A 139289-nucleotide genomic window follows, 5' to 3' on the forward strand; every position below is an offset into this window, starting at 1 on the left:
ATTTTTTTCATGTTTTTGACCTTTTTAGCAGTAATTTAGATCCGCCTGTAGTGCTAATCAGAACGCAAGGCAAGGGCAAAAAGCTGCCAGTTAGTAAAGTTGGATATTTTTTAGATGGTGACCAGATAAAGAGTCAATCAAAGCCAAATGGGATAGTGTTACCTAATGGTTGGAAAGCATGCAACCCTCCCGCCCATAACCTTCGATTTCCCCATAGTTCTCATATCCTTCTGGATAACTAAATCTGGTATTTCCTAAAAGTAGCACTAAAGTGCTGTCAAGTCACATCCGACTTATGACGACTTCATATGATTTTTAAGGCAAGAAAGAAACAAGAGGTGGCTTGCCATTGCCTGCCTATGCATAGCATCCTCGGGCTTCCTTCGTGATCTCCCATCTGAGTAATAGCAGCGTCAATACGGCTTAGCTTCTGAGATCTAACATGATTGGGCTAGAGTGGGCCATTCAGATCCAAGATTTCCTTAAACAGACTGTAAAAATTGCAGACCGCACCTGCACATATGTTTATATGTCTATTCTCTTCCAGAATGTCCTAGCTTAGATGGTTTTACAAGGGAGTTAGGGGAAGTGATGACCAGGGCTTTTTTTCTGGGAAAAGAGGTGGTGGGACTCCGTGGGTTGCCAGCACAGGGGGCAACTCCTGGCGGGAGGTGGTGCCCCTGGTACCACATGCACGCACACAAAGTACGCAGATGCTCCCAGGCCTGCACAATGATGTCACTTGGGTCAGCTGGAACAAGGGGGGAGTTTTTTAAAGTTTAAATTGCCCTAGGTGAAAATTGTTACATGGCTGATGGCCCCACCCTCTGATCTCCAGACAGAGGGGAGTTTAGATTGCCCTCTGTGCCCAGCTGGGTGCAAAGGGCAATCTAATCTCCCCTCTGTCTGGAGATCAGGGGGTGGGGTCACTGGCCATGTGACCATTTTCAAGAGGTGCCGGAACTCCATTCTACCACGTTCCCGCTGAAAAAAAGCCCTGGTGATGACAGATAAGCCTGTCAATGACCGTTTGCTGTGATAGCTTGATAGCCCCTCCACGTTCAGAGATAGCCTACTTCTGAATAAGTTGTTAGGGGCAATAACAGTAGGAGGATTGGGCCTCTGAGCCCTTTTCTCCCCCATTTCTCTCCATATTTCTCCTTCCCTGGTCTTCCTGAAAGGCATAAATGTGTTCATTCCGGTGTATTGCGGCGAAGCAAAACAGAAGCCCAGTGGCGCCTTAAAGACCAGCAGTTGTAGATAATAGGATCTGAAGAAGAGAACTCTGTCTCATGAAAGCTCCTGGGATGAATATTGTTAGTCATTAAGGTGCCACCGGACGTCTGTTTTGTTACAAATGCATTAAGTCCGTGCAGATATCCTCGGTTACCAGTCTTCCCTTCCTCCTTGGGCACCTTGGAGCTGTAGTTCTGCAGAGGGCAGGGGAAAGATCACAATCTCTAATCAAGTACACTGGTTTACACTTGCACCAAATGTGACATCCAGGATTTGTGGTGGGAAGCTATGAAAGTTGAGGAGGAGCTGTTGAGAGTCTCTCTTACCTGAGATGCTCAAGTGTAAGGAGGTGCAATGTTAGCCGGGAAGTGTAGTTTAAAAAGATAGAGCTGAAGGCTTTGTCAATTTCACCTCTTTACAGGAGGATAGTTTAAAAAGACAGAGCAGGCAGAGATCACTCCTCAGAGGGTTTGTAAATTTCACCTTTGCCTCCTGAAGGCTCTGTCAATTTCACCTTCCCCTTCCCACAGGCAAAGATACAATCAGCAAACCCTCTGATGAGCGATCTCTACCGCTCTGTCTTTTAAAACTACGCTCCTGTAGAGAGGTGAAATCCTTTGGCTCTGTCTTTTTAAACTACGCCTCCCGGCTAGCATGGTGTTGCTCTACATTTGCACGTCCTCGTGTAAGAGGTCTCATGTTGAGAGTCTCTCAGATGTCTCATGTACAGAGATCTGCTTAGCATGTAGATAGTTCCATCTCCAGCGTCTCCAGTTGCAAAGACCAAATACTAAGTGATGTGACGGACCTCCAGCTGGGACCCTGGAAAGCTGCTTCCAGTTTGAGTAGACAATACATGCCTAAAATAACTTCAGAAGCTGCCACGTACCGAGTCAGCCCAACCCACTTAATATCGTCTTCTCTGACTGGCAGCTGCTCTGAAGAGCCTTGGGGAGAAAAAGGTCTTTCCTGGTACTGAACTTAAAGAGCCCCTTGACACGTCTTCTGCTACTTACCAAGGGGCCTGTAGAACATGGAGTCAGTCAGACCCTTCCCTCCAACCCAGTATTGTCTGCTCTGACCAGCAGCTGTGACTGATAGCCCTACTATACGAGATCCAGGTAACTGGGGATACCGGGGAATTGATCCTAGGACCTTTCTGCATACAAAGCAGGTGTTCTACCGCTGAGGTAACTGCCAAGTCAAACCGTTACTCTATTGAGATGGGAATTCTTGGTTCTGGCCGACAGCTGCTCTTCATGGTCTTAAGCAGAGAAGGGTCAGGCTGCCTTGGACTGAGTCAGATCAATGGACCATATTGTCTGCTCTGGCTGACTGTGTCTCTCTGGCATCTAACATGGAGTGGGGGGCGGTATTTCACACCACCTACTTCCTGATTTTGCCCTGACCTGGATAGCCCAGGTAGGCCTGATCTTGTCAGATCTCAGAAGCTAAGCAGGGTCAGCCTTGGTTAATAATTGGATGGGAGACCTCCAACGAAGACCAGTGTTGCAGGGGCAGGCAATGGCAAACCACCACTGTTAGTCTCTTGCCAGGAAAACCCCACCAAGGGTTGCCACAAGCCAGCTATGGGCACTCTCCGCTCCACTCACTACCTGATCTTAAAAAAAATATTGGGGATGCCAGGAATCGAACACAGGACCTTCTGCATGCAAAGCAGCTGTTCTGCCATTGAGCCACAGCTTCCCTCTGGGTCTCTTCTAACACTTGTTATTTGAGAATAACTGGATGTGCTGGGAATTGAACCAGGAACTTGTGCATACAAGGCTAAAGGGCTACAGGTCCTCCTTTCTATAGACACTTTATTCAGACAAGCAGTCCACCTAAGCTCAGCATTGCCTGCTTCGGTTGGCAGGATCTCTCCAGGGTTTCAGGCTGAGAGAGGCCTTTCCTGATGCCTACCTGAGATCCCCTCACTGGAGAGGACAGAGTTCGAACTCGGGACCTTCCGTATGCAAAGCAGGCACTGTGTCACAGAGCCACATCCCTTCCAATGAGCTAGTTGAACTCTAGCTGAGGAAAAGGTGTTTCCAACATGGCGGCACCATTCCTCAAGGCAGGCTTAGAGCCAAGCTACAAGCCATGCCTTACACAGGTTGGACACTTGTCAGCTTCCCTCAAGTTTTGATGGGAAATGTAGGCATCCTGGTTTTACAGCTTGGCTCTCCATTACAGCTGCAAGACCAGGATGCCTACATTTCCCAACAAAACTTGAGGGAAGCTGACAAGTGTCCAACCTGTGTCAGGCGTCACTTGTAGCTTGGCTCTTAGTCCCTTGGGTCCCTTTCTAGGCACCCTGTGGGAATGATCGGTTCTTCGTGACAGGATCCAAGGCTTGGGTGGCACAATGCCCCTTATAGTGGTTCCCGATGTGGTGGTTTTGGAATCCCATGGTGCCCACCAGCAAGGTTCCTAACTTCCATTTCCTTCTTTCCTAGGGTTGCCAGGTCCAAGTTGGGAAATTCCTGGAGATTTTGGGGGTGGAGCCTGGAGAGGGTGGGGTTTGGGGAGGGGAGGGGCCTCGTAATAGTATAATGGCGTAGGAAATGATGTCATCACTTCAGCCACGTGTGTGCTCCTACACTTCACATGGGGCTAATTCTGGCCCATTTGGGGCCAAGATTGGCCCCAGTGAAGTGTGGGAGCATGCCCACAGCCGGCACGATGATGTCACTTCAGGAAGTGATGTCATTGTGCCCCCCCCAGGAGCATGCACTGCATGTGTTTCTGGGGTGCCTGCAGGTGGCAGGTGATCTCTGTAGGTGGCTCAAAACCTCCCGCCAGTCGCTAGAGACCAGCGGGCAAGAAAATAAAACCTCCAGGAGATTGCCTGAGCCTGAAATCCCTGCTTTAGGAGCAACATCCACAAGCTCCCGTTACCTTCTCTAACTGCCTGATCCATCAGAGGACCTTTTCCCCTCATAGCTCCAGAATGAGGTGCACCTGCTGGATTTCAACCTGCATTTTAAACTCCTGAGGTATTTTATTGTTAAGGAGGCCATTGGGCAGATTTAAGCCTTTGCTGTTGGGGAAGAGAGCAGTTAGAGGCTTCAAAGTGCCCAGGGGGACTTCCGAAACCTCCCCACCCCCCAAGGGAGACATTTGCTTCCTCCGCTGAAGCTGTTGGTCACAGAGGAGCCACCCAAAAGAAGAACTGGAAGCAACAGGGAAGCAGCTGCCAAGAGTGGTGGTTTCACCACGGGCCACCCCCCGCTCCTCGAGGCTGGCTGGGCCCCACTCTTGCCCAACCGTGGTTCTTCGCATGCATAAACGCAGGAAGAGAGAAAGACTCCAAAACCTGGCCCTCACAGACACCAAAATGGCTCTTTGTTCTCCCTAATTCTGAACTCTCACATGTGCTAGCACTTGTTATGAAGCCCGGTCTATAGTTCTGTCTATTTATTACTTCTTCCTTCTTTCAAAGGGCTCAGGGTGGAATACATGGTGCTCTATCTCCCCCCAGTTTTGTCCACACCACAACCTTGAGAGGTAGGTCAAACTGAGAGTCTCTCTCTACACGAGACATCTGACATGTGAAGAACACGTGTCAGGAGATGCAATGTTAGCCGGGAAGGGTAGTTTAAAAAGACAGAGACGGTGGCAGGGCAAAGGCCTGAAGGGAAACTTCAGCCCATGATAACCTCTCCAGGTCCATGCCTGGCTCTCAAAGGCAGCTCCAGCCCATTTCCATTCCTCTCCGCCCTCTGGTTGCAATCTCACACAGTTTTAGACTGGAGATGTGAAATTGACAGAGCCTTCTGGGGGCAAAGATGAAATTAACAAACTCTCTAAGGAGTGATCTCTGCCAGCTCTGTCTTTTTAAACTACCCTTCCCGGCTAACATCTCCCTACACTTGACGAATATGCGCCAAGGTATCTTGTGTAGAGATACTGTGTGACAGCAACTGTCCTAAGGCCAGCTGGTGAGCTTCAGGACCAGCAGCTAGATAAAGACTGGAATCCAGGCCTCATCTGACACTCTAACCACTACGCCACACTGCCTCCCCTTGCTTGCCTTGGGATGAATGAAATGGTAGCGAGTAGGTTGCAGGATGGAGGTCACATTTTTTAATATTCACCAGGTTTTTTTTAAAAAAAAATTGCAAGTATAAAACTAGCACAGCAGGTAACTCTTTCCTTGATGTGCTGTTTTTAAAGGTTCGGGGTCTTTTTCCTCCTTCTTATATAGAGCAGCATTCAAAATGGCATTCCCCAACTGTGGTTTGAAGCGGTACAGTCCCAACCATCTCCTCAGGATTCTACCACTTCATTCTGCTTCATGAAAAAATCAAACTCTATCTGAAATGGCATAAAGTTGGTTCTAAACATTACTCAGAATGGGAGTAATACACCGAGAAGATAGAATTCTGAACTGTACTATTTCTGATCCCATTTGGGGAACCATATTTCTGAAGGCTCCCACACATTTTTAAAAAACAACCTCAAAACATCTCTGTAAGCAGTAATCTAGCTCATCAGGGAGAAACATTAGTGAAGTCCTCCGCTTGGTGTACTACTTGATTGCTTACAGAGAGTGTCCCTGGTGGGGTTTTCATGGCAAGAGACAAACAGAGGTGATTTTCCATTGCCTGCCTCTTTAACCCTGGCCTTTGCTGGAGGTTTCCCATCCAATTACTAACCAAGGCCGACCGTGCTTAGCTTCTAAGATCTGACAAGATCAGGCTCACCTGGGCTATCCAGGTCAAGGCAAAATTAAATCCTGCCATCAAGTCATAGCTGGCTTATGGTGACTCCTGGTGGAGTTTCCGTGGCAAGAGACTAACAGAGGTGGTTTGCCATTACCTGCCTTTGCATACAACCCTCGTCTTTGTTGGAGGTCTCCCATCCAATTACTAACCAAGGCCGACCCTGCTTAGCTTCTGAGATCTGACAAGATCAGGCTTGCCTGTGTTTATTACACACAAAGAATTGCTTTTATGTAGGACAACATTCAAAACCGTGATGCTCCCCCTGCAATTTGAGGTGGAATTCTGTCACTTTCTTGTGTTCAGTGTGCAAAATGAAGCATCAACCTCTCGAGCTGGGAAGGGAAAAGGGTGCACCAACCATGTTCGAGTGCACAACTGAAAAAAAAGTAGATACATATGCATAGGATTATCAACAAATCAATGAGACGTCCTTTGGGAATGTGTATAAGGTCCCTTCTTAATCGTTAAGTGTCACAGCGATAGTCCACAGCAGAGCGAAGAGCTCTGCACATGTGAGCCAAAATGCACCTCAGAATTCTCTGTCATGTGCAGAGGTTTATGTGGCCAATACATAGTAGTTCCTAGGCAAACAGCTGAACCCTTGCGCATTAGAAACCTGATCCTCTGAATATGGCAAAGATTTCTGGGGCACATCCTGACGCATATGTGCAAAGCTCTTGGGCCTCAAAAGCTGAGAGGATAACCAAACAACAGCTGCGTATGAAAGGGAAATGGCGAATTAGATGCCACGTGGCCAATATGATAACAGGACTGAATTTTTAACTGTGAGGAACCCTGGCGAAGTTTCCAAGGAGCCCTAAAGTGGCAATGAATGCGGTTTCTAAATTCATCGAAGGAAGCACACATGGTTCTCCACTCCTCTATTCTGCCCTCACAACAACCCTGTGAGGTAGGTTAGGCTAAAAAAGAGTGACCGCCTCAAGATCACTCAATAAATTTCATAGCTGATTTGAATCTGGGTTCTAACACCCTACCCACTATACAGCACTGGCTTTATCACATTTATGGAGCTTCTCCCTCGCTCCATTTGACTCTTGTGAGGTAGGCACGGTTGAGAGAAAGAATGACGGGTCCAAAGTCATCCAAGGAGTTTCATGGCTGAATGGCAACTTAGACCGCACTGGCTTAATACAGGGTACTTTTGATAAACCACTGGGGGGGGGGGAAACACAGACAGGCAGGCACAGTCCCTGAGAGAGAAACACAAGAGAATGGTTTAGAGAAATTAAAAAAGGGAAGGAAGGCTGAGGAGAAATTGAGGCAGAGTGGAACAGAAAGGACAGAAAGAAAGCAAAAGCTCTTTCAGCTTGTGAAAGCGTCCAGTTTGCTCATCTGGGGAACTTTCCTTCTTGCCTCAAATAAACAGGACACAAGGGCATTTGTCCACGCCTGTCCCCAGAGACGGGTTGCCAAGGCGTTTGTCTTGAATGAGTTCCTTTAGCACTCTGTCCGGCCTTCCCCAGAAAGCAACGTGTGTCTTTTAACCTCCCCTGCTCCCTGCTTCATCACTGTCTCCTACGTGGGCGACACCTTACCCAGTCACGTTCCGTCCAAGCAGCAAATTTTGCTCAATGTTATCAATTTAGCACCCAAAAGAAAAACGGGAGGGGGAGAGAGAAAGAATGGTCTCACGTTCTGTCTTATGGAAAAAGTCAGTTCTGCAGCGAAGGGCCTGCGTAACCCCGGGGTTTCATAACTTCAGTGAACAACAAAGTTCTCCACAGTTCCATTTCTTGGCAACCACACGTTGAATGCATCGTGGCAAGAATTCCCCACCCTTGTGACGCAAAGCATGTTGGGTAAACCGATGTGTCACTGGAGAGCGAGTTTCCTGCAAAATCTCGTTTCACAGCTCAGCAAGACTGAGCATGTGTTGCGTAACGCAAGAGTTGTGCGGGGAGGAGATACAATGCGAGGATGCCATTGGCAGAGGGTTGTTTAGTTTTTGTTTTGCATTCAAGGGCACAGCGTTGTGGCTGCTGCCATTCACAGTGCATTATGGGAGACTGTTTCTGGAGCCTCTTCATTAGCTTATGAAAACCCCAGTGCTGCTTTCTGGATACCCACGGTCACCGGCTGCAGTCTCAACAACACTGTTTCCTCGTAGTGCGGATGACTACCTCCCTAACGTCATGGCACGAGCTTCCCAAGACAACATCCAAAACATTTTAGGTCTCCGTGTCTGGAAAAATCCTACAAGTGTCCCTGAAAGGAACAGTTTTGTAGCGTCTCTAATCATTTTCTCCGGCAAGCCACGGTGAGCGAGAAAACATCATATTAGACAGAACCTTTGTGTTACCCCATCCAACAGGGAGGTGGTAGGAATTGGGTCCAAAGACATTCAGTATCTTCTGAGGACCAAAAAACCAAGCTTTCTGCAACTACCTTCCAGATTACTGAAAGGTGACGATTTTGGATGGAGGAGGCCAGCCCAGCTCAGTAGCATGGATTTCCATGAGACAGAATCAACAAAGGCAAAATCCAAGTGTTAGCACCTATGCATAGGGTGTTAGCACCTATGCTTTCCAGACAGGGGGGCCGGTGTTATGTTCCATTTCTCCGGTGTGAAATGCCACCCACGCCCGAAGTCCAGCCTGGAGACATTGCGGTATTTGATATCGTCTAAGCCAATGCCTGCCAGCTACCTGGGCAGTAAGAAGTAGTCTGCGTTAGAAATGTCGTACGGGCTGTTTTCCAGGATTCTGGGGCTGTCCACAGAACTCTCGCTCAAGGGCGAAGCAGGAGGGGACAGGAGTGGAGATGCACTCAGAGGGGGCTCAGAAGCTAGAGGAGCCAGGGAATACGTCGGTATGGTCTTGGGCTTCCCCTCTCCCAAAGGCAGCATCCGCCACTTTTTCCGGTACCTGGAAAACAGTGATGGCAAGATGAGATTTTTTAAAAAGACGTCGAGCTCAAGCATTGGATGAGAAAAATAAAAACAAAGTCTGAAGGTGCTCTTCTGCTTGTGCGAGAGCTCACATGCAATCTCGCACAGCTTCTTGAAAGAGCGGAAGGTTAAGAATGGAACCTCCTTATTATCCCAGAGCCATCTTCCGGGGAAGTGTTTACGGAACAAGACTAGCGGCTGTGTTCCTTCCGCTTCCAGGGCTTTGGATAAAACAATCCCCCTACACTCTCCAAACTATGGCCGTTTTCACATTGCTTCCCCTACCGCGCAAAACTCCCGGATCAACGTGCCTTCCTGGCACGATTTCCCACGATAACTCTGGTTATTGCAATAACCGGCGTTATCGTGGGAAATCGTGCCGGAAAGGCGCGTCGTTCCAGGAGTTTCGCACGATCGGTAAGCAGTGTGAAAAGAGCCTTTCATTGGGAGCAAGAATGTCCACAAGAATTTTGGTGACTGTGGCTAAAGGAAACCAGCAGCCGATCAAATCTGGTTCTTATCTGCCAATGAACGCTACTAGTCATTCTCGCCATCAGGTCTCTCCCATCTCCAAGGTTCCTTCCTTACCTGATGACAATGCCAACAACCAGGGCGAGGACCAAGATCGCAGTTATCGCCGGGATGAGGAATGTATGAAGAGCCACGCCCATGGCAGCTTCCACAGGGGAAAAAAAAAAGAGAGTACAGTTAGGAAAGGAGTCACTAGACTCAAGGGAGGAGCCTAGCGAACGGGTAGGATAATAATGAACATATTGCTTCCTCTAGATGGCCACCTGACAGCAAAGCTGATTCTGTGAACCTAGGCAGATCATGAGAAGCAGGCAGGCTGGGTTACATCAGTGCTTAGTTCTTGTGGCCCCTTCTGACATACCCAGGGTAATGCCGATTGCCACCTTGGGGTCAGATAGCAAGGGAGGCCAGTTTGGCTAGAGATCCTGGAAGGTTTTTGCCATCTTCTGGGCATGGAACAAGAGTCACTAGGTGTGTGTGGGGAAAGGGGAGGTATTTGTGTATTTCCTGCATTGTGCAGGGGGTTGGACTAGATGACCCTGGAGGTCCCTTCCAACCCTGTGATTCTATGATTCTTAGGCCAAGCCAAACTATTCAAAAAAACCTCAGTCATATGAAGGTAGAGACACTCTTTTATCAGATCTCAAGAATCAAGTTAGAGATCAGCCCCATTATCTTCTCTTACAAGGGCTCATCTCCCATTGGATACTCAATATCTAGTAAGGGAGTGTCTCTAAATTCATATGTCAAACATTGAATGTCACCTCCTCAATTTGTTAAGAGTGTGAAGTTTTTTTAAAAAACCTAAAAATTATGTGTTAGCAGTGAGATTCGAACGGCATCTTTTGTCTGGTGTTATCTTAGGCTTATTCTCTAGTAGTAGACAACTGTTGTTTGACATTCACTCAAGGCCATTTCTTCTGGCTAGATGTGCTTCCAGGTCTGTTCCAGCTACCGGCCACTTTAACAAACTGGTATAGTGGCTGAAGGCATAAGACAAGAATTCCCTGGTTTAAATCTTGCCTTCACCACAAACTAACTAGGAAACCTTAAGCAACTCTCTCTGTCTTTCCCTGTCTCTCTCTGTCTTTCATTTCCTCATCTGTAATATGAGGAGAATAACAAGAGCCCACCTTACAGGGGTGTTGTAAGGGTTGTCACAAGATAATATGTTAGAAGTGCTTTAAAACAATGGAAACTCTATGCGAATATGAAATATCATTCATCACATTTTTACCAGCTATCTTCTGTCGAAGAAGCTTGAGGTAGCATATATAATTCCCTTCTCCTCCACTTTATCTTTATTTTCACAACAACCCTGAGAGGTAGGTCAGGCTGGGGAGGAAGAGAGTAACTGGTCTAAGGTCACCTAATGAGTTTCATAAACTGGCTGCGAGTTGGAATCCATCCTAGTCTACCCGCTACAATAACAGCCCATGCATACACATACAACCTTGCTGCACCACCACAGACACACAACTGCTGGTGGCCCCTACCCTGTGGAACGGCCTGCCTCAGTAAGTCAGGAGAGCCCCCACTCTCCTAGCTTTCCACAAACGATGCAAAACCAAATTATTCAAAAAGCCTTTTTACTCAGATAGGAGGGCTGTATAGTAGGGAGGGGTCTCAGATGCTTCGCTAATGAGTTAGGGACTATAGACTTCACCACTATGTTGCCTTACATATTATCTGTTGCTTTAAATATGTATACCACCTGTGCTTCATGTTGTCTAATGTCAGTCCTAGAACTGATTATGTTTTGTTTCAGCAACTCTCTGTCAGGGACTGCCAACTTAGATCTCGGTAACTTCACTGCATGGGTCCATAGGTACAGGAGTTGAAGCTTTATTGAGAATCTAATGTCTGCACTGCAGACATTTCTTGTCAGGAATAACTTTTCCCTCCCCCTACTAGGCATATTAAGCCCTTCAAGAACAACCCACTCTAACCCCCCCCTTTTAAGCTGGGTTCCCACCTATGCAGCAACAGAAAGTAAAGTGAAAGAAAGTAGAATTGTTACGACTAGGAATCCTGTCCTTCTCAAGCCATCCAGCCACGTCTCCTTGGCAACGCTGATAACTACATTCCTTCTCAGCTTCACACAGCTTCTCAAGCCGCTTCCTCAGCAAGTTTAATACACAGAGAAAAAAAACTCTCTGTCCCAAGGGACAGAGAAAAAGCACTCTCAAAGTATGTCCCTAATAGCGCCTCAAAGTATATCACAGAAGATCAGGTCTGCAGCCCGTCAGTGAACCCCAAACCCCCAAAGTATGGCAGGGGCCACGACCCTGACATGCTGTATTGGATCCTTGCTAATGCTATGTCTTTGTAAACTTGTATTTATTATCCTATGGCATTGTTTATGGAAATGTCCTTGACACGGTATGGAATTGTCCTTGATAGTGATTGTACTAATCTCAAGCTATGTAATCCTCCTTGAGCCTCAGTGAGAAAGGTGGACTATAAATGACAATAAATAAATTCATCCTTGTTTTGGTAGCTCCTGCTGTGCCTCAAAGAAGTCTAGGGTCTCTTAGTGCAAACAAAGCCATGGGGGGAAATAAGCTTACCAGATGGCTTTTCCAGGTCGATGGGGAACTCCGAAGTCGTGGACAAATCCGGGCTAACAAAGTTATAATCAGCAGGGAGCTGTAAAAGAGAGAAAAAAGGGCTGGACTAAGCCTCCTGTGATGCTCTCCGCTTCCCACAATCCCCATATGAAGGTAGTCCCAAACCTTAAAACTTTCACAGGTAAAAATAGGAAAACACTTGAAACGCCTCTATTCTCAAGCCAAGGAATTCCCCCCAACACCGACAGACAGACAGACAGACAGACAGACAGACAGACAGACAGACAGACAGACACACACACACACACACACACACACACACACACACACACACACACACACACACACACACACTTTCATGTTGCTAAAAGATCCACTCTGCTTATGCTCATTTCTTCAGCAAGATCCATTTTCCTCTTCCAAGGATTTAAAAGCTCGTGTTTCCTGGATGGGAGCTAAATGTTAGGCAATGGGAGCTAATTGTTAGGATGGGTACCTGAGAGCTGTGAGTCCATCTATATATGACAAACTCCTCCTTTTTGTTCGGAAACTTTAGGATTTGATTCTTGAAAGCTCAGACCTTGGAAATCTCGTTGGTCTTTAACATGCTACTGGACCCGAATTGTGGTCTTCTACTACAGATCAACATGGCTACCCACTGGAAATTACTTTGTATCAGATGTGCAATGGGAGTTTTGAGCCTCCCAGAGGCGCATAGGCTCTTCTCTGCATCCATAGCATTCAGGTAGAAGCAGCTTTATAACCATTCCTGCCACATTGGTTTTCCATTCACAAACCACCCCCGGAGTCTCTGTTGGCTGTATTGTAAAGCTTACACACAGATATGTAAGTAACACGATTTTCACAACAGATTCAACAGCAGCTCTGTGGGGTGGTTTGAGGATGTGAAATTAGGGGGGCGAGAAAGCTGCAACTGCTTCTCCCTGCATGCTGTGGTCAAAACCAGAAAAGAGCCAGTGTGTGTCACAATGTGGAGACCAGGGGTGGGCAAATTGCGGCCCGCGGGCCACATGCGTCCCGCTACAGAGCCACATGCGGCCCGCCAAGCCTACTGGGCACCTGGCACCGAAAGAGCAACACTCTGCAGCTTTTCTCCCTCACACAATAAATAAATTGAATAAAACTACCACTATTTTATTTAATTTATATTTATTGATTTTTATGATATAATTTATACCTTTTCTGAAATGCAAAGTTAACTAATGAATGCAATCATTTTAAAAGGTGCGGCCCTCCGCTAACCTCCGCTCCCACAAAGTGGCCCCCGAGCCAAAACAATTGCCCACCCCTGGTGTAGACAGAACATCAGAGCTTAGAGGAGATACCACTCCTGCAGCTGAAGGAAGCTAACAGTTTAGGAAAGAGGGAGACAGAGGTCAATGAACGGATCTGTGATTTGGGAAAAACTGAAGCACCTCAGGGTTGCGTGTTATGTGCAGTCAAGTCACCTCCGACCTATGACTACCCTATGAATGAAAGACCTCCAGAACGTCCTATCATTAACAGACTTGCTCAGATCCTGCAAACTGGAGGACGTGGCTTCTTTTGTTGAGTCAAGCCATCTCGTTTTAGGTCTTCCTCTTTTCCTACTGCCTTCTGCTTCTAGCATTACTGACTTTCTCAGAGTCTTGCCTTCTCATGATGTGACCAAAGTACAATAGCCTCAGTTTTGTCATTTTAGCTTCTAGGGAGAATTCAGGCTTGATTTGATCTACTACCCACTTATTTGTCTTTTTGGCCATCCATGGTATCCACAAACCTCTCCTCCAGCACCACATTTCAAATGAATCCATTTTCTTCCTGTCAGCTGTCCAACTTTCACATCCATACATCAGCCGTTTCCACACGGCTTACCTGCTTGCGTTATGTCCCGGCAGATCGCGCAAAAAATGCAGAAGATCGCGTTTTTTCGCACGAGATTTGCGCGACGTCACGTGACATCGCGCAAATCTCGTGCAAAAAACCGCGATCTTCTGCGTTTTTTGCGCGATCTGCCGGGACATAATGCAAGCAGGTAAGCCGTGTGGAAATGGCCATCGTAATGGGAAATTCTACAGTTTGGATTATCTTGATCTTGGTCCCCAGAGAGACATTTTTATCTTTAAGGATCTTCTCTAGCTCCCTCACAGCTGCTCTTCCAAGTCTCAATCTCCTTCTTATTTCCTCATTGCAATCTCCCTGTTGGTTGATGGTTGAACCAAGGAATAGAAAATCTTGGACAATTTCTATTTCCTCATTGTCAACTTCAAAATTGTGTACAAGATCCATTTCTCTGTCCGTCTGTCTCTCTTTCTCTGTCCGGGGATCTGTGGTGCAGCAGCAGATCTGCTTGGTGGTGTGTTTATTTTCTGCCACCTCTGCTCAACTTTCTTTCTTTCTTTAAGGAACTTACATGCCACCACTCCAAAGATTTGCTCACCTCTCTGGAGGCCTGCCCAATGTGTATATTTTAAAATGAAAGTAGTATTACAGACACCCTGTCTCCTGTTCTCTGTGGACAGCCAAAAAGACAAATAAGTGGGTACGAGATCAAATCATGCCTGAATTCTCTCTAGAAGCTAAAATGACAAAACTGAGGCTGTCGTACTTTGGTCACATCATGAGAAGACAAGATTTTCTGGGAAAGTCTATGATGCTAGGAAAAGCAGAAGGCAGTAGGAAAAGAGGAAGCCCTAAAACGAGATGGCTGGACCCAATAAAAGAAGCCACGTCTTCCAGTTTGCCCGATCTGAGCAAGTCTGTAAATGGTAGAACATTTTGGAGGTCTTTCATTCATAGGGTTGCCATAGGTCGGAGGCGACTTGACAACACATAACACACACAATATAAAAACATTAACAGGCTCAAATACAGCCTCAATACTGATTAAAATCTTATTAAAAAACCAGAACTGTCACATATGTGTATTTTGTTGCATATTGATATATATTTATGCATTTAGTTACTTTAATATTTGGTCCTAGGATCTTCTTGGTTCTTAGCACGTGACGTTGGTGTCAGCAGTGGGATAGTGTTTCCTTGATGGGAAGCTGTTGTCTGAAAGTGAACTATTTGAGAGGTGCGTGGATTTTAACTGGGGCTTTGATGTGGGATAGCAGATCTTGGGACTTGTCAGTGTGTCTTTGCATGCTCTACTTACATATTTGTAAAAAATAATTTACGAAGTCACTATATGACAGGGTTGAGCGGCTGGGGGACCACATCCTTCTGGGCCCAGGAGGACTGCAGCCAGTAAGGAGCCAAGAGACATTGGTGGAGAGGAAAGGGTGTCCAGGCAGCAGTAAGAAGCTGGCTCTAAGAGGGCAGAGCATGCCTCGGGTGGAGCAACTGCAGAGATCAGCAGCAGCAACGGGGAAAAGTGTGGGATCACGAGGCAGTTAGGTTAGGCTGCTGGTTGAGGCAGGCTCTTTGGGGGTGGCCAACGGAGTGGTGAGAGGGAATTGTGGGCTACAAGGCAGGAAGGATGCCGTCAACCACTTCCTTGCCCTGACTGTGTGATGCCTAAAATAAACAGCTGTTATTGAACTAACTGGTTCGTGCAGCACATTCTCGGGGGAACAGGGTCCCTAGATCCTTGACCCAGCTACAGGCCCTGCTAGGATTGCCAAATTCCAGATCGTCTCAAACACAGAAGGAGGGGCACCCCCAGAACTACGTAGTGACCAAGGGGAAGCCTAAGCTGCCTGGAGGTAAAGAAACTGAATTACTAGCTAATCAGTGCATATATATTATCAAGTGCAAGGTGTTCTACATTATAAAGTGCAAGGTGTTCAAAGGGCAAAAATGCGATATACAACCATCAGTCTACTGGCTGCACGGCAACTACTACTTACCTGTTTTACTTACCTTTCTATTTCTCTGGCACTAGAAGGACTTTTGAATGTCATCTGAATAAATTCTCACTGGTTGGACTTTCAGACCCCCTGGGATGAGTTTTCATCCAGGATTGGTCAAGTTCATTTCTTTATTAATTGTATTGTAATGGATTGTATATATTTCTCTATGGAGTGCCTTCATCAGATTCCTTATGTATGGAAGATATAGGACTGCTTTATTGTGTTCTGACTGGAGTATGTCTTTTGCATATTACATTTTTGCACTTTAAACACCAGGCGGTGACTGGAGGTCTCCCAGAATTACAACTCATCTCCAGGCCACAGAGACCAGTTCCCCGGGAGAAAATGGCTGCTTTGGAGGGTGGACTCTGTTGCATGATACCCCACTGAGGCCCCTCCCCTCCCCAGGCTCCACCCCCCAAAATCTCCAGGAAGTCCCCAACCCAGAGTTGGCAACCCTCAGCCCTGGTGCTCCAGGCCGCCCAAGAGCCGTCCAGCCCTGCCATGCAGCTTAAGTTTCCAGGGCGCTCTGTCATTCAAAGGGAGTCAAGCCCAGTAGTGGATGGAGAAGGGGAGGGGTGTATGTAAATATATAGTATCAAAGAGTTCAAAATATATCCGAGCAGCTGCAAGTGAGAAATATGTATTGAATGGCCACTTAATATGCATATGAGCGTAAAGATATGAATATGTGTTACAGGCAAGATGCATCTGTTCCCCATTTAGGGTGGAAATACACATTACTAAGTACCCAGGGATGCTCAAGTGAACCTCATTTCATGTGCCCCCCCCTCCAACTTCCCACGCACTTGCTCGCACAGTCACACTTCACTTTGCCCCACGTGAATACATTCACACGTTCAATATCAGTGCTAAAAGTGTTCCAGTTTCCCCCACATCCATTCACTGAAATGCAGATCTCGACAATTTCTCACACCTTACAAAAATGCAAATTGGTAATTCAAAGGAGCCTACAGGACTTGTTCTTGCAGCGAAAACAGAGCTGAATTGGCACTTTGCCCTCCAGACTCACTCGCAGATGCAAGCACACAAAGGGAGCGCCCGTGAAAGCGATATGCACGTGTGCCAAGCAAGAGACAGCCTGCACGTGAATTGAAGACCAAACATAAAATCCTGCACTTGAGCGTCCTCAGGTAATACATAAGGTATATTTCTACTCTTAGTTAAATTCTAGAGACCCTGTAGAAGAAGCAGATCTCTGACGAATGACCAAGCAATTAACTCACACAACATTCAAGCACATGCACCCACGGCAAAAAGAGGGAGGGTGGTTCCCCAGGGAAAGGAAACAGAGCACAGGGAAGAGGGGCAGGCAGGCCCAAAACAGCTCTGTCTGCACCACTGCTTCTTACCTTGGAAATGTTTGAAACGGTTTCTGGCTTGGGCTCCGGGGGTTCTGAAATGCCAAACAGAAAAGAAAAAAAACAGTTGAAAGAAAGGGATTATCCTAAGACAGGAGCTTCATAACAAGTGATGGATAGGATTTATTTATTTGCTTCATTTATACCCCACTTTTCACCCCTATGAGGACCCAAAGCATCTTACAACATTCTCCCCTTTTCTCACAACAACCCTGTAAGGTAGAGTGACTGGCCCAAGGTCACCCAGCAAGCTTCCGCAGCAGAGTGAGGATTCGAACTTGGGTCTCCCAACACTCTAATCACAACACCACATTGGTTCTCAGGACTGATAAATGGACCTCTGTCACTTTAAAAATTGCTTGACCCACAGCAATTAGAAAGTGCATGTGTTTAGCTCCTTGCGAAGAGCTACCGGCATCTTGCCCAGCTCTTAAAGATGCAGGAGTGGGGCTATGCTGTCATTCCTGGTCAGTTGGCAACTCCATTCATGAGAAGCCAGGCCTCAGATCTATCTGGAGCCATGCCCAAAGCAGATCCACACAGCAAACCTTCATATTCCTCCTTTCTACAGAGTGAAAATCTCCTGAAGAATAGTTACAAATACATTCCTATAATAATCAAATGTTTAATTGTCATGGGAATAATTATGGCTTAACGGCAGAACTGGAAGAAAAATTACAAAGAGCTAGTTTGCCCTGGTTCTATGTAGAAACCATGTTGCTAAGTATGTTTACTTGAAAACAAGCCCCACTTTCTTTATTGAGATTTACTTCCCAGTCACTGTGAATTTTGGGAATTGTCGTTTGGTAAAAATCAGGAAGCTTACACCCTGCCTCGCAGGACTACCCAAGATTCCTTGGGAAGGAAGTGAATGTTAAATCTTTAAGGTGACCTAAAGATGTGGCTACAACAGAGAAATGGAAACTACACACATGTCAGGTCCTGCAAGGTTCCCTGGGTAATGTAGTCTTACAAAGAACAGCTGCTCCATGTGATTCTCCACCGGGGGAAGAGCGGTGTGTGTGTGTGTGGGGGGGGATTCTCTCTCTGTCTCTTGCAAAAAGCCTTTGCTCCGGTTTTCCTCCAGGAGCTCAGGGGAGAGGGGGACCGGGATTTAACAGGAGGCAGGAAATCCAGGGCAGCTTTTTGCAAGAGAGAAAGAGAATCTGTGATGTGATTCTCCGCCAAGGAGAAGAGCACTGGGGGGGGGGGAATCTCTTTCTCCCTCTCTCTCTTGCAAAAAGCCACCCTGGATTTTCTGCTTCCTGTTACGTCCACACACACCCGACCCCACAAGCTCCTGGAGGAAAACCTGAGTAGAAGCTTTTTGCAAGAGAGAGAAAGAGAATACTATCACTCTTCCCCCCGGCAGAGAATCATATGGAACAGCTGTTCTTTATAAGACTACACTACCCAGGGAACTTGGCGGGATGCAACACGTGAAGAACACGTGTCGAGTGTCTTGTGTAGTTTGGCTCTAACGCAACAACTTTTCTGAGCTATCAAACGTAGTCTTAGTGCAAACATGTTGTGATGTGTCCCTTCTGCTGAATCCAAGAAGTCAGAGATGACTGGCAAATGCCTATGCAGTCATGCCCCCTTAGAGGGCTTTCCAGACCTGTCCAGGGGGTCCCGGTACTTTCGCGGCTCCATTCACTCCAGGTTCCAAAGTCAAATTCTTCCCGGGCTCGCACTTGAACCCTGTGGAGGAAGTTTTTCAAGGCATCTTGGATGATGTGGGAAGTTACCTCCAACGGAAGCTCAACCTGGAACCAAGAAAAGGCCACCGTTTTTTCCCCCCCTCAGACCACGCCTCGTCCACCCATGGGCCTTTTCCCCAACTACAGGCAGGAGGAGTTGATATTACGTGGATACAAAAGGACACATCTTAAGAAGACTGTGGGCATAGCACGGACAAGCTGGCTGAACTTGGTATCCAAAGAATGCCAGCTTTCCTCCTCCCCCCTTTTTTAAAAAGGAAGATGTCATTCTAGTCCTTATTGTGAAAATAAGACTTGAAAGTTTTGGGGAACACTCTCTAATGAAGCTGGCCTCTGAGATGATGGGATAGACTGATTATGGAGCAACCAGTATTCTGAAATCAGGGGCTGTAGAGTTCTTCACCTGTACTGACATGGACAGCTCCTAAATTCTGGTTGCTGTCCCTATACTGCCTTTCAAAACGTTTTGTTAACATGTTGTTAAGTTTGAGTTACTAGATTTGTTTCCCTTTAGAACCAGGATTCACCTCCAGAATCTCTAAAAACTAAATCATTGAGTGGCGAACGGCTGTATCTTTCTTTTAGTGCACACATTTGTCAACGTGCATGCAGGAACACTAAAATTACCACACAGTAAGAAGCTTGTTTTAGGTGGGTAGCCATGTCGGTCTGCACAACAGCAGGATTTGAGTCCAGTGGCACCTTACAGTCCAACAAGATTTTCAGGGTGTAAGCTTTCCAGAGTCACAGCTCCCTTCTTCAGACCCTTCTTCTGAAGAAGGGAGCTCTGACTTTTGAAAGCTTACACCCTGAAAATCTTATTGGTCTCTAAGGAGCCACTAGAATCCAATGCAGTACGCCAACCACCATTTTACATACCACTGCTGTCCTGGGGTACATTTTGACCTGTTGATAATACATTGTAAGACAATTTTTTTAAAAATCCTAACATATCTTTAACTGAAAACACTGTTGTTTTTGGGTTTTCAGTCAGCAGGGGAGAGAATTCTGCAACATATACCAATACAACCAAAAAGGCAGCATCCAATAGTGTGATTTTGGGGAGGGGAGGGCATTCTGGCAGTGATCTTTTGAATGGGGTACTACAAGTGTGCCCCTCTTTTCATCTGTGAAATACTGAAGGCCATAAATCTGTATACATTTCCCTCTCCCTACAAACATCCCTTCCTGCTCCAGCGCTCAGAGTAGGAAAAAAAGGGAATGATTCCGTTTCAAACAAGACCGTGTTCAACTTAGCCCTGGTCCATTCACCACCACCTTCAGGAAAGATAATTGCCAAGTCAGCCAAGGCTGCGTTCAATATTCACATTTGGAAATCATTTGCAATAAGTTATCTATCGCTGCCAAGGACAGAGTGACTAGAAATGAAGCATGAATGAATGTGGTCTAATATAAGGGGTGGTGGTGGTGGAGAGTGCTGTCAAGTCATAGCTGACTTATGGCGACCCCTAGTGGGCAAGAGACTAACAGAGGTGGTTTGCCATTGTCTGCCTCTGCAACCCTGGGCTTCGCTGGAGGTCTCCCATCCAACTACTAACCAAGGCTGACCTTGCTTAGCTTCCAAGGTCTGACGAGATCAGGCTCACTTGGGCTATCCAGGTCAGGGTATAAGGCACAGTATACCTCCAAAAAAGTTTCAAGATACTCCTCCTGTGTAATTTTGTGTGCTTCCTCACTGCAGGGGCAGAAAAAGCACAGCAGAGCCTATTTCCATCTTCCAGACCAGGGCTGTTTGTGGAGCTTGGCCCAGGAGAGACAGGCGATTGGAGAGTTTGTTATTGGAAGAAAAAAGTCTCCTTAAGTACCTGCCTCTGCAATGCTTGTGCCTCCCAGCTCTGACCTGAGCAAACCTAGATGGAATCGGACCCACGCTATTCTCATCTGCCCTTGCCAAGAGACAGCTGTTTCTTCCATTCCTAGCTGAAGGCCCAAGCTAGCTAGCCTTTTTCCAACGAGACTCATCTAGACAAGAATGAGCAGGAACATTTTCTTATGGAGCAAGATCCAAGGCCGATAGCACCTTAAAGACCAACTAGATTAAAGCCTTTATGGACTGGGGCCTGCACACCTCCAGGAGTGCCTCTCCCACTATGTCCCCCACAGACCCTTGCACTCTGCGGATAAGCAGCTCTCGGTGGTCCCCAGCCCACAGGGCACTCACCTGGCCTTGACCAGGGCCCGGGCTTTTTTGGCCCTGGTTCTGACCTGGTAGAATGCACTTCCAATTGAAATCTGGGCCCTGTGGACGCTGTTACAGTTCCGCAGGGCTTGCAAAATGGAGATGTTCCACCAGGCCTTTGTTTGAGAGCCAGCGAATTGTTCGTCTCCTGCCTGCCACATCTAGGGTTGGCAGGTCCCTTGAATCCTCTGGCAGAAGATTGGGAGCCTGGCACTTACCCTGCGCTTCCTGACATTCTTTGGTTGCGTGCATGTGCAGCACACGCACACTCTCAGCTTGTGTGATGACATCACTTCCAGGAAGTGACGTCATCACGTGGAGGTCAAAGCTTGGCCCTGCCAGTCGAAGGGCTCTCTTGCAGTCACTGATGGGCACAATTCGGCCTGAAATGGGACCAAAACGGGCCCACTGCTGGGTACGATTAGGGCTGCTGTGGGTACGGGGGTGCCCTGTGGTGCCCAGGGGTGCCCTGCGCTACCTGGGGGCACCCTGCGCCACCCAGGGGGCTCCCTGGGGAGCATGCCCCCATGCCAGCCAAGTAAGTGGGCGCGGGGGAGGGAAAGGTGGGAGCAGAGAATCCTCCACCCTGGGCAGGGGAATTGCACCCCTAGCCACATCCCATGCTCCACCAGCAGCTGCCCTGGGCCTGTGCCACAGCTATATTCATGTTTTTTTAGGTATTTATTGTAGCCTCTATTGCACCAGTCTTGTATTATATTTAGGTTTTTTAGTTGTTTTATTTAGTTTTTTGTGTTGTTTTTAGATATTTGTATATGGTTTTAATGTATGATGTATTTTCTTCTTGTTAGCCGCCCTGAGTCCGTTCACGGGGAGGGAAGGGTATAAATATAAATAAATAGTTGGCCTTTAGATACTATTGGACTTGGATCTTGCTCTTTGACTGCAGATCAACGCAGCTCCCCACCTGAAACCATTTTCTCATAGGTATCGAACCTGGGATAGTTTTCATCTATTTAAAACTGGGGAGGGTTTCAGGTGTTCCTTAAAAAGTGGGGTGGCATCCCACCCAACCATACCGCACTCTGAGCTCTGACCCACCACCACACAAAAGAAAAGGTGGCCACAGACCTCCGAGTATGTCTGCAAAACATCAGCCCGGTATCGGAGCTGAAACCGAAGATGGTAGATCTTGGAGCCCCATGAGGATGGGTAACGCCAGGTCACAAGAAGTTGGCGAGGGGCGTTCTCCACAGCCGCCACGATGACATTCTCTGGTGGATCTGGCTTCACTGCAGGAGGGACAGCAGTCTTACTATATAATTGAGTAAGCGTATTTCAGACAACTCACTTTATACCCTGATGCACCACCAGAGGGCGCTTCCATGCAGGGAAGCCTAGGCAAGGCACCACGTCCCTCCAGGAAACGTGACATGGTGGGAGGACTGGGCTGCGAGCAGGATGGGAGCAGGTGGCAATGCCCGTCTCCTGCCTTCACCCAGCTGGTATTAGAAGTGAGGCAGGTGGCAATGCCCACCGCCCAAATTAACCCAGCTGATATGAGGAGTGGAGTAGGACGCAATGCCCACCGCCTGCCTTCACCCAGCTGGTATTAGGAGTGGAGCAGGTGGCAATGCCTAACCCCTGGCTTAACCCAGCTGGTATCAGCAGTGGAGTACATGGCAATGCCCTCCCCCACCTTACCCAGTTGGTATTTGGAGCGGAGCAGGTGACAATGCCCACCCACCTTTGAACCAGTTGGGATCAGGAGCGGAGCAGTTGGCAACGCCCACCCCTACCTTAACCCAGCTGGTAATAGGAACAGAACAGGTGGCAATGCCCACTCCCTGCCTTAACCCAGCTGGTATTTGGAACGGAGCAGGTGACAATGCCCACCACCCTTCAAGCTGCTGGGATCAGGAGTGGAGAATGTAGCAATGCCCTCTCCCCACTTTAACCAGCTGGTATTAGGAGCAGAGCAGGTGGCAATGACCTCTCTCCACCTTAACCCAGCTGGTAATACAAGTGGAGCAGATGGCAATGCCCCCCCCTGTCTTAACCCAGCTGGTATTAGGAGTGGAGCAGTTGGCAATGCCCGCCCCCCCCCACCTTAGCCCAGCTGGTATTAGGAGTGGAGCAGGTGGCAATGCCCTCCTCCTGTCTTAATCCAGCTGGTATTAGGAGCGTAACAGATGGCAATGCCCACCTCCACCTTAACCCAGCTGGTGTTAGGGGCAGAGCACTTGGCTATGCCCACCCCCCTTCACTCAGCTGAGATCAGAAGCAGAGCAGGTGGCTTTGCTCACCCACTGCCTTAACCCAGCAGGTATTAGGAGCAGAGAAGGTGGAAATGCCTGTCCTCCTTCACCCAACTGGGATCAGGAGTGGAGCAGATAACAATGCCCCCCCCCCATCTTAACCGAGCTGGTATTAGTGGCAGAGCAGGTGACAATGCCCATCCCCTGTCATCACCCATTTGGGATGGGAAGTGGAGCAGGTGGCAATGCTTACCTCATGCCTTCACCTGGCTGGGGTCAGGCACAGAGCAGGAGGCAATGCCCTTCTTCCCTTCTCCCATCCAGGATAAGGAACAGAGCAGGTGGCAATGCCCACCCTCTTCAACCTACCAAAATAAGCCACTGAGCAGGCAGCAATGCCCACCCTGTCTTCACCCTGCCGGAGACAGGAGCCAAGCATGCAGTAATGCCTGCTCCCCCCTTCAATCTGTGGGAATCAGGGGCAGAACAGGTAGCAAAGCCTGCACCCTCTTTACCCAGCTGGGATCAGGAGCAGAACAGGTAGTAAAACCCACTGCCCACCTTCACCTGTCAGGATCAGGTGCAGAGCAAGAGGCAATGCCTGTTCTTCCCTTCACCCAGCGGGGAGCAGGTGGCAATGCCCACCCCCCTTCACCCAGCTGTAGCCAGGTGCAGAACAGGAGGCAATGCCTGCCCTGTTTCCGACACGTATCATGCATGGAGCAGGTAGCAAAGTCCACCACCCCTTCACATGGCCGAGATCAGGCCACAGGTTGGGCAATGTTCCCTTAGAAAACCCAGCTGAATTTCTCCTCCTCATTTTATAGCATAGGCCTGAGCACATTTATTCAGGAGTAAGTCTTACTGACGTCAGTGGGACTTACTCAATGAGTAAATATGCTTAGGATGGCAGCCTTCACCGCTGGCATCTCTTCTCGATAGCTTTAGTGGGCATCAAATAGGAAATCTCCAAAACTTTCAGTTATCAAATGTTAAAACACTGTTACTTGTCAAACATTATCTCAATGCACCGTATTGTACTTGCAGCAGTGAACCCTCCCTGGCCCTCCTTTCAAAAACAAAATCCAACGGGAGGCTGCTGAATTGGAATTCATATGCAAATTTGACTCTGTCAAGCTGGGACTGAATACAGACTATGAATGGTTATCACATTATCACAGGTAACAGATTCCCTTTACAGAGGCGTGGTCTGGGGGAGCCCAGTGACGCCTGGTGTGGGCTTTCGGGGACCACAGTTCTCTTTGTCAGATGCAGCTGGCAGGGAGAGCTGTGGTCATCGAAGGGTTATACTACATAGGAATTGGATACTTTCACTTCTACAAACAATAGGGCAAACTGACTGCACACCAAAAGGAATGTTTTGACTGCCTCCACGCTAATGGCATTCTGTCTCCTTGTGATTTATGTCCCTTCTTTCTCCCCTCTCTCCCCTCCTCTTCTGTATTTGACCAGTTCGGATCATGCATCTGAAGAAGAGAACTTGATTCTCGAAAGCTTATGCTACAATAAAATTGGTTAGTCTTAAAGGTGCTACTGGACTCTTTTTGATTTTGCTACTACAGACTAACACGGCTAACTCCTCTGGACCTCCCTGGCCTAGTTGATATAATGTTAAGGAATGCCAACAAACATTCCAACTGCACAAGGATCAAAGCTGTCAGCAACAAAAGGTTTACAGTTTTGGCTTCTGTGAGACATAGGGGAAGCCTTCCTCCTCCTAGAAGGACTACCATGGCAAAAAAGAGCTAGACCTGCCTCCGAAAGGTAGACCAGCTAGAAAATAAGCTGCTCCCCTTTTTGCTAGACAGTTGCAGAAGTCAGAGGAAGGACACATTGTCCTGTGGAACAAGGAAACAGAGGCAGCCTGGTTGAGGAAAAGGTGCAGCATAAACATCAGAGAAGATTATAGGAAAGGGTGAAAGAAATCTGATGAAAAAGCTTGGAGACTGGAGCCATGGGGTCATGAGTGTGCATGAACCCTGAGATTGCTTTTGTGATTAAGAACTGCGCAGAAGAGGAAATTACACCCTATTCAGTTTCTACCATCTGTATGGCATTGCGTGCTTTGACACACCTGAGTAGGCAGCGGGATGTGGGATAGGATTCAGGTGCTATATTTTATGCCTCGATTTAAACTAACCAGCCAATTCTTTGTCTGTGGGCTTCCAGGTTGCAGTCTGTGAGCTTCCTGGCTGCAATTTTCCTGGTTGCACTCTGTGAGCTTCCTGGTAGATTGTGGGTGAGAGTGTGCAACATGGAAATTGTGGGTGAGAGTGTGCAACATGGAAATATGCGGAAGACAATTTTGGGGAGGGGGGCAGATTTCTTCTGCAGCACAGTCTGCCTATACACACGCGTGCCTGCACGCACGTACGCACACAAAACCTGCACTTTGATCCTGATTAATACACACCTAGACTGCTGGTCCTGAGGTATTTGTGGTCACTCGTAGCAGTGCCCGCGGTGTTTACGACACACATAGTCACCAGCAGGGAGATGTCATCATCTTGGTGAGTCACCACAATGCGGCAAGAAAATTTCTGGGATTTACTGTAATAGCGGCATTGCTGTTCTGTACGGTTCCCTTGCGTGAAACTAGGAGAGAACAGAAGACAGAAGCATCGACTTAGCCAAAGCGATGCTTGTGGAAACGGACGACTATCCCAGAATTCCTTGCAGCAGGCAAGGGAGGGACACAGTGCGTATTGACATTACTCGTTCCAGTTCTTTTCCTATTCGATGAACGATTTCTAGTCACAGGGGAGGGCAGCAATGGGCCTATCTCCTTTTCTAGGAAGCAAAATTTCACAGGGGTGAGGGGAGAACAAAATCCGCCACGACCATCACCCCCAGATCTCACTGCACTCCAGTATTTGAGAGCCAGTTTGGTGTAGTGGTTAAGAGCACGGGACTCTAATCTGGAGAGCCGGGTTTGATTCCCTACTCCTCCACAAAGCCAGCTGGGTGACCTTGGTCGAGTCACAGTTCTCTGGAGCTCTCTCAGCCCCACCCACCTCACAGGGTGTCGCTCTTAAGTGACTGGCCCAAGGTCACCCAGCTGGCTTCAAGTGGAGGAGTGGAGAGTCAAACCCGGTCAGTTTGGTGTAGTGGTTAAGAGCACAGGACTCTAATCTGGAGAACCAGGTTTGATTCCTCACTCCTCCACTTAAAGCCAGCTGGGTGACCTTGGGTCAGTCACAGCTTCTAGCTCTCTCAGCCCCACCCACCTCACAGGGTGTTTTGTTGTGGGGATAATAATAGCATACTTTGTAAACCGCTCTGAGTGGGTGTTAAGTCATCCTGAAGGGCGGTATATATATTTAAATGTTGTTGTTGTTGTTGTCATCCCGATGGACTGCCTCTCCCTGTATGTGCCCTGGAGAACGCTCCGATCAGCTGGAAAACATCTGCTGGTGGTCCCTGGCCCCAGGGAGGCTCGGTTGGCCTCAACCAGGGCCAGGGCCTTTTCGGTCCTGGCCCCAACCTGGTGGAACTCTCTGTCTGAGGACACCTGGGCCTGTCAGGATCTTCTATCATTTCGGCGGGCCTGTAAGACGGAGATGTTCCGTCAGGCGTATGGTTGAGGCCAGCATGAGATCCTCGCTGAGCCTCCCACCAGCCTCCCACTAAGTGTGGGGTTATACAGTGTCCACCGGCTGGCTGCCCAACGTATGGGTACAGCACGGGGCTATGTAGTGCCCATTCGTTTGCTGACCCACATATGGATTGCAGTACACTTCCCTCCCCCTGTATGTTGATGGACAGGAATCTGGAAATGACCCCATCTTGGGACAGTTGTTGTTGATTTTATGATGAACTGTTGTTTTATGAATTGTTTTAATATTTGTATTATGTACCTCACCCTGAGCCCACTTGTGGGAAGGGCGAGTTAGAAATGTAATAAATAATAATAATTAGAGTCCCATCGCTTTTAACCACTTCACCAAAATGGAGGGAGATGAGGAGAAAATGGTTGCTCGCAAGGCATGGCAAGAAGATGAGGGACACTTGGTTTGACTCCCCATATTCTGTAAACAAAACAGATTCCTCCATCATCTTGACTCCTTAATACTAAGGCACATGGATGGATGCCTGCATGTCTACTTTGGAGTCAGGGCCAGCCCATCTTAGTCAGAGTCTTCTTACAATAAGCTACTCTGGGCTGGCTCCTCGATTCATTCCAAGCCAGCCATCACGCCTCGGGATATGCTTACCCTTTTGCTACCCACAGTTTGGCTTTGGTGCGAGGAGACACCTGGCGGGATGGTTTCCACTCACACAGAATATCCTTGGTGAAGCTTCTGCGGAAGCAGGTGAAATTCGGCACCTCAGGAAGCTCTGAAAAGGGAAGAAACAATCATGTGTAGGAAAACACACTGCACATGGACTGCATCGTAGAGAGAAGAAGCATGGCTGAAGATATGACGATGGGGTAAAGGAGGACATAAAGAGGCCTTGGCCGAGATTTGGTTGGGCAAAATTTGCCACCCCGTGCTCAAGAGAATGGGCCCTTACCTTCAACCAGCAGGCGCACAGAGCGGAGGACATGGCCGCCAGCGTGGCAACTGTACCAGCCAGAGTCGTCGTAATATACCGATGACAGGAAAAGATGGGAGCCTGCCACCACCTGCTTTCCACGGTACAAACTTATATTCCGTCCATCTAACCTCCAGTACACAAAAGTGGTGTTCTCTAGCTCCCCCTCTAGGCAAGGCAGAGTAACATTTGTACCTGGCGGACTGACGACTGCATCAGGTGAGATAGCTACAAAAGAAAAGGTGGAGAGAATCATAAATCAGTTCCATGAACCATGGTACTTTCCTTTAATGTAGGGACCTTCCTCAGGAAAAAGGGGAAACCGCCATCCAAGTTCAGTATTAAATATTCTTCCAGGTAATTATCCAGTTGTGCATCTGAACAATGGATCATTGGACAAGCCAATACGTAACGTTTTGTGCTTAAAATTCACCAGTGCTTTTGCTTTTCTTAGCAATACTCCTCAAACTCTTATTCCGAATTCAGAATTTCCAGCCTGGAATTCCAAAACATTGCCAAGTTATATATTGAAGTGGTATGTAATATAATTTCACAGCCAAAACTTGTAACGGAACAAAATGGCCATTTCCATACGTCTCCCCCCCCCATTCCAAAAAATGGCGCAAAACTTACGGAACGGCGCACCTTCATAGCGCGATTTTCCATCATGAATTCGCTTCGTGGCACGTTTTCTGATGTCATCGCACCACAAAGCAAAGTCATGTCGGGAAATCGCGCCATGAAGGCGCGTCGTTCCGTATGTTTTGCGCCATTTTTCGGGAGGGGGAGAAGACGTGTGGAAACGGCCAACAAAGATGTTGTTGTTAAAGCAATTGCAATTCATTCCCAACATCTCACGAACAAAAATAGACGGGCATTTCACATTTGTAAATCTCCCAGTGCTCAGACCTTGGAGCATCCTACTGGCGCACTCAGGCTGTGTCTACTCTTACATGTCTCTGACAGTAAAATAAACAGCATCCCCCCTCCCCCACCAGCCCTCTTCTATCTGCAAAAGCACATGGGGTGCAAAGCTGCTCCTTGCTACCATATACGTGCACATGAGTATATTCCACACACACACACACACACACACACACACACTCCATTTTGATGGTGAGTGCAATCACTCATTACACACAAGTTACACCTTGTGTTTAGCGCACGTGTAACCAGACCCCCCCCATTTCACATTGCTGGAAGATTTACTCCAACTGCCCTGTATGGTGTAATCACTTATTCCGTAATCACTTCTCTATTTCAAAGCCGAGAGGGTGTTTGTACTTTCGGATAAAGACAGAAAAACAGAAGTATCCCACAATAAGCGATATTCACTTCAGCAGCTGCAGCGTATTTATTTATTTTTATTTTTTATTTTTATTTATATTAGTTCCTTTTCTCACTGGGACTTCAGGCAGGTTGCACAAAACAAGTTAATATAATAAACAGGATGGTATCCCAAAGACAGTACAATAGGATTTGACTTGTAGAAATAGGGAATTAACCAGAGATCAGAAATCAGTGAAGCAGTGAAGCAAGACTTCCGGTTTGGGATCCATGGAGGTCTAACGCAGCTCTAATCGTGGAGCTGACCGGGCTGCCGTTTAAGCGGCCGGCGGGGCAAAATCAAGCCCGCGGCCGACTGTTCTCAGGCGGAGAACAGGCATAGAATGCTCAAGCACCTCAGGGCGCGTCGATCTCGGGCGAGGGGGGGGGTCCTACGCAACGGATCCTCTCCCGACCCTTGAGGTCCCACCCTAAGACAGGTCGGCTATAATCTCTGCGGCAGTCCTGGTGCCAATGCGGTTGGCATAAGACCTACATGCCCAAGCTTCAACAGGGGAAGGAAGAGTGGATGGGAATCTAAGATTGAAACAGCGATTACAACCCAAGGAAAGTGAATGAGAAGGTAAAGATCACTATCTCTTGAAACAGGACAGATTACTTAAAGTAAAGAAGAATTAAAGTAGACTTTTAAACTGCAACAGACTAAGGATAAGGAGGGGAGGACCCGGCAAGAATTATATTAGAAAAAGGACTAAGTTAAACGAAGTTATTAAAGAAATTGGACTATTGTTTTGAATACCTGTGGCTATAAGGAGATATCAGGCTGTGAGAAAGTTTCACCAACACGAGAACTGCTGTGGGAAGTCGGGAAACAGGAAGTACGTAACAACAATAGAGTTGCTGGAGAGAGGCGGCCCTTGCCAGAGGGCAGGAAGTAGGGAATCACCATTTTTGAAAGGGGAAGAGCCGCGGCTTCAGCGAAAGAGGAAGTAAGCCATATTGGATTACAAAAATCATAGAGGAACCATAGAGAAAAGACGCCCGACATTTTGGACTCTTTAAAAGTTTTTTTTGGAAAGACCGGGACATTTAAACTAAAAGGACATTAAATTAAACGCCACGGAGCTAAGGAAGAGAGCGGACTCGTGGGAGTGAGCCAAAGCAAGCCCCACGATGTCGAAAAAAGAGTGGCAATCGGCAATAGAGAATTTGGATAAAAAACTTTTAGAAGTGATTAAAGAGCTCAAGGATATGAAACCGGAGTTGGTGAAAGAGGTTAAAGAGGTTAAAGAGACAGTGAAAAATGAGCTGGCAGAAGTGAAGAAAGGTATGGAAACAATGCAAAATGACCTGCAGGGAACACAGCAAAGAGTCAAGGTAGTGGAAAGCGTGGTGGAGAACTTAGCAGATACGCAACGAACAGAGATGAGGGTGATGAGGGGGAGAATGGCGGTTGCGGAAAGTAAACATATGGAGAAGCAGCTGAGGTTTCGCGGCTTGCCGGAAGTGGAAGGAAAGACAGCTCAAGAACAGATCACTGAGGTGTTAGCTGAATACCTGGGGAAGGAGGAGGAGGAAGTTGTGGCTATCCTAGATGTGGTATATCGTGTAAATTCAAGAATTGCGACCCAGAGGAAACTACCAAGAGATGTGATTGTGCAATTCACGACCAGAAATATAAAAGAGAAGATTGTGACTAAACAGTTTCAAGATCCATTGGAGATTGATGGCAAGACGATTATTATCATGAAGGAATTACCCAGATCGGTGTTGTTAGATCGAAAAAAATATAAAGCTCTAATTCAGATTCTGAAGGACATGAAAATAAGGTACAGATGGGAACTACCAGAAGGAGTGTCCTTTGAATTTGGAGGAGTGAAAAAGCGCATTAGATCTGAATCAGAGATGGAGCAGTTTATAAGGGACAATGAAAAGGACTTACCAGCAACAAGATTATGAATATGGAGTGCAAAGTTTTATCTTGGAATGTAAATGGACTTAATTCACCGAATAAGAGAAAAAGTATTTTCCACTGGGTATTAAAACAAAAATGTGATATTGTATGTTTGCAAGAGACTCAGATTAGAAAACAGGATGCAAAGTATCTAAAATTGAATAAATTGGGCAGTGATTTTGTAGCGGCCTCTAATAAGAAAAAAAAGGGAGTGGTATTGTATATAAAAGAGGAGCTACAGCCAAAGTTAGTGATGAAAGATGCGGAAGCCAGATTTTTAGCAGTGGAATGTATATGGAATTTAAAGAGAGTGTTGGTGATTGGAATCTATGCACCTAACGGAGCAAAAGAAAGCTTCTTTGAGGACTTGAGGAAGCAATTAGATGAACTTTCTTATGACCAGATAATTCTTGCAGGAGACTTCAATGGAGTGACAAACTTGGAACTAGATAAAAAGTCAGCAACTGCACAAAAGAAAAGAGGACTATTACCAAAGACGTTTTTTGTATTGACGCAACAGGAAACTTTAGAAGATGTATGGAGAAGACAAAATCCCAAAGGCAGACAATACACGTTTTTCTCCGCGAGACGCTCTACGCTATCAAGAATTGATATGATCTGGGCCTCAAAAGACTTAGCGCTTTGGACTAAGGACGTGGAAATGATGCCTATGGTAGGCTCAGATCATAATCCAATTATGTGGAAGTTGGGGAAAAGGAGCAAAAGGAGAGGATGGAGAATAAATGAGGATTTGCTGCAAGAGGGAGAAAATATGGAGACGTTGAGAAGAGAAACAAAGTTTTTCATACAATATAACATGAATAGAGAAGTACCAACCAACAAGGTATGGGATACCTACAAGGCAGTAATTAGGGGCATATTAATGGACTTAAATGGTAGAGCCAGGAAAAAAAAAGAGGAGAAGAGACAGGAGATCACGGAGAAAATAAAAGCCAAAGAAATACAGTTAAAGAAAAGACCAGGGAAAAAGAAAATCTACCAGGACATTAAAATTCTTCAAGAACAGCTGACAGCAATGAATAACAAAGAATTGGAATGGAATCTTAAGAGAATGAATCAAAAGGCGTTTGAAGGCGCAAATAAACCTGGGAAATATTTGGCATGGCAATTGAAGAAGAGAAAGGAGAAGAAGATAATAAATAAAATCTGTGAGGACAATAAAGTGTACCTGGAGCAGACAGCTATTAGCAGAGCCTTTTATAAATTTTATGCCAAATTGTACAATAAAAAAGAGGTGAATAAAGACTCAATAGCGACATATTTGGAGAAAATGAAGCTCCCAGTAATTTCGGAAGCTTGGAGAGACAAATTGAACAATGAAGTAACGGAGGAAGAAATAAGAAAGGCAATACAGTCAACAAACTTGGGAAAGGCGCCAGGACCGGATGGACTTACAGCCAAATTTTATAAGGTAATGGCTAATGAACTGGCACCATTCCTAAAAGATGTGATTAATGGTGTTTTAAAGGATCAACGGATCCCAGACAGTTGGAGTGAAGCTAATATATCACTGATCCCCAAAGAGGGGCAAGATCTGACTAACGTGAAAAACTTTAGACCTATATCGTTACTTAATAATGATTATAAAATTTTTGCGAAGATACTGGCGGAAAGAGTGAAGGGATGGCTTTCTGAAGTTATTGAGGAGGAGCAAGCTGGTTTTTTGCCAAATAGACAAATTAAAGACAATTTAAGGACAGTTATAAATGCTATTGAATACTATGACAAACGTTGTGACAAGGAGGTTGGTTTCTTCTTTGTGGACGCTGAAAAAGCGTTTGACAATTTGAACTGGGACTTTATGTTTGCCACCATGGAAAAGCTACAAATGGGAGAAAGATTCATAAGAGCAGTAAAGGAAATTTACAGAGACCAGAGTGCAGCAATTGTGGTGAATGACGAGGTGACCAAGAAATTGACTATAGGTAAAGGAACAAGACAAGGTTGCCCGTTGTCTCCACTGTTGTTTATTTTGGTTTTGGAAATACTGATGATACAGATACAAGAAGACATGCAATCCGTGGAATAAAAATAAAGGACTTTTCCTATAAGGTCAGAGCATTTGCGGACGATATAATGCTAATTGTGGAAGATCCAATGGAGAATATGCCAAAAGTAATAGAGAAGATTAAGGAGTTTGGAGATTTGGCAGGATTTTATGTAAACAAAAAGAAGTCAAAGATATTATGTAAAAATATGACTAGACAAAAACAACAACTATTAATGGAAATAACAGACTGCGAAGTAACAAGTAAGGTGAAATATCTGGGAATTGAATTGACTGCAAAGAATATAGATTTATTTAAAAACAACTATGAGAAACTGTGGACTCAGATAGAGCAAGACTTGATTAAATGGAACAGACTGAACTTGTCATGGTTGGGAAGAATTGCAGTAATTAAGATGAATGTGTTACCAAGAGTGATGTTTCTGTTACAGACAATACCAATTATCCGAGATTCTAAGCAGTTTGAAAAATGGCAGAGGAAAATATCAGATTTTGTTTGGGCAGGCAAAAAGCCTCGAGTGAAAATGAAAGTGTTACAAGATGCAAAAGAAAGAGGCGGAATGCAACTGCCTAACCTAAGACTTTATTATGTCGCAATTTGTTTACTGTGGTTGAAAGACTGGATGATGTTGAAAAACCGGAAATTACTGGCCTTAGAAGGATATAAAAAAATATTCGGATGGCATGCATATTTATGGTATGATAAAGTAAAAGCGGACTCTATGTTCTTACATCATTATATTCGGAGAAGCCTATTCACAACTTGGAAGAAGTACAGAAATTACCTACAAGATGGAATCCCCTCATGGGTGGTTCCATATGAAGTAATAGATCCGAGAACTGTCGATAATGAACAACAGTGTTTAACATACAAGGAGATAACCCGAATGGAATTTTCTAAACCCAAAATAAAGACGCAGGACAAGTTGTCTCCAAGTTACGATTGGTTTCAGTACAGACAGATCAGAGATCTTTATAATTCGGACTGTGTGAAGGGAGGGATAAGAATGGAAAATTCGGAATTAGAACAGGCACTTTTACAAGAGGATAAAAAGGAAATCTCTAAGGTATATAAAGTGCTGCTGAAATGGTATACTGAAGATGAAACAGTTAAAGTGCAAATGGTGAAGTGGGCTATAAACTTTAATAAGGAAATAACAATGGAGGTGTGGGAATACTTGTGGAAGAATACAGTGAAGATCACGACATGCACCAATATTAAAGAGAATGTCTACAAAATGATTTATCGTTGGTATATGACACCAAAGAAAATTGCGCTAGGGAATTTGAACACGTCTAATAAATGCTGGAAATGTAAAAAGCATGAGGGATCTTTGTATCATATGTGGTGGACTTGTGAGGTAGCTAGGCAGTACTGGGGGGAAATAATAAGAGTAATAAGCGAGATTTTACAATTTCAAATTAATAAGAACCCAGAACTCCTGCTACTGAACTTGGGAATGGAGGATATTCCAGCACAATATAGGACATTGCTATTTTACATGACAGCAGCGGCTAGACTTTTGTACGCACAAAAGTGGAAAGTACAAGAAGTGCCAACTATTGAGGACTGGATATATAAATTGCTGTACATGGCGGAAATGGACAAAATGACAAGGAAACTGAGAGACCTTGATCCAGGACAGTTCAACACGGATTGGGAGAAGCTGAAACAATATTTAGTGAAGAAATGGGAGGTGGGAGGAGAACTGTGGCAGTTTGAAAATTACTGAAATACAATAAAAGTAGAGGGAGGTGACTTTACCGGGGGGTGGAGAGGTAAATGAGAATTTCTAAGCAACTATTTTATTAGACTATTATATATAGCATTAAGTATTATAGGTGTTATTACAAGAATTATAATGATAGAAATTAACTAATTATAAGGATAGAAACTAATTAATTTCATTTCTGGCAATAATTGTATAATGGAGATAATTTTATAATTGCAATGAAGGAATTTAAGTAAGGTGGGAAAATATATATTAATGTATAGATCATGTATTAAATTGATTGAGTTGGTTTGGAGGTATATATGGGTCAAATTGGTTGACTATTTTTGGTGGATAGTTGCATAATGAAAGAATAATATAATTATATAATTAAAACAGTATGAAGATAAGATATGTAGAAAAAGTAATATAGAGAGTATAAGTTAAATTGGTTGACTTATATTGAATGTACTGTTTATAGAAGTATCTAAAATTATGCTAAATGAGGGATAAATTGTTTGTCCCATATTGAAGATGAGATTATAAGATAGAGTATAGAGTACCAAAATTAGCTAAATGATTATTATCAAAAGAAAATATGCCAAGAATGTATTATTTCGTTATGTATTATTTAGTTGTTAAAGTAAGTAGGAAGACAGAAGGAGCACTGTGTTATATAGATAAGCTTAGAAGAAAGTGAAAGTTTACGTTTGACAGATAGAATAAATTTAAAATGAGTAAGGGAAAAGGGACAAGGGGTTGGAAAACTGTTGGAAGTCAACAAAAGGGGGGGAAAGGGAGGGGGTTAGAATTGGAAAAATTAAAGGAAACTGACTGTAATGTACAATTTAATGATATCTAATCCAATAAAAAAATTTTATAATAATAAAAAAAAAGAAATCAGTGAAGCAAAAAAAAAAGATTAACATGCCAGATTAACCAATGCAAAAATTATATAGTAGGAACCTACTTACAGCAACAGAGAGTATGAACTATACATAGTGATATAGTCTGAAGTTCCTAACCCTTTACCCCAAGCTTCGTTCAGAATCATTTTGTTGCTGTACAGCTTCATTTTCTGTGCAAAAATCCCTTTTGACTAATTCACTTTTGCATACTTTGTGGAAAGTCCGTAGGGCGGGAGCCTTCCTGACCTCAACATGAAGGACAGGCTGAGCATTCAGGCACACATAATATATGCATATGCGCTACAGACAAGATATAGCCATCTACCCAGTCAGAGCTCTGATTTCTAGAGCTATTGGGGAAAGAGCTGTCATGCTGGATCAGACCAGTTGCCCGTCTAGTCCAAAACCCTGCCTCACACTGGCCAACCCAAGACCGCATCCCCACCATGTGTAGCCTGGAAGCCAAAGTCTCTTGCTATCACTAATCAATGGTTTTCAAAGGGCTTCGAGCCTCTGAACATGGAAGTTCCATTTATTCACTGTAGCGAACAGCTGTTTAACCTCAGCCCTAAAGAGGGTTGCCCCTGAGGAAATTGAGGGGCAGTGCTTGGGGATGGCAGAGGGTGTGGATGCAATGGAATTCAGCAGCATCTAATGCCATAGAGCCCACCCTTAAAAGCTTCAGTTTCCCCCAGGGCAACTGATGCCTGCAGCCTGGAGACCAGATGTAATTCCAGGAGAACTCCAGGCCTTATCTGGAGACTGTGGCAACCATAACCCTAAAAGGCAACCGTTCTAATTCAAAATACTGCTCAGGACATCCCCCGAAGTCAAAAATAAGCCCAAAACAGGGACTGTGAATGAGCAAGGAGCGGTATTCAGAAATAGGGACTGTCCCTGGTAAACGGGAACAGTCGGAGAGTGCATGCACCATGGTATCCCAGGTACCACTAAAGTCAAGCAAAAGATTTTGCCACGGCCCACTGGAGAGACTTTAGGGCTTCCCCCTCACCAGCTGTCCCTCAGCCGTGTCCTGCTGCGTTGCCAGGAAACCGCTCTCGCAAGGCCAAGGTGGCCTTTGTCAATGTTTGCCAGGAGGGCGAAGCAGAGCAGAATTGGCGGCACCTCTTGTACAGGTGCCAACCGGTCAAAATTGCACTGGCCTAGACAGAATGTTACCCACCTGGCCAGTTTATTTTATTCCCCCACCCACCCCTTTTCCTTCTCACAAAGAAGTTCTGAGCAGCGCGTGCATAAGGCAGACTGCCACCCATATCGGTTCTGCTAGAGGCAGCGCTTTCCCTATGGCTCAAGGGCCTTCGCAGGACCTCTGGGCCTCTTACACAGGGGAAGGCTCTTTTTACTGGGGGGAAACACCACTGTGTGAGGAGACCAAATAACCCACAAGATACCACCCTGGACTGCTCTCCCTCATCCCGTTCCTTTCCACAGAAGGACTTTCACATTGGATGGAGCTAGGATTTCCAGCTCCAAATTGGGAAATTCCTGGAGATCTGGGGGGTGAAACCTGGAGAAAGTGGGGTTTGGGGAGGGAGAGGACCTTGGCATGGCATAATTCCATAGACTCCACCCCCAAAAGTAGCTATTTTCTCAAGGTGAACTGATCTCTGTGGCCTGGGGGACCAGTTGTAATTCCAGGAGATCTCCAGACACTACCTGGAGGCTGGCAACCCTAGATGGAGCTTGTCATCTGAACCTATCTACAGTTTTTTTTAAAAAAAAAAATTAGGTCCCTTAAAGTCACTGTAGAAAGCTCAGTGCAATCCTGTATCATCCACCATTTCACAGAAAGGACATTTGCTGCTGTAGCGTAGTGGTTCAGTGGATGGGTGGCCAATCAGCACTCTGCTAGTTCGATTCCCACTCCTGCCAGTTCGACTCCCGTTCCTGCCATGAGCTCTGCAGATGGCCTCGGGTAAGCTGATCCTCTCAACCCCAGCTCCCCTGCTGTTTTGAGGGGAGAATAATAACACTGACTTTGTTCACCGCTCTGAATGGGGCACTAATCTGTCCAGAAGGGTGGTATATAAGCACACGGTTGTTATTATTATTATTGGGAGCTAGCCTAGTAGTTAAAGGGTAGGGCTGAGAATCAGCACTCTGCTGGTTCGACTCCCACTATGGCCATGAGCTCAGCAGGCGGTCCTGGGTGAGCCACTCCTCTCAGCCCCAGCTCCCCAGCTGTATTGTGGAGATAATAGAACACTGACTTTGTACACCTCTCTGAGTGGCATTATAAGCACACTGTTGTTGTTATTGTTAGACACGTTCCTGGAGCACTCTTTTTTTCACATCAAGGATCACTCCTCTTCCACCTCAACCATTACACACGACCCTAGTCTGCTTGCTGTATCTGGACTTGGGGAGGGACCATAGCTCAGTGGCAGAACATTAATCCCCTCCCCACACACCTATAACAGGCCTTTTGGCCTAATTTTTAAGCCAATGTTCAAATATGGCAGGAGCTACGTTATACTGAATCAGACCCTTGGTCTATGAAAGTCAGAATTGTCTGTGTAGCTAGCCTGCTCTCCGTGGTTTTAGGAGAAGGTCTTTGTAATGATTTCAAGTAAATGGGTGCATGTGTCTTTAAATGCTTGGTGAGATAGGTGAAGAGGGGGGGGTGAAAGAGAGGGATGAGTGAGCGATATGATTGATTGATGATTGAGAGTGTGGGTGGAGTGAATGCAGTTTGAGACTGACAGGGCAGAGAGAGGGGTTTTCAGTCAGAAGAAAGCGGGCTAGCTGTGTGCTGCCTGAGTATGTTGGAGGATTTATGAGAGAAATATAACCTGTGTGGAACCTGAACTGAGTATGTTTGTGAAAGGACACTCGGAGCCAAGCTACAAGTGATGCCTGACACAGGTTGGACACTTGTCAGCTTCCCTCAAGTTTTGATGGGAAATGTAGGCGTCCTGGTTTTACAGCTTGGCTCTCCATTACAGCTGCAAGACCAGGATGCCTACATTTCCCATCAGAACTTGAGGGAAGCTGACAAGTGTCCAACCTGTGTCAGGTGTCACTTGTAGCTTGGCTCACAGTCAGGAAAAGGGAGGCCAGCTGTGTGCTGCCTGAACAGGTTTCATATTTCTGTGAATGAGAGTCAGGGAAAGAGAGCAGCTGTGTGCTGCCTGAGGAATTTAAAACATTTCTGTGAGAGAAATATTGAGTCAGAGAAAGAGGCTAACTGTGTGTGAAGCCTTAGACGAGATCTGTGTGAATGAGTTTATAGGAAGTAACTTTAAGAACCGAGAACTACGTTTATGAAACCGATACGCTTCTTGACTAAATAAAAGTTTTTGTTTTGTTATATCCCAGAGTAGCTGTCATTGCTATATCCCATTCCTATCCTCAGGGCCACATAGAACCACGAAGGAGCCTGACGCTTAGGAACGTTACCAAAGGGGAAACTTAAATAAAATATATTGGAATATAATATTCCTGGTGGCAGCAAACTACCCAGAGGGTGTTAAGGGAAAGATTAGAAGAAAAATCTACTCGAAAGTAAAGGTCATAACAGTCTTCCACATCACCTGCAACCTGAGATTGAAGCTTGGGCCTTCTGCATAGCAAGCTGATAGACCATGTCCCCTCCCCAGAGGGTTCAGAGGTGCACACTGAAACAGGTGCCAAGATTCAGGACATGCATACAGCCGCATGTTGCAGTGTGGCCCCTTGGTAGTCCTCCCTACAGTGGATAAGGACACACCATCCCAATCCTCTCACAACGTGGCTGGACATGCAACTCCCGATCGGAAGGCCCTGCTGGCCAGACCAAAAGGTCTATTGAGTCTGCCATCTTGTTTCCATTAGTGTCTGCCCAGATGCCCTTAGAAAAGCAGTGGTGCAAACATTCTCTCCGTCATTCTTGTATTGTTTCAAAGACTCATTTTTTTCTTTAAGATATACCATCTATTGCAGCTGTATCTCTCAAAGAGGGTTGTAAAGAAACGTAAAGATAACAAACAAATCAAACCGTAAGTTAAAGCCAATGTCTTTAAAAAAAAAAAACTAATTTAGAATGGCCTGCCTGAAAACACACAGCCGTCTTTCTAAAATCTAAAATCCAGTACAGCCTGTGATCGCTGATAGATTATATTACTAGGCTTGGGGAAACCTGGGTTCAAAGTCCTGCTCATCTAAGAAACTCCCTTTGTCACTCTCTCTCAAACACACAACTGAGCCTACCTCACAGGGTTGTTGTAAAAATAATGGCTAGGGCCAGATTGACACAAAAGCTATGTGAGCTGCAGTTTAGAGCCTCAGATTATGAGGGGCTTGTAAATATTAAAAAAAATACTGAATTATCATTATTGGGGGGGGGGGAGTAATGCTATGGGCCTTCTTCAACTTGACATAGCTTCAGTGGTTTCCCGCCATGGCTCATGGAGAGCAACATTCATGATTACCGACAAGCAAAACAGCCATACTGATCAACTCTTGTGTGAGGCCTGTTCCTCAGGGAGGCCTGCAGTTTACCCGTTCCCCTGGCAACAGCTATTGCAAGGTAGGAACCCCCTGCCAACCACAAACTCCACCAGGCAAGAGCCACAAGCTCACATGAGCCACTGAGTATTATTGGCTTAGGGCCTCTGCGTGACTTAATCGTGCATGACTTAGGCCCTGCCAATGGCCAGTAATGAGGATAGCTGGCAGCCCACATCCAGTGGCAGTGAATTCCACAAGTTAATCGACTCCAGAGTCCAGTAGCACCTTTAAGGCTAACCCATTTTACTGTAGCATAAGCTTTCGAGAACCACAGCTGTGGCATCTGTCTTTTCTTAAAAACAAAACCCTTCTCTTTCCTTGACACTACCCCGAGTCCAAAAATTACACTGGATATTTCAGTAAAGAGTCCAGTAGCACCTTCAAAACTAACCATCCTTATTGTAGCATAAGTTTTCGAGAACCACAGCTCTCTTCGTCAGATGCATCTGACGAAGAGAGCTGTGGTTCTCAAAAGCTTATGCTACAATTAGGGTTGCCAGCTTCCAGATAGTGGCTGGAGATCTCCCGGAATTACAACTGGTCTCCAGGCCACAGAGATCAGTTCACCTGGAGAAAATGGTTACTTTGGGGGGTGGACTCTATGGAATTATACCATGCCAAGGTCCTTTCCCTCCCCAAACCCCACTTTCTCCAGGTTTCTCCAGGTTTCACCCCCCCAGATCTCCAGGAATTTCCCAACTTGGAGCTGGCAACCCTAGCTACAATAAAGTGGGTTAGCCTTAAAGGTGCTACTGGACTCTGCTATTTTGCAACTACAGACTAACATGACTAACTCCTCTGGATCTATGACAAGTTAATTGGTCGTCCTGTGCAACCTCTGTAGTCAGCCTTCCACTGAACTGCATCATTCAAGCATTAAGAGAGGGAGGGAAATGTCTCCTTCAACACGCTGTGTACTGCCAGTTCCTGTATTCCTTTTCGTCATTGTGTAACTCTATCTAGATCTCTCAAAAGCAAATTAATCTGGAAGGGGGGAGGTTCGGGTGTCCAGCTGGGTGGTGGAAAGCATGCAAAGGTCTTCGGCAGGAATCTCGGATTGCCACTCAAACTAACCCAAACACCCCCTCTTGGGCAGCGTTTCCAAAAACTGGAATTTCATGAAATGTCAATAGACCAGAGCAAATATTCCATGACCCCAATCCCTCCTTTGTGCACCTTGGTCCTTTGCCAAGAACAGTTGGTACCCAGGAAAGCAGAATTCGCAGCTCTCTGCTAATCCCAACGCTTGCGTCTCGTGGCTGATGGGACTCGGTTCTTTCCAGGACGGACAGTGCACCCCTTCGTGGGGCTCAATGATATATCCGGTATAGGCTTCCCCGAATGCCATGCTTGCTGTTACGGAAGCCCTTCTTGCTAAAACACTGAAATATTGGAGCTGCTACCGGTTAATTGGCGACAAGGGAGAAATGCACTCGGCACATGTTCAGCAGCGTGTGTGTGTAAGTTTGCGTCAAACATTGCAGGCCTGACTCTCAGCTTCCGACGCAAGCCTTAGAGTTAACTCCTGGGGAACACATGAAGCTATCTTAGGCCTTTGCTCTATCAAGGCCAGTATTGTCTACTCTGGCTGCCAGCTGCTGTCCAAGCAGAAGTCTTTCATGTCACCCAGTCCTCAGTTTGGTGTAGTGGTTAAGAACAGCAGGACTCTAATCTGAAGAGCCAGGTCTGATTTCCCGCACCTCTGCTTTAAGCCATCTGGGTGACCTTGGGTTAGTCACAGCTTCTAGGAGCTCTCTCAGCCCCACCCACCTCACAGGGTGATTATTGTTGTGGGGATAATAATGACATACTTTGTAAACTGCTCTGAGTGCGCGTTAAGTCGTCCTGAAGGGTGGTATATAAATCGAATATTATTATTGCCCAATCCTTTTAACTGGAGGTGCTGGAGACTGAACTAGGAACCACCCCCCCCATGCTTCTCCACGGCAGCTTTGCTCTTCCGAACAGGGTCTCCTGCAGGTGCCACCCTACATATTGGTAAAATCAACAGCTGCCCATACAAGGGCATTCTCTGTGGTGGCCCCCCTGCTCTACGGAACGGCCTGCCTGAGGCGGTCAGGGGAGCCCCCACTCTCTGGGCTTTCCGCAAACGATGCAAAAGGTTTTTTACTCAGATAGGAGGGCGGTATTGTAGGGAGGGGATCTCAGATGATCCGCTAATGAGTTAGGATTGGGAACCACAGACTTTACCACTATGCTGTATTGGAATTCTGCTAATGATCTTTGTGAACTTGTATCTATTTACCCTATGGCATTGTTTATGGAAATGTTCTTGATATTGACTGTACTAATCTCACACTGCCATGAACCTCAGTGAGAAAGGTGGACTATAAATGGCATAAATAAATGGCATAAATAAATAAATAAATAAATAAATAAATAAATAAATAAATAAATAGCATAAATAAATCAATAAATGGCATAAATAAATAAATAAATAAATAAATAAATAAATAAATAAATAAATAAACGGATGGATGGATGGATGGATGGATGGAATTGTCCCCCCCCCAACAACATTAGAACTTGGATTACCTAACAAACCCGAATGAGAATCTGTTCAGGACAAAGAACAGAAAGTAGGTGAACTTGTGGAACTCCCTGATGCAAGATAGCCTCTGGTTTGAAGAGAGAATTTGACAAATTCAAAAGGAGGGGGGGGGGGAGTCAGTAGAGATTTGCCATTAACTAAATGGAACCTCCATGTTCAGAGGCACTGTAGCTCTGAATGCCAGACAACAGGGGAAAGCCAGCAAATTAATTTTGGAGCTTACTAACAGACATGGTAGCCACCAGCTTTAATGAAGGATTAGCTGAATTCACAGAAGAAGAAGTGTCTGTCAGTGGAAAAGCGGAGCGTCCATGTTCCGTGGCAGTGTATTTCTGAAGGAAAAAGGAGATGGAAAAGCCATCACCTTTGACTGTGTCTATGGACCTTCCAGAAGCATCTGCCTGCCTGCTGTTGAAATTGGGCTAAATGCGCCTTTGAGGTAAGTCTGCTGGGACTCTTCCTTGGTCCTTAGCACTATTTTAAAGAAAAGCCTATACTCTAAGAACCAGGAAAGTGGCAGTCAAAATTCAAATTCTGTCATATTCCTCCGAGCCATTCATTTTAGAGACCGATTTCCAGTGCTCCCTCCACCACCTCCCCAAAAAAGTAACTCAGTTGCCCTTAGGGTTGCCAGTTTCCAGGTTGGAAAATTCCTGGAGATTTGGGGGTAGCGCCTGGAGGGGGGACGGGAGGGGCTTCAGCCATACAGTCCACCCTCCAAAGCAGCCATTTTCTCCTGGGGAACAGATCCCTGTCATCTGGAGATCAGTTGCAATTCCAAGAGATCGCCAGGCCCTACCAGGAGGTTGGCAATCCCACTCAAGCTGCCCTTGGAACTGCCTGCCACTCAAGGAAACGAGCAGCATGGAAACAAAACTGAAAAGGGCCCACGATGCAGGGTGTCTGTTGATCTCAGCAGACAGAAAAGTTCTCTCAGAACGCAGCTGCCGTTGCAGTATCAGTTCCAAGGAAAATGGAGAGGAAGCAGAAAAATTTGCAACGGGAACAGCACTTCACTCTGAACTTCTTGATCTTGAGGCCCATCTCGGCCGTTTCTATTCATGATTTAAGACTTGAATTCAAGTATGTTTTTTTTAAAAAGTGAGATTCACATGAAATTGCCTTCGACTGAGTCAGAATATTTGTCTGAGTTAGTATTGCCTGCTGTGGCTGGCCTGGCAGCAGCTCTTCAGGGTCTCAGGCAGAGGTCTTTCACATCATCTACTAATGTACATGGTCCTTTCCACTGGAGATGCCGAGAATTGAACCTGGGACCTTCTGCATGTGAAACAGATACTCTACCACTGAGCTAAGGCTCCAGAGAAAAATTACAACCTATAGGAGCATAAACCAAGATCCCCTTATGAGTTTACTACTATGTATTAATTGTGTCCTTCTTCCAGTTATCTATTTGGGCCTATAAGGTTCTCACTTCTCCCCTTTTATTCCCGTAAGAATGTAAGAAGAGCTCTGCTGGACCAAGCCAGTGGCCCATCAAGTACAATCATTTAGCCTCAAGGGTCAACAAACAGGGCGTAGAAGGTCAAGGCCGTCTCCAGGTGCTGGTATGAAGGAAAAGGGCAAGGCCAAGAAGAAGAAGAAGAAGAAGAAGAAGAATTGGTTTTATATTCTGCCCTTCGCTGCCCGAAGGAGTCTCAGAGTGGCTAACAATCACCTTCCCTTCCTCTCCCCTGAGAGGTAGGCGGGGCTGAGAGAGCTCTGAGAGAGTTGTGACTGACCCAAGGCCACCCAGCTGGCTTCAAGTGGAGGAGTAGGGAATCAAACCCGGTTCTCTAGATTAGAGTCCTCAACAAAGCAAAAGCTTTAATCACCCAAAGACTAATTAATATAGAGTCCCAAAATGATGAGGCGGTGCTCCCTCAAAGCGATAAGAACTTTAAAAAAGGACTGAGTTACACCCTATCCCCATATCTTTCGGACATTACAAACAAAAGATGTAGATGGGCCTTCTCTAGAGCACGATTTGATGCATTCCCCTCTGCAGTTTTGTATGGGAGATTCTCCCGTCTGCCTTTGTGGCAGCGCTGTTGTCCCTGTTCAAATAAAGTAGTCGAAAATATCACACACACACTTTTGCACTGCAAATTCTATCAAGAAGAAAGGATACAATTAATTATCCCACTACTCTATAGATTTAAACAATTAGAGTATTATATGGATTTTAGTCCTGAAACCCTTCGGGTATATCTTTTAGAGGATAGCCAGAGAACTGTATCTTACGCAGTTGCAAAATTCTGTGGGATAGCACTCAGAAAGCGGTATCATTCGACGAAGGGGAAGTGAATTAATGAAGTGAGTGAGTTTTCCTGTTAGATATATATACATATATATGATTTTATCTTCTATGTATTTACCCATTTTAAGTATTTAAAAACTACTCTTTTTATCTGTACTTTACTTGGCTGGTCTTGTGGCCGTAATAAACCTTTGACTGATTGATTGATTGATTGACTGATTGATTGAGATTAGAGTCCTGCCGCTCTTAACCACTACACCGAACTGGCAACTTAATGCCACATTGAGTGGTTTACAAAGTGTGTTATTATTATCCTCACAACAATCACCCTGTGAGGTGGGTGGGACTGAGAGAGCTCTGAGAGAGCTGTGACTGACCCAAGGTCACCCAGCTGGCTTCAAGCGGAGGAGTGGGGAATCAAACTTGGTTCTCCAGATTAGAGTCCTGCTGCTCTTAACCACTACAGAAAACTGGCTCTCTCTTTTTTTTTTTATAAAATTTTTATTGGATTAGAAAACTGGCTCTCTTAACCACTACACCAAACTGGTTAACTGCCTCTGAATGGGGAGGTTCCCTTTAGTCACCGTGGCTAGTAGCCATTGATGAACCTCTTCTCTATGAATCTGTCTAATAACCTCCTTCTTTGTTCCTGGCCGTCACTACGTCCAGCAAGTGGCATGATTTAATCCCTGACCGATTGAAGAAGTATTTTCTTTGTCCATTCTGAATTTATTCCCCATCAGCTTCATTGGGTGTGTCCAAGTTGCAATATTATGAGAGGGGGGGGGGGGAAATTCTCTCTTTGTCTATTCTTTCGACTCCAGGCACAATTTTTATAAATCTCTATCGTTTCCCCTACCCTTAAGCCAATTTTTTTCTAAAACCTCACAACACCCCTGTGAAGTAGGGCCGGCTGAAAGAGAGCCCCTGGCCCAAGGAGTCCCAGCAAGTTTTACGGCTGAACAGGAATTTGACCCCAAGTTCCCCCCATTCTAGCCCCACCTCCCTGGCTCTTGCCTGACGGACTGAAAGCCAGGGTCAAGTCAGGCACAGGTCAATGGCAATTGTCACATGCCTGGATTTTGTGATCAAGGGTGGCAGCTTGGCAAGGGGGTGCACACGCAACCCAACAAACCCACAACAAGCCAGTAAGGTGTAGCGGTGTGTAGGGCTAAAACGTGGTTTCAATTCCCCATACATCTATGAAGCTCCCTGGGTGACCATTAGGCAAGTATTATCTCTTTCCCTAACCTACCTCACAGAATAGAAAAGAGTCCAGTAGCACCTTTAAGACTAACCAACTTTACTGTAGCATAAGCTTTCGAGAATCACAGCTCTCTTAATCAAATCTGATGAAGAGAGCTGTGGTTCTCGAAAGCTTATGCTACAGTAAAGTTGGTTAGTCTTAAAGGTGCTACTGGACTCTTTTCTATTTTGCTACTACAGACTAACACGGCTAACTCCTCTGGATCTACCTCACAGGGGTATTGTGAGGACATAATAGAGGATCACTTGCGTTGCTCTGAATGCCTCGGAAGAATGGTGGGTGAGAGAGAGATTGTTGTTTATTATTACTAGAGAGAGATTATTGTTTATTATTACTAACTAGATTTATATCCCGCTCTTTAGCCCAATCAGGACCAACCAAGGAAGCTAACACCGAAAAACAGAGCAGTCTAACAAATCATAAAACAAGTGAAAACCAAAACCAAAGGACAAATATACGTGTGTTTCTCTGCAAACACAGAAACATCTATTGAAACATAGGACAGGATAGATAATAATAGCAACAACATTCAGTTTATATACCGCCCTTCAGGACAACTTAAAGCCCACTCAGAGCGGTTTACAAAGTATGTCATTATTATCCCCACAACAAAACACCCTGTGAGGTGGGTGGGGCTGAGAGAGCTCTGAGAGAGCTGTGACTAGCCCAAGGTCACCCAGCTGGCTTCAAGTGGAGGAGTGGGGAATCAAATCCAGTTCTCCAGATTAGAGTCTCGCGCTCGTAACCACTACACCAAACTGGCTCTCAGATAGATAGATAGATAGATAGATAGATAGATAGATAGATAGATAGATAGATAGATAGATAGATAGATAGATAGATAGATAGATAGATAGATAGATAGATAGATAGATAGATAGATAGATAGATAGATAGATTCTATTGTAGAAGCGTGTCTAAAAAAAGTGAAGGTCTGTGCTGCACACAACTGTGGTGCGTGGAGGGAGGAAGAGAAGGGAAGGAAAGCAGCCATTCTGAATCCAGGTTTTCTGTGAATTGGCCTTTCCACCTTTTTGTGTTTAGCCGTCAATGAGACACGCACACCAGAGCTGGGAAGAGAACCTGCTACGCTGCTGCCACCTTTCCTTTCTCTCCCCCTGGCCTAACCCACCCAAACTCCAAACAATCCTCAACGACGGCCCAGAGCCCCAAAGTTTAAATCCAGACGCCAGAGGTCGGAAGAGCACCGGAGTTCTAGGTGGCTCCTCTCCCACTCACCCTAGAGGAAAATATCCCGTCCCCCTAATAGAGGCTTGATGTGTGCAAATGAGTAGCTGAAGCTTTTCAGGACACGGAGGCAAATAATATCCCCTAATAAATAGCATTCCTTTAAGCCTCTTTGAAAGGACATTTCCCCCCTCTGCTCAGTTGGCAGCTCTGCTCCCAGATTCCTAAATCCCACCTGCTAAGCACCAGTCCCTTTATTTGAAGACGAGAACATAACCAGTTGAGATCAAAGACCCACCAAAGATCCACCAAACCCCTTTTCTCCTAAACCCAAAGGTGGTGGTAGTGAGTGACGGGCTACATTGCTCTCCTCCGACATAACTTCTCCATCAAAAGTTAGACACACTCATACCCTTGCAAACTGCTGCCCTGACCCTCTGAAGCGACACTCATCAAAAGGGTACCCAGAGGGGGAAATAATAGAATACTCCGTGGCTGTTCTTATTTTGAACTTTCTATCTATCTATCTATCTATCTATCTATCTATCTATCTATCTATCTATCTATCTATCTATCTATCTATCTATCTATCTATCTATCTATCTATCTATCTATCTATCTATCTATCTATCTATCTATCTATCTATCTATCCAATTGCTCCCCTCCCCTCTCCAGACATGCCAAATTTCACAAGCACCTACCTGGCTGCGGGCACAGTGGCTCAGGCTCTACCAAGCCCGCTATGACAACGATCAGACCAGATATCAAGGCGGCACCAGCCAGCCACATAGTGCCAAAGAAAGGCCAGGTTGCCCCCGGGTTCCAGCCAGGCTCGCCGGGCACTGCCAGTCTCCTTTGCCCCTTGGCATCGGTTTCTGTCCCTCCGAGCAGTAAAGGAGCATTAGAGGAACTGTTCTGAGCAAAGGGCTGCGAGTGGAGGCCGTGGCTTGTTGTGAAAGGTTGAGCAATTGGGCGGAGCGGGCTTGAGGGGGGGGGAGGCCCCAGAGGAGGGAAATGACAGCTAGGAAACAGAAACACACACTGTAGCTGCTCAGAACCACCAGCCCCTGTGCTTTTCTGTAAAGAGACATTTCCCATGCTCCGGTTGGCCTGTAACTCTCACTTCTAACCCTAAACTGGGTCTCGCAGCACTTCAGTGGAAATACAGCACTCTGCACATACTCAGAGACCCTGACAGTTACCCTTCTTTGCCCAGCGCTGGACTTGTTTCCTGAACAAGAAGCATTTTTGAGTCTTTCAGAGCAAAGTCTAGGATAAAACTGGGCTGTGTGTTTTTGTCTTTCAGAAAGGGCTGCCAACCTCCAGGTGGAGCCTGGAGTGCTCCCCAAATTAAAAATGATCTCCAGAGTTCTCCCGGAGAGAACGGCTGCTTTGGAAGGGGGACTCTGCGGCATTATACCCCTCTGAGGTCCCTCCCCTCCCCTAACTCTGCTGTTCTCAGGCACCACCCTCAAATCTCCAGGAATTTCCCAAAGTGGGGTTGGCAAGCCTACCTCCAGGTCTCTGATCCTCTCCCACTGGAAGATCCTATGGTCAACGGCTTGAGGCCAGAGCTTATAACAAACACCATCCCAGAGAATTTTTCTTTCTAATATCTGTTAATTGGGTGGGGGGAGCCGTGGTTCACACAGTAGTGAAAGGAAGGGCGCTCTACACATGCTCAGAGGAATTCCACACATTTTTATATCTCGAAGGTAAGCTCCAGTTTCAGCCCCACCCCACCCAGCTTTTGATGGAATTCTTCTGCAGCGTAAGGACGCACCGAAGAGAAACTTCGGCTGTAGCCCTTCTCCAATTCACAGATGCCAACTATCTGTATATTTCCATGCTGCTCGTCCTCCAAAGAGGTGGCACACATGATTATTTCCTCCCCAACCCAATTAGCCCTCACAACCACCCTGTGAGGTAGTTAAGCTGAGGGAGATGACCTGCTGAGATCATCCCCTGAGCGTCAGGGCTGAGAGGCATTTGAACCCAGCTCCTGCTCTGGCGCTACAGTATGCTGTCTCTCAAATCAAAAATGGTAAAGGAGGAAAAAGGTCTCTCACAACCCCTTGCTCCAAAGGACAAGAACATCAGTTTGGTGTAGTCTAGGATGTGAAAGAGCCGGTTTGAATCCCCACTCTGCCATGTAATCTTGCTCGGTGACCTTGGGCCAGTCACACTCACTCAGTCTAACCTACCTCGCAGGGTTGTTGTGAGAATAAAATGGAAGAGAGGAAAACAATATAAACCAGGTTCCCTCTGGAGGTGGGGGGGGGAAGGTAGGGTATAAATGAGGCAAATATTTTGGCATCTCATTGAACGAACCCTCAACCCAGGCCGTGGAATGGCACCCTTAGAGAATTAGTGTTAATTAATGTCAGGGCTCATTTTGAGGGGGAGTGCACAGGAATGCAGTTCCGGCAGTTCCCCAAAGAGGTCATATGTCAGGTGGACCCGCCCACCTCTCAGCGATTTTGGGCCCGTTTCGTCTTGGATTGGGGCCGAAACGGCCCGGATCGGGCCTCTGATGGGTGATGGATCACTCTCCCGCTCAGCAGTGGCCCGATCCTGACCATTTTGGGCCCCTTTTTGGCCATTTTCAGCCCCTTTTGGGGCGCAATTTCAACCCTGAATGGCCAGGATTGGGTCCAAAACAGCCAGGATAGGTGATGTCAGGGGGTGTGGCATATGCAAATCAGTAATGCCAATGACACACTTCCGGTGATGTCAAGGGGTGTGGCATATGCTAATTAGTTATGCTAATAAGTTCCTCTAGTAATGACCCGATTAATGTTAATTAATTGTGTGTTGGCTGGAGTTAATTGCTGCTCCCCCCTCACGGATAACCACAGAAGTGAACAAGGCCGTGTGAAGACTGAAGACAGGGGGCAGAGCTAGATGTTACTTCTGGCACGTTTGCATCTGTGGCACTGTGCCCATTGTGGATGCTGGCTGTACAGGTAAGGTGGGTGACCTGTCCTCCTTTGTGATGTTGCCCCCTGCTGGCTCTGGCTGGCAGTTGTGGCCACGTTGGTGGTGGACGTGTTGGTTGCTTGTGATTTGTTAGGCGAAAGAGTCAGATATAGAGTCTCTCTGCACGAGATGCCTCGGTGCATGTTCGTCAAATGTAGGGAAACCAATATTAGACTGGAAGCGTAGTTTAAAAAGACAGAGCTGGTGGAGACCTCTCCAGTCTAAAACTGCGTGGAATCGCAACCAGAGGGTAGCAAGGAATGGAAATGGGCTGGAGCTGCCTTCCAGAGCCGGCCTTGGACCTGGAGAGGTTATAATGTGTTGGGTTTCCCTTTTGGCGTTTCACAGCCCCTTCACACAGCTCCAGTGTATAGCAAAACTTTTGCCCTGCCATCAACTCTGTCTTTTTAAACTACCCTTCCTGGCTAACATTCTTGTATTTTAATAGAGTGAATAGAGTTTGCTTGTTAAGGTTACAGGTAGTTTGTTATATGTAGACATAGGTTTGTTTGGGGGCTTACCCTTTAACAGGAAGTACAGGTTTTAAGTTTTCTTAGTGATATTAGACACTGGTTTGTTGTTTGTACCACTTATTATATTTTTAACGTGGATAGGTACACAAAAGGACCTATCCACGTTAAAAGGATTTCTGTATTTTCTTTCTATTGTTATTTATCTCATTCATCCCTCCCGAAGCCAGGGAGTAGTGATCTGAAAATTTAACTTTTGGACCTTTACCCCCACCAGATGTCGTGTGATAGAAGGGGTGTCTTTCCCTGTCATACTTCCACCTCCCTAGAAGGAAAAGAAACTCCCAAATCTTGTGTTCAAGCAACGAATACCATTTCTAGCCTGAGAAGATTCGCTCAATACCTTCAGAGGTTCCCTGCGGGGGATCCATCCCAGGCTGTAACTTGCAACCCTCTGGGTTGGTGATGGAGAATGCCCTCAAGTCATAGCTGCCTCATGGCGACCCCTGGTGGGTCTTCATGGCAAGAGACTAGCAGAGGTGGCTTGCCATTGCCTGCCTCTGCAACCCTGACCCTGCTTAGCTTCTGAGATCTGACAAGATCAGGCTCACCTGGGCTATCAAAGAGTGGCATAGTTTAAGGCCCCCAAACCCGCTGAGATGTCCAATGAGATTGGCAGAGACGTATTCCCTCTGCCAACTTCCAGGTGCATCTCATCCATCTCAGCCTTTCGACTCTGATCGCCGGTCTGAAAGGGATCATGGGATAGAAACCACCGGAGGAGGAAGGAATTATGAATCTCCCTTTCTAAGTTCTCCATGTTCTTTCTCCCCCGTTTCAAGAGAATGCAGCAAGAAAGCCATCCAAATAGACCCCGATGCTGCCGTGGCCAGCTATGCAAATGGCAACGCTCAAACCCTTCAGCCCAAGTGCCTCCTACATAGCGACTTGGGCCATTTCCATCCCCTTGGCAGGCCCTGAGAGAGACCTCTCTTCATCTACTCCCTTCCAGAGCAAACTTCCCATCCCAGGAAAGGGCTCAATTGCCAGGGCAGGCTGTGCACAGGGAGGCCTGACGGAGGGAAGTTGGTTAGCCCGTAATCCCAGTCCCCCGGTTGACAAAGCTTCATTGTTGTCCCTTGAGCACAACCTCAAGGGAAAATTGCATCCAGACCGCCTCTGAATTAGGCTGCTTTTTCCAAGCACCCTTCTAGGTAGCACACAGAGGGTGCCGAGGCTGAGCGGGACATCCAGCCAGCAAGTCATCCCAACTGGGTCAGGCAGGGCTGCTCTTCAGGGTTTAAAGTCAGCTCTCTTCAGAGCCTCTTTAGGAAGGGGGACAAGTTGGACTTCTTTATGTTGATGGAAATGTTGCTCCTACTCTGTATTCTGGTTAAGGTTAAAAACACGGCTGTACTTTAATGGCTGCTTATGCTGTGTGTCTGGCCCAATACAAGTGATTAAGGGGTGGATCCTGCCGAAAATGTTCTGTCCACCCTATCTGCTGTGCTCAAAAATCCACCACCATCGAGAAGTACGTCCAAATGTGATGTGAGGCCCACCCGCATCAAACGCCCTCCAGTCATGAGCAAGTGTGGAACTTAAATGGGAGAGTCCAGGGGCAGAAATGCAAGACACTCACCCGGCATGTTTTGAAGGAATTAAGCCATTTAGAGTATATTCTGGAAAATAACGGACCCATTTTACAGATGGGAAACAGCGAGGATGAGCGTTTCTAACTCTAAGGACAATCTCAGTTTTAAATAACAGACTCCTTGGGCACAAAGCCTGGGCTTTGGGGTTTACGGGGAAAGAGTAAACGGCAGTTTCGCCCTCTCCCCGGAGAATTTTCACTTACCTTCAGTGTCTACATGTAAAAATGTAATCCAGGGGTTAAGGGACACAGGAGTTTGCATCTTGCTTTGGTATCTCTTCAAGAATCTGCTAACCACAGACCATATGCAAAGGGTAAAGAAGCAGGCTGTGGGTAATCCGCACACAAATGATTCCTCTGATAACGCGAGCAAAATCTGTAACGTGGAGAATCCTGACTTTCTTTAAATAAAAAACAACACCAAGTTTCTAGATCTCATTGCTTCCTTCCCAATGAGTTGAAAGACTGATCTACAGCTGTAGAGTAATTCTGATATCAAATACTCTGATATCAGACACTGGATATGTTGGTGGCGGAATCTGTCTCGGTTTCCGGGCCAAGGAAGACAAAAACCTTACAGAACTGCAGCAACTGCCTTTTCCACCCCCACATAAACACTTCCTTTTATTTAGGCATGAAACAGAAAGACAGTAAGAAAGCAAGTGGGCTTTTTGTAAAAAATGCAATTTCTCTTTATACCCATAAAATGATACAATTCTGCCAAGTATAGAAATGTGTAATAAATTAAACGGAATGTTCCTCGGTTCCTGCCCGGCACGGCTGCCGCATTATAGATCCCCTTGCCCCCGCTCCAAAAATAGACAGTCTGCGGCAAACCGGACCCTCCCCCCCCTCCCATGAACGTTTCCTCTTTGGTATCGAAATTGGCCTCGGTCAAAACACGGGTGCAGCCACCACCTGGGGTGTGTTTTTTTCAATGGTCTCTCCTTGTGCCTCTGAGATTGCAAAGGAAAGGTGCGCGGGCAGCCCGAGATCACACAGCAGAGCAAAAGAAGAGCTGGGAATAAAAGCCTCACCCTAACAACTTTTTAGGCAAAGTCAGCATCCCTTGCGGGGGGAGGAATTGGTGGTTACAGCTGACAGTTACGGTTTCCAAATTTTGTTGACGAGGCTGCGACATGGGAGGGAACAGAATTCAGCGGCCTAGAATTCTTTCGAGGAGGCCGAATACCCGAGAGAGGGAAAGCTTTCCTTTCAGCCTGGTTCACACACAGTGACGTTGCGGTGCATGCACAGTGTGATCAGTAGCAATCCTCCTCGCGTGATGCTGGAGGTGCCAGAGACATCACAGCGTGCAAGGTCCATGCGCCACCTAGAGACGTGTAGACCCGGTTGCATGTATAGCCTAGATTAAATTGCAAGGTTTAAAAAATAAACAGAGACACCTGGTTTTCAGAATCACTCAGGTTTTTTTTTTTTTTTTAGGGGGGAGAAGTGGATTCTTGCATTCCATGTTCTCCTTTTGGTATGTCGCATATGTGTGTGGGGGTAGGGGTGGTGCGAGGCCACAGCTCCACCATGCAAAGATGACCACGGGCCCAATGGAAGTGCAGGGAGTTTTCCCCTCTTCATTTCCTAGGCCCAATTCCTTGGCCTTTGCAGGGGAGAGCGTGGAAAATCAGAACTGGGGGGAGGCCTTCTCAAGCTGGGATATGAAGCCTCACCATCAACGACACCCCCTTCTGGCAGGGGAATTGTCAAAGCCCATCACCAGGCACAAAGGAAATATCAAACGGTCCAGGGAATTTGGAGGGAATCCTACTGTGATTCCTCTCCACAAGTCCCAGTTTCTCAGAATGAATGACTTCGGGGAAAGGGGAGGAGTCAGATAGGCTCCTCCTCCTCCGATGTGACCTTTGCCACCCAGGGGCCAAGAGCACAGACGGAACTCCACGCAGTCCGTTTTCATTTGAACAAGCCAAAGGGGCAACCCGGTTGAATTTCCCCAACAGATCTCCGTGTCCCTGAGCTTTTCTTGTGAGCAGTTCAACGTGTCGGCTTTGCCACGTTTAGCACCCTGAAGTTTTCTGGGGATGGGTCACCCCTGGGGCCGCCGTCTGAAGACTCAGAAGTCTTCCTCTGTGGCAGCGCAAGCCACAGGCTGGCTGCAGGTGCTCCAGCTACTGCAGTGGGGACCTGTCCCCTATTCCACCGCGTGGCTGAGTTGGGCAGAGAGGCCGGAAGGATCCCTGAACATACTGGGAAGAACGAAGAGAAACTGGGGGAGGGGGCTGGGGGGTCAAGGCCTATGATGGAGAGGGCAAGGCAACCAGTCAATGGACAGAAGAAACATGGTCTCGTGGTATCAACCTCTGCTCAAAAGCCCGATAGGGTTGATGAGAGAGAACTAAGAGTTACAACTTTCTTCTGACTTAAGAGGCAAGAGATTGCAAAAACATGTGAACCCTTTTGGGACACATTCCCAGATCTCATCCGTGACACACCTGGAGGGCAAAAAAATGGAAGGCTACTTCCCCAGACACGACACACAAGGAGGAGCCCTGTTTAATTTAGCTGGAAACGAACGGGGATGGAGATGGTGTTGGGGATGGAGGGACAACCAAAGTTTGAGAGGCCTGGGGCTAGAGTTATAGAGCTTATTCCAGCCGAAACCCAATGGGGCTCTCTTTGACATGCAAAAAGAGCACGTGATTTGTCAACAAAACCAAGTAGGGGGCAGATACAGATGGGGACTAGACGTGCTCTAAGGGGTGGGGTATCACCGCCAAATAGCCAGCTATTGAAACAAACTAGGGAGATGGATCTGGAGTTTGCCACGTTAGTCTGTAGTTGCAAAACAGTAAAGAGTCCAGTAGCACCTTTAAGCCTAACCAACTTTACTGTAGCGTAAGCTTTCGAGAACCACAGCTCTCTTCGTCAGATGCCTCTGACGAAGAGAGCTGTGGTGCTCGAAAGCTTACGCTACAATAAAGCTGGTTGGTCTTAAGGTGCTATTGGACTCTTTACTATTTTGAAACTAGGGAGGGACAGCTGAGAGGCTGTAGCACGGGAAAAGAGGACTTGACTGCACCGCAGTGCATGGCTTCACATGCCAGGATCTTGAAGGATCAATGCTTAGCTCATGTCTCTTTCCTGTCTGGTTTGCTCTGTTGTGTTCAGTAGGTCTGCCTTCGCCCCGTGCCACAACTATGCTTCGAGACGTCGGATGGGACCATCCGGGAAAGAAGGAGGGGGTAAAAGGAAGCGGCTCCTTGCAAACCGAAGTTTGACATTATATAAAAATAAAATTCTTTGAAAGCTTCTCTTGCCCCCGTAGCAGTTACAGGGTTTGGGCCCGGGAGACACGGGGAGGGACAGAGGACTGCCAAACGATTTCCCAGAACGAGGAGACAACGGCAGAAGCCGCCCAACATTTCCCCAGAGCCCCTGCTCTCCTCCCCTCTCTGCCGAAATAGGGACTCCATCCGCCAAGGGGCTGGGCATCTCACTTCTTCACACCAATCAGCTACAGCGTTCTTCCTCGGTGGGGCTGGCCCATCCACTGCTTGTCAAGCAGACACTGGGGTCTCCCGTGCCGTGACGGTCCTGTCTTTTTCCTTAAATCCCCCTGCTCGATGCCCAAAGACATCCACTGGTGTCCAATCAGGATAGAAAATAAAAAAGTCTCTCTCTTTTGTAAACTTAAGATTGTTCTGTAGTTTCTCTATATATGTATATTAAAAAAGACACGCGTGTAATGGTGAGGACCCAGGGAAGAGGGTAGGACAGGAGGGGCGGACTTCTCCCTGGCGTCTCCCTGCGAGGCTCCAGCCTTCTCTGAGCCCATCTTTCTTGTGTGTCTAGCCAGATACATTCGTGTGCGGTTTGGGCAGCAAAATGTTGCGCTCCTGGAGCGGGTGGATGTTACTGGATGAAAAAGACCCCTTTTTACGCAACAGTCAAGGGCTTACGTCCATCTGTTCAGGGAAGGGGGAGTTACGGCCATCCGTCTCACCAAGTCAGCAGGCTGCGCCACTATATGCCGGCAGCTGGATATGGTTTTTTGGTTATATGATGAGGGCCCTGTAGGTTTCGGGCCGATACTGAAGATCCATCGGGAAGGTTCCACGTCTCCGAGGAAACCAGCAGCGACGGCCCTTTTCCGGCCTGCGAGCAACCCTTTGCTCTAGGCCACCGGTTTGCCCTTGCTTGCGTTTGTCCAGTCGGGACCATCCCGGGCTCCTCACACCTTCAGCGTTTTCTCCGGTCCTCCGCCGCTCGGGCTGCTGGCGACGCTACTGTCTCCACCCGTGCTCTTCTTCTTCCGCAGGGTCTCGATCCAGCTGGTGCTGGGGCGAGCGCTGAAGCTGGAGAGGGCCAAGGAGCTGAGCCGCATGTTCTTCCCGGACATGATGAGCTCACCGAAGCCCTCCTGGTGTGAAAAGGCGTAGCCGGAGCGCCGCGAGCCGACTCGACCGACCCGGCCCATGCAGCGGTGTTGGGTTTTCTGCTTTTTCCGCACCAACTGAGTATAGCGCACCTGGAAGGAGATTTTGGAGAAGGGGAACGGCCACAAGTCAGGAAGTTTTGTGGTGGAAATTTGCCGTCAAGTCGTAGCTGACTTATGGCGACCCCTGCTGGGGTTTTCAAGGCAAGACGTTAACAGAGGCGGTTTGCCATTGCCTGCCTCTGCGTAGCGACCCTGGTCTTCCTTGGAGGTCTCCCATCCAATTACTGACCAAGGCCGACCCTGCTTAGCTTCCGAGATCTGACAAGATTGGGCTTGCCTGGGCTATCCAGGTCAGGGGCAAGGAGGTTTTATATACATGCAAAGGGTATTAACAGAGTCCGGCCTCCTTCACCACCACTGCCCTTCCAAAGACATCTGAAAAGGGACCAGGTTGGCAGCAGCTGGTACCATTACCAATCATAATTTAATTAGCACTATCCAGTTTATCTGTCCTGCCCAACCATCCGTACTTGGGATCAGGGCTTTTTTTTCTGGGAAAAGAGGTGGTAGAACTCAGTGGGTTGCCCGCGGAGAAAATGGTCACATGGCTGGTGGCCCTGCCCCCTGATCTCCAGACAGAGGGGAGTTGAGATTGCCTGCTGGAGATCAGGGGGCGGGGCCACCAGCCATGTGACCATTTTCAAGAGGTGCCGGAACTCCATTCCACCACGTTCCAGATGAAAAAAAGCCCTGCTTGGGATTGTATCTAGGCAGCTATCAATGGACCCATAAGGTAACAGCCACCCGAAAACATACTCTAAAACCCAAATTAGTATAGAATTAATTACTACCCTTCTCCCTGAAAAACTTGTGTGTGCAGGTTATTTCATAACCACAATGATCAATTAAACGCATTATTAATTACTAATTAAATGATGATGATGATTTTGTAAAGAGGAGCATTTAATTTCCTCAGCTCTGCCTCCCCAACAACAATCAGAAGTACTTTGGTCGAAGCAGAATGAGGCCTAAATTAATGTCCAATTGTTGGCATTGCTAATTAGAAGATGCGTCTCTTAAGCATATGCTTTAAACACGTCCAGTTATTTGGTTCTTTGGGGATTAAGTCATTACTCATATTAATTTTGTATTAGAATACTGGGTTGAAGACCTTATAAACATATCAACATTTGGACGTGTCGCATATAGACGGCAGCTGTGTATGGACTTGTTTTTAGATATTTGGAGATCTTTTATAGAAGCTTATGTATAGATTTGCCAGCATTGTTTTTCTTTTTCATTTCTTTTGTTTTGCACAAATATATATATATTTTTTTAAATTAAAATATGAGGCCCGAATTCAGCAGGAGAGAGGCAGGCAGAGTCTTCGCACTGAAGTGTCCCACTTCCTCCCCTGGTTGATAAGCTGCCCCTGACCTAAGCCCCTTGGGCCTCTGGGGGGCGAAATCTCACCGTATCTGACAACTCCGGTTTGAGATCCAATTTGAGGAAACGGAATGCGACCACGGGCATGATGCAAATGATGGTCGTGAGTGCGATCGTCAGCCACACGGCAGGTTGGGCGAGCGTGTTCTGGGCGTTGCCTGGCCAGCGGAAGGAGAGAACCAAGCAAGTGAATGAGAAAAGCCGAAACTGCCCCAGGGTGGGGTGGTGCAACACTCTGACATTGGTGCACGAGAGCAGCGCACATGCTCACAACGCAGTGGAATTCTCCCATAATACACACTGCCTTTAGAAAGAGGGTCTGTGGCTCCGTGGACAGAGCATCTGCTTTGCACAGAAAAGATGTCCAGTCCACACGAAGCTGCCTTACACCGAAGCAGACCCTGGATCCCTCAAGGTCAGTGCTATCTTCTCAGACTGGCGGTGACTTCCCAGGGATCTCGGGCGAAGTTCTTTCACATCACCTGCTACTTAGTCCTTTTAACTGGCGATGCCAAGGATCGAACCTGGGACCTTCTGCCTGCTAAGCAGATGCTTTGCCACTGACCCCCATTTGTTACGCTTTATTAATAATCTCCAGTTAGAGATCTTAGGCAGCAGGGCTAAGAGAGACCCTTTGCCTGGCAGCCAGTCCTCATTAAAGAAGCAGGGTTGGCTCGAAGCTTAGACAGACTATGTCAGGAGGGACTGGTGAGCAGAGTAGCGCTTTGCATACAGACAGGTTCAGCTTGAAGGCCTGGCATCTTCTGGTAAGGTTCTTGAGTAGCAGACCTTGTAAAAGACCGCTTTGCCTGAGACCCCGGAGAATTGCTGCCAATCAGAGCAGACGTCACCAAGCTCGAGGGACCCATGATGTTTTTAAAAGCCTCTTTGATATGTGCAGCGCTGATGGGGGTGGGGGGAGACGTGGCTCAGCAGTGCCGCACCTACTTTGCATGATGGTCCTAGTTTCAGCCACAGGCGTCAGTTATAACAGGACCTTAGGTAGCAGCAACTGGGAAAGACCCTTCTCTGCATAACACCCTCAGGAGTGGCTGCCAGTCAGAACAAGCAATTTGGAGCTAGACGGGCCCAGGGATTTGGCATCAGGCAGTCTCCTAAGCAAAGGGGGGTCTCTCTCGCAGCTCCCCTTGTGATGAAGAAACGCAGGGTTCGGACTCACCGACAAAACGGAACTGGTTGGGGAAGAGTTGGAAGAGGCCGTCGCTGTGCATGGCGAAGAGGATGGCAAAGTAAGCAGCCAGGCTTCCCCAGATGAAGAAGTGATTGATGGCTGTCCAGAATCCTGTATCCAGCCCAATCTGTCAAGGAAGGAAGGAAGGAGGTCAGCGGGGCACTGCGGCTGGAAGAAGGGAGACACAGACCCAGGGCTTTTTTTCAGCTGGAACACAGTGGAACGGAGTTCCGGAACCTCTTGAAAATGGTCACATGGCTGGTGGGCCCGCCCCCTGATCTCCAGACAGAGGGGGGGGTTAGATTGCCCTCCGTGCCACTGGAGCAGTGCGGAGGGCAATCTAAACTCCCCTCTGTCTGGAGATCAGGGGGCGGGGCCACCAGCCATGTGACCATTTTCGCTGAGGGCGATTTAAACTTTTAAAAACTCCCCCTTTGTTCCAGCTGACCCAAAGTGACATCATTGGCCCTGGGAGCATGCGTACACTTTGTGTGCGCACATGTGGTACCAGGGGCACCACTTCCTGCCAAGAGTTGCCCCCTGTGCTGGCAACCCACTGAGTTCCACCACCTCTTTCCCCAGAAAAAAAGCCCTGCACAGACCCAAAAGCCACGGGTCTCAGGCGTACTCAAACTGGGACACTGTGAGACCACAGAGGCAAACAAGTCCATGCATCTCCTTCCATCTATAAAACAGGAAATGTGGCTTCCCAGGGCTCCAGAACTGTCCCGCATTCTGAATGAGAGAGGTTGAGGCTTGGCCATCATTAGTGGAAGAGATCTCCGATTTGAAATTTGAAAACAATCACTTGAGAAGGTAACAGATACAACATGATATTATGTGAGAAAGTAACCTCAGAGCATGTACCAAGTACCCTCACCGTTGAGGAACTCTTGGACTGAGCAGGGCAGAATCTTGGCATCTGTCTTTTCTTAAAAACAAAACCCTTCTCTTTCCTTGACACTTTTCCTAGTCCAAAAATTACACTGGATATTTCAGTAAAGAGTCCAGTAGCACCTTCAAAACTAACCATCTTTATTGTAGCATAAGTTTTCGAGAACCACAGCTCTCTTCATCAGATGCTTCTGATGAAGAGAGCTGTGGTTCTCGAAAGCTTATGCTACAATAAAGTGGGTTAGTCTTAAAAGGTGCTACTAGACTCTACTATTTTGCAACTACAGACTAACATGGCTAACTCCTCTGGATCTATGGCTGGATATTTTGAAGTTCATAACCATATTCTTGTACACAGTTCAGCCATTAGGTAGATGTGTTAACTTTCACCACTGCTCACTGATGCCCCTGATTTAAAGTTGCCAACTCCTGCTTGGGAAATTCCTGGAGGCTTGAGAGTGGAGTCTGGGAAATGAGGGAGATCAGCAGGGATGGGGCAACATAGAGTCTGCTCTCCAAAGCTTCCATTTCCTCCAGGGGAACTGATCTCTGTATCCTGGAGATCAATTGTAATTACAGGCAAACTCTCAGCCCCACCTTGAAATTGGTATTCCTACCCTAAATCCTCCCTTCGGAAAACTCAGCTCTCCTTGCAGCTCAAGGCCAAGCCAAGATCCAAACCACCGTCGGTCGCGTCAATGCAACGGATGGGGCCAAACCTGTACGCTGACGACAATGACGAGGGAGGTTGCCACAGTGACGGCGAAGGACTGGTAGTCAGCGAGGTGGGCGTTGTCGCTGAAGACCCCGTACGGGATGAAGAACATGAAGACGGAGGTGTAGATGCCCTGCGCGATGCAGATGAAAAACTCCCGCTTGTTGAAGAGGAGATTCAGCTGCCCGGGTTCGTACAGCTTGGGGTACTCCAGACTGCGATGTTCAGGCACGTCCTAAAATGCAGAAGGTCAGACGCTTTGCAGTCTTCCCTTCTCCCCCACTCTGCGGGTTTTCCTTCCCTCCTCCATGTTCTCACCCTGCTCTCCTTTACCCAGCTATATGAAACTTGGCAGGGCTTTTTTTCTGGGGAAACAGGGGATGGAACTCAGGGTAGCAGTTGACAGCACCCGGGGCAACTCCCCACAGGAAGCGGCTACCCTGCCACTACATGCGTGCGCGCTCCTGGGATCGCGCAATGACGTCACTTCCGGGAAGTGCCGTCATCACGCAGGGCTCATCTCCAAGGGGCTCTTTAAATTTTAAACACCCAAGCTTTAGCTGCTTGGCAAGGACTTCCCGGCAGGCAGCTGAGAGGTGCCAGCTGGGTTTAAATGCCCCTTTCCGAGCCGCTGCGCAGTGGCATGGAAAGGGGCAGTTAAACTCCAGCTTCAGCTGTTTGGTGGGGACTTCCCTGCCAGGCAGCCCAAGCAGCCCAAACAAGCTGAAGGAGTTTAAACCTTGGCTTCAGCTGCTTGGAGGGAACTTCCCCACCAGGCAGCCCAAGCAAGCCAGTGGGATTTAAATGCCCCTTTCCCTGCTGCTGTGCAGTGGCATGGAAAGGGGCATTTAAACCCCGACTTCAGCTGCTTGGCAGGGACTTCCTCGGCTTCAGCTACATGGTGGGGACTTCCCCACCAGGCCCCCAAGCAAGCCAAAGGGGTCTAAATGCCCCTTTCTGAAAGAGGCATTTAAATCCTGGCTTCAGCTGCCTGGCGGGGACTTCCCCTCCACGGAGCTGAGGCAAGCCAGCGGGGTTTAAATGCCCTTTTCCGTGCTGCTTCAAAGTGGCAGGGGAAGGGGCATTTAAACCCTGGCCTTTTTTCTGCTTTGGATTTCCCGAAACACGTGATCGTTTTGGAGAGGTGCCAGAATGCCGTTTCACTGCGTTCTGGCTGAAAAAAAGCCCTGAAACTTGGTATTTAGTTCCAGATGGGTAGCCGTGTTAGTATCAAGAGGATGCTGACTCCGACAGCCTAAAAATCTCAGATTCTCATTTGTTAAAGGCAAGTTTCTAGGTCTCGTGGCTGTAAAGCTGGAAACGGCCAAAGTTTCCAAATCTTGGACTTCTCCAACTTTGTAGCTGTGAGACTTGACAGCCACTATTTTTGTTTCTGAAGTTGGAGACATATTGCAGACATAAAGCTTCACACTTACTTGGAGAGTGTGTAAGAAACTTGCTTTCAGAGACTCCAACCCCTTCGCTGCTACAGGGAAGGAGCCCCGCCCACATCAGTGACTCAGACAGAGATGCAACAGGCAGCTTTCTCCAAAGGGAAGCAGTTCTGCTGCTTCTCTGCATTTTACGCCATGGAGCAATCTGATCACACCCTGTGTAGAATTATCTACCCAGCAGTGGAAAACAGGAAGAAAGCAAGGAAGCAGGGGGAAAGCAAGGCCAGAGCACTGAACTGTGCAGAGATGCAGCGGGCAGCTTCCTTTGCAGGTGACTGATACCCTCTGTCTCTACACTGGGAGACAATCCATTCCTGCACATTGCAGAGACATAACAGAATGAACTGTTTCCATCGTGGTGGATTGGTTAGAGGATAGACGTGGGGAGTGAATCATACAGAGACAGAGTGGGCACACTCCTCTATCAGTGGGCAACCTTTTGGTTATAGGAAACTTTAATTTTCTCACAGCATGCTAGAAATCCTCTTGCCGCACACACATGGGCCGTTTCCAGACGGCTTACCTGCCTCTGGAACGTCGCGCCATCTTGCGGGGAAAATGCGAAATATCGTGTTTTCTAGCGCGAGTTTTGTGTGACGTCGCGCAAAACTCGCGCGAGAAAACGCGATATTTTGCGTTTTCCCCGCAAGATGGCGCAACGTTCCGGAGGCAGGTAAGCCGTCTGGAAACGGCCATGGTTTGGGATTTATAGGGCTACATATAGACAAATTGCAGATGATAAAGGGAACAGGGTTTCCATGGTGAGCAGAAAAGGGTGTGGCTTGCATAGCCCCTCCCCACCTTACATGCCTAGCTTTACCCCACCACCCTCATGAGTTCAGAAGCAGAATAAAACTTTCAACTGACCTGGTCAAAGACACCCATGGCGAGCACAGGCAGCGAGGTGTAGACAATGTTGTACAGTGTGATGAAATACTGATCGTAGACGGTCTTTGGAAAGAGAGAATTGGGGAGTCAAGGAGAGGAGGAGAAAGAGGAGGCAGGACATGCCCCTATCTCACAGTTTGACCCTGGTTCATAATCACTGCTGCCCCCTAGAGGCCACTCATGTCCACAAATCAGGCTGCACAACTGGAATAGATTTGCAGGTGGAAGTAAAGCCGAAACTATTCACTATTGAGAGGTGAAAAATTTCCAGCAGTGTTTCCCTTTCTGATACCTTCTTTTTTTTGCCACTGGTTGCAAAAACATCTGCTTGTTTGTATCTCGTGTCACCTTCCCTCTGTCAGATAAGCCCTGCATATCTGTCACGTAACTGATTTGCTCTATCGTCATGATTTGCTGTACTGTTGTAAAGGGTTTCTGAGTAAGTGCAGAGTGAAGCTGATTCCTAATGTGCTGTGACTAACTGCTTATCTTATAGGAGAGGTGTTTTCATTTCGAGTTCCTGCCACGCTGGGAACTCAGCCTTGGAGAAGCTGAACTCCTCTTTCCCTCCTCCCGCCTTCCCAGGCCTTCCCCAGACCTTACCTGCCAAAATTCCTCCTGAGCCATTTCTACGTTGGGGGTGGGGATTTCATCCTATAACTGTCTAGGTTCTACCATCTTTGGGCACTCCTGCCAATTCCATTGTCTGAGCTGCTTGATACTGGTGTTAATCTTTAATAAACATTTTAACTACTTCACCCAAGTGATGCAGTGAAGTCTTTTGGGGAACTATCTGGCAAGTCCCAACACCTTCCCCAAAGTCTCTCTGGACTCCGCTTGCTCCCCGCGATGCCATTACAAAGCCAAACCTGATTGGCCCCCCAGCACTGTGACGTCATCCCGTTTCCTACAGTTACCCTCCGCATACACGCCCATGCTCAAAAATCCTTTAACCTCCCTTTGCAACGAGGACGGCATGAGAATTTATTCCAAACATAGGCAGGGGTCATTTTGCAGAAAAAGAGCTGCAGGAACTCATTAGCATAACTCATTAGCATAATATTAGCATATGTCACGCCCCTTGACATCACTGGAAGTGTGTCATTAGCATAACTGATTTGCGTATGCCACGCCCCCTGACCTCACCTATCCTGGCTGTTTTGGACCGAAATTGGGCCCAAAATGGCAAAAAGGGGCTGAAAATGGCTGGAAAGGGGACCAAAATGGTCAGAATTGGGCTGCTGCTGAGCGGGAGAGTGATCCACCACCTATAAGAGACCCAATCCTGGCCGTTTTGGGACCAATCCTGGCTGTTTTAGGCCCAATCCTGGCCATTTTGGGCCCAATCCAGGCCAAAACGGGCCCAAAATGGCCGAAAATCAGGAGGGCGGGGCCACCTGACATGTGACCTCTTTGGAGAACTACCGAAACTGCATTCCTGTGCGTTCCCCCTCAAAATCAGCCCTGAACATAGGAAACTGCTGCATACCGAATCAGACCCTTGGACCTCCCTGTGTCAATCTTCTCTGATTGGCATCAACTTTCCACGGTCTCAGGGAAAGGAAGATCTTTCACAATAACTGATATCTGAGAGCTTTTCATTGGCGGTCTAATTGAATTCGGAGACTTTCCTGCAGAATTACCCTACCTGCACTCTTTCAGTAGGTGCTTGTCCTTTAGGCTAATGTTCGTGAGTACCAGGCTAGAGACTGGTCACTCCTCCAGAGTAAACAGAGTTCCAGGATTCCTATGCCCCTCCCCCCATCCCACCCGTCTCCCTGACAACCTCCCCGGAACGTCACCTGGGCGGAGAAACCGCAGAAGAAGCCGAACCAGAAGTGCACCATGGTGAAGGCAAAGTTCTTGTAGAAGAAGTAACAGAGGAACTTGCACATGCGCAGGTAGGACCAGCGCCCGTGAACCAGCAGGAGGCGCTGCAGGAACTTGAACTGCGAGAAGGAGTAGTCCGAGGCCAGCACCGCCTGGATGCCCTCCTGGCCGCTGATGCCGACGCCGATGTGGGCAGCTGCCGGGGACAGGAAAAAAAGAGAGGCGATGCCAGGCTGGACCCAGAGCTCAGCCTCTGGGCTCCTGTCCCAGCAATAACAAATGTACTCCACTGTTCTTTTTCAAACTGCTATATAACAACAACAACAACATTCGATTTATATACCGCCCTTCAGGACAATGCCCACTTGGAGCGGTTTACAAAGTGTGTTATTATTATGTCATTTATAGTCCGCCTTTCTCACTGAGACTCAAGGCGGATTACACTGTGTGAGATTAGTACAGTGAATATCGAGAACATTTCCATAAACAATGCTGTAGGGTAAATGGATACAAGTTTACATAGATATAGCATTAGCAAGAATCCAATACAGCATAGTGGGTGAGGTCTACGGTTCCTAACTCATTAGCGAAGCATCTGAGACCCCTGCCCAACAAGGCAGCCCTCCTATCATGACAATCCCTCTGTGAGGTGGGTGGGGCTGAGAGAGCTCCGAGAGAGCTGTGACTGACCCAAGGTCAGTCACAAGAGTCACAAGGTCAGACCCAAGAGTGGGGAATCAAACCTGGCTCTCCAGATTAGAGTCCTGCCGCTCTTAACCGCTACACCAAACTGACTCCATTGATCTTCTGTTCAATGGGTTACAACCCTTTCACAGGTCATAAAGCTCAACTTGCTGGGCAGCAGGCTTTCTGCAGCCACCCTTTTTTAATTTTTCCTGCTGCACCCCTTTTCCCTGCGCTCTCCACTCGCCCTAGAAGTGAGCTGGCTCCAATTCCTTGTGGTGCTGTGCAGTCCCCCACAAAAGGAGCTCCGAGGAGCATCCATCCTCTTGTCCATTTGCCTCCTAGGCTAGCTCACGCCAACCCCTGGCCTCTGTGATGTCACAGGGCTTCCCGTCACATGCTTGCGGCTTGGTAGAGCCCCAGCTGTCACCTGGATATTCATGCTGGGTCTCCACTGCCCTAAAATCAACCTGAGTTAATTTAAGAGCTATTGGGCCAGGATGCAAATAAATACATATATTCCACAGCTACCAACTGCCCTCAGCCTCCACATTTTCCCCAAGTAGTAGTAGTAGTAGTAGTAGTATTAGTAGTAGCAGCAGCAGTAGTAATAGCATTTGATTTATATAACACCCTTCAGGACAACTTAACGCCCACTCAGAGTGGTTTACAAAGTGTGTTATTATTATCCCCACAACAATCACCCTGTGAAGTGGGTGGGGCTGAGAGAGCTCTGAGAGAGCTGTGACTGATCCAAGGTCACCCAGCTGGCTTCAAGCGGAGGAGCGGGGAATCAAACCTGGCTCTCCAGATTAGAGTCCTGCCGTTCTTAACCACTGCACCAAAAAAGGCAAAGTGTTTTCCCATCCTTCGTCCTTGAATAACTTTCTGACATCAGCAGCAGCTATACACCCCTCGTCTACCCCTTTCCAATTATTACTGCCCCAGAGCGCCCACTGCCTTCAGCCAGCATGGTGTATATACAGGTATTGAGGGGACAGTGTGTTGTAGTGGTCAGAGGGTCAGGCTAGGACATGGGATCCTCAGACTGAGCCCTCACTCTGCTACGGAAGCCAGCTGGGTGGCCTTGGGCCGGTCACTCTCTCTCAGGCTAATATACACAGAATCGTGGCAAGGATAAAACGGAGGAGAGGAGACTTATGCTGTTAACTGCTCTGGGGAAAAATGCAAAGTACAAATATCCAAATAAAACAATTAAGAATTAAAAGGGACTTTCTGAGAGTCTCAGCCTCCAGTTAGGCGGAGAAAAAAACAAGTTTCTAGTCCTTCTTGTGCCAGCCATACTCTTGAAAATGCAGTGCCTGCTGAAATCTCGGAACCCAAGATGGCGGTTCATCGAAAGATCGCCAGACCGTTTTGCTGGGTACAATAAGCCGGTTCTCAGCCTAAGCAACTGTCGTGTACCCCTGGCGGGGCTGGCGACGTGGGATGAGGTGATGGGGCTTATTCCCATCATCATGTCCTAGACTGGCACAGCTACCACACAGGACGAGAAGCGAGCCCTAGAGGCACTGGTAGCAACACAGCGGGAGCTCAGCTTGTCGCCTGGTGCACTTGGCCAAGAATAGACATCATGCCACCTCCTTTTGTTTGTTGGCATGGGCAGGTCTTCACAGAGAGATGTTTTGGGGAGGGGCCCTGAGTCCTCACCCTCAAAGGTTGCCCGCCCATGCCCTCTGCTCCCGCCACTCACTCTTGATCATACTGACGTCATTGGCCCCATCGCCGATCGCCAGGGTGACGGCCTTCTTGTACTTCTTGACCAGCTCCACCACCTGGGCTTTCTGTAAGGGGGTGACGCGGCAGCAGATGACGGCCTTGCAGGCACACGCCGTCTCCAAGAACTCCAGCTCCATGTCTGCCTCCAGCGCATGCGCCTGCAGGGACGGATCGGGGGAATGTGTAAAGAGGAGGGAGGCTTCGAGGGAGGGCAGAAAAGCAAATCTCCGAGCAGCGCAGAAGGGGAAGAGGAAGGGAGAAGACATGTTCCGATGCCACAAAGAAGCCCTGCTGTGGATGCAATAGAGAGTTCTCAAGGGCAGAAGGTCCTTGGTCTGTGGAGCGTGACGTTCTCGCCTCCCTGTTCCCACTGCAGCCTGAAAATGGAGGGCATTCGGGGCTGCAAGAGGGAAGAGGGAGGTGAGAAAATTATGCTCCACAGACCAAAATCCTTCTGCATGCAGAAATGCTCTGTTGGATCCAAGCCCACAACAACGGCTGAATGCAGCCCAATTCGGAGGTGGGGGTCCAGACATTCTTTTTTTGCCCTGATTCTTTGTTTTCTTTTGTAGCATAAGAATCAATCGCTGCAACTACACAGCATTCGGTATCTCCTAAAAGGCTGCATTCAGAGTACTAAGTTGGCCTGTGATATTGTAAATTGCTTTGAGAGACAAGAGCAGATCTGAACAACTAGTTTTACAGGAAACAGAAGGGGAAGCAATTACAATAAGGCGTTACAAGATACAATAAGGTGTTACAAGATGTTGGTCTGCCAAACAAAGGGTCTTCTGGGGAACATATGGTGAGAGGCGGTCCCGCAGGTATGCTGGTCCCAGTCTGCAAAGGGCTTTAAAGGTCAAAACCAAAACTTTGAACCTAATCTTGAATTCCACTGGGAGCCAGTGCAGCCAGCATAGTATTGGTGTTGTGTGTGACCAGAACGGAATCCCAGTCGAGACGTATCACCAGGGCTCATTTCGAAGGGGAGCGTGCAGGAACACAGTTCCGGCAGTTCCCCAAAGAGGTCACATGACAGGTGGCCCCACCCACCTGACTCTCGGCCATTTTGGGCCCGTTTCGGCCTGGATTGGGGCCGAAACGGCCCGGATCGGGCATCTGACGGGTGGTGGATCACTCTCCCGCTCAGCAGCAGGTCCAAAACAGCCGTGATAGGTGATGTCAGGGGGTGTAGCATATGCAAATCAGTTCTGCTAATGACACACTTCCGGTGCTGGCAAGGGGCGTGGCATATGCTAATGAGCTATGATAATGAGTTATGCTAATGAATTCCTCCTGCTCTTTTTCTACGAAATGACCCCTGCAAATGCCACTGCGTATTACTGAAAATGACACAGTCCCAGTCCTTCTTTGTACTGTTTTGCCCTTCCCCTGTGCTTTATTTGTATTCCTGCAGAAGTTAAGAGGTCAGAAATCAGTTTCTGCTAAGCTGGACCCAATCCTTCTTCTGAAAGTTCAAAATGATCATTTGAAGTTCTCTGGATATTATTCACGGGAGACTTCTGCTCCAATATCTTGCAGCCTGTGGCTTGTCTGTTTTTTCTATGCACCCACTGGGGCCTCTCTCTTACCAGGCTGTGCCCGTTGATGACCAGGGCGTACTCTCCCGCCACCGCCTCCAGCACTGAGGTGAGTTTAGAGGCAGACATTTTCTCCTGGTAGGTGAACCCGTTGCCCACAGACCGCGAGGAGTCCATCATCTTCTCTCGGGCCTTCCTGCCGGCAGAGGGAGAGAAGGGAAAAGAGGAATAAGGATGAGCAATGAGAGGAAATCTTTTCCTAACTTCCAGACTTTGAGATCAGAATAACCACCCTAGGGAACATCCAACCAAGTCCTTGTCCTGCCCCAGCACAAGATGTTGTTGCCAAAGCAGCCGCAGGGCTTAATCCTTGCTTCTGTGCAGCAGATGCTTCCAACCTTCACAGTGGCAAAACAGATTCGGAAGCTGGTAGGCAACATGGGTGGAAACCTCAGAAGCCAACCTCCTCTCAGCAGTTTCACCCGGCATTTTTCCTAAAACCCCTGCCCGGAGAGAACACTTGTTCCTGTTCTTGTGCGACTCCGCACACACTGCCGTACCCAGCAGAGGACTGCGGCTACTCTTTTGAGCCGCTGGGAAATCTAACAAAATCCAGCGCAAGGAAGCTGGGCGGGATACTTTGTATACTGGAGAAGTACTAACAACCAAACCAAAGCGGAGACCCCGTTATCCTGTGCACTTAAGTGTGTAAAGTGCCATCAAGTCACAGAGGACTGGCGGTGAGCCCGAAGGGTTTTCAAGGAAAGAGATGCTTGGAGGTGGTTTGCCATTGCCTGCCTCTACATAGCAACCCTGGACTTCCTTGGCTGTCTCCCATCCCAATACTAACCAGAGCCAACCGTGCTTAGCTTTTGACATTATTTTGCAATAGCAGTGTATATTTACTATCATCTGCCTACACCATGGGAATAGATGGACCGAGGTTGCGTATAATTACATCTGAGAACCTGTAGCACAATCTTATATTATTTCATATACTGTTTTTACTATTTTTTAATATTTAATGGATATTTATTAGATACCGTTTATGAAGTCTTTATTTATTGATGTATACTTAGGAGTATATGAAGTCTGTATTTATTGATGTATGCTTTGATTTATTGATGTATTTATTGATGTATGCTTATGAGTATATGAAGTCTGTATTTATTAATGTATGCTTATGAGTATATGAAGTCTTTATTTACTGATGTATGCTTATGAGTATATGAAGTCTGTATTTATTAATGTACGCTTATGAGTATATGAAGTCTTTATTGATGTATGCATATGAGTACATGAAGTCTGTATTTACTGATGTATGCTTATGAGTATATGAAGTCTGTATTTATTGATGTATGCTTATGAGTACATGTGACATAGTGTTGTTATTTGAGTGCCAGTGGCATTTATATAATAGAGTGAAGGTTTACTGTTACAATTATTGTTCACTTTATCATGCACCTTGCACTTTAAGATAGATAAAACTGTATGAGATATTGGGATCTGGGTTGTTATTCATGGGGACTAGTGTCTATATTTTTGTTTGACACTGGACTAGCCTTGGCCATTCATATCAGGGCAGCGTACTTCGCATCATCATTAATCTAGCCTGGCCAAAGTCCTTCACCGCACTGCATCCAGCCACGACTCTGACTCACCGCAACTCTTGCCGCACCTCAAGGACCGTGTGTCCCGTAACGATGAACACCTCGGTCATCTCATCCGTCAGCATCTTGCAGGAGTAGCCGATGTTCACGGCCGTTTCTGGAGGAACAAGCGAGAGCTCAGCCTGGGTCCCAGCCTAAATCTTTAGCTTGGACCTCAAGAGGGGCTCGGCCCCAGAACCTGTTTTGAATGATGCACCTCAAAACTAGAAAACGCAAAGGATTTCTGGGATATTGAAATGCAATACACAAATTAGGGTTGCAACACTGAGTTAACTAATCTAATCAACTGATCGGAAAAAACACTCTTCTGTTCATGATATTTTGTTAGAAGAGGCATTCCCCCTTCTTTCTTGTTCGAGGGAATGCCTCTTCTCAGTACGGGCCTGGTTGTGACACAAGCGTACATGACATTCTCCTAGAAGAGGCACTTCCCTTAAAAGAAAGAGAAGAGGAAATGCCTCTTCTAAGGTTTATTTATTTAAAACATTTATATGCTGTCTTTCCACCGAAATAGGGTCCTCGAGATGGCAATGGATATTAAAACATTTAAAACATTAAAATAACATTTTAAATGTATATATAAATACAATAAAACCATATAGACATATAAACAAACACACTCACACATACACAGTCAGGGGGAGGGCCAGTAAGAGTTTACTGGGAGTATGCCAAACAAAACAAAATAGTCTTCACCGTCTAGTGGAACACAATGGCGGAGGGAGACCGTGATTCTCTCTGGGGAGACAGTTCCAAAGTTCTGCCCTTTCTTGGATTGCCTCTTGTCTAGCCTAAGACGGCCAGGACGCCTGAAGCAAAGCCTCCAAAGATGACCGTAGGGAATGCGTCGCTTCATATGGGATAAGGCTGGTCCCAAGCTGTACAGGGCTTTCAAAGTCAATAGCAGCACCTTGAACTGGGTCCAGAAGCAAACTGGGAGCCAATGTAGATGGAACAAGACTGGAGAGATATGGTTCCTAACACCCACTCCAGTCAACACTCTGGCTGCAGCATTCTGTACCAATGGCAGCTTTCAGACAGGCTTCAAGGGAAACCCCACACAGAGCGCGTAACACTAATCTAACCTAGATGTTACCAGGGCATGCACCACAGTGGATGATCCTTGCTGCCACATCTGTGCACCATGAGGGCATCTTGGAAGAGGCATTCCCTCCCATGTTAGAAATGGAAACACCTCTTGTAAGATAGTGCCTGTTTGTTGCAACGCCTTCATATGTCATAGTGTTCTGTGAGAACAAGCATTCCACACTGAAAGAGAGAGAAGGGGGAATGCCTCTTCTAAGATGAAGCTTGCTATGACACAAACCTCATCTAGAAACAATTTAACCCTGTATTTTGTTTTAGAAGCATTAACTTTACTCTCACACAAATGTATCCAATTAACGGACCAACTTCTCGGGTTGGCTGATTCGAATTTCTTCAGTGACTGACCTCAAAAAAGATACCACCACCCACCCTGTGCCAACTTTTCTCCCAGCCCTGCCAATGCGCCTCTCACCCTGTTTATCTCCAGTCAGGACCCAGATCTTGATGTTTGCTAGCGTGAGAAGGGCAATGGTCTCCGGAACTCCCTGCTGTAACTTGTCCTCAATGGCGGTGGCTCCCAGCAGCTGGAGGGCGAGAAGAGATACCATCACTGCAGGCAAGGGAGTGCCTGATTTAGTGTTTAGCCTGGTGTGCCCAAACAGATTCAGCCATGCCACGGTGAGTGTGTGAGGTCAACGGGATGGGGTATTTGCAGAAGCCATTCGGAGAGAGATGTCCGGCCTGCTGCTATAAAATAGAGCCAGCGTGACTAGAGTGTCAGGCTAGGATCTGGGAGGCCCAGGTTCGAATTCCCACTCTGTGATAGAAGGGTGCTGGCTGGCCTTGGGACAGTCACACACTCTCAGCCTAATTTACCTCACAGGGTTGTTGTGAACATAAAAAGAAGAAGAGGAAAACAAAGTAAACCAGTCTGAGTCCCCACTGGGAAGACTAGTGGGGTAAAAATGAAGTAAGTAACTAAGTAAATAAATAAATCTTATAAAGTTAGAGAGCTAGCACGGTGTAGTGGTTGGGAGTGTCAGACTAGGATCAAGGAGATACTGTTTGTCTTTTTGCACTCTAAAAAATTAAATATATAATTTTACCCTGTGTGGGTCTTGACTCTGATGCCTCATAGAACCAGCCAAAGCCCATGCCCTGCTTTGGACCACCGACCAAACTCTGCTTGCAACCTCAACCTTGCAAGGTAGACTTTTCTGTTTTGAGTTCCCCTATAGGCTTGAAGTTTCTCCCTTGATTCAAAGCCTGGGGATAGCTATAGGGAGTGGGGGCAGCGTTTCAGGCTAGTGGGGGAAGTAGTCTCTCACTGGCAGGTCTGTTAAGTGTTGTTAACCTAGATACCAGACACGGGTGTCTGTGTGTCTCTGCCCCTGAGTCGGGTAGGAACAACAGGGCCCTGCTGGGAATCTATGACAGTTCATATATTTGTTCTTTATTGTTAACGAATTGTTAAACAACATTAAATCATTTTTCCAAGAAAAGGGGCTGAAGGATCTATGTGTCTCAGGGGCACCTTACCACCATGTCATTCTCGACTTCCTCGTACAGCCGAGCCACCCTCTCCTCACGCCCCTCGCTGGTCATACTGGCTCGATGCAATCTCTCGGCCCAAGTGGCATAGTAGCTTTCCTCCAGGTCGCGATAGGCAAGCACCAGCGTTCGAAGACCCTCCCCGGCATATTCCTGAAAGCAGGAGAGGAGGGGAAGGTCACAGGGATACTGCACACCAATCATGGCTGATCACTGACAGCCAGTGTGGTATGGTGGTTTAAGTTTCTATGCACTTTCTACTGTCATTTTTATCTTTGTTTTAAAAAGAAAACTTTACTTAAAAAAGAAATTTCTCTGCAAAGGGCACTTTTTTCAGGAAGCCTTTGGCTTCGTCCCAGATGAAACTTAGCCCAAGAAGACACCACTTCTTTGCTCCTAACAATGCAAGAGTCACACGCTGGATGAGTCCATCTAACTAAGCACCTTATTGCCCAAAGCGGCCAGCCAGGTGCCTTAGGGAACCCCGCTAGCTGGGCCTACTGGCAATAGCCCTCTCCAGCTGAATACCACCACCACCAGCATCTGACACTCGGAGACATTCTGCCATGAAATCCAGCATTCTGCTGCCGGCTGTGGCTTTTGTCCGTCTTTCAGTGTTTACTGCCTAAGGAATTCCATTCTATCTTTGTATTAACCTAAATTACATAGTCTCATAGGAACACATCATAACAGTCAATAAACAATTCTGTCTCAGCAGAAGGCAGTTTTATGCCTCCAAAAACCTTCCAGATTTATGCATCCCAATGGTCATTGATCCAGAGGAGTTAGCCGTGTTAGTCTGTAGTTGCAAAATAGTAAAGAGACCAGTAGCATAAGCTTTCGAGAACCACAGCTCTCTTCATCAGATGCATCTGACAAAGAGAGCTGTGGTTCTCGAAAGCTTCTGCATTCTAGTGTTACACATTTTTCTACATCTTGCCTTCAAAGACTTCCCTGTTTTGGGGGTGGGGTGGACATTCAAGGGGGGGCCCCACCCAGGCTTGCTAAGAGCCACCATGGACCCTCAAACACATGTCCCCTCTGCCCAGAGCCGACCCTCAAATCACATGAAAACAAACCACACGATTTGCCCAACTCCATGGTGACCACAGGAATGTTGCCCCCCTCCAGTAGGTCTGCCCCCAACACTGGCAAACCTGCCATCTCTGAACCTCGTGTCCCCCTTGACCCGCCCTTTACTCACATTCAGGTGGTCGGTGGTCACGTTGTACAGCTCCTGGTTGCCGGGGTGAAGCCGCTCCAGCAAGATGGTGTCCGCTCCTTTGCAGTACAGGCGGATCTGCCCCTCGTGGTTCCGCACTTGGGAGGGGAGGGGGGAACGGAGGAAAGAGGAGGAAAGAGGAGAAACCGCTTTTGAGTTTAAATGGGAGGGGACAAGACTGTGTCGAGAGGGTGGGAAATGGGGGGGGGTTAAGACAGAGGAGGAGGAGGAGATCTATTAGCGGCTATTAGCCATGACAGCTAAGTAGAACCTCCATGTTCAGAGGCAGTATACCTCCAAGAACCAGCTGCTGGAAAGACAGCTGGTGCTTTTGTGACCTGCTTGTGGGCGTCCCAGAAGCACCATTCTGGCTATAGGCGGGGACAGAATCCTGGACTGCGTAGGCCATGGGTCTGACCCACCAGGGCACATCTTGGGTTCTTCATCTCGTTCTTATGCTGAAGAGGCAAGAGGGGAGGTCTCTGCCGGTCATCCCAAATTTGAGGGGTGGGAGATAGATAAACAAGTGAGACCAGACAGGGTGGCAGCCCCACAAAGGGCCTTCTTGATCCTGGCGCTGAAACTTTAGCATTCCCTCCCAGAAGAGATTCGACCATCTCCTTCTATTGTCTCCCGACAACAAGTGAGGACTTTCTTTTCGTTTCGTTTGGCATACCCCCGTCAGTCTTCCTGGCCCTCCTCCCCAGTTGTGTGTGTATGCTTGCATGTCTGTCTATTCTTATTGTATTAAATATTTACACACACACAGGGGCAGGGGCCATTTAGCAGAAAAAGAGCTGCAGGAACTCATTAGCATAACTCATTAGCATAACATTAGCATATGCCACATCCCTTGCCATCACCGGAAGTGTGTCATTGGCATAACTGATTTGTGTATGCCACGCCCCCTGACCTCACCTATCCTGGCTGTTTTGGACCCAATCCTGGCCATTCAGGGCTGAAATTGGGCCCAAAATGGCAAAAAGGGGCTGAAAATGGCTGAAAAGGGGCCCAAAATGGTCAGGATTGGGCCGCTGCTTAGCGGGAGAGTGATCCACCACCTGTAAGATGCCCGATTCTGGCCGTTTTGGGACCAATCCTGGCTGTTTTAGGCCCAATCCTGGCTGTTTTGGCCCAATCCAGGCCAAAACGGGCCCAAAATGGCCAAAAATCAGGTGGGCGGGGCCACCTGACATGTGACCTCTTTGGAGAATTACCGGAACTGCGTTCCTGCGCATTCCCCCTCAAAATGAGCCCTGCACATACATTTAAAAAACGTTATTTTAATTATTTTAAATGGTTTAATGTTTGGGCGTTTGTCGCCTTGGGAACCCTACTTGGGTGGAAAGGAGGCACAGTAAATAAGTAAGTAAGTAAATAAATAATCAATAAATACATAGTTATTCTTCTACCATTTTTTTTCTAAGCCCCCATTTCTTAGTCTACAATATCTTATTTATGGGAGGGACCTTGGATCAGCAACAAAGCGCGTGCATTGCACATCACAGGTCCCAGGTTCGAATCTTGGTGCCTCCAGTAAAAAGGTACTAGGGAAGCTTCATATACTCAGGAAGGGCTGTAGCTCAACGGGAGAGCAGGTGTTGCCCATGAAAAAAGGCCTTGGCTTTCGGACTTCGGCTTAACACCCTCCAGTTGTATGGCTAGGAGCACAGAGATCTGTGGCCCACCAGAGTAAATAAATCATCTAACTTCCCGGACGGCAGCTTCCTATTGATGTATCAGGAATTTCTCCCCCCCTTCGTCCAAGGAGCAAAGGGAAGCAGGCACGGTTCTAATTTCTCCATTTTATCTTCCCAATGATCCGGTGAGGGAGGTTAGTCTGAGAGTATCTGGCGGGCCCAGCAAGGCTTTCAAGGCAGCGAACGGGGGCTGAAACTCTAACCGCTCGGTGCGTGTGTATTTTGGGTCCCGCCTCTGCTTCCACCTGCCTGTTCCCCATAAATAATTATTTTATTGCTGTCGGTTGCCTCGAAGACTAGCCTGCTCCGCTGCCGTCAATTGTAGAATGCAACCCTCTAATCAGGGATTGAGCCACATCAGCATTCTGGAACCCGTACGGCTCTTAGCGCGCCACGAGACAGAGGAGGCTAGAACCCAAAGAAACAAACAAGCAGCACGCAGGGCAGCCCCATAGAATCATAGGGGTTGGAGGGTACCTCTAGGGTCATCTAGTCCAACCCCGATCTTCTGGGGTCCGACCTTCGGGAGCAGCGGAAAACAACTCCGCGCCATCCCCTATATGACAGCCCTTCAAGTACTTGAAGGTGGTTATCGTATCACCTCTCAGTCGTCTCTTCTCCGAGCTAAACATACCGAGCTCTGTCAATCATTCCTCATAGGACGTTGTGTCCAGACCCCTCACCATCTTCACTGCCCTCCTCTGGACCCGTTCCAGCTTGTCTATGTCCTTCTTTAATTGCCCTGCCCACGGGCGAAATCAACAGCTGCCCGTACATGCGTAATCTCAATGGTGTCCCCTGTCCTATGGAACAGCCTGCCTGAGGAGGTCAGGAGAGCCCAAACTCTCCTGGCTTTAAATACGCTCTCCTATGTACTACCTGTTGCTTTAAGTATGACCCTACTGGGTAGTTCTATATTTGTGTAATGTCAGTCCTAGAATTGCTTGTGCTCCGTTTCAGCATTTCTTCAACTCTCTGTCCGATTTATACTCATGCTATGTCTTGGTAAACTTGCATTTATTTACCCTATGGCATTGTTTATGGAAATGTCCTTGATACTGACTGTGCTAATCTCACTCTATGTAATTCGCCTTGAGTCTTGGTAAGAAAGGCAGATTATAAATGACATAAATAATAATAATTATGGATCAGACTAATTCCTTGCTGAAATTATCTCGAGATAAAGGGATCGCAGGGCCTAACTACAGGATTCATTGCCCATGTGTCCCTTTCCCCCATGTCTGCCACACATCCTCTTGAGCAGATGTGCCCTGAGAGTTCCATTCTTGGAACGTAACTCCCAGGTGCACAGGAGCCGTCTGGATCGTGGTTATGCGGAAAGGAGTCTTTAGGCTCCCCCTGCACCATTTTTTTGGAAACAGCTTGCTATTTACTCCACTGGGGAAGTTCACACGTAGCTCAACAGTACACGCGGGTTTCCCCAGTGGGGTACATAAATAGCACCTACTCAGGGCCATTTCAGGTCAGGAAAATGGTACAGGGGAACGGGATTAAGCCACTTCTGAATTAGGTCCACTCGTGTCTGTGAAAAGTCCAGAGCACAGAACTCACATCGGGTCGACAGGACCTGTGGTAGACGTGGGAGAGGCGTATCCAAGAACAGCCTATCTTCCAGTTCGGCACTCAGGTGGCAGTTTTTGACCTTTCTATGTCCATCTCTCTGGAGAGTTCTGAGTTTGGTTAAGTGGTTAAGAGCGGCAGGACTCTAATCTGGAGAGCCGGGTTTGATTCCCCACTCCTCCACTTGGGAGCCAGCTGGGTGACCTTGGGTCAGTCACAGCTCTCTCAGAGCTCTCTCGGCCCCACCCACTTCACAGGATGATTGTTGTGAGGATAATAACACACTTTGTAAAGCACTCTGAGTGGGCGTTAAGTTGTCCTGAAGGGCAATATATAAATTCAGTATTACTACTACTACTACTACTACTACTACTACTACTGCAACAAAGGGAGGTACAGCATCTGCTTGGCCCACAGAAAGTCCCAAGTTCAATCCCCGGTAGAATCTTATGTTAAAAGGATCCAGTTGTAGGTAACATGAAAGACTGGAGACGATGTGATGTGAAAGACTTCCACCTGAGACCTTGGGAGAGCTGGGCCAGTCTGAGTAGACAATACTGACTTGGATGGACCAAGGGTCCAATTCAAGCAGACAGCAGTGAGTTACTAAGAAGGACCAAAGACCTGACAGATTCCTAAGTCAAGTCCACCATCCGGAGAACCCTCCTCCTTCTCACCATCTCTGCCAACCCTCCTCCTTTCTCACCAATGACAGACATGCGCTTGCGGACGTTGTTGAAGTCCAGGATGGCCAGAAGCTGGTATGTCACAGGCCGCCCCAGCTCCTGCACTGTGATCGTCTTGGGGGTGCGGGCACGGAACACAAAACCGAAATTACGGGCAGCGGTCACCAAGGCACCCTCATCCGGGGACTGGGCTTTGTAATATAATTCTCCTGTCGGGATAAGAAGAGAAGGGAAAGGAAGGAGGGGAACAAAGTCTGGTCAGGTGAAGAGGGAAATCGAAACCCAAGGATGTCGGGCCTTTATTTATATCAGGCGTCTTGAACCTGCCCCTCAGACCAGGTGGTTCTTGAAATGGATAACATAAAAGAAACAAGTTCAAAACATAAAATGAAGTACGACAAAATGCAGGTAAAACTGCAAAACAGCATCAAGAAAAATAAACCACAGAAGCAACAGAATTTCAAACAGCAAAATAACAAAAGTAGCAATAATAACAACAACAACAACACATGATTTGTATACCGCCCTTCAAGACAACTTAACGCCCACTCAGAGCGGTTTACAAAGTGTGTTGTTATTCTCCTCACGACAATCGCCCTGTGAGGTGGGTGGAGCCGAGAGAGCTCTGAGAGAGCTGTGACTGGCCCAAGGTCACCCAGCTGGCTTCAAGCGGAGGCGTGGGGAATCAAACCTGCCTCTCCAGATTGGAATCCTGCTGCTCATGCAGAGGAAATATAAATATGTTGCAAAGCAGTAGTTCCCAGCCTTTTTGGTATGGTAACACACTTTGGTATGGTAACCCCATGTTTGCGGCGAGTGCGGGCAAGAAATCTAATAATTAAATTAAATTTAAAAAACAGAGTATCCACAAATGAATAAACCTGCAAAAGACCTACTGCTGGGTTAAGACCTAAGGTTGAGGAAAGCTCATGTAACATATCTAGATCTGACTCAAAGAAATATTATTTAAAACAAGGAAGCTTGCCAAAGGCTACCCTATGAGTTTGTGGCAGACGTGAGATTTGAACAGCAAATCCTGTGCATCAAGCTCCCTCGCACAGGTTTCCACGCTAGGCCAAGTCTCTAAATGAAGATTTAGAGCCTCTTACAATCACTCCACTACAAGTTCAGGCATCCCACGGCGTGTACAATTCAAGCACCCCACTTTAAACTATTGGTTCTCCAAATGCAACATGCCTGATATGAGTTCTGGCCCCCTCATGCAAAGTGGAGCAACTCTAGGACACGGGTAGGTATGAGATCTGTACTCTCTGAATGGCACAGAGCAGATTCGCCTCCTCCCCTCTGTCTTTGACCGCTAAATTTCCCCACCAAAGGTCTCCATCCCAACCTGGGTTCTTCTCCTCGGACATGACCGTGTGGCAGAGAGAGAGCAGACGGAAGAATTCATGGACGTGCGGATCTCCCAGCTTGACTGCCTCCAGGAGACCGGTGTCCCAAAATGTGAACTTGGGGTCAGCCAGGGGGTTGAAAGAGAAATCGACAGGTTCCGTTTTCTAGAGGGAAAGGGAGCAATGGGAGGAAACAGGGTTATAAACCCGAAGTTTCATTCACAGCATTCACCTCGTCACCGTAAGTCAGCCGTGTGATAACCCAGAAGTGACATCGCAACTTTTGTGCCATCACATCACTACGTTTGTGCCATCCCACACCCCATATTTCTCATACTGCTTGACAAACTGAGCATGGGTGATGGGGGACTGCGTGCCTGGAGGGGGACAGCAGGGAGGTGAGAACTTGGCATCTTCTTCCCCCCTCCCCACAGTCTGTCACTGCCGGCCTCTCATTTGAAGGTTCTTCCATCTTACCACCCACCCCGTCATCGTGAATTCAGACGTCCTACCTCTCCAAGCTCTGCCTTGTACCCCAGAACGTCCAAAACGTCACCTACGGACACAGAAAATAAAGATTTACAACATGTGTGCAGGGTGTGTGTGTATCCATGTACCATATTGGTCGACCATATTGTTAGACAGTGGGCCAAGACTAAGAATATATTAATTACATCAACATGATTCATGCTTGTGCCCTGGAAGCCAGATCTCGTCAGATCTTGGAAGCTAACGGGGTCGGCCTTGATTAGGAATCGCATGGGAGATCTCCAAGGAAGCCCAGAGTTGCTATTCAGAAGTAGGCAACGGCAAACCACCTCTGTTAGTCTCTTGCCATGAAAATCCCACCAGGGGTTACCATAAGCCAGCTATGGCTTGACAGCCCTCTCCACCACCACATTAATGGCAGTATATATTACTAACTGTTAATAATAAATATTATTGATAATAAGTATTTATATAGCGGTAGAAAAGAGCAAGAGACAAGTAGCGCCTATAAGACTAACAAAAGTTTATTGTAGGGTATGAGCTTTCCTGAGACACAGGCCGTTTCCACACGTACCGGCATAGCATTAACCTCTCGCAACGAGGGCGTCTTCGTGGCGCGATTTCTGACATCATCGCGCCAGGAAGACGCCCTCGTTGCGAGAAGCTAGCGCTATGCTGGTACGTGTGGAAACGGCCACAGCTCCCTTCTTCAGATACCGCTAGATAATGAATCTCAAGACAATGCATCCACATGGACTGAACAGAGACCAGGGCTTCCCGTCTCATTACCAGTGCTGATTTCGCCACACCCACCACTCCTCTGCATATCCCACCTAATCCAATCACGCCTGCTATTGTCATTCACCAGCTATTGTCACTTGGCATCTGAAATCACTCCACTCTCCAAGATATAAGGAAAGATAGACTCACATTCTAGCTGTATCTGAAGAAGTGAGCTGTGGCTCAAGAAAGCTCATACCCTCCCATAAATTTTGTGAGTCTTATAGGGGCTACTGGGTCTCTTGCTCTTTTCTGCTACGACAGACAGACTAACACGGCTACCCATCTTGAAGTATTTACATAGTGCTTTCATGTGTTCAAACGAATTCACATACATGATCTTTCTGTATTCCTATCAACTCTCCTGTTGGACAGATCGATATTAATATCCTCATATTGCATCTGTTGGGGAAAGAGGCTGAGAGCGAGTTCCTTGCTGCTCTCTTATCGCTATGTATCTATAATATTTCTATCTTTCTCTTCTTCACAGCAGCCTCCAGGCAGTGTACATGATTATCCTCTCTCCCTTTTTATAATCACAACAACCCAGTGAGGAAGGCTATACCGAGAGAGGGTAAACTGACCCACGATCACCCAAGAGGGGGATTGAATTCCATGTAAAACAGCTTTGAATCACTGCGGTCATACTTTAGGGAGTGGGAACAGCACACACTTTGCAGGCCAAAAAGGTCCCACAGTCAATCCCTCGGCATCTCCCGCTAAAAGCATCTCAGGCAGCAGGGCAGGGAAAGAGGCAGAGACCCTGGAGTGCGTCTGCCAGTCAGAGCAGGCAATACTGAGCAACCTAAGACAACGTACGGGGATTTCATACAGAGAGGGGCTGTGGCTCAGTGGTAGAGCACCTGCTTCGCATGCAGAAGGTCCCAGGTTCAATCCCCCAGCACCCGCATTTATTCAAGAATCTCTGCTTGAGCAGCTGCCAGCCAAAGCAGGTGATACTGAGCTATATTGACCAATGACTTGATTTATATTCCTGTTCAGACACCACTCCCACCCAGGCCAGGGCAAGCTGTGTTTAGAGACGGTTTGGCAGAGAACTAATATACGGTGCTCCTTTCCCTACCGGCCTGGGCTTACCGTAGCTTCGTTTGTTTATGGAGCACTTGCTGAAGACCATGATGTTCTGAGTGAGGGTCCCGGTCTTGTCCGAGAAGATGTACTCCACCTGCCCCAGCTCCTCGTTCAGGGTCGTGGTCCGCGCCTCTGCCGGCGTGCACCTCTTCCCACAGTACATCTTCTTGTCCCAGTTGATGAAGTAACTGTGCCCGAGACGGATCACCTCCACGCTGCATACAAGGGAGGGAGAGGTTAGAAGAGCCATCAAAAGCCCAGGCAGTCCGGCGTCCCCAAAAGTCACAGGTGGCATCAAGTATTGGCCGGCTGGATCAGACTCGTAAGCACTCTTTTTTTCAGAGGCAGACAACCCACATAAAGCCACATAAGGCTGCCTGCACAGAAGAGGGAATTTTAGTTTGACATCACAATTACCAAAATTCTGAACAAGGCCATCAAGACAGATCTGCTATGGAGAAGGAATCAACTGGCTAGACTTCCCCTTGGCATGTAAAGGAGGCAACAGGGAACAAAGTCATTGCCCTTGAGCAGATGCTATGGCGGGAAGTCCTACCTCCTACCCGTCTTATACTGGGGAGGAGGCAAGCAAAGGTTGAGGTGGGTGGCTGAAGCAGGAGGCGACCAGCTCTTACCTGGAGGCTAAGAGTGACAGAGAAATTCATGCTGGGGAAGCCAAAAAAAAAAAGAGATATTAAAAAAAGAAAAGGCCGGCAGAGGGGGAAGGAGGAAGGGAGGCAGGCAAAATGAGGCAAGGGGAAGAAACAAGACAGATGGGTGGGGATTGGAACTTGATACAGGGCCAAGCAGAGCGTCACCTGGAGAGGACAGCACAGTGGAGGCTCTTGGGACAGGGACGGGAAAAGATTTCAGTGGTTTCCAAAGAGACAACACAACACAGAAGGATCAAGGGGCTTCCCACCGAAAGAAATCCGCTTCTGCAAGAACCACCCCCCAATCCCCCTCCCCAGGAAGGTGAATCAACAAGGGGATATTGCAAGTCTACACACTCATCATATTTGCAGCTCAAGGTTCAGGGACCCAGTGCTGGCAGCTAATTAGGCGGGAAGCCCCCAGTTCAAATCTTGCCTGTACTGGCTACTGGAACGTAACAGCTAAGAGGCCTTGGGAGAGACATTCGGGCTCCCGTTCTGTGGATTATATTGTATTTTCACTCGCACTGTGTAACCCGCCTTGGATCTCATACAGAAAGGCATAACAACAACAACAACAACAATCAACTGGCCTGCCTCGCAAGGTTGCTGTAAAAATGACCAAGATCATCTCAGTGAAGCACTTGGGATTCTCTAAAGCACTAGACCAATGTTAAATACTTTTATTTATACCATGCCACCTCCTTCTTCTCATGCCAAGAAGGGGTAGGTAGCTGAAATCTCCCTCCTACCTCCTTCCCAAAAAACATACCTGACATAAAGAGAGATGGGGACCACGGTATTGAGGATGATGATGTATGACCAGAAGGAGAGGAAGCCAGAGAAGAAGGCACTGTCGACCGCCTCGTCCCAGGGCAGGTAGATTTGGAAGCAGGCGCCCACCTCATACTCCCAGATGGAGTTGCCGATAGCCAGGATCACACCCATGCACACCAGGAAGCCGAAAATCTGCCCAAGTGACAGGGAGAGAGAACGAGGAAAGGGTCAGATTCAAGCGCAATCGTGAGGCTACTGCGATTTGTAAACTCTTCGGGGCAGGGATCAGTGTAAAGGAGGGGTTTGCAAACGATGGCACTATGTGGAACCAAACACCGCTGTAAAAAAAATTAATCTTTCATTTAAGGTGTGTTGGAGAAGAAGATGGGATGAATAACCAGCACACAAATGGAACAGGAGATGAACAGTTTTGTAATGTGACTCAAGGACTCTGTCAAGGTGCTTTACAGAAACGAGAAAAGTGAAAAGGTGCCTGTTATCCAAGCGCAATCCATGTGCAAGTTTGTGCCAGTGCAATAAAACAATCATGCAGGAGGTATCTTTGTAACTTATTGCAAGACATCGTGCGTGCCTCGTCTTAATAAAGGACTTGCAAGAAACGGTTTGGGTTTAAGAAATGTGTGTCAGTTATCAATACTGTCAAACTGTATATTTTCAGTAACATAAAAGGGCTTTGATCCAGAGGAGTTAGCCGTGTTAGTCTGTAGTAGCAAAATCAAAAAGAGTCCAGTAGCACCTTTAAGACTAACCAATTTTATTGCAGCATAAGCTTTCGAGAATCACAGTTCTCTTCGTCAGATGCATGATCCGAACTGTATTTGACCAGTTCGGATCATGCATCTGACGAAGAGAACTTGATTCTCGAAAGCTTATGCTGCAATAAAATTGGTTAGTCTTAAAGGTGCTACTGGACTCTTTTTGATAAAAGGGCTTTGTTATGTTCTGGGATCATTTCGTAGAAAAAGAGCTGGAGGAACTCATTAGCATAACTTATTAACATATGCCACGCCCCTTGACACTGGAACTGGCATTAGCGTAACTGATTTGCATATGCCACACCCCCTGACATCACCTATCCTGGCTGTTTTGGACCCAATCCTGGCCATTCAGGGCCGAAATTGGGCCCAAAATGGCAAAAAGGGGCTGGAAATGGCCAAAAAGGGACCCAAAATGGTCAGGATCAGGCCGCTGCTGAGTGGGAGAGTGATCTACCACCCGTCAAAGGCCTGATCCAGACCGTTATGGCCCTAATTCAGGCTGAAACGGGCCCAAAATGGCCGAGAGTCAGGTGGGCGGGGCCACCTGACATGTGACCTCTTTGGGGAACTACCGGAACTGCGTTCCTGTGCGTTCCCCCTTGAAATGAGCCCTGGTTATGTTGTCTCTGTTGTTCTCTTGCTCTACTTTTCCATGCAGCTTGGCTTTTTTAATTGTAAAAGAGCTGTAAGGTATATTAGCAACGCAGTGTATCTATATACAATTAACTCTGTTCTACTTTCTCACTTGGACACACCGTACATTCTCAAGATGAAGAAAAGAGATCAAATCATTTTAAAAAACCCAGTTCCGATCAACAGAAAAGCAGTAAAGCCAACAGAACTGGCAGCAAAACAGCTTAAGAGATTGCGATAGTAAAACAGCAACTGTGGGAGGAAAGTTATGAAAAAATTCACCAGCTCAGCAGCGAACAAAACCCTTGGGCAACAATGAAATCAGCCATTAAATACAGTGAAAAACAGCCAAAGAATCATAAAACATCTTTATCAGCAGTGTGCCGAAACTATTAAGAAAAATCGCTGAGACAAGGAAGAGAACGCGTACCCTAACCATTAAAAGATGGTGAAAATAAAAAAAAAGTTTTGCTGAGAGAGCCAAAATTAGAAGACCTCATGTTTACAGTAGCAGGGAGTTCCACAAGCAAAGTGCCACCACAGAGAAGGCCTTGTCCCTCCAAGTGGCCCACCTCCCATTCAGTAGGGCCTCCGATGTTGACCTCAGTGTTTGGGCAGGTGCCAGGTTCGGATAGGCAAATATAGTCCTTTGGTTTTCTCAGCCCCAATCCTGTTTGGGACTTTAAAGGGAATCAAGCATTGGAGCTCTGAGTTGAAGCCAGTTTAAAAAAACTGCAGCTTCTACAGAACTGGCAAGGTATGTTCTTGCGCCAGAACGCGGCTGCATTCTGCTTTGCTAAGTGTAAGACCCGGGGGGGGGGGGTCTTGGAGAAGGGAGGGATCTCACCTACCCAAAGCACCAGAGTGTTCATTAAGCGATCAATACTCGTCCTCTTGAATTTCGTGCGCCCGCTGTTCTGCATCAATTTGGTGTCTGGACCTGGAGGAGGGGGTGGAAACAGGAGCAGGTTTATATAAGTTTCTAGCAGGACTCCACCCCAGAATCTAAGAACACCAGAACATAAACACAGGCCCTGTCGGATCAGAGCGGAAGGGCCACTCAGTCCGGCATCTTGTTCCCAATTATGGCTGTGTTCAAGCTCAAAAGCAGGGCTGGAAGGGAACATCTGCTTCCCCTGCTGTTGTCCTTCCACTTGCAAATGATTTTCAGAGAATTGCCCCTGAACATGGAGGCTCGGTTGTTAATCATTGTGCGGGGCAGCAGCTGGGAGTCCTAACACGAGAAGAGCCCTCCTGGATCAGAGAAAAGGTTCATCTAGTTCATCAATCTGGTTCCAGGCGAGGCCTGAAAACTCCAAAGCAAAGCTGCACTTCACGACCAAGAGGCTAGTGTTCAGAGGTATACTGCTTCTGAACATGGAGGCTCCAGTTTGGTGTAGTGGTTAAGAGCGGCAGGACTCTAATCTGGAGAACCAGGTTTGATTCCCCACTCCTCCGCTTGAAGCCACCTGGGTGACCTTGGGTCAGTCACGGCTTCTTGGAGCTCTCTCAGCCCCACCCACCTCACAGGATGTTTGTCATGGGGATAACAATAACATACTTTGTAAACCGCTCTGAGTGGGCATTAAGTTGTCCTGAAGGGCAGCATATAAATCGAATGTTGTTGTCTTTGTCATTAACCCTCATGGTGAATATACCCAGCAAGAGACCTACCCTTCACAAATTTACTTTGCTTTTAAAGTCACCTCAACTAATAGCCAGTGTGATGTAGTGGTCAGCATGTCGGACTAGGATTTGGGAAACCTGCGACCATATTCTTATTCTGCCAAGAAGCTCACTGGGTAAGCTTGGGACCAGTCACTCCCTTTCTCCCTAAGCCTACCTCACAGGGTCGTTGTGAGGATAAAACAGGGGTTGAAGAGCCATGTACGCTACACACTGAGCTCCTTGGAGGAAAGGCAAGAAAAGAATCAGCTACATCTATAGATAGCTAAGTTACTGGACCTCATGCTATCTTGTGGCTGTGAAATTCATGAGTGAATTATCACGGGCCAAGTATCTTTGCACAAGGAGGCCGCCACTCACAGCTTGCTTAATAGCTATCAATCCAAATTATACATTTACCCAGTTCTTAATTCCAATCCTGGATCAAACCACTTTATGCAACATCCCATTTCCAACAGCTACGAAACTCAGAAGTGAACTCCTTTTCTGATACTACCTTCTTCCCTCGTCTCTCCGCAGTCTAAAAATTTAAACATCTTTGGGGCAGATATTTGACTTCTTTCGCTCAAGTTTCTGCATAGTGCTTTTTGAACACCAAAAATGCTTTCCCACAGCTTAGCAAGTTGTAATCCTTACACCAGCCCTGTAAGGCAGGCCAGTCTTGGAAGTCCTGCCTTGTATGAGGTAGGACTGAAGCCAAGGGGCTTGCCTCCAAGCCAGCTAGTGAATTCACGGGTGAGGCAAGGTTCGAACTGGACACTCTTGTGCTTTTCTTTGCCGGATCCCGTCAGTGCTGGATTCCATCTGGATGAGCCAAGAGAGAACGGGATTCCGGATACAAATTCAGGGCAACCAGGTGAGAGAACTCCATCCCCCAACATGTATTGCGACCCCAGGTCCCGGATACGCACCTGCGAAGATGACCAGCCCAAAACACCACTCCGTATTGCGAAGGACACAGCCGCGTAGAAGCATGTTCTGGTTGCTGAGCGAGTGCTTGCTCTCCTTCCAGTACAGGGTCCCGCTGAACTTATCCAGTTTATTGTTGGGAGGCTCACAGATCACTTCTCCTACAGACCGGAACATGAAAGACGGCGGGCGTCAACCCAAACACCCAACCCGGGGGATAGGCTACATCGAGACAGGGCGGCCCGAAAGGGAATGAAGGGTTGCATGGAGTGCCTTTCCCCCCGTGAGTGAATGGGGAGTTAGTTCCGGGGGGGGGGGGGGTTCCACATCAGAATATGTGGCTTAGCCAGGGTGGTACAGTGATTAGAGCATCAGTCCACCAGAAGGACCCTGGCTGAACTCTCCATTCCAGGAAGAAAAAAAGGGGGTGTGGGGGAAGGTCCCCACAAACTCAACCCAAACAAGCAGGGGAACAGAATAGAGGGGTCAAGTAACAACCTAAAAATATATAGAGAAAGTATTTATTATACATGTGCACAAGTGTAGATTAAAAACAAGTTTAAAACATAAGGCCTGAACATCTATAATAAATACTTTCTATATATATTTTTAGGTTGTATTGTCGAAGGCTTTCACGGTCGGAGAACGATGGTTGTTGTGGGTTTTCCGGGCTGTATTGCCGTGGTCTTGGCATTGTAGTTCCTGACGTTTCGCCAGCAGCTGCGGCTGGCATCTTCAGAGGTGTAGCACCAAAAGACAGAGATCTCTCAGTGTCACAGTGTGGAGAAGATGTTGGCAGGTCATTTGTATCTACTCAGCTCAACCCCACCCCTCCTGAGTAGATACAAATGACCTGCCAACATCTTCTCCACACTGTGACACTGAGAGATCTCTGTCTTTTGGTGCTACACCTCTGAAGACGCCAGCCACAGCTGCTGGCGAAACGTCAGGAACTACAATGCCAAGACCACGGCAATACAGCCCGGAAAACCCACAACAACCATTATTTTTAGGTTGTTTTCCTGAACTCTCCATTCAGCCGTGAAGCCCACAGATGACCTCGGAAAAGTCATGCTCTTTCAGCCCCATCTACCTCCTCCTCCTCCCCCCCCAACAGCCCCCACTCACCATCAAAGTGCGCCAGTTTGCTGGTGTCACTCAGCTCCGATGTCACGGGGATAGCCTGCCTCACCTTCATGTTGGTTTCTCTGGAAACAGAAGCAGGGTCAGGGAAGGAGGAAGAGCAACGGGGGTGCCGGGGCACCGCCTGGGCTGCTATAGTCCTACCCAGACATATTAAAGCTGATCGGCTGCCACTCTTAACCACTACACCAAACTGACTCTGATGTAGTGGTAAGGGTGTTGGACTTGGATTCAAATCCCTACCCTCCTATGAAACCCACTGGGTGACCTTGAGCCAGTCATTCTTTCCCAGCCTGGCCTACCTCACAGGACTGTTGTAGGGATAAATCAGTGGGGGGACATGCATGCCTCCCTGAGCACCTTGGAGGGAGGGGCAGGATAAAAAAAATACAGGCAGATATGCAGGACCCAGTCAAATCAATTTATTTCACCCCGCCTCTCCACCTCCTGGGGAATCCATAACGCGACTCACAGCAGAGAAAAACAAGCAATTAAAACAAGACAAGACAGCAGACAGACATTCATACAGAGGGATAAAACGATGCGGCTAGATCAGCCGCAGCCAAGCGGGCGACAGATCGTTCCAACTGGCCCACGAGCTCTCTCAGACAGCAGCAGTTTGATCCGCTGCCCAAAATCTAATAATGAATGTATCTCAATCCATGATGCCAACTCAATCTCGCGGTTCTGAACGGCTCCCCAGAGGCAACGCAGAGGTACACCGGAAGCCCCCCCTCCAGCTGCCAACAGCTGGGCCCAAGAACAGGAGGTGACTCACCCGTCTAGCTCAGCAGTCTCGATGTAACAAAGGCCGTGAGGTTCACTGCTGGACAGAAGGAGCAGGTCAGCCTAAAGACAAGTAAGAAGGAGGATGAGATCGGAAGGATCAGCAAGTGCGGTGTGCGGTGTGGTCACCACAATAAGACTATAGGGACCTGGGGAGACTCCACTAGCTGGGTGGACTTGGGCCAGTCATTCTCCCTCTACCTCGTCTACCTCATAGGGTTGTTGTGAGGATAATGTGGAAGAGCAGGGGGAAACGTAAGCCCTCCTGAATTCCTCAAATGGGCTAATGGGGGGTCAGGAAGCAATTTTCTCCAGGCCAGTTTGGCCAGGGATCCTGGAGATTTTTTTCCATCTTCTGGGCTTGCAGCAGGAGTCACTGAGGGTGGGGGGGGGAGAGGAAGTAGTTGTGAATTTCCTGCATTGTGCAGGGGGCTGGACTAGATGACCCTGGAAGTCCCTTCCAACCCTATGATTCTAACAACACATGCATCCAAACGTGGAGCTGACTCAAAAGAATCATACGACGGTTCCGTCTAGTTCAACGCTGTCCACTCGGACTACTAGGGGGTCTCCAAGTTGTCGGAAGCCTGTGCATGCACAGCCTATACTCTGCCACTGACCTATGGCCCTCCCACCCTGCATCTTTAGGCCTAGACCGCTCTTTAGCAAGCACACCAATCCTCCGCTTCTGCCAGGGTCGGAATGAGGGGTCAGCATTAGCGGGCAGCTGCCAGGGACCCAGTTAACAGCCCCTGAGCTTGCAGCAGCTCGTTCCAGAGGTCCCCACATGGCTTCTCTCTTTTTGGAAGATGTCTCAGGGGCCTCTGGGTCAAATCTCCCATTTCCTGCAGGAGAACTGCCCAAGGAAACAGCAGACAACACAAAATTATAGCAAGCTAAACCCTACATATTCAACTGGCAGTGAGCCCTGTAGGGTCTCAGCCAGCGGTCTGTGCCCGCTCTGCTGCCCCAGGTTCTTTTGAAAAGTAGATGCTGAGGACTGAACCCAGAACCTTCTGTTAACATATGCTAATAGAAGGATCTTTGATCTGGAAATGACTCCTGTCCAGCACCCCAGAGAGTAGGAATAGACAGGAACCAGCTACGTGGACCAATGATACGTTCATATTTAGATGCTGAAGGATTTCTTCCAGGAAGAGACTATAGCACCTGGGTAGAGATCCCGCCTTGCATGCATAAGGCCTCAGGTGAAAGATCTCTGGTAGCAGGTTTTGCGGAGCACCTGTGCGAGAGACCGTGAAGAACGGCTGCCAGCCACAATAGAAGATATCGGGTTATCACGTACCAATTATCTGGCAATCGCAGATGTTCCGGGCATCCTTTTCAGTGGACTGGTGCAAGACAGAGTGCACACCTAATTCTCTGCGGGGAAGGGGTGCATTTTGCACATTCCTCCTCCAACATAAACCGCCGTCCTTGAACAGACCCCCCCCCCTCCGCCCAAGACTCACCGCCACAAACTGGTTGTTCTCCAATTTGATGATGTCACCGACACGAACATTCATCCACTGTTCCTGCTGGAGTCTGCAGGGAATCGAGCCAGAAGGTGAGGAGTAGGGAACAGCCAATATGGGGGAGGAGAGGGCATCAGGTGGGTGGCAAACCCTCCCTCGCTTCTTTCACATAATCTCTCCTACCACAAAAATTGGTGTGGCGTAATTGCTAAAAATGTGAGCTTTGAATCAGAAAGGCCTGCATTCAAATCTCGTAGGCTACAAGGATTCTTGGAGAATAGATCTATCAGCAGATATTCACCATAAGAAAGACACGGAAACACCAGGTTCAGAGGGCAGTCTATCTCCAAATACTAGACACTGGGGGAAAGCTACTGCTCTCAGGAGATTGCTGGTGGGCTTCCTATAAGCATCTAGTCGGCCCCTCTTCATCTGATTCAGTAGGGCTCTGCTTAATATGGGCCAAGTTGGCCCTCATCTTCAGTACGGGATTTGTACTACTGGCCTCCTTGTCAAGGTTGTTGTAGTGATTTCTGAAAAAGTGAGCTGTGACTCACAAAAGCTCATACCCTACTACAAATTTTGTTAATCTTTTAGGTGCTACTGGACTCTTGCAGTTTTCTACTGCTACAGACAGACTAACATAGATATCCATCTTGATCTATCTTGTAGTGATTAATGTAAGCAAAGGGACTTCCAAGATTTAAAGCATCAAAGCAATTATTACAGATGCAGAAATGGATTGCCATAAACGGATAAACGGATGCCAGATATATGGGAGGGCCTCCCCCACAGGCACTGGAAGAGTGCGGAGTAATGGTTAAAGCATCTAAGTAGGTCTGGAGGAATCGAGTTTCAAATCCCCATCCGCCCATGAAGATCACTTGACTTGGCCAATCAGCCTCTCTCATCATAATCCACATCGCAGGGTTGTTGTGAGGATAAAATATGGGTTGCGTTGAGTTCCTTGTAGGAAGGGTGGGAGAAATATGAAACTAATTAAGGAGCCCCAAATGTTTCCTCACAGCACAAGCTATTGGGTGCAGTGGTTACGAGCGGCAGGACTCTAATCTGGAGAGCCAGGTTTGGTTCCCCACTCCTCCACTTGAAGCCAGCTGGGTGACCCTGGGGCAGTCACAGCTTCTTGGAGCTCTCTCAGCCCCTTCCACCTTACAAAGTTGTTGTGAGGATAATAATAACACACTTTGTAAACTCCTCTGAGAGGGTGTTAAGTTGTCCTGATGGGTGGTATATAAATCGAACGTTGTTGTTATTATTATCATCTTCTCATAAGAACATCAGAAGACTGCCGCCAGATGAGACCAGTGGTCCATCTAGTCTGGCATCCTATCGCATACAGCGGCCAACAAGTTACTCTACAGGGCCAACAATGGGCCATAAAGGCCGAGGCCTTCTCATGTTGCCTCTTTACACTGGTGTTTGGAGGTTTATCTCCCCACAACAAACAAACGCTGCGACAGTTCAAGGGCAACCCCCTAAGGTGTCTGTAATTTCCCCACCCCTCTTCCCGCCATACCCTCCCTCCCGTGCTACAAATCCACAGTTGTTGAAGCGACACTCACATTCCACTGATCAACACCTGAGACTGGCGATTGTTCACCTGGTTGTCACTCTTGTGGCGAAACTGTGGAGAGACATCAGCGTGAGAATGAGGAGGGGGGAGTTGAATCCTGATGCGCCCACATCCACCCGACCACTACCAGAACCCTGCCTGTTTTCTGGGGTCAAAGAAGGGTATCAAAGGAAGACACTCGTAAGATGCACCCTAAAAGATATCCCACACGCCTTTTTTCCCCATCCCGTCAAGGGATACGACACCCAATGCTTTCCATAGCACTCTGATTTCGCAGCAGCACGCACGCCTGAGAGATGGCATGCTTGCACTGACTGAGGGGGGAAAGCAAATCCCCACCACCGATACGTTGATGGCAGGTCAGGCTCGCCAGTCCCTGACCACCCAGCCGCCCTGCCAGGGCCGTATTATGCCATAGCCGAGCCCCTAGGCTTTCAGGTATTTTGGGCCCCCTCCAGCGCTTCAATCTTTCACCCCACTACAGCTGACAGCCTGACCCTGGTTCGGCAGGTACTAGACCACAGTACATAGCCCTATATCCATTTTGAGGGGCTCCTGAAGAATTCTATTCACAATTTTAAAAACATTTTTATTGCACAAGTAGAACTCTTCAGGAACGCACATTTGAGGGGGGGGGGGTATAATTGTTCAATATTGTAATATTTTGAAGTGAATAATTTTTTTATTATTTATTAAAATATATAATTTATGGATAATTGTTTTAATATGAGACAATTTGTTTCACTTCAATAAGGAAGCAGTTAATTATCTTAAAAGAGGTTATATGAGAGAATCAATTAATTGTAATTTACGTGGGGGTGTGCCTCTGGAAAAACAATTGATGGGCTACTCCCTCGGTGGCCCCTAGGCTTCGGCCTAGTCAGCCTTACGAATAACACGGGCCTGACCTAGTCTTCGGCCTAGTCTTCGGCCTAGTCAGTCTTATGAATAATATATCCCTGACCTAGGCTTCAGCCTAGTCAGTCTTATGGCTAATAAGGCCCTGACATAGGCTTCGGCCTAGTCAGCCTTATGGATAATACAGCCTTGACCTAGGCTTCGGCCTAGTCAGCCTTATGGATAATATGGCCCTGACCTAGGATTCGGCCTAGTCAGCCTTATGGATAATACGGCCCTGACCTAGGCTTCAGCCTAGTCAGCCTTATGAATAATACGTCCCTGACTTAGGCTTCGGCCTAGTCAGCCTTAGAGATAATACAGCTAGGGTTGCCAGCCTCCAGGTGATGGCTTGAGTTCTCCTGGAATTACAATTCATCTCCAGGCCACAGAGGTCAGTTCCCCTGGAGAAAACGGCTGCTTTGGAGGGTGGACCCTATGGAATTATACCACGCTGAGGTATTTTCCCTCCCCAAACCCTGCCTTCTCTAGGCTTCATCCCCCAAATCTCCAGGAATTTCCCATCTTGGAGCTGGCAACCCTAAATATGGCCCTGCGTCCTGCCCGCTTCCCACATCACTTACGTAATCGTCGGTGGCGTCCTTGACTGCTGTGATGGTAAGCACAAGAACTAAAGGCACTATGGTGGTGAACCAGGAGAGAGAGGAGATCTGGGGGATCAGCTGTGTGGGGGGGAAAGACGGGAAAAGGTCATTGACAGCAAACCGCGGTTGCGTTGGTTCTCTTAGCTTAAACCTACCACACAGAGGCAAGGTTCGGGTACAGTAGCCCCTTCAAGACCAACTAGATTTCCGGGGTGTGAGTTTTCAAAAGTCAAAAAGACTCAAAGACCAACATGGCTAACCATCTGAAATTACCTCACAGGGTTTGCTGTCGGGGGAAAAATGGAGGAGCAGGAAATGGTATAAGCTGCTTTGCACCCACCCCATTGGGGAGAAAGGTGGGGTACAAATGAAGCAAAATAAACAAAAATAAATATAATAAAAATTAATTTGCCTTTCTCTCCAGCAGGGACCCGAACCAACTTACACAGTTCTCTTTTCCTCTGTTTTTAATCTCAGCAACCCTGTGAGGTAGGCTAGGCCGAGAGGGTGTGACTGGGCTAAGGTCACCTAGGGAGCCTTCACTGCGGGGTGGGGATTCGAACCTGGGTCTCCCCAATCCTCATCTGACACTCTAATCACTACACCGCACTCCTAGTGAGGGATCAGGAACGGGACCACCAAAGATGTGAAAAATCATAGCCCAGGAAACAAACTGAGGACAGGATGGCTTAAAGGCATTTTACTGCTTCAAGCAAGGCACACCAATCCCTTCTTGCGCCTCCACTACCTCTGGCTGGGTCCATAGTTGTAGTGCGGCACCCACATGGCGCCAGTCACCTTCTGTGCCGCTGGTGGGGAGCCTCTCCCACCACCCGCCTTGAAGCAGAGAGGTCCTGTGGAGCCCCACCTGGAGGATGAGAAGGAAGAGGAAATAAGTGTTGGCCACCTCCTGGAATTGCTCGAAGAGATTGATGGGAAGGAAGGTGACGATGTTGTACTTTGACGTCTTGATGCAGTTACTCTGGAGGAGAAAGGGAGAAAAAGGGAGAAAGTCGTGGGAAGGGGAAGTGAAGCGTGGGAACGATCCGTCTGCCGGCAACTTTTTCTCCGGCCCGTAACACACAACAAAAATGCCCATTTCATTGTTTCCAAGAGCGCACCACCAACCCCCTGGGGAAGGGCCAGGAGGAATGCAACATCCTGGTAAGGGAAAAGACCTCCTTCCTTTGACACCTCTCCCCCCTGCTCGTTGCCTCCCCTCCCCTCCGCCCCTGCTCTATTTATAACTGCAGACTGGCTTTTGTCCCTGGATGGGATGTTATTCAAAGGCACACCCGAGTGAAATACGAGGGGTCGGTCTTAGCGGGGGGGGGCGGAGAGCCTACTGCAGACAAAGAGACAACTCGGGAAAAATAGCCCCACCTCAATTTTGCGTTCACGGGGATGCTTCTTTGACCCTGATCTCACTCCCGGCTCTACCATTCACACATGAAGGTGTCTTATCCCAGGTCAACTGATTCATCCTGCTCAGAGGCAACTTCTCCAGCTGGCTTCTGCCCGCTAGAGTCTGGGGCAGCGAAAGGTTATCCCCTGAGATTCTAGAGCAGAGTATACTGGGGATTGAACCTGTGGCATTCTGCATGCCACATGGGATTGACCATTGGACTTCGCTCCCCTCCACCAATAGTTTCCTCCCTAAAAATTCTTCCCTGCTAGGTCTGGATTCTTCCTCATTCAGATTGCAACCGACCAAAAATCACCGACCTCCCCTACCCATCTGTTATCTAAAACATGTATGTGTGTTTATGTAACTGATACCCCCACCTTTAATATTCCATCTGCCCCCAATTCCATTTATTTTATTTATAGCACGCCTTTTTTGCGAAGGCTTGAGGCAGATTACGCTGCGTTAAAATAACGCAATCCAATACCACAAGACATCAAACAAGCAACTGGGATTACAAAAACGAGCGACAACAGACGTGATATGTCCAACGTTGCAGAAAATGGAATTACAAAAGTAGAAAGCAAAGCTTTAAGTGTGGGACAATGAACAGTAAGGGCGTTCACGGTATGGACAAAGGGGCGTAGACTACAGCCCTGCTTCCTTTACAAAAGCGCCATCCTGAACTATTCCATTAAATTTATGGCATCTCAGTCCGGATCAATGTGTTCCCAACACCGTTAAAAGTGGGCCATAAAGCCCATCCAGCACTCCTGAGACCACATGGACACACACATGGAGCTGAATCAGACCGCCGGTCCATCAAGATCAGTATTGTCTACTCAGACCGGCAGCTGCTCGCCAGGGTTTTGGGTAGCGGATCTTTCATATCACGTATTATCTGGTCCCTTTAACTGGAGATGCTGGAGACTGAACGAGGGGCTTTCCGTATGCCAAGCCCTGAGATAACAGTCCCACACTCACCGCATACTGGAACTTTTCATTGTACTCCCGAGCATTCGCCTTCACCCTCCTTTCCTCCTCTGAAATGGACCAAGAGATAAGTCAGTCGGTGGCATCCCCCCCCCATGACACCCTGCCCGCTTGTACCCCAGATCACCAGCACTCGCCTGTCACGTTTTCCCCTTTAACAGCCTTGACCTTCTACCACTCCACTGTCACACAAAGGAAGGTTGCTTTGAAAATGCAGTGCGCCCTCCCCGCAAAAAAACTTTACAAACCCCCTCCCTGGTCTGCATCTAAGCTTTCTCCGTATCTTTGTACCAGCCCTAAATATTGGAAGAAATCAGAGGGGAAATGGTCCCCTACAGCCACCATCCACTCTCTGTTGTCCCGGTCCATTTGGAACACGGGCGACCTTCTCCCTTACCTTGTGACCACCACTAAAAGAAACCCCCTCCCCAGTAAAGACTGGAAGCAAGGTCATTTGCAGGCATGGAGGAGAGGGGGCTATTCTTTCAGTCTAGACAGCAGTCCCCCTAAAAACAAATCAGAATGCAAAGGAGAAGACGGAGAGGGGGGGGCAGGCGGAGAATGAGGTAATGTTCGGGGAAAGCTGCAATGACAGCAACCTCAGAGGAGAGCATTTCAGGACAAAGCTGGGGAGGGGGCCACCCCAAGATCCTAACCCCTGTTTTCCAACCCCCCCCCCAACTTTCACATCACTCCCCTCTTGGCCCCCAAATACCTGTCCCCCCAGGCGTCTGGCCACGGCTGCCCGTCGCCACGGCGACCCAGGGCCATTTCTCAGGCATCTCCTTGGGGATCGTCATGGTTACCGCAGGCCTGGACTGTGTACAGGCAGGGGGGCGGCCAGGAGACCCCCGTGCTCAGACGGTGGCCCCCCACCGGCCTCCCCGGTCCGTCCCCCCCATCCTGGTTCTGGCCCCCCTCCCCACTCGCTGCAGGGGAAAACTCCACGCTGACATTGACTCGCTGGGGCCGCCCACCGCCATATGGCAGCCAATGGAGGGCCAGGATGGCGTCGCCCAGGCAACCGTTGCATGGGGGGGACAGCAAAGAGGGGGGGCTTTCTCCTTGCTGCTCTCCCCTCCAGTCCCCCATGCGAAAGCTGACGGAGCAAGATTGAGACATCCAAGGATGACAGATGCTGTCTTGCACACTTGGACCAGACTTGCTGTGTGTGTGTGTTTCCCTCTCCAATCTAATTCCCTCCGTCCTGCGCCTCGCCAGCCTTCTTTCTGAGACTTCCCATTTTTATTTCACTTTATCTCACCTCCTTCCACCAAGGAGACATGCTGCGGTTCCCCCACCACAACAATGATTTTTTCCCACACAACAACCCTGAAAGGTAGGGTTGCAAGTTCGCCAACTGATCAGGGACCAAAAAAATTTAAAAACCTGGCCTGGCTTTGGGATGCCAGCTCCAGGTTGGGAAATTCCTGGAGATTCTGTAAGTGGAGCCTGGAGAGGGTGGCATTTGGAGGAGTGGTGGGACATCAGCAGGGTATAATGCCATAGACTCCACCTGCCAAAGCAGCCATTTTCTCCAGGGGAACTGATCTCTGAAGATCAGTTGTAATTCTGGGAGATTTCTAGCCTGGAGATCAGTCCTAATTCTGGGAGATATCCAGCCACTACCTGGAGGCTAGCAACCCTCGGAGCTTACTGCTAGAGGGACAGGGCAAGCCATTCGCAGAGTAGAAATGGGCCTGAATCAGTTGCCAATGTGTGCTTAAAGGCGCAGGAGCTGGGGCTGGTAAAAACAGTTGGCAACTTTATGCAACTGAGAAGCAGCAAGCCACCCAAGGTTCCCTAGGGAACTTTGTGCAGGGACCCCCTTCCTCCTCATACATGCACAACCACCCTCCCTTCTCTTAAAGGGACTTACCTGGGGGGCGTTTCTTGGCGCAAAGTTCCATGGCATGCGCTGGCAGTTGATCAGGCCCATGGGAGACGCTGCAAGGGGGAGGGAAGGGTGGGGGGAGGCAATGAGCAGGGATAAAAAAAAGGAATTACCCAACCTCCACCCACCTTGCATCAAAACCCACAGCTTGGTTTTCCTACAGCATGCTCTCCAGACCCAGATTTTTTCCACCTTCCATGTCTTAATCAGCATACAGTTCTCCCCCTGTCTCCTTTACCTTCAAAACAACCTGGGGCGGGGCGGGGAAGTTGGACAGGCTGAAAGAGAACTGGCATGCTGTAAACCAGAAAACTTTGTGGCTGAGGAAGGTTTTGAACCCGGGTCTCAGCAATCCTACTCCAGCGTTCAAACCACTACACCACACCAGCAGACCTCTCTTCTGCACATTTTTAACCTTTATCACTGACAAGTTTCACCGAGCTCTTTCCAAACAGCGCAGGCCACCAGACACAACAATCCCGCAAGGTACATTTGGAGTTAATCTATAGAATAATCCACAAAAGTTTATGGGGAGAGTTAATAAGAACTATCTTTAACTTAAAGGAAAAGTTGTGTTTTTTTTTAATTTAGGGACTACTTTGCTTCTGGTGTGTTACTGTAAATAGGAGCCATTATGCTTAGCGTCAGGCTGTACCTTTAAGTGTTCAAAAAAATATTCCCTTACGACAACTTTGTGAAGTGCACCACTGTTTTCATCTTCTAGATGAGGAAGGGAAAGTTTCCCGAGACAACTTCTGTGGCAAAAACACTGGAGCCAGGAATCTTCCGGATCATGCTACCGGGTTAAATCCCACTAAACTCAATGGGTTTCCTTCTGAGAATTACACCACTAACCACTAGGTTTATACCATCTTGAGAATAACAGCTTTATGAAATGATACAGGGAAGGAGCCACAATCTCTGGCCTCCCCCCACCCCATAGTCTGTGGCAAACTTTAGATTGCAAGCTCATCGGGGCAGAGATCCAGAAGCCATTGACAGCACTCTATAAGGTCACTCTGCATATTCGCCTGCTAACTTCAAGTAAAAAATAGATGCTAACACCTTCGGGATAAAACAGAGACAGGGAGAATGTTGTAGGCCACACTGGTTCCCCATTAAGGAGAAAAGTGGGGTACAAAGGAAGTAAATAAATACATAAATTTGGGCAGGGGGAATGGGACCGCTATCACTCATAAGGAAGGGTATTGTTTAAGGCTGTTATTCTGAAGCTGGTATAGAGGTGGCACTTAGGTGCCAGGCACAACATTTTCTGCAATTTGTCTAGGTTTTTTCTTTCTGTTTTGACAATGCCGTCAGTTGCATGACCGATCATCCTGCCCTCTACCTCCCGTTGGATTGACGGTCTCACTCCTGTTTATTCCCTTTATATTACCCGTCTCTTTTTATTACGTTCCGATGCACCCTTGCAGTATGATGGGATCTTTTTAATGAAAGAACTAACTGCCAGGTTAGATGGTTTTACTGCACTTTTCTAATATGAGGATTTGCTGTTTCACTTTGGTTTTTTAAAAACTTTTGTAGGAAAGCCACCTCGAGTGCACAGCACTAGAAGCGCAGGACATCAATGCCTTAAATCAATAAATAGAAAGGGAGGGCAAAGAGGGAAGGGAGGGGAACCGGAGGAAACATACATTTGCTTGAGTTACGCATACAAAGGTTTTCTTCCTAGCGGGAACCAGAGGGCAAAAGGTGGGACAAAAAGACGGTGGGGATAGAAGGAAAAGGGTGGTGCCGTGTGGGTGTCCTGGGAAGGAGTTCCAGGCATAAAGGGAAGTGAGGGAGAATAGCAGGGAGTTCCAAGCATAAGGTCAGTGAGGGAGCATGGCAGGGAGTTCTAGGCATAAGGGGTAGTGAGAAAGAATGGCAGGGAGCTGCAGGAACGAAGGGCAGTGAGAGAAATGGCAGGGAGTTCTAGGCATGAGGGGCAGTGAGGGATCATGGCGGGGAGTTCCAGGCATAAGGGGCAGTGAGGGAAGATGGCAGAGCTGCAGAAATGAAGGGCAGTGAGGAAGAATGGCAGGGAGTTCCAGGCATAAGGGGCAGTGAGGAAGAATGGCAGGGAGCTGCAGGAACGAAGGGCAGTGAGAGAAATGGCAGGGAGTTCTAGGCATGAGGGGCAGTGAGGGATCATGGCGGGGAGTTCCAGGCATAAGGGGCAGTGAGGGAAGATGGCAGAGCTGCAGAAATGAAGGGCAGTGAGGAAGAATGGCAGGGAGTTCCAGGCATAAGGGGCAGTGAGGAAGAATGGCGGGGAGTTCCAGGCATGAGGGGCAGTGAGGGAGAATGGCAGGGAATTCCAGGCATAATGGGCAGTGAGGAAGAATGGCAGGGAGTTCCAGGCATGAGGGGCAGTAAGGGATCATGTCAGAGATTTGCAGAAATGAAGGGCAGTGAGGGAAAATGGCATGGAGTTCCAGGCATAAGGGGCAGTGAGGGAGAATGGCAAGGAATTCCAGGCATAAGAGACAGTGAGGGAGAATGGCAGGGAATTCCAGGCATGAGGGGCAGTGAGGGAGAATGGCAGGGAATTCCAGGCATGAGGGGCAGTGAGGGAGAATGGCAAGGAATTCCAGGCATGAGGGGCAGTGAGGGAGAATGGCAAGGAATTCCAGGCATGAGGGGCAGTGAGGAAACATGGCAGAAATGAACGGCAGTGAGGGAAACTGGCAGGGAGTTCCAGGCATAAGGGGCAGTGAGGGAGAATGGCAGGGAGTCCCAGGCATGACAAAAAGTGACAAAGAACAGGAAACATCTAGGAGGGGCTAAAAGGCAGACTGTGAAATCTTCTGTTGCCTCAATTATTTTCTCAGTCTAAAACAGGCTGATACTTCTCTCCTCCCAATCGATCAGAAAAGGCAACCCCGAAACTACACTGGGGGCTAGAAAGGCAGAGAAGTTTCCGGACAACCTCTCCCTCTCCAGCTGTCTCCGATGCTTCTTCAAGCAACCAGGATACCAGACGTGTCAGACACCCACAAGCCAGACATCAAATTGCTGCCGGTCCAGACCTATAGGGAGGCGGGAGGGCCGGAGAGCCCCCCTTCCACATAACCAAAGGCAGCAGTTGCACTACCCTGTGATTCCAGACACTTCTCCTCCTCCGAAGGCTTTCCTGCGTTGCTTGCGGGTTTGTGGCTGTCGTGGCTGGGGGAAGCTGACTTTGCAAGCGTTGGGGCCCTCCCGCACAAGAAGCCGGGGGCTAATTTACATGTCCTCTTGGCAAACACGGGGGTCTTTCCTGAGATCCTAGAGGTGGAAGCAGCCCTTAGCATCCCAGAGAGATGAGACCGAAGTAACCGGACCCGCTGTCAAACAGCTCTCCTGTTATCTCCGAGCGTTCAATTAAATCCACCCGCTCGTGTAACCTAAGCCCTTTTGATCCAGCCTTGCCCTCCGGAGAAGCAGAGAACAATTCCTTCCCCTCTTCAAGGAATGGAAAAGGAGGAGGAGGGAGACAGAGAAAAGGGAGAGAAAGTCCTCCCTGCACCTTTCGGTCCCCCCAACTGTCAAAAATCCCCCCTCAAGTAAGGTTGCCAACCTCCAAGTGGGACCTGGAGATCTCTGGGGACTGCAACTGATCTCCAATCTACAAAGATCAGTTCCCTTGGAGAAAAGCGGCTGCTTTGGAAGGTCGACTGTGCTCCCCCTCCCTAAACCTAAACTCTTCAGAATCCACCCACAAATCTCCAGGAATTCCCACACCTGGAGTCGGCAACTCTACCACCAAGGCTGTTATTTTCCAAGCAAGGTTTTTCTTCAAGCTGCAAGGGAGGCGGAGTGAGTTGGGGGGGGGGGGTTAAAAACTGCCTGGGAAGGTGCCTTTACTGGGGAACATTTTCAGGGCAAGGAGAGCTAAGCGCTTCTCTCCTGCGATTTTACTCTGAACTATCACAATGGAAACTTTAAGGCAGTTCCAGTTTGGGTTAGAGCAAAGCCAGTGGAGAAAGGTCTCCTCCACTTGCTGGTTTTCTAATCTAACCTGACCTCCCCTACCCCCAGTGCTATTCGCTCTGTCTGGAGAGAGGCCTCGGGTATTAACCAGGTACCTGTATTTTCCCCTTAGTTTGGCTAACACGAGCTTGGAGGGGTATTTACACTACAACACTAAGTGGAATTTAAGTCCTAAATAAACCTAGTGGGGTTTATTTTTGAGAAGACATGCATAGGACTCCACTGTTAGATGGGAAAACAAATATCCTGCCCATCCTGCCTGTTTTAAAAAAACAGCCCTGCATAGCTGGTCTGGCCCTAAAAGAAACACAATTGGTAGGGATTTGGGCAGGGCCTCCTCCAAAGTGGCCCCGCCTGCTTCCTCAAAACTTCTAGCGAATGCCTGAACTGAAAGGCTTTGTGGTCGTCTGAACCCAGGATCCTCTTTAGCTTAGTTTAGCAGGTCAGAGAAACCCTTGCTGTTTAAGGTATAATACAGTGGGACCAGTTTCCAAGCAAACAAGTATAGGAACAGACCATGAAGCAAAGGGGAATTATGGCATAACGTCCTGGAGGTCAGGGCAGCATCTGTGCCTTTCCCCTTCATTTTGCCCTCACAACAACCTTGTAAGGTAGGTGAGGTTAAGAGACAATTCTAAGGTCATTCATTGAACTTCATAAGTGACTGGAGATTTGAACCCAGGTCTCTCTAGTTCTAGTCTAGCACAGTACCCTTACATCGCACCGGCTTACCCACTGCTGCTGATCTTTCCTCGCAATGTGAAGCTTCGGGATGTTGTCACATGCACAGCTCTAAACTTAAATGTCCACCTTGGCCAACACCGCCCAGGAATTAAATGTGCAGCCTAAAACACAAGCCAAAGTCCCATGAAACCTCCAACAGTTCCACAGCAGACAACAACACAGAGAACAGGTTCCTCTGAAGGTAAAAAGTCTGGCCAAGAAGGAAATAAAACCACCAGCTTCTTCTACAGCTTAGAAAAACTTCTCTGTTTGGTCACCTGCAGGCAGACTCCACTCACCACAGGCGAGCAGCTGTTGACAAACCTTGTCCTCGAGCACAAAAAAGCAGAAAACCACATTGCAAACCACAGAGTTAAGAGGAAAGGAAATGAGGTGTATCTTATCTGTCTTTATCCTGTGGGCAGGAAGTTACTAGTCACTGAATTGACAATCACAAATAAAGTGCAGAAAAATAGCTACCGAAATAGGCCCTGTTTGTATCCTCAACAACAACGAGGGCCCTGGCTTTACCACTCTAGGATGGGTGGAGACGAGGGTGGATTAATGCCTTCCTTCTCTACTCCTCCTCATCCCTCACACACGCTGCCGCCGCCGCCAGAATTTCCCCAGTGGATGTTTAGCTCTCAAACCGCAAAAAGTCTCCAGAGAGGAGTTGGCAGACACAAACCCCCTCGGTGCCTCATTGGCAGACAAAAGAGCAGCCCAGCAGATCAGACCAAAGCTCCCCGTTTCCAAAGGCAATCAGCCAGATACCCCTAAGAAATTCCCAACTGGGTTATAAAGACATCAGTCTTCCCTAGTGGCTTCCTATTCCTAGATATACTGCCTCTGAACATGGAAGTTCTGTTTCATTATCTATGCTAAAGCAAAGAGTGCCACTGCTCCCATCTTTTGTCCTAGCAGCCCTCTCCTCTGATCTGAGACTGAGTGGAAGCAGAGCTGCCAACCTCCAGCTAGGGCCTGGAGATCTCACCGAACTGATCTCCAGACTCTAGAGCACAGTTTCCCAGAGAAGATGGCTGCTTTGGAGGGTGGACTATGGCATTATAACCCATCGTCCCTCCCCCAAACCCCTCCCTCCCCTGTATGTCCCCCTCCACAAATCTCTAGGAATTTTCAAAACTGGAGTTGGTAACTCTACGCAGCAGGGTGGCTGATGCAACCAAAAGGCACTCTGCACGGTCTCAGGAGCACATCCTTCGTCCCTCTCCCTTCAGATTCCAGAGTGGGTGGGTTAGGAACCGAAAATGGCCCCAGGAAGGACCTAAACCTCTGAGGGGCCTAAACCCAGGAAGATGAAGAAATAAACATTCAGGCCACAAAGAAAAAGAGGCAGAACGAGAGAGCGCATGGCATGATCAAGTGGCTCTTTGGGTGTGGTTCCTTCCAAAGTTTGGGGGCAAGACAAAGAGCAGGCGGACACGGGCATATCTCCACCCGGCTCCACTGCAATTGGGGCACCCAAGAAGGGAGGTAATGTTAACACGGGCAAAAGGAAGAGGATGCACACATCGGGCTTATGGGGAAGAGAATGTTTTTTTCCCCTCTGCCCCATATCAGGCTTTCCCCCTAGCTTCAAAGTGGCACAGTGCCCCCATCCTGCCCTACCCACTGTGTGCCAAGCTGGCTGCTCAGGCACCTAGCAAGTCTGGGGCAGGGGCAGGGGGGAGGCGGGTTTGGGCGCCAGAAGGCCAGATGACACGAAAGCAAGTTTACTCTCCGGCTAGCAGCATCTGGCGGCGGAGGGCGGCACGGTGCCAAGGGAAAAAGTGAGAGGGAGGACCTCGGAAAGAGATTACCGAGGCAGGACCCAGAACCTCGGGCAGAGAATTGGGGGGGGGGGTCTGCCAGATAGCCGAGCAGTGAGGACAAGAAAGCAAGGCAGCAGTGCTTGGTGGGGGGGGGGCGCTCAGGAAAACAACTGGGGCAAGGAAAGGGTTGGAGAAGGAATCAAAATCCAGGCGCCAGGAAAAGATATTTAGATATCAGCATCTGGGTGGGGTGGCAGGAACCCGGGCAGAAACTAGGGCGGGGGGCAGGAACAAGACATTAAAAGTGGGCTCAAGACTTAGCTAAGGGGGGTGTTTCTTGCTTGGGGTAGGAAATCTAAGCTTCAGTATTTGGGGGGGGGATAAGAAGGGGCATCAAAAAGAGACTGGGGAAGGGGGTGCTGGCAAAATAGGGGTTAAGGTGTCTCGATATAAGTTAGGGGGATTGGGGGGGCAGCTGGAGGGGGCATGGGGTTGGGGGCATGGAGGGGCCACTATGCCAAGAAGAGTTGGGGGCATGGAGGGGCTACTATGGCAAAATTGGGGGCACGGAGGGGCCACTATGCCAAGAGGAGTTGGGGGCACGGAGGGGCCACTATGGCAAGAGGAGTTGGGGGCACGGAGCCGGAGGCCCTCTGCCCAGCAGCTGGGGAGGCACCGTCGAAGGCGAGGGCAGAGCGTCGCCGCCCCGGGCGCGCCTCTCTCCGGCGGGATCCCCAAGCCCCGAAGCCGGGAAGGCCCCCGCCGCCGCTCACCTTATCGAGCCGCCCCCGGGCGCTCCTCGCCGCCGCAGCCGCCGCGCTCCATCCCCCGGGCCGGGCCGGGCCGGGCCGCTACGCCCTGGCTGCCGGCGCCCGCGCGCCCTCGGCCCGCCGCGCGCCCTGGCCCATGCCGCTGCCTGTGCGCCGCTGGCGGCTCCGCTCTGCGGGCGCCCCGGCCGAGCCCGCCCCGGCTGCGCGGCTGCCGCTGTGGCGTTCCCGGGCGGGGATGGCCGGGAGGAGGAGTGAAGGGGGCGGAAGTGATGAAAGGGGCCGCCCGGCTCGGGGGCTGCGCGGAGCCCCGGCCGGCGGGAGGAGGCGCGGGCGGCCCAGGGCTCTCCTGGCGCCTCGGAGCGGGGCGGCCGGGCAGGGAGCCCCCGAGGCCTGGCCGTGCCAACCTCCAGGGGCTGGCTGGAGAGCTCCCGGAGCTCCAGGGGACGGGGATCCGCTCCCCGGGAGGAAGCGCCGGCAAGATTTGGGTCACTTCAGAGACCAGCGAGATTTTCAAGGTATATAAGCTTTGGAGAGTCACAGCTCCCGTCTTCAGACCTGCAGGATTTGGGTCTACTGGCCTCTTAGAGACCAGCGAGATTTTCAAGGTAGTTTTAGGTGGGTGGCCGTGTTGATCTGCAGTAGATCAGCAGGATTTGGGTCCAGTGGCACTTCAGAGACCAGCGAGATTTTCAAGGTATAAGCTTTGGAGAGTCACAGCTCCCTTCTTCAGACCTGCAGGATGTGGGTCCAGTGGCACCATAGAGACCAGCGAGATTTTCAGAGTGTAAGCTGTCGAGAGGCAGAGCTCTTAGTATCTGAATTTGGCAGCTTTGACACCCGAAAGCTTATACCCTGAAAATCCTGGAGAAAGTGTCTCTTTTGGAAGGTAGACTCTATGGCATTATACCCTACCGAGGTCTTCAAGCTTAGTCCTCCCTCGGCTCCAGTCCCAAAATCTCCAGGAATTTCCCAACCCTGAGTTGGTAACCCTTCAGCCGTAGGCAAAGAAATGGGTCAAGTGATTCCAGACACTTTCCCTTTAGGAGGAAGCCTCTCCCTGCTCACTTTGGGTCTTACTCTCCAGAAAATGTGGCTGGGATCCGCCAGCTAGCAAATTTTCAGTCCAGTGAGCTAGTCACTTTTATGCCACCCAGTCTCCAAAGAGCTCTGGGCAGCTTCCTTTCGGCTGCACAACACTCCTGTGAGGTAGGTGAAAGCAGAGGCGGGGAGAGAATGTGATTGGCTCAAGGTAACTTGGCAAGCTTTGTCTCAAAATTGGGGGATTTGAACCCAGGTTTCCAAAATCCTAGGCCAGCACTCTAACCACAGCACAGCACCAGATCCAGTCCACCCTTCTTCCTCGCTTCCCACGCCCAGATCTTTCCTGGAGTCTAAAAAATAATCCCCCCCATCGCCTCCCCAAAATCCTAAGGCCCCAAAGCTTCCTCCACCATCAAAGCAACACACATTCTTCTAGCCCAGTCCCTCACAAAAAGGGACTGTTATTTTATTTAAATTTTTGTGTATTCCGCCTCTCTGTTAACAGCACCCCAACTGACAACCAAATTTAAAAGCATAAATCAAAACACGCACACCCTCGCAAGCAAAGTTGCCAGTAAATGCCAGCCCCGTTGCCTCCTGTTTCCCCTCCATCACCATGAGCCAAGAGTTCTTCATCGTCCCCTTTAAACGTTTGGACAGGGACAGTCCTGGAGCCCTGAATGCAGTTTTATCTGGCCCTGCTAAATTTTGATCAAAGTCCAGTAAAAGATCCGTCCACAGCAAAAGAATAACAACAACAATTGCGCTTATATGTTGCTCTTCTAGAATGTTTCCAAACAGGGCTTTTTTTCTGGGAAGAGAGGTGGCGGAACTCAGTGGTGGAACTCGGGACCGCACAATGACATCACTTTGGGTTAGCAGGAACGAGAGGGGAGTTTTTAAAAGTTTAAATCGCCCTTAGCAAAAATGGTCACATGGCCGGTGGCCCTGCCCCCTGATCTCCAGACAAAGGGGAGTTTAGATTGCCCTCCGCAGGGTGTGGAGGGCAATCTAAACTCTCCTCTGTCTGGAGATCAGGGGGCGGGGCCACCGGTCATGTGACCATTTTCAAGAGGTGCCGGAACTCCGTTCCACTGCGTTCCAGCTGAAAAAAAGCCTTGTTTCTAAGTCACATTTTTATATTGTATCTCTTTTTTGGATTTTCGATTGCAAGTGGAAAATGGTGTGTGGATGTGTACGCAAGAACTTGAGCCCTTATTGAATCTGTGAAGCTGTCCAATACCGAGTCAGACCACACGTCCATCTAACCTCTTTCCCGCAGCTTTCCAGGGTGTCGGACAGAAGAGGTCCTTCCCAGCTTCCTGAGACTCTGTAGTTGTCAGGGACTGAGGCAAAGATTTTCTGTATGCAAAGCACTTGCTCGCAAACCTGCACCTGCAAATCTGTTTCCATTTGAAACAAAAAGAGTATTTGTACGGTACAGCTGCATAAAAATGTACTCTATCGGAGTTACAAAATTCAGTTTTCCGTGGTGCAGATAGCAGTTCCAATAAGGTAGGACATTGAGTTTTTTGTACATCCACCACCCAGTTGACCAGTTCCTCCTGAAAGCCATGTCTCCTGGCCTGTATTACACCCCAGACAGCCATTTACAGAGTCAGCTATGGTATACTTCCTCTATACATGGAAGCTCCCATTATTTTATCTATATTTTCAGGCTCCTTTTCAGCCACAATGGGAAAGTTTCCCCGCTCTCCTGGCTTTTCATAAACAGTGCAAAAGCGAACTATTCAAAAAGGCTTTTTACTCAAATGGGAGGGCTGTATTGTAGGGAAGATGCTTCGCTAATGAGTTAAGGACCATAGACTTCATCACTATATTGCCTTACATATTATCTGCTGCTTTAAATATGTATTCCTATGTACCACCAGGGCTCCATGTTATCTAACGTTAGTCCTAGAATTATGTTCGGCTTCAGTATTTTTTCTACTCTGTATTGGATTCTTGCTAATACTATGTCTTTTAAACTTGTATCTATTTATCCTATGGCATTGTTTATGAAATGTCCTTGATAATGTATTGAAACATACTTGATACTGATTGTATTAATCTCATACTGTGTAATCCGCCTTGAGTCTCAGTGAGAAAGGCGGGCTATAAATGATACACATAAACAAACAAACTAGTCCACAATTTTTTAAAGTCAGTCCACGGGCAGACAATGATGTCTTGACAATGAAACCTCCATGTACAGAGGCAGCATACCTTTGAATAACAGGTGCAGGGAATAAATATCCGGGTCTGGCTGGTGTCTTCGTTCCCTGCTCGTCATGTTCCCAGAAGCGTCTGGCTAGCCATTCTTTGGGAAATGATGTCGGATCGGATGGAACATGGAATCCTTTTGTGATTTCATTGTTCTTCATCGGTGGTAAGCTGCCTCGCAGATATTTATACAGAGAAGGAGCCGATCAATATATTTATTATTTTAAAAATCTGGACATCTTGCTTTCTCCCCCCCTTTCTCAAGGCGAGCCACAATTTTATAAAAAACACAAAGATACATATAAACGAACGAATGAATATCCGTCGCCTTGTGGTTTCTCGCCTTCACAGGCACAACTGCCTTGTGGAGGACTGTATCTGTTCAGGTTTTTTTAGCTGCCGCATACTTCAAGGGGCGTCTCAATCCAGCGCTCTCCTCCCTAACCTGGTTTTTGTTATTCGCCTAAAGTGCCCCCCCCTTCCACTTCATGTGACAGCCCTATGGAATTCCAGGACTGCGTGACCTCAAGAAAGTCAATAAGACCGGGATGGCTCAAAGGTCACTGCAGCAACGGGAGGGCTATGTCATTCATAGCCCATAGCCTGGGCTGGTTCTACAGAACACATTCCACTCCGGATCAAATAGGCAAACCACGTTTAAATTGGGGAGAGTTAACGGGACCGGAGAGTCTGATGTTTTTGCATGCATGGGAAGAGGAGCGTTCTGGTTGTGAAGATTTGGGTGCAAGACCCGTCGTCCTCGTCCACAACTGGAACTAAACCGGCACGTATTCCTCCCCTGTTTACCCTCGTCTCCATCTCCCTCTGAGGCACCCCTCGATTCCGGTTTTAGATTGCAAGCTCTTTGGGGCTGAGACCTGTCCTTATACATATGTAAAATGTTTGATGGAAGATCACAGCCAACAACCCCTCCTCTCTCCTGCCTGCGGCACTTAACGGTTTCTGCCGAAGTGAAAATTCCCACCGCTCTTTCATTGGTTTCATTGTATAACTGTCTCTTGGTTTTCACACAAAGGTGCTTTTTACAGGGTCAGACCATTGGTCTGTTTAGCGCAGGGTGGTCCACTCTGACCAGAAGTCAGAAACATCCCTTAGAAAAGGGGGATTGGGGCACTTGATTAGGGTTGCCAGATTTGAGTTGGGAAATTCCTAGAGGTTCGTGGGTGGTGTTGGAAGAGGAGGATTCAGCACTGTCCTCTTCCTCAGGTTTCAGAGGGGGACAAACCAAAGAGTTAGAAAGATAGAGAGGTCAGGGCACTCTGTTTAATGTTTACTGCTCTGACTATTCTTTGATATGTAGATTTCTATTGTCAGGATTTCCTCCTCCTAACTGTCTCCCTCTCACTCTTCGTAGCTTTGTTCCAGGCAACATCTCTCTTCTTCTCCCCCATCCATCTTGGAAGCATGGATGCAGGACTTGTCCTAGCATCCATGTTCTTCCTTAGACATCCTTAGGTAGCATCCATGTCCATCCATAAGTAGTTAGGATCTCTCTCTCCTCCTTTCCGAGTATGGAGTTCCTACAATAAAGAACTCTCAGTTCTTTTCTCAATATAAGCAAGTGTATGATTTATTATTTTCAGTCCCGCACACACACCAGCCAGCAGAACCAGCTCACAACCAGCTATAGTCGCGCTTCCTATGCTAAATGATAGACTCTGCTAACGGTCCAAACATGGAAGCCTTTAATTAGATTTCTGGGACCTACATAACGATTTATTTATCAGGTGGAGCTCAAGGAGGGCAGGGTTTAGGGAGGAGAAGGACTACAGCGGGGTATAATGCCGTAGAGCCCACCCTCCCAAGGCAGCCATTTCCTCCATGGGAACTGATCCCTGTCATCTGGATATCAGTTATCATCCCAAGAGATCTCCAGACCCTACCTGGTAGTTAAGCTATGGAAAGATACAAGATCTTCTGTGGTCACAAATACCAGTCATTGTATGTTCATGAGCCTGGAGAAAGGGGGAAGCTGAGTAGCGTCTGATTAGCACATGCTCCTTTGTCTATAAGAGTATGTTAAACGATTGTATGTGAAAAAGTAATTGGATGTGAATGTTCTTTACTGAGTTTTTCCTGGCTGTTGATTACTAAGAGTATCAGCCTTGAGGACTATGTATTATCTGGTTGCCAATTATAATTGCTTATACTTTGTTACACTCTAGTATTTAATATTTATTATTGTATTATATTTATTGACTTCATAGAACAGCGCACTTTAGTGTTTAATGGTGTAGTTAAATATTCAACCAACATTCATAATTAGTTGGCACTGCGCACTTTAAGTATACAACGACTGGTGTTTGTGGCCATGGAAGAGCTTGTATCTTTCCATAGCTTAGTCCAGTTCTGTGGTGCCCTTTCTTTCTGTTTGCTTTCCTACCTGGTAGTTGGCAACTGCAACCCTGACCAAAGCCCCACATTACCCCAAGGAAGCCAATGGGTGGCAGAGTCCATGGCCGTTTTCACACTACTAACCTGCTTCCGTAACGTTGCTAAACGCCACGCAAAAAACGCAGAAGATAGCGTCTTCTCGTGAGAGTTTTGTGCGATGTCGCACAAAACTCTCGCGAGAAGATGCTATCTTCCGCGTTTTTTGTGCGACGTTTCGCAACATTATAGAAACAGGTTAGTAGTGTGAAAACGGCCCATGTGGGTATGGTGAGGAGTGGTAGCCTGAGTTAAAAAATAAAAAAGAGTCCAGTAGCACCTTTAAGACTAACCAATTTTATTGTAGCATAAGCTTTCGAGAATCACAGCTCTCTTCGTCAGATGCATGGAGGGCATCTCCATGCATCTGACGAAGAGAACTGTGATTCTCGAAAGCTTACGCTACAATAAAATTGGTTAGTCTTAAAGGTGCTACTGGACTCTTTTTTATTTTGCTACTACAGACTAACACGGCTAACTCCTCTGGATCTATGAGTTAAAAAATGAGTGCCTTTTAAGCTACAAGCCATCCTCTATCGATCACCTGGTTCGTCAGGTACAGGTAGCGTCTTGCAGGGCGGGGATGCTGGTAGAACTGCCAGCAATAGCTCCAAACCTTGTTTTGATTTCAGGATGGCAAAGACAACTTTCGGTTGCATCTCCCTTTGATATGCAAAATGTCCAGTGCCTCGGGGCATGTGCAGAGTCACTCCCCCCCCCCCCCCGTGACTTTTGGCCAGAGCCTAAGAGGATCGTCTCCCCTGAGTTATGGGCCCTCGGCTGAGGACAGTAAGGGAGATCTCTTTGGGGCTGTTTTTAGATCTCGTCTCAGCTCTGGCCTGGCCCTGGGTTTGGGATCGGAGGCAAGCCAGGCCTTGCCCTCGGCTTGCCAGCCTGCATTCCTGGGACCGCTGGCGGAGGCCTGCCTCCCAATCGGCTGGCATGTACTTACAAGCCCATCGGAAAGCGATGGGAGCAGCCTCTAGCGGCAGAAATTCCGCCTGGCACTGGCTTCTCGCTCTTTTGGGTGGGCTCCATCCATTGACTGTTGTGTGCTGAGCAAAAGGGCAGTTTAGAGCTTGCCTTTGCCAAGGGAGAAAAAAAAATCCCTTTGCTTCAGAGCAAACAAGACTAAACTGTCCCGATTTTGCAACGTAGCTTCTTTTATTTCCTTGCACAGACTTTCCTTTTTGTATACTCGGCTAAACCAGATTTCTTGCTTACCTCGGTCCTGGGAGGCTCCAGAAACAGATCCGGCCAGCCAAAGCCAGACGCTTGGTAATCCAATTAAGCCTGCCTCTGCTCAGCTCGGCTTGTCCGTGATGAACAGGCTGCTGTGCTTGGTTAACATCACCAGCCGGGCAAGTCCTTTTTACAGAGCTTAAGGGCCCAGATGGCTCTCATTCAGGGACCCAACACCAGCCAGCTAGATGACCTCTGGGCAGCCCAGAAGCACAGCCCCATAAAGGTTTCCTCTCCTCTGAGCGCCCTGCAGCTCAAGGTATACTGCCTCTAAATATGCGGTCTCCATTGTGAGTCATGAAAGATGACTACCGTCAAAGCCCTGCTGGATCAGACCCAAAGATCCACCTTCTTCTGCATTTCAGTGACCAATCACGTGCCCAACAGGGAACCCCTAAGCATGACGTATTCAGTATTCTTCTGCTGTTGGATATTGAGGGATAGACTGCCTCTGTACGTGGAGGTTCCATTTCACCATCACGACCAACACTTGTTAAAATGTCAGTCATTAAATTTCTTTTAATGTTTGCTTTGAAAACCTACACCTACCCAAGGTCTAGTTTAGGAGGGCGTGATCCGGCAGTCTTGCTGGACCCGAGCAACAGTGTGTGTGCCCATTGCCTGAACAGAAGACCTTCTTCAAAGATTCTTATACCCCACTATGAGCTCTGCGATGGAAGAACAGCAGGCTGTAGTCAGTCTGGTGTAGCGATTAGACTAGGTTCTGGGTTCAAATCCTCACTGAGCCATAAAGCCCAATCTCTCTCTCTCTGCCTCACTACCTCATGCTGTTGTGAAGGATGAGATAAAAGTGTATTAGATAGACAGAGATGTGATTTTTAAAATTTAAAAAAATACAATTTTAAAGTATGCGTGTTACTTAAAAATGTGCCCTCTTGGCTTTTCATTAGGAACGTTAGCTGGGCCGTGAAAATTTAAGCTTATTGGGTAACCTTTGGTCAGTCTGCCTCGCCTACTTCACAGTGCTGTTGTGAAGGGTAAGATAAAAGTGTACTAGATAAATAGAGGTGTGATTTTAAAATAAACGAAATACAGTTTTAAAGTACATGTGTTACTTGAAAATGTACCCTTCCGTTAGGAACGTTAACTAGGCCGTGAAGATTTAAGCTTGCTGGGTAACCTTTGGCCAGTCTCTCTCGCTTTCTCTTTCTCTCTCTGCCTCGCTTACCTCACAGTACTGTTGTGAAGGGTGAGATAAAAGAATACTAGATAAGACAGAGATGTGATTTTAAATTAAACAAGATACAATTTTAAAGTAGGCCTGTTACTTGAAAATGTGCCCTCCTGGCTTTTCATTAGGAATGTTAGCTGGGCTGTGAAAATTTGAGCATTTTTACTTGTTCTGTGATGTTGGTTCTGGGTGGAGTGGGGAAAGGAAATATTACCACAACGGAAACATATAGGGACATTTTTTCATATGTGGTGGTTCTGTAAAGAGGAGTATAGATTTTGGATAATGGTGCACACATTGTTTGTTGCAAACTATTCTACAGACTTCAGTTCCCTTCAAACCAGAGACATTTTTGCTAAACTGCATGCCGGATATGAACAAAGAACAGAAGTACTTCACAATTCATGTAGTAACAGCAGCCAGAATTTTATTAGCGTTTTATTGGAAATGCCAAATAATACCTCTGCAAGAGGAATTAATAACGAAGATAATGGAAATCGCGGAAATGGATAAATGAACGACACTAATGAAAGGACAAATGGAAGAAGACTTTTTTGTTTTATGGACTCCCTTCTACGACTGGATTAAAGATAAATGTAGAGACTAAAATGTAATAAACATATAAAGGCAATATTGTAATGAACGGTCAGTAACCACAGTCGAATATTTGTCAGGATAAAGTAGGAGGTATGGAGAACTAGAACGTTGATGTAAGCAGACTCAATGAATTTTTTGTATTCTTCTTTCTTTTCTTTCTTACCTTCCCCCCCTCCCAATTTTTCCTATTTCTATCTATATGGAAAATTAATAAAATATTTTTAAAAATATTACCACAACTTTGTAAAAATCAGTTTGTTTATTTAGTGCTATACACAGGTTGAGAGGAACAACATTGGTCTCAAAGAGAAGAGAAAGAACATTAATATGATGTTAAAGGTTGGTGGCTAGAAGGGAGCCATCTGGCCCTCTTTGGACAGAATACACGACTCGGCCGGCTCATCCTCAAACGCAGGTTGAAAATGACAGACGAGCTATTCTTAAGATCCCACGGACGTCACAAGCCACTAAGTGCAGGAAAGATCTTGTCCGTTTCAACCTCTTGGAACTCCTCAGGTGATAGAGTGGCTTGATCCGGAGCAGGCCAGATTTTTTACATTCCTGCTTTCACAGCGATGAGGTTGCAGTGTAAAAGCCCTTAAAAGACAAAGCACTGCACAGCAGTTGCGTTAAGAATAACAAACCTGCTTACAATCTTAAAAAGACAACATTCGGTGCGGAGATTCAAAAGGAAGAGAAGGAGAGGAAGAAGGTGATGTAAACCAGGAGTCTGCAAACTCCAGAGTCAAATGTGGCTCAGTACCAAACAGACAGAGCAAATCCTACGCAAAGTAACAACATTCAAAGACCTTTAACTTCAAAAGACTGACAACGGTATAATTCTGCTTTGCATAGTATTGCAAACATGGCTGTTTTAAACGGAACATGGGTATCTTTCCGTGAACATATGTTGGAGGGGATGCTAGAAGAACCAGCAAGCAAAGGGAACGGCAAGGAGAGATTTTTATGGGGTGAAAGGGATTCTTAGAGCTAAACTACAAGAGACGAATTACATGAAGGGAGTCAATCTTATGTGAAGGGAGTCAATCTTAGCCAGGAAGGCTTTGTCAATTTCCCCTCTCTACAGAGTTAGCTAAGATGCTCTTCAGAGGGTTTGTTTTATTTCCTCTTCGCCTCCTAGAAGGGGAGGTGAAACTGACAGAGCTTTAGGGGAGACAAAGAGGAAATTAACAAACCCTCTGAGCAGTGATCTCCCTGGCTCTGTAGAGAGGGGAAATTGACAGAGGCCGTCGTCGCACGGCCATAAATTTAGCGCCAAACTAGCGCCATCTCCCGCTGAATGCTCACCTTATTCCGGCTCTCTTGCGATTTCGCCATTCTCCCCAATTCACGCTTTGTGACTCTTTATGTCGTCTTTATCCACTTCCATGTGAATGCCCTGGATCAACTATGAACGCTTTGCAACACCAAAACGCTCACTCCCCCCGATCATCTGTCTCACCTAACACTGATTCTCCTGCCCTACACTCCCACAAGCCCCAGCGCGACCCACAATTAAGCCTCAAAGTAATTTTTTTTTCAAAAACGTCAGCCTTATAGTGCTATAGCGCTATTCTGCCATGGGCGGGAAACCTCTGCTACCTATCACAGTTGGCTTTTGGGTTTGCCCAGCACAACACTGGTATAATAGAAGAGTGATATAGCGCAAATATGCGGGGGGGGGGAGGGATTTTTAGAGCCCCGTTTCCAGAGGCCCTTTGACTGATTGTCAAATTGCACTTTTCCCTTTTAATGTGACTGACTGGAAGCGCAAGCAGTCATCAAAAGATGGGAGAATCCGTTCTAATAACGATAACAGAAGAAACAATTTGTAGTGCAAAACTGACGAAATAAGGGCCCGTGTGACGACGGCCAGAGCCTTCCGATCTGTCTTTTAAAACTCAGCTTCCCAGCTAATATTGCGACTCCCTTCACGTGCACACCCTCATGTAATTCATCTCTTGTCGTTTAGCTCTTGGAGATTTTTTTAGAGAAAGGGAAATAATCTGAGATTCCAGATATTCTAGACAAAGGCAGACATGTAGGTAAATGTAGCAAAGCCAGCGGGTGCCAAGGGTGGGCATGCAGGCAAATGTGGCAAAGCCAGGGGGGCCCATGTCCTTGGGGACCCTGCTGGGACATGACGGAAGCCCTTCGATGCAGATCAGAAATGTCAGCCCTCGGCAAAGAGGTAGTGAGTTCTAGAGAAAAGGGGCAGGAGGAGATACAAGATGGAGACATGAAATAGGAGACGTCACCCAAGATGTAGGCAAGAAGAAAATTTTGGTGGAGCAAAGAGAAGAAGAAAGCAAAGAGAGAGAATTGTAAAAGAAGACCTTCCCCGGTCTGAATTCTTCCTTTCTTGTTCATATCTCCAGTTACAGTTGATAAATACTACATAAGATGTATGGGTCAGAGGAAAGAAAGAAAAGAAAAGAAAAGAAGAAAGAAAGAAAGAAAGAAAGAAAGAAAGAAAGAAAGAAAGAAAGAAAGAAAGAAAGAAAGAAAGAAAGAAAGAAAGAAAGAAAGAAAGAAAGAAAGAAAGAAAGAAAGAAAGAAAGAATGTAGCAGTTAATGACCAAAAGTAATTTTTGGTCAATAAAAAATAGAGATGGAAGTGTAACAGTTAAATGAGAAACATGGGGAATACAAGGTGCAGGGGAAACTGAATAAGCAGCATAGTGAAGAACGGAGGGGAGAGTGAATCCGAGAGAGGCTCACCAGAAAGAAGAGAATTACAATAAAGCAAGCAAAGAAAAATCAAAAAGAGTCCAGTAGCACCTTTAAGACTAACCAATTTTATTGTAGCATAAGCTTTCGAGAATCACGTTCTCTTCGTCAGATGCAAGAATGCTTTTATATTTGTTTTGATTGTCTGAGTTCATCCTGTCGCTTTGTCCATACAATAAAACCTGACTGAGATCCACTCTAGATCAACTTCTCATTTTTAAACACAGCGAACAGTATAGGAAATTTCCATGTGAGCAAGAAGTTGTAGGTGATGTCCGGATCCCACAGATCTGTTGCATGAGTAGAAACACTTTTCCCCTGTTGCCTGTTGGTGCTACTGGACTCTTGCTCTTTTTTTACTGCTGCAAACAGACTAACGCGGCTACCCAACTTGATGTTCCCTTGATGCAAGTATCTCTTGAGTCAGGGGAAGGCATTTTGCACCACGGAAAGTGTGCCAATTGTACTGCGTGGTGTCTTTAAAAAAATAACTATTCTCTGTTATGCTGGGGAGGGAGAAGATCCTCCTCCGTTAAGTCTGAGTAATCATATCTACCACTACTGCCATGACTTCTGCAGGTGGCCTGGGGTGAATCACTCCTCTCAGCCCAGCTTCCCAGCAGTATTGTGGAGAAAATAACAACACCGACTCTGTCCACTGTTCGGAGTGGACACTAATCTATCTAGAAGAATCAAAAAGAGTCCAGTAGCACCTTTAAGACTAACCAATTTTATTATAGCATAAGCTTTCGAGAATCAAGTTCTCTTCATCAGATGCCTGATCAAAACTGGGCAGATACAGAAGAGGAGGGGGAAAGAGAGAAAAGGGAGGGGTCATAAATCACAAGAAGGCAGAATGCAATTAGCATAGAGGCAATCAAAACATTCCTTTGCTTGGAAATGTAAACATCTCCTTTTGGTGTGCAGTCAGTTTGTAGCAGTGAAGGTGTCCAATTCCTATGTAGTATAAGCCTTCGGTAACCACAGCTCTCCCTGCCAGTTGCATCTGACAAAGAGAACTGTGGTCCCCGAAAGCCCACACCAGGCGTCACTGGGCTCCCCCAGATCACGCCTCTGTAAAGAGAATCTGTTACCTGTGGTAATGTGATAACCATTCATAGTCTCTATTCAGTCCCCGTTTGACGGAGTCAAATTTGCATATGAATTCCAATTCAGCAGCCTCCCGTTGGATTTTGTTTTTGAAAGGTTTCTGTTGAACCACAGCGACCTTTAAGTCTTTGGTGGAATGTCCTGGTAGATTGAAGTGTTCTCCCACTGGTTTTTGGACGTTTCCATTTCTAATGTCAGATTTGTGTCCATTTATTCTTTTGCGTAGAGGTTGGCTGGTTTGTCCAATGTACAGAGCAGAAGGACATTGTTGGCACATGAGGGCATATATCAGATTGGAGGATGAGCAGCTGTAAGAGCCAGAGACAGTGTAGTTGATGCCATTGGGTCCTGTAATTGTATTCCCTGGGTAGATATAGGGGCAGAGCTGGCATCTGGGTCTGTTGCAGGGCCTGGTCCCTGTGCTGGTGACTCTGCTGGCCGATTCATGATTGTAAGTGAGAAGTCGTTTAAGATTGGGGGGCTGTCTGTAGGCAAGGAAAGGTCTTCCACCCAGGGCTTCTGAGAGAGAGGTATCATTTTCCAGGATGGGTTGTAGCTCACTGATGATACGTTGGATGGGTTTGAGCTGGGAGCTATAGGTGACAACCAGTGGTGTTCTGTTGTTAGTTCCTTTAGGTTTGTCCTGGAGCAGACTGTTTCTGGGTACTAGTCTGGCCCTGTTAATTTGTTTCTTCACTTCATTTGGTGGGTACTGTAGTCCCAAAAATGCTTGTTGTAAATCTCTTAAGTGTGAGTCTCGGTCGAGAGTATTGGAGCAGATACGGTTGTAACGTAAGGCTTGGCTGTAGACAATAGACCGAGTGGTATGTTTAGGGTGGAAGCTGGAGGCATGTAGATATGAGTATCGGTCTGTTGGTTTCCGGTATAAGGTGGTATTTATTCGTCCATTATGTAGTTGTACAGTGGTGTCCAGGAAGTGTACCTGTTGTGTAGAGTGGTCCAGGCTTAGGTTGATAGTAGGGTGAAAGTTATTGAAGTCCTGATGAAATCTCTCAAGGGCTTCCTTCCCATGGGTCCAAATGATGAAGATGTCATCCAGGAATCTTAAGTATAGTAGTGGTTCCAGTGGATGGGAGCTGAGGAAGCGTTGCTCTAAGTCCGCCATGAATATGTTAGCATATTGTGGTGCCATGCGTGTGCCCATGGCTGTGCCATTAACCTGTAGATATAAGTTGTCACCAAATTCGAAGTAATTGTGAGTGAGTACGAAGTGACAAAGTTCAGTGGCGAGGTTTGCTGTGGTTTTGTCCGGGATAATATTCCGTATGGCTTGCAATCCATCTGCATGTGGTATATTGGTGTACAAGGCCTCCACATCCATGGTTGCTAGGATGGTGTCATCTGGTAGGTTGTCAATGGATTGTATTTTCCTGAGGAAGTCAGTGGTGTCCCGTAAATAGCTGGGTGTGCAGGACAAACCTAAAGGAACTAACAACAGAACACCACTGGTTGTCACCTATAGCTCCCAGCTCAAACCCATCCAACGTATCATCAGTGAGCTACAACCCATCCTGGAAAATGATACCTCTCTCAGTAGCCCTGGGTGGAAGACCTTTCCTTGCCTACAGACAGCCCCCCAATCTTAAACGACTTCTCACTTACAGAAGCCCTGGGTGGAAGACCTTTCCTTGCCTACAGACAGCCCCCCAATCTTAAACGACTTCTCACTTACAATCATGAATCGGCCAGCAGAGTCACCAGCACAGGGACCAGGCCCTGCAACAGACCCAGATGCCAGCTCTGCCCCTATATCTACCCAGGGAATACAATTACAGGACCCAATGGCATCAACTACACTGTCTCTGGCTCTTACAGCTGCTCATCCTCCAATCTGATATATGCCCTCATGTGCCAACAATGTCCTTCTGCTCTGTACATTGGACAAACCAGCCAACCTCTACGCAAAAGAATAAATGGACACAAATCTGACATTAGAAATGGAAACGTCCAAAAACCAGTGGGAGAACACTTCAATCTACCAGGACATTCCACCAAAGACTTAAAGGTCGCTGTGGTTCAACAGAAACCTTTCAAAAACAAAATCCAACGGGAGGCTGCTGAATTGGAATTCATATGCAAATTTGACTCCGTCAAACGGGGACTGAATAGAGACTATGAATGGTTATCACATTACCACAGGTAACAGATTCTCTTTACAGAGGCGTGATCTGGGGGAGCCCAGTGACGCCTGGTGTGGGCTTTCGGGGACCACAGTTCTCTTTGTCAGATGCAACTGGCAGGGAGAGCTGTGGTTACCGAAGGCTTATACTACATAGGAATTGGACACCTTCACTGCTACAAACTGACTGCACACCAAAAGGAGATGTTTACATTTCCAAGCAAAGGAATGTTTTGATTGCCTCTATGCTAATTGCATTCTGCCTTCTTGTGATTTATGACCCCTCCCTTTTCTCTCTTTCCCCCTCCTCTTCTGTATCTGCCCAGTTTTGATCAGGCATCTGATGAAGAGAACTTGATTCTCGAAAGCTTATGCTATAATAAAATTGGTTAGTCTTAAAGGTGCTACTGGACTCTTTTTGATTTTGCTACTACAGACTAACACGGCTAACTCCTCTGGATCTATCTAGAAGAGTGATATATAAGAGTTGTCGTTGTTGTTACAATATTTTATTTATTTATTTCAAATTTCTATTCCGCCCTCCCTGCAAGCGGGCTCAGGGCGGGTAACAACATATTAAAATACAATAAAAATTCATTGACATTAAAACATCATTAAAACAGCAGTGTACTTCTATTAATACACATTTAAAACAGGATGGTGGATGGCCTTCACAGGGAGGGTTAAGATTTTATACACCCTTTTTTTTTTCAGGCTGGCGGAGGCCCAGCCTCAGCCATATGCCTGGCGGAACAACTCTTGTCTTGCAGGCCTGGCGGAAGGATAGTAGGTCCTGCCGGGCCCTGATCTCAGCAGACAGAGTGTTCCCCCAGGTGGGAGCCAGGACCGAAAAGGCCCTGGCTCTAGTTGAGGCTAGGCGGGCCTCCTTGGGGCCAGGGACCACCAACAGCTGTTTGTCTCCTGATCGGAGCGTCCTCTGGGGAATATATGGGGAGAGACGGTCCCGTAGATACGCTGGTCCCAGTCCGCACAGGGCCTTATAGGTCAATACCAGAACCTTGAATCTGATCCGGTACTCCACTGGCAACCAATGCAGCTCGCGTAAGATCGGTGTTATATGCGCCTTATTTGGCACTCTCGTAATAATGCGTGCCACTGCATTTTGTACCAGCTGTAATCTCCAGGTCAGCCTCAAGGGCAAGGCCTCCAGTGAGGCCTTAGTCTCATCCAACAGAAGTTGATGAAGCTGTTCCCAAAAGTTTTGCCCTTACTTAACATGGCAGTTAGCAAAGTCTGTTCATTTTGCGAAACACAAGAGCACCTTGACAGAGTGAAATTGTGTTTCCTGAATTGTCAAGCACAACCCTGGCGCCCTGAAAGTCTAGAGAGTTTCCACTTGTTCACACAATCCTGTCCCTTCAATAGAGGTTTCATGTGTGGAAATGAGCCACTGAAGTTTTTCATGGCACATGGAAGTAAGTAACATTAGCTGATAAAATGCCACCCCATCGAGCCTCTATTAAACGGACAGGACATTTTCAGCAGCTCCACCCCTGGTGCCCTCACACACTCTGCTCGGGCAGACACACAGACTTCACGGACCATTGCCAAGGACCCAACACTACTTGAAGTGCTCACTACTGACCCACAACAAACTCACCAGGAGTCATTTCGTAGAAAAAGAGCTGGAGGAACTCATTAGCATAACTCATTAACACAACTCATTAGCATATGCCACGCCCCTTGCCAGCACCAGAAGTGTGTCATTGGCATAACTGATTTGCATATGCCACACCCCCTGACATCACCTATTCTGGCTCTTTTGGACCCAATCCTGGCCATTCAGGGCCGAAATTGGGCCCAAAATGGCAAAAAGAGGCTGAAAATAGTTGAAAAGGGGCCCAAAATGGTCAGGATTGGGCCGCTGCTGAGTGGGAGAGTGATCCACCACCCATCAGAAGCCTGATCTGGGCCGTTTCGGACCCAATCCAGGCCGAAACGGGCCCAAAATGGCCGCGAGTCAGGTGGGCGGGGCCACCTGACGTGACCTCTTTGGGGAACTGCCGGAACTGCGTTCCTGTGCGTTCCCCCTTGAAATGAGCCCTGTGCCTCACCCCTCAGCACTGACCCCTCCGCCGTGGCAAAGGTCTGGGCCCGTCTCCTGGGCAGAGTTGCCCCTTCCCCCATTCCACCTCTCACCTTGGCCCAGCCCTGCAGATAGGGTTGCCAGCCTCCAAGTGGTGGCTGGAGATCTCCCAGAATTACAACTGATCTCCAGGCCGTAGAGATCTGTTCCCCTGGAGAAAACGGCTGCTTTGGAGGGAGCACTGTATGGAACTATATCATGCTGAGGTCCTTTCCTTCCCCAAAGCCTGCCTTCTCCAGCCTTCATCACTCAAATCTCCTGGAATTTCCCAACCTGAAGCTGCCAATCCTACCTGCAGACATGACTCCACCCTGTCGACCTCACGGTAGGGCTGCCAGACCCCCACCCTCCCACACCCGCCCCTACCTACCTGGCCAGCGGGGGGGGTGCACCTTCAATGCGCGCCCCCCTGTGGTGCTGCATGCCCCCGCGCACAGCAGCCGCCAGGATCAGGCCTGTTCTGGCCTGGAGCGGGGCCCCTGTGGAGCATGGGAGCGTTCCTGCACTCCACAGGGGCCCACAACGGGCCCGATCCACGCCAAAACAGGCCTGATCCGCACCCGGTTTGGCACGGTTCGGGCCCGTTTTGGTGCGGGTTGGGCCCGTTGTGGGCCCCTGCAGAGCGCAGGAACGCTCCCGCGCTCCACAGGGGCCTGAAACGGGCCCAATCCATGCCAAAATGGGCTGCGTGGTGACGTCACAGCGCGCGCTCTGCGCACACGCACCCCCCTCCTCAGGTAAGAGCCAGGTCCAATCTCTCGCTGGGAGATCGAGGGGGCCTGGCAACCCTACCTCACGGGGCTGTGAAGATAAAATAGAGGTGGGGGGAGAGCCATGTAGGCCGCTCTGAACTCTTTAGAGGAAGAGGGGGGTGAAAATGTACTAGATGGACGTCAGCGATGTCCCATGTGCACGTGGCATGAATGTTCACAGCGCCACAGAAGAGCTATAGCGTGCCAGATTTGCGAAGGATCCGTGAGGCAGATTTCTGAGGTAGGTCAGAGCAGGGGTCTGCCCCCTCTGGCTCCAGAGCCAAATGTGACTTGGTACGGAAGCAAACAGGGATTTTTTAATAAAAAGCAATCTTTAAATTCTATTGGAGGGCTATGTGCTGAGGTGCCAGAATAACCACAATGTGAAGGGAAAGGCAGGAAAAGATTTTTATGGGACGAAAGGGCTCAGTATGCATCAATATGTCAATTATTGGTACTGTTAAGATGTCCAGTTCCAGTTATGCAAATATGCACAACTCGTACCGGTTCTTTGTTGATTCTGAACTCTTCATTTTGGTGTCGCGTGGTTGCCAACACCTGCACTGGAGATTCAGTACACCTGCTGTGCTGTTATAGAGAGATCTTCCAAACAGCACATGAAACCAGGAAACTTACATGTGGTTTGTCGAAACCAAGACAGGGTGACTATATGCCTGAAGGAAGTGGCGCAGGTTTTAGAGACCAACAAACCGTGTCTGGCATCTCTGACAGGAAATGCTTCAAGTTTCCGCCAGCTTGGGCTTGACTTCCAGTGCAATCCCAGCCACATCACATGATCAGGCGATCAAGGTTCTGCGTGACTGCCGTGGCTTGATTTTTCGCCCAGCCCTGAAATGTGATGGGTTCAGCCCAAAGACAAGGAGTGCTACCTTTTTTGAGAGGCCACGCTCCTGTGCTTTTTGCACTGCGCAGATATTCAGCGGGCGGTGATTCCCTGGCAAGCAGAAGCCCTGAAAACATAACCAGCTGCATTCCCCACCTGTCAAAGTTTCCTTGTGGTATCTTAGAATCGCACTGATTTTTATTTTCAGAGGTAAACATCCCCCGTTTTCCATGCAGCGAAAGGGAGGGGGGGTTAACTTCTTCCTCAGCAAGAGCTTGTATCTGAAAAGCATCCGCTAAAACCTTTATTAAACACATTTTCAACAAAGACTTCTGAGACTTGTTTTTATGTCTATCTTCTGTGAAATTTAGCACCCTTGCTTAAAATCCATGGGTTGCACTGTGGCAAAATCCTACCCCACCCCACCCTGCCTCAAGAAGAAAATGTCATCCGTATCCAAAGAGATCTGTGGAGTCCAACCCTGTCTTAGACAAATGGCCAGAATATCTAAGAACAATACATTTTGTATTGTTACAAGGGAGTTAACTGTTCCTATAACAGTTGCCAACTCCACGTTGGAAAATTCCTGGAGATTGGGGATGGATCCTGGGCGGGGCAGAGTTTGGGGATGGGAGGGGCCTCAGGCTTGTTGGGAAGTAGGGTTGCCAACTCCTGTTTGGGAAATATCTGGAGACTTTGTGGGTGGAGCATGGGGGGGGGGTTAGGAAGGGCAGGGACTTCAGCAGGGTAGAATTCCATAGAGTCCACCCTCCAAAGCAGCCATTTTTCTCCAGGGGAACTGATCTCTGTCACCTGGAGATCAGTTTTAATTCTGGGAGATCTCCAGCTCCCACCTGGAGGCTGGCAACCCTATGGGAGGATAAATGTAGAAAGGAAGATCAATAAGCTTCTTGGAAGACAAGTTGGATGAAAATCTGGCCGGTAGATAAAATGAAAATCACCCAGTTTTCGCTTTCCAGTTTCCTTTTTTACTTTGTTCAGGTTTTATGGTACCTTTAGAGACTGAAAAAAAATAGTTTTTTAAAAAAATGTTACCACTCAAGAAAATGTTCTGGGATGAAGTCTGCAAATTTTTTCAGAGTTGGAGTGCAATGCTGAAAGATTTGTTGTAGTTGCCCACAATTGCCTCTGAGCATACACAGAGGGTATATTTCTCCTCGCCAAATAGCTACAGCCACCCTTAGAATGTTTGGGATCAAGGAACCTCCGAGTCTGAGGTTTTGACTTGGAGGGCCACGCGTGACCACCACCACCACACCTCCGCCAAGCACTTCTTGGGGGAATTAAATGGTGCACCAGCATCGGCCGTACTCGTGAGGTTCATCACAACAGCTGTGCCCAGTGAGTCGGATCCAGCCAGTTTGTCTGCTAATGGAAAAGGAAGGAACAGCAAGTCCGGGAATGAACCGTTAGCCAGCAATTGGATTGTATAATATTCTTTTTAAGTAAGTGCAAAGTGCAAAAAGTGCCTTAATAAATATACAATTTCAATAAATACAATTGATCACAATCCTTTTCCTATGTCCAAGTCGTAATAAACGCCACAATGGGCTCACTCATAAAAGTCACAGAGCTAAGAGAAGAGGTGACTCCAGTCCAATCCAAGTAGCAATAATATCCAAAGATGTGCCGACGGGATTATGCAGGCATACTATACAATTCCTGTTTCGTGTATATCACACTTCTTCTGGGCACAGTTAAAGCTGGAAGATCACCATTTTACTAATTGCTCTAAAGTGACTGCCATCAGTGCTCCTTCTTATCAATCCATAACGAACATATATCAGATGACGTGGACATTGCTGGATATAAGTGTTTACCATAACGACTTGGACATAGGAAAAGGATTGTGATCAATTGTATTTATTGAAATTGTATATTTATTAAGGCACTTTTTGCACTTTTGCACTTTGCACTTACTTAAAAAGAATATTATACAATCCAATTGCTGGCTAACGGTTCATTCCCGGACTTGTTGTTTCTAGCCATCACTATCTGGGTTTCTCCCTGCTGTTTTTGCTTAATGAAAAAGGAAGGGAAAGTCCCACTATCAAAAAACGCTGTGCTAAGAATCAAGAAGCCTGCAGGTACAAGCCACAAGGCATGTGGGGCTGTAGAAAGGAAGGGGATTGAATGAGACTCAGTTTTTTAAAAATCTGGCCGGATCCAACCCAATATATGAGACAGGGGTGGGGAAGTCCATAATTTCTCAGGCTTTAGGGTGAAGGTGCAGTTTCCCTTTTGACATGTTCTGTGGCTGGGACGACCACGGAGTTCCCTTCCATCCACGTGTCCACATACTTGTTCACAGCAAAAATCGGAATGTCAATATCCTTTTCTGTCCCCCGGTGGTCCTTCTCTGTGGCAGGCAGAGAGAACGCGTCGTCCTCATCTGGGGGGTGATGGAATGCCACACAGAGCTGGTACACAGCAGTGCCGGTGGCTGAGCCCACCATCGGTGCCACGATTGGAACCCACCACCAATAGTTTCCAGCACTGGAAAGAGAGAACGAAATGGGGATGAATGCCGGCAAAGATACCCTGTGCCATGCCAAAATGCTTTTAAGTGCTTTAGAAGCACTGTTGGCGGCGATTGATTTGATTTAGCCCTGGAATTTGCAAAGGCATCCATTTCCAGACTTCTGATAGCTGGCACAATTATTTGCAAATTCAGATTAGAAACTTCCTTATTTGAAAGGTTGGCTTTCAGAGTGTGTGTAAGAGCATGGATTCCTTGCCCTCAGAGGAAACTTTCTCTGTATTTTACACTTGAGTCATAGAATCATAGAAACATAGAGCTGGAAGGTACCTCCAGGGTCATCTAGTCCAACCCGCTGCACAATGCAGGAAATTCACAACTACCTCCCTCCCACACCCTCAAGGGACCCCTGAGGCCAGTTTGGTGTAGTGGTTAAGAGCGCGGGACTCTAATCTGGAGAGCCGGGTTTGATTCCCCACTCCTCCACTTGAAGCCAGCTGGGTGACCCTGGGTCAGTCACAGCTCTCTCGGAACTCTCTCAGCCTCACCCACCTCACAGGGTGTTTTGTTGTGGGGATAATAATGGCATACTTTGTAAACCGCTCTGAATGGGCATTAAGTTGTCCTGAAAGGTGGTATATAAATCAAATGTTGTTGTTGTCCATGCCCAGAAGATAGCAAAAAAATCACTACCTCCTGGTTGAAAGGAAAATGACCCAGAGCTGTAACTCATTCAGAGGCACAATAGGCAGCCTCCTCCCCACACACCAGTTCACTCTACTGCATCTCTATATTCGCAATGACTGGGCGATCAGATTACACCAGATGCAGAAATACCTCCGAATTTGCCTTTCCTAGCAGGGGCTGATGGGAAGGTGAAAAGCTCTAAGCAGGGTCTGCTTAAAAGGCGTACCGGACATGTTTCCTGAGCAAGTGGGTACTTTGGGTTGGCAGGAACCTGTCCTTTTTTAATTTGTTTCGTCTCAGCACTTAGCATGAGTATGACCAATGTAAAAAGCCATAATGAAGACAGGGTTTCTGAGCATGTACAGAGCGTGCATTTTGCCGTGGTGACCAGATTCAGACATCAGGCACCTGAGTTTCAGCAGATGGGATGTATAGGCAAGTCCGAGCCACAGCATCCATCTGTTTAGAAGCAGAGGCGGCTAGCCCATACTTTACTTACAGTACTTTGGGGGTGAGTTGAACAAGTGGTCGATCTCTTTATGAGGAAGAGGAAACCCTAAGAATGAATACTGTCCTTCTCTCCATTTGTACACCCACCTGAAAACTTGAGGGCCCCATCCAGCCACGTAGGTAAAGAGCCGGGGGCCCAAGTCCCTGGCGGGGTTGATGGCACAGCTGCAGTTGGCCCCCATGGCGAGGCTGAGCGAGAGGACCAGCAGGCCCACGCCCAGCGGCTCCATCCCTTTGGCCATGCTCTTGTTTCGGGAATCAATGAGCGCTAGAATGCTCACCACAAGGATCCCAGTTCCCAGCACCTGCAGAGGTCAAATAGGCAGGGCGTCAAAGAAAGCACGGCACACACACCTTGCCTGGGCCTTCTCTTGTAAGAGAATCTGGGGTATGTGCAAGAATAGGTCAGAGAAACGACTTCTTCATGCAACGTAATTGTTCACCTGTGGAACTCCCCACCACAAGGTGGGATCATGGTCCACCAGCTTCTAAAGGAGTTAGGCAACTGTATAGAAGAGGAGAGATCTAATAGTAGTCATGATCGCTCGGTGGAATTCTCTCATAGCGCTGTCAGAATTTCTGGGAACAATCAGCCTAACCTGGTCCAAGAAGCCGTTGCGCAGGGATAGGTAGGGAGCCGGATAAGTGGCAAAGATGGAAGCAGTTTCCCGAGGGCCAGTGACTGTCAGGGTCCCATTGCTATAGTGGTGGATGGCATCTGTGGGAAGAAAACCAATGAGGACTAGTAACACAGAAAGCAAAGGGTAAACTTCCTCCTGTTGTGTCCTCCTAAAGGCAGCATTCCTCTCTCCCAAGAACTCAGATCTCCCAGACTAGACCACAGCAGACTTAGAATGAGGTGGTATAAACCTGGTAGAATTGGACTACAGTATACCACTTCAGACTGCAGGTGATGGAGGCCATTTTTTAATGTTATGGTCAAAATTCCTTGCAAACAGAAAACTAGTACAGAAGGGAAAGAGCTGGGGAAGAGCCACCTCTCCCTGATGTGTTTGTTTTCTACTTGCAGGGAGTGTTAAAGAAACCATGGAGGAGTACTCAAAGATTATAAGCCCCACCTCCTGTCTGAAATGATACCGTCTGCTCTGCCAGCTCATCTGGCTGCACGCATAGATCTGACCACACGTATGTGGTGAACTGGATAATAATATATCAGATGTAAGATCCTGGCCCGCTTAAAACCGGCTATAAAGGCCGGTTTGTTTAGACTGGCTAAAGTGCTTTCATTCTGATTTGTTTTCTAGCTGTGATGTAGTTTCCATTCCTTGTGATTTTCCTGTGGGTTTGCTTTATTGATTTTTATATAGTGCTTGTTTTAAACTTTCGTTCGTCTCGAGAATTAAGATAGGAAAGTGCTATATATTGAATCCAGCTTGACGCTGTCTACTCAGATGAGAAAGCACTTCTGTGTCGGAGCCTTTCCAATACTGTTCATTCGACCCAGTGGTCACGAACAGCACTTCTGTGTGTCTCTTGGGCAAAGAAAAACCTTTCCCAGTTCTTCCTACACGAGAACTTTTAACGGAACCTACCGGGAATTGAACCTTGGGACCGCCTGTATGCAAAGCTGGTGCTTTATTATAGCAACACAACATTGTTCTCAAAAAGCAATGATCGCTCGTGAAATTAAAGAGGAGTCCAATGGTACGTTAGAGACCAATAACATTTATTCCAGCATGAGCCTTCGTGAGTCAGAGCTTAGTTCCTCAGATTCATAAAGCGAACATCCATAAAGTTGATGAATTTATATTAAAGCCCACAAACAACAGAAAGAGGGAGGCAGAGATGTTGCAAATGGGAGCCAGTTTAAAAATAAGATCCAAACAAAAGAGTGATCTTGTTTTAAACCAATTGGTCTTTGTAATATCCCCTTTCCTTCCCCCAACAATGCGAAATACCTGAAGCTGCCTCATACTAAATCAGACCAGTTTTCCATCAAGGTCAGTATTGTCTAGTCATACTGGCAGCTGCTTTCCACATCACACACTACCTTGGTCCTTTCTAAGGACCAAGTTTGATGGTCCTTAGAGAGCCAGTTTGGTGTAGCGGTTAAGAGCGGCAGGACTCTAATCTGGAGAGCCAGGTTTGATTCCCCACTCCTCCGCTTGAAGCCAGCTGGGTGACCTTGGGTCAGTCACAGCTCTTCTAGAACTCTCTCAGCCCCAACCACCTCACAGGGTGATTGTTGTGGGGATAATAATAACACACTTTCTAAACCTGTCTGAGTGGACATTAAGTTGTCCTGAATGGTGGTATCACAATCAAATATTATTATAATTGGAGATGGTGAGGATTAGATCTGAGACTTCACTGAGCCATGGCCCTTCTCCGACTTTTTTTCTTGTTTGCAGCTTTCAATATAAATTCATTGGCTTTATGGTCTTTGATAAAGGTTGTGGCTAGGGTTGCCAACTCAAGGTTGGGAAATTCCTGGAGATTTGGGGGTGAAGCCTGGAGGAAGGGAAGGGACCTCAGTGTATTATAATGCCATAGAGCTCACCCTCTAAAGCAGCCATATTTCCAAGGAAACTAATCTCTGTAGACTGCAGATCATTGCAATTCTGGGATCTCTCCACGCCCCACCTGGAGGTTGGCAACCCTAGCTGCGGTAGCGCATCTGTTTGGTATGCAGAAAGTCCCAGGTTCAGTCCCCCGCATTTCCAGTGGGAAGGCTCACGCAGCAGGTGATGTGCACAACCTCAACCTAAGATGGGAGATTTTGACTATTCAAAGCTCACACCCTGGGAATCTAGTTGTTCTCTAAGGAGCGACTGGACCCGAATCTTGCCAGCCTGGGTAGACAGTCGTGAGCTTGATGGACCAGTGGTCTGGTTCAGTATAAAAGAGCTTCATGCGTTCCCTTTATGCATCCGAGGAAGTGCGCTCTGACTCACAAAGATCTCTGCTGGAATAAAAAGCATTCGCCTCTGAAGTGTGGGAATCCTGTTCCATATTGCGGTGACAGAACACGGCTGCCCCATCTGCCACTGAAATATGGGTTATAAAGTTTTCTGAATAAGTCATCTGCTTTCGTGATTGTGAGAACAGAACCCAGGGGGTGGCAGCAATTCAGGACTAATTCATCCATATAGCCCAAGGAGGCGTGGGGGTGTATGATCTTCTGTGTGGGCCTCTGTTACCATAGTATAGGGCGTAGACCGTGGCTGAACCCAAAAAAGCCCCCAGGATCTGAAAAACGGAGTAAACGGGCAGTTTCCACCATGGACACTGGTTAAGCAGGCACATGCATAGGGAGAAAGCGGGGTTCAGATGCCCTCCTGCATGAGAGAAAAGAGACGGGGTGGGGGGGGGGGAGACACAAGAAATTAGAAAACGAAGCATCCAGCTACCCATGGAGATTGGTGTAACCAGGGCTTTTTTTCAGCTGGAACGTGGTGGAACGGAGTTCCGGCACCTCTAGAAAATGGTCACATGGCTGGTGGCCCCGCCCCCTGATCTCCAGACAGAGGGGAGTTTAGATTGCCCTGGCGCGGAGAGCAATCTAAACTCCCCTCTGTCTGGAGATCAGGGGGCGGGGCCACCAGCCATGTGACCATTTTCAACTAGGGCGATTTAAACTTTAAAGAACTCCCCCCTTGTTCCAGCTGACCCAAAGTGATGTCATTGTGCGGTCCTGAGTTCCACCACCTCTTTACCCAGAGAAAAAGGCCCTGGGCATAACCCATTTCCCCAAACTTCTGATAATTGAGGAACCTATTTACAAATAGTTACACTGATGTAGCTTGCAAATAGCAGGATTCATAATATGAATTCTTGCCAAACGAGACAAGAAACAGAAGATCCCCCGTTAAGCAGTTCTGCAGTTATTTAGAAGCTAATTAACAAACTGAAGAGGAGCCCTGTTGGATCCGACAAAAGGTCCTACCAGTCCAGCAACCTCTTTTGCCCAAGCAGATGTCAGGGGATGGCTTGGAACCAAGGCACGGAGGCCTTCCCCTTTTTGTTGCCCGGCATGCAAAGAAAGTGGCGCTCAGAGGTAGACTGCCTCTGAACAAGGGGGTTCCGTTTGGTCATCGTGGCGCATACCAAACGATGAATGTATTTTCCAGGAAATTATTTACTCTCCATTTTTAAGCCAATGAAACCAGTAGCTATTGCTACAGCCCTTGACAGTGGATTTCTAGAAATTAATTACCTTCAAGCATCTGCTTGGGAGGAGTAGGGGAAAGTCACTAGGAGAAAGGGTGTTAACACTTTCTCTCCCGTGCCTCTTTAGTGATATAACTAGTTCTTTGGAGGTGGCCGGCCACTCTCCAGGTGGAAAAAGACAGATCTTATACACGCCTTTTCCCCACCCAGAGCAAGTTGTAGCTGCTGGCTCAGGCTAGCCCAGCGCTTTTTTCTGGGAAAACAGGTGGTGGAACTCAGTGGGTTGCCCTTGGAGAAAATGGTCACATGGCCAGTGGCCCCGCCCCCTGATCTCCAGTCAGAGGGGAGTTCAGATTGCCCGAGGGCAATCTAAACTCCCCTCTGTCTGGAGATCAGGGGGCGGGGCCACCAGCCATGTGACCATTTTCAAGAAGTTCCGGAACTCCGTTCCCCCCCTGTTCCAGCTGGAAAAAAACCCTGGGCTAGCCTGATATTGTAAGTTCTTGGAAAGTAAGAGTTGGCCCTGGCTAGTACTCGGATGAGAAACCGCCACAGAAATCCAGGGTCGATTCGCAGAGGTAGGCAAACCACCTCTGAATGTCTCTTGCCTTGGAAACCCCACGGGGTAGCCATTGGTTGGCTGCGACTTGACAGCACTTTACACACCCATTTATTGTCTTCCTGACGTTATTTATAGCCTGCAATTATCGCTGAGATAATAAGGCAGATTACACAGTCGAATAAATCGACAGGATGGGACATCCAATAAACAAAGGAACCACGTCTGGATTGCCGAAATCTGAAAACAGAGCTGAAGCACATACAAAGCCCTTCATGGGCAAAATCGACAGCTGCCTGTACTGGGGCATTCTCTTATGGAACAACCTACCAGAAGAGGTCAGGAATGCTCCTGCTCTCCTGGCTTTTCTGTAAACTATACAAAACCAAACTATTCAAGAAGGCTTTTTTACAGAGGACAGAGGGCTGCACTGCGAGGCAGGGCATTGGTCAAGGGATAGGGAGTATAGACTATACTACTATGTACTGTACGTTACTGTAAGTATGATCCCACTGGGTAGCTTTCTGCATTGTTTAACATGTAGTCAGGTTTAGAATTGCACATGCTCAGTTCTGGCTCTGTATCGGATTTCTGCTCGTTTTCAAATCTCTGCAAATTTGCATTTGTGTTCTTTATTGAATTATTTATTGGGTGCCCCAGCTGTTGATCGCAGTGACTTACAACGGCAAGCCAAGCTTATCAGACAAGTATCTGGGGAATAGGTCAGGGTTTTGTTTTGTAGCTTTTCTGTTTTGCTTCTTAAATCAAGAAAGCTTTTGACCAAGATGTCAGCAGTTAGCAACATAAGAATATCCCTGGAGGATCTGATTGGTGCTTCCTCTCTCCCAGTCCCCGTGACCAGCCAGGACCCTCTCTGAGGAAACTCACAACTGGGCCTGAAGGTGACAACTTTCCACATTGCTTGTTCCCAGCATCTAATATCCAATGGTATACTGCCCCTGAACATGGAGGCTGCATTTAGTTGTCATGGCTAACAGAAAAGCTGCCAACCTCCAGGTGAGGCCGGTTTGGTGCAGTGGTTAAGAGTGTGGGACTCTAATCTGGAGAGCCGGGTTTGATTCCCCACTCCTCCACTTGTAGCAAGCTGGGTGACCTTGGGCTAGTCACAGCTCTCTAGAGCTCTCTCAGCCCCACCCACCTCACAGGATGATTATTGTTGTGGAGATAATAATAACATACTTTGTAAACTGCTCTGAGTGGGAATTAAGTTCTCCTGAAGGGTGGTATATAAATCAAATGTTATTATTATTAGGTCTCCCAGAATTACAACTGATCTCCAGCCTACAAAGATCAGTTCCCCTGAAGAAAAAGGCAGCTTCAGAGGGCAAACTCTATGGTATACCATAGATGCTCGGTGAACTCCTCCAAATTACCCCCTCTACAAATGCCACCCTGAAATTTCCAGGAATTTCTCAGCCTCAAGTTGGCAGCCCTAGTTAATGGATGTCAAGTGACGACTGAGTCAGGAGACGGGTAATGCCAGGAGCTAAGGTCAAGGGAGATAACAGTATCGGAAGACATAACACCAGAAGGTAGAAAGTGACTCAAGATCTTTATCTAAACCCTTTCCAGGATAGACAACAATTCTCTCCTCAGGCTCACCTGACACGCCGCCTGAAATGTGAATAGCTACCATCACGCTGACACCGCTGGCCAGGGCCGAGCTGATATAGCCACCCTTCTTCCCCTCGCTGGTGACAGTCTGTGCCGAAGCGCTGATGGTTATCATCTGAGAGAGGGAAACGGGAACAAACGCCAGGTGAATCTCACCCACAGCCTGCCTGGCACCCCCCATGCCCCTGTTCTGTGCCAGGGCTGCCATCTCTCAATCTGGATACAGAACATCAAATAGTTCTGCCAGACATCCCTCCCTCACGCAGGGACCCACATCCACCAAAGAGCTTCCCTCCCCTCCCAGTTTCTGCCACTGCTGAGGCAGTCCAAGAAAGGACAGGGAATAGCCGCACATCCTGTTATCATGCCTCGATTCAGCTCAGCGGAGAGGAGACATTTGTGTCGAATTTGCCTTTGGCCTCCTTAGAGCCAAACTACAAGTGACGTCTTACACAGGTTGGACACTAGTCAGCTTCCCTCAAGTTTTGATGGGAAATGTAGGCATCCTGGTCTTGCAGCTGTAATGGAGAGCCAAGCTGTAAAACCAGGACGCCTACATTTCCCATCAAAACTTGAGGGAAGCTGACAAGTGTCCAACCTGTGTAAGGCGTCACTTGTAGCTTGGCTCTCAGTCTTCTTCATTTCCATGGGCCTCATCAAGAGCTTATTTTGGATGAGAAGAGGGATTCAAAATCATAAAGAATCCTCCTGCTGCAGCGGGAGGCAAAGGAACAAAGGCTGGTTCTACCTGAGCTTTCAGGTTCACTCCCTTCCCTCACCTGCACATCTGGACTCTTGCTGGCTGCTACAGGTGAGGGATGGGGGAGGACCAGGTGAGGGAGCAATTAGGGGTTCACTTCGTTCCCCCTTAGTTTGGGCTATCTATGTTTTATGTCAGGGGTGAGACATGGCAATCCTAGGCCATTTCCACACGTCTTTCCCTAGCGCAAAACTCACAGAACAAGGGCGTCTTCCTGGCGCGATTTCTGATGTCATCGTGCCACGTGGTGCGATGACGTCAGAAATCGTGCCAGGAAGACACCCTCATCCTGTGAGATTTGTGCTAGGTAAAGACGTGTGGAAACGGTCTACCAGTTCCATCCTGTAGTTTAAGCGAGAATATTTGCAGTATGCATTCGTAGCGGTTTTATTTATTTATTTTAATTTTAAACTTTTATTTGAAAGGAAAGCAAAACAATAAACAACAAAGACAATAAACAATGAATAAAATAAGCAAGATACGTAACGATACACAAAAACAATAAAAACAGAATATATATATATATATCATCCTATTATACTACAAAACTATTTCTCCTCTCCATCCCCTTACTTACATACACTTAACTTTTATAATCAAAATTTTAAAATGTTAATTTTACAGTTGGTCTACTTTAATAATAGCTAATCTTAGTTTTTCTTAATTTTCAGCTACGTAGTCTAAAACATTTCCGCATTGTTTCTGAAATTCTAAGATTGGTCTATTATGTATATAATGTATATAATACAGTCACATCTGAGCAAGATTCTGTCTTCATGGTTTTAGTTTGTAAAGAAACTTTCCCGTCATTCTGGTTGGGGAATATTGTATTATGACACATGCCGCTCTTGCCTCGAAACAAATACAGCAAGAAATAACAAACTCGGCGCATTTGAGTTCAGAACTTTATACACAGCAAGGCTAAAATGCTGCTATGTTTTTATTTTTGATAGCTGTATTAACATGGTGCTAATATATGTTTTAAATGAATTATATGTATTGGTTGTTGTGGGTTTTCCGGGCTGTATTGCCGTGGTCTTGGCATTGTAGTTCCTGACATTTCGCCAGCAGCTGTGGCTGGCATCTTCAGGGGTGTAGCACCAAAAGACAGAGATCTCTCAGTGTCACACTGTCTTTTGGTGCTACACCTCTGAAGATGCCAGCCACAGCTGCTGGCGAAACGTCAGGAACTACAATGCCAAGACCATGGCAATACAGCCCGGAAAACCCACAACAACCATTGTTCTCCGGCCGTGAAAGCCTTCGACAATACATCAATTATATGTATTATTTATATTTTTAATAGCTACTGCTGGTGAACTTTGTAATATGTTTTTAAATTGTTGTGATCCGGTCTGAGCCCACTTGGTTGGGGAGGGCGGACTATACATTTAAGTAAATAAATAAATAATAAATAAAACTTGTCCTTTGTATATGATTGAATCCTTTATCGGAACCAACGATTACGGCTGGCAGTAAAATTTGCTAAAATACATTCGTGGACTATAGTGATTAGGCTGATACGACCATGATAACCCCACGTTTGGGGATTGCTGTGTGCCAGACATTCATGGAAAAACGTCAATAAGAACTCATTCAACAAACATTTAAAGACGCATCATGTTCGTGAGTTGGATCCTACTGTGTTGTCCCACCGGTGCTTGCGTTTTCCTGCAACTCGGATGGAACGACATGATTCAACCCATGAATGCAAAGTGTTGCATTCACACAAACCCATGAATGCAAAGTGTTGCATTCACACAAACATTCGAAAGTTGCTGCTGTTTGTTACAATTGTGCTTGCCAATGGCTGGTCTTTGGATCCGTATACATCCTCACCACCGTCCTTACAACAAACTCCTAATCTAGATCAGTATAAAGCTCCCCATATTGCAGATGAAACACTGAGGCTTAGCAAGAACACCTTACTGAGGCCACGGAACGTGTCGGTGGCAGAGAAGAGAATGGAAATGGCACCTTTGCTATGCTGTGCCAGCTCTTGGGTTTAATATGGCAGGCAGCGCGATCCTGTGGTCCAATCCAAGCCCTCAGAATGGGTTTGCTTTCAGTAGATTAAAGGGTAAGCTGCCCTTTGACTTCCTGGGAAAGTTCCGAATGGGGCCGGCCTACCTTTTATAATCGAAGAGCCAAAGTATGACAAAACCAGAGATCATCAAAGAGCCAGAATAAGAAAGCCGGGTTGCATAAACCCAAAACTTCATATTACTGATAACTGACATGTAGTTTGATAATCCATAAAGTTAATGCAGCCCAAACACTGGTTGTTACAAGTATTTTATTTGGAAGTGGTATACATGGAGTCTCACAATAAGCCATAAATATACACAGAGGCAACTTGCATGGTTGTTTTCTTGCACTGGTGTAAGTCTACACATGGGCCGAATCCACACTTCCCTATTTTCCGCTTTTCATACGTAATAATTGCGCTGGATTCTATCCTGCAATGTCCCAGTCTGTGTTCACATCCCCTCTTTTACTGCACTGGCATCGCACTATACTCGGTTCACATCCCTAGGAGAATCGCACAATATGGGGCGGGTTTAGATCCGCCGTCGCCGATGACAACATCACGTAGCCTTCTTCATGCTACTGGACTCTTTACAATTTTGCAACTACAGGCGAATACGGCTAACTCCTCTGGACCTATTTCTTGGAAAAGAGTCCCTTCCGAGCATCACCAGAATAAAGCCCTGGGTTTCTGAGTCTTTTAATGTTCCAGAAGAAAGGAAAACAATCTTTTTGGACCTTGAACTTTGCTTCTTTCGGTCAGGTGCAATTAAAGCTGAAGTTTGGCTGCTTGTCTGGTGCAAGGAAGGTGACAACACGCACACCAAAGCGTGATAGGGAGGGCCAATCGTTTCTGGGGTGGGACCGAGGAGCCTTGTATGAAGTGAATATTTTATGGATTTCAGTCCATACTTGCCAAACAATAGCCTTGCTTTTATATCCATTTTACATATTCTTTCGCATCCAAGTTTGATATTCGAGCAACACACCTTTCAACACACCCTCGTTTCAGTTTCAGAACTTCCAGATCTATTTCTCCCAACCCCAAACCAGGAATGTTTGGGCAAACTTTTTGACGCATTCAGAAATCAGTCATACTTCTGTATATGCTACGAAGAGAGAGTGATGCAGGAAAGCCCAAAAGAGGCTAAAAGGATAGAAAATAGGATCATGAGGGAGAAAGAAAGGGTGGATGTGTTGAAGAAATGCACCAGGAGACGATCAGTGAAGTTTTTAATGCTCCATATATTTATATGAAATTACCTCCTATATCTTCAGTGTTTATATTCTCGTTAAAATGTGTTTTCATATAACAAAAGAGTCTAATTTTCAGAAACAGTGGGGGAGCAGTCAACATATGTCTGAGCTGTACCACTTAACATTTCAGGAGCTGGCTGAGATGATTGAATGTTTTGTATACAAAAAAAGAAAGAAACCAGGCTCCCTGCACATAGAAATCTAGTGAAACTGGAAGAAGGCTAAGGCTAGATCCTTCTTCCCTGACATGCTAGTTTTCTATGTGCAGGGTTATTGTTGTTGGTTTTTTTGCTGTAGGTCTTTCTGTCACATGAAGGCCTCACCACCATCAGTCCAAACTAATGCAATTCATACCCAAGTCTCGCCTTCTGATTGCAAGAAGGATTTAAATAACCGTTTGGGTCCTTCCAGAGCTAATTTTGTACACATATTGAGTACAGTTAAACAGATCTTGAGTATACATCTGAAGCAAGCCCAGATGCTTCCTCTGAACACCCCTGGGGACTTTGTCTGCCAAAGGCCACACTGTCCCTCCCAGCACCAACCAGTCCTCATGCTTGGCAGGAAATGAACTCAGGATGGTGTACTTAGTTCTTCCTCTCCTATTTGGTCTTCACAACAGCCCTGTGAGGGAGGCTCATCGGGGAGAGACTAAGTGGCTCAA

The 139289-nt window shown here is 47.5% G+C and overlaps 3 protein-coding genes across 6 annotated transcripts in view; all 3 read right to left on the reverse strand.

The window, feature by feature from the left end:
- Nucleotides 1–6220: 6220 nt before the first annotated feature.
- IL6R (interleukin 6 receptor) lies at nt 6221–48519 on the reverse strand. 2 transcript variants are annotated; one of them, XM_054998980.1, is made up of 10 exons: nt 48294–48519; nt 28104–28136; nt 27587–27710; nt 25786–25967; nt 22225–22385; nt 18833–18980; nt 17206–17249; nt 11976–12054; nt 9463–9550; nt 6221–8851 (listed from the first exon to the last, which is right to left on the reverse strand). In XM_054998980.1, the coding sequence occupies exons 1-10, from the start codon at nt 48379–48381 to the stop codon at nt 8629–8631; spliced, it is 1170 nt and encodes a 389-aa protein (XP_054854955.1). In that variant the 5' UTR covers nt 48382–48519; the 3' UTR covers nt 6221–8628. The 2 variants fall into 2 exon arrangements, with proteins under 2 accessions (XP_054854955.1, XP_054854952.1); XM_054998977.1 differs by having other exon boundaries at nt 27888–28136.
- Nucleotides 48520–55641: 7122 nt separating this feature from the next.
- Nucleotides 55642–106300, reverse strand: ATP8B2 (ATPase phospholipid transporting 8B2). Of its 2 annotated transcripts, XM_054996039.1 has the most exons (28): nt 106133–106300; nt 98875–98942; nt 96987–97045; nt 95466–95579; nt 94577–94675; nt 93085–93146; nt 91499–91571; nt 90019–90089; nt 89226–89305; nt 88100–88258; nt 86354–86442; nt 84086–84282; nt 82667–82875; nt 80812–80855; nt 80299–80464; nt 78968–79156; nt 74963–75078; nt 73747–73911; nt 72680–72791; nt 71152–71257; nt 69542–69686; nt 67924–68107; nt 65498–65721; nt 63675–63758; nt 61358–61588; nt 59733–59871; nt 58580–58710; nt 55642–57196 (listed from the first exon to the last, which is right to left on the reverse strand). In XM_054996039.1, exons 2-28 carry the CDS (start codon nt 98903–98905, stop codon nt 56900–56902), a joined length of 3576 nt encoding a protein of 1191 aa, XP_054852014.1. In that variant the 5' UTR covers nt 98906–98942; nt 106133–106300; the 3' UTR covers nt 55642–56899. The 2 variants fall into 2 exon arrangements, with proteins under 2 accessions (XP_054852014.1, XP_054852023.1); XM_054996048.1 differs by lacking the exons at nt 95466–95579; nt 96987–97045; nt 98875–98942; nt 106133–106300 and adding an exon at nt 95346–95384.
- A 20235-nt stretch (nt 106301–126535) lies between these two features.
- AQP10 (aquaporin 10) overlaps nt 126536–139289 on the reverse strand; it is a 14974-nt gene continuing 2220 nt past the window's right edge. Inside the window, exons 2-6 of one of the 2 annotated variants that reach the window (XM_054983458.1) lie at nt 134569–134695; nt 131417–131554; nt 128855–128973; nt 128343–128560; nt 126536–127075 (exon numbers count right to left, since the gene is read on the reverse strand). In XM_054983458.1, coding sequence (XP_054839433.1) covers nt 126796–127075; nt 128343–128560; nt 128855–128973; nt 131417–131554; nt 134569–134695 — 882 coding nt within the window. In that variant the 3' untranslated portion in view covers nt 126536–126795. The remainder of the gene's footprint in view (nt 127076–128342; nt 128561–128854; nt 128974–131416; nt 131555–134568; nt 134696–139289) is intronic. The other variant, XM_054983466.1, reaches the window with a different exon arrangement.

This window comes from Eublepharis macularius, chromosome 1 (genome assembly GCF_028583425.1).
Source record: "Eublepharis macularius isolate TG4126 chromosome 1, MPM_Emac_v1.0, whole genome shotgun sequence".
Lineage (NCBI taxonomy): Eukaryota > Metazoa > Chordata > Lepidosauria > Squamata > Eublepharidae > Eublepharis > Eublepharis macularius.

Bases quoted from the DNA above. Each gene is read 5' to 3' on its own strand.
- IL6R (XM_054998977.1), bottom strand. From the start codon at position 48,381: ATGTGGCTGGCTGGTGCCGCCTTGATATCTGGTCTGATCGTTGTCATA. The intron at 9,551-11,975 runs GTAAGCTTATTT...CCCCTGTGGAAG, and splicing joins CGACCTGGAAAAGCCATCTG to CTGCCATGGGCGTGGCTCTT. The intron at 8,852-9,462 runs GTAAGGAAGGAA...ACTGTTTTCCAG, and splicing joins GTTGTTGGCATTGTCATCAG to GTACCGGAAAAAGTGGCGGA.
- ATP8B2 (XM_054996039.1), bottom strand. From the start codon at position 98,905: ATGGAACTTTGCGCCAAGAAACGCCCCCCAG. The intron at 84,283-86,353 runs GTAGGTGAGATC...TCACTTGGGCAG, and splicing joins TGAACACTCTGGTGCTTTGG to ATTTTCGGCTTCCTGGTGTG. The intron at 79,157-80,298 runs GTTGGGATGGAG...TTATCCCGACAG, and splicing joins GTCCGAGGAGAAGAACCCAG to GAGAATTATATTACAAAGCC.